The 144179-nt window shown below is 39.9% G+C and overlaps 2 protein-coding genes and 1 long non-coding RNA gene across 6 annotated transcripts; 1 reads left to right on the plus strand and 2 right to left on the minus strand.

Moving 5' to 3' along the window:
* Nucleotides 1–25581: 25581 nt before the first annotated feature.
* si:dkey-8e10.3 (serine/threonine-protein kinase SBK1) lies at nt 25582–33923 on the minus strand. The gene is given in 5 exon segments (XM_062998589.1): nt 25582–26148; nt 30268–30470; nt 32878–33054; nt 33867–33894; nt 33897–33923. Coding segments are annotated over 5 exon segments (1002 nt in total).
* Nucleotides 33924–44709: 10786 nt separating this feature from the next.
* Nucleotides 44710–45623, minus strand: LOC134317861 (uncharacterized). The gene is made up of 3 exons (XR_010013290.1): nt 45521–45623; nt 45216–45330; nt 44710–44872 (listed from the first exon to the last, which is right to left on the minus strand). It is a non-coding gene; the product is annotated as an uncharacterized LOC134317861 (long non-coding RNA).
* Nucleotides 45624–48436: 2813 nt separating this feature from the next.
* On the plus strand, nt 48437–83372 carry mfn2 (mitofusin 2). 4 transcript variants are annotated; one of them, XM_062999237.1, is made up of 19 exons: nt 58818–58967; nt 59076–59169; nt 61245–61423; nt 64322–64457; nt 67439–67601; nt 69802–69926; nt 71760–71868; nt 72340–72447; nt 72708–72861; nt 73816–73883; nt 73977–74098; nt 75123–75249; nt 76831–76935; nt 77090–77192; nt 77761–77981; nt 79305–79460; nt 79560–79756; nt 80648–80782; nt 81483–83372. In XM_062999237.1, exons 3-19 carry the CDS (start codon nt 61249–61251, stop codon nt 81553–81555), a joined length of 2277 nt encoding a protein of 758 aa, XP_062855307.1. In that variant the 5' UTR covers nt 58818–58967; nt 59076–59169; nt 61245–61248; the 3' UTR covers nt 81556–83372. The 4 variants fall into 4 exon arrangements, with proteins under 4 accessions (XP_062855305.1, XP_062855307.1, XP_062855306.1 ...); XM_062999235.1 differs by lacking the exons at nt 58818–58967; nt 59076–59169 and adding an exon at nt 48437–48591; XM_062999236.1 differs by having other exon boundaries at nt 58818–59169.
* Nucleotides 83373–144179: the final 60807 nt, after the last annotated feature.

The raw sequence follows: 144179 nt of genomic DNA on the forward strand, positions 1-144179 counted from the left end.
CACTACTGCACTTCCTCTGCACATTCTTTAGGGACATTTTAATATTGAATTTGACAAAATATAAAGAAAACACCGGAAAAACTCCGTCCGCTGCCTGATTGTTGCTCACTATATATATATATATATATATATATATATACGTATATATATATATATAGAGAGAGAGAGAGAGACTGTTGGAGTCAACTTGTTTGTGACGTCACGTGTTTCGTAAATTTCTGTTCGTAATCCGAAATTTGTTCGTACGTTAAGTTGAAAAAGATAGTTCGTAACCCGAAATGTTCATATGGTAAACCGTTCGTAACTCAAGGGTCTACTGTAATAAAAATTGTTGTCAAGGAAAGCTTCTGTAGGTGTCATACAATGCTTCATAAATGGTTTTATGTAATGCCTCGTGCAGCTTATGACATTTTCAGTCAGACTTAGGATCCCCAAAGTCACCACGATGATAAGATTCATCTTTTTTTCTGTACTTTTTTTATATTGAACATAAAATTGTCTTTAAATGTATATGCATGTATGAACATTAATGTTATCTTGGGAAAAAGCCTAAATAAAACTCTTTGAATAAAACTGCACAGCTCTGCAGCATTCCTCATGTTATTTATTTATTAATTAATTGATTAATTGATTGATTAATTGATGAAAGTTCGATGCTTGTATGCCTTCTTTCCATACAGTGGTTTCAGAATTGCCTCACAACAAACTGCAACACTGACACCAATAAAATACCTACTACACAGTACTACAACACTGCTACAGAGTGGAGAATAGCTCCGATGCTGTATATTAAACTGTATGGTTTTAAATTTCCTATAGTTTGATAAACAGCACAAGAAGCCATTCTCTCCAGTTCATCTCAAATACTGTTCTACTTGTGATTGATGCATGTGTTTGTGTTTAGGTATCCAACAATGTATTATGCCTTTTACAGATATTTGTAGTCCATGACATTATTCAACGATTTAGAGAATTTTCCAGATGTTTGAAAGGTAAGGCCAAAGACCAATATTGTAACAAGTCACATTTCAGCATCATCTAAAACTTAATCACAGCAAGACAGAGTTTCTGGATATCAATCTCCAACCCAGGATCTAGTCATCTCTGTTGATGACTCCCAGATCAGACCATTGGATAATGTAAGAAACCTTGGTGTTGTCCTAGATAACCAGCTGACCTTCTCTTCTCATGTAGCCAACTTGACAAGATCGTGCCGGTTCCTCCTCTACAACATCAGGAAGATTCAGTCATGTCTCTCCATGGAAGTCATTCAGATTCTTGTTCAATCGCTTGTAATCTCACGGTTGGACTACTGCAACTCCCTCCTGGCAGGTGCTCCTATGTCCACTATTAAACCCTTGCAACTAATTCAAAATACAGCTGATCACCTGGTTTTTAACCAACATAAACACTGCCACATCACCCCACTGCTGCGTTCTCTTCCCTGGCTTCCTGTAGCTGCACGCATTCAGTTCAAAACACTGATGCTCACCTACAAACCCAAACAGGGTTTTCAGCAGATTTGTATTCTTGGACTGTTGTCTACTTAAACTAGACTAAGATAATGTTCGCTATGGAAGCACGTCTTTAAGTTGCTCTGAATAAGAAAATGTAAATGTAAAGTCAATTAAGCCGGTTGGGTTAAATGTTATTTTCTTGCTTAAAGAGATCTCACCCATTTAGCTATGTTTGGCTCCTCAAATCTACTTTGACACACCGGTCAAATATTGAATTCCTGTGATCTTCGAGCAATCAGACAGCACTGCAGTAAAACCAATAGAGTTCTGTAATGTACAGGGTGTCCCAGAATGAACTGACATTTTAATTTTTCAATAAAACAAATTTTTTATTTGAACATTAATAATGTTTTTGCTTTATTTGAAAGTAAAGACATGGAGGTTATGTTTGAAACAAAACATCTGACAAATGACCGCCTCGACCGTGGCAGCATATGTACACTCTTTTGATGAAATTTTCCATGACACGTTGAAATAATTGCTGAGAAATTTCAGCAATGTTGTGTCGAATTTCTTCTTTGAGGTCTTCGATGGATTGTGGTTTGTTGGTGTACACTTTATCCTTAAGACAACCCCAAAGAAAGAAGTCTAACGGCGTCAAGTCACATGATCTTGGCGGCCAATTCACATCACCATTTTTAAAGTGAATTTTTACCATTTCTACGCGTTGTTCGATTGTGTATCTTTTCATGATTTAACTTCATTGTTAGTCCTTTACTATTATCTGTGATGATAAATGAAATATTCAAAGATGTAGAACAAGTTTGATAAAAGACTTACTTGGGCAATACATATTCAGAATAAAATTGACAAATGTAAAAAGGTATTGAACATAATGAGATTTTTCAAGGTGTCGAATGGGGAGCCAGCAAGGCTATCTAAACAGGGCTCATTAGCAAGGACGGATTAAGGATAGTCTGGGCCCCTGGGCAAAGAGAAAGTACTGGTTGATAAATTATATGGATGAAAAATATAAAAACTATACTATTACATATACACCATGTTCCAAATTTGTTTTATCCTCAACAGTGATATTACAGTGTGGATGTTATTACAAGTGGAAGTGCTGATAATGGCAATGGCTTCATTTATTTTCTGAAAAGAACGTAAAATATGTTGTTCCAAATTATTATGCAGAATTCAGTTTTTGAAAACATTTCATGGTTATAATGACATTCATATCATTTCCAACAGAAATCTTCCAACAGTTATTTGCTGAATGCACAGATAATTTTACAAAAAATTAACACAACGTGAATCAAAAAAGGTTATACTTTAATATCAAGTTACATATTGATATGTGAGCCCTTCTTTGAGATGACTTTAGCAACTCTCTTATCCATTAAACTTAAGTCCATTTATAGTTTCATTTGAGGATGCCAGTATTGCGTCCTAGAGCTGCTGTTTTGTGGTATACTGATGACCACTCTAATACATCTTCCTTTTAAGGATACTCCACAGATTCACAATAGGATTGAAGACAGGAGATGATGGTGGCCAAATCATGATTTTGTCTTCTGTTAGGCCCATAGCAACTAAGGATTGGCTGGTGCATTGTCTTGCATGAATATGATTTAATTTTGGAAGGTATTATTCTTACTTTTATACAATGGCAGAAAATGTTCAGTTAGGAAATCCACATATCGTTTAGAGATCATTTTAACACCCTCAGAGACCCTAATAGGCCCTATCATTTTACTTCCAAATATTCCGGCCCAAATCATCACTCCACCACCTCCTTGCTCATGTTGAAGTCCTGTAGGAACAGGGTGGCCGTTCACCAGCCATTCAGAACTCCATCCATCAGGACCATCCAGTGAAGCATGACATTCATCAGTGAATAAAACTGTTAGAAAATTAGTCTTCATGTATTTCTGAGCCTTCTCTTGGTGAGCTTTGTTTAGGGGTTGCCAAACTACAGGTTAATGTACAACTGCCAGCCGGTGGAGGGTCCTTAATTGAGAGGTTTGTGACACTCCGGAGACACCAGCACCTTCAAATACCTGTTTGCTGCTCATCAGTGGCATTTTTACAGCTGCCCTTTTAATAAGATTAATTTGTCTGACAAAAACCTTACTTAATAAGCCTTTATCAGATCACATGCAAATCACTCACATATCTTTTCACATTTTGATGATCTCTCTCTTCAGTTTACGTGAAATATCAGTTGTTTTCATGTTGTTTGCAAGACATTTAACTTTATTATGCTTTTTATCTTTCAAAAGGTCTTTCTTTCTCACTATATTTTATGAAAACTGTGCATTGCTTAATAATGTGGAACAATCTATTTAAGTAACTTTCCCTTTAACCAAGATCGACTGGCAATCCAATTAACAAACATGCCTTAGATTGATACAAAGCATGTAAAAAGATATGAGAAATAAAACAAGCAAACACTTAAAAAACTAAAACCTAATTGTTCATTTTATCGAATTCATATTAATTTTTCACTTGCATAATTATTTGATACACAGTGTACAGATGCATCAAAAAGAACCGACAAAAGAGTGGGAACATTATATGTCATACCAGTACATAAAGTATTCTGTACTAAAAGAATAAATGATGAGTTGGCTGTATATATGGCAGAGTTGGTGACAGTTCAACTAGCAGTGACATTAGCAGAGCATAATAGGTCAAAAGAGGTGGTAGTCGCATCAGATTCCAGTTCAGCTCTGTTAAGTCTTAAATCACATCAGGCTGAGTCAAGACAAGATGTCGCATGGGAAATAAAACAGTTGGAAACTAGCATAATAAAATCAGGGACAAGAATTTCATCTGTATGGGTTCCGGCTCATGTAGGAGTAGCAGGGAATGAGTGTGCAGACAAATATGCAAAACAAGCAGCAGGGAAGGATAGGATAGAAGTTAAGATCAAATATAGTAATGCAGAAATTAAAAGTATTGTTAAAGCTAAAATAAAAAAAAAAGAGTTATGGGACACATCACGGACAGGTTGACAATTCTATAATATTGTATTAATATAGTGGGAAAGGGCAGAAACACAAGCTGAGGAAAGCAAGATGAAGAAGTGTTTTCAAAGATGAGATTTGGACACAGGGCTAAATAGCACACTATTATTCATTAAGGAACATGAGGATGGTAAATGTGAAAACTGCAATAGTCATGAGACTGTAGAACTAGTCATTCTCCACTGTCCAAGATATCATCACTACAGACTAATTTAACAACTAGAAGAAAATAAGCTTAGGCTGAATGTTCAGGACATCCTACAAAAAGGCTCAGGGGAAATTGGTTTTAAGTCTCTTTTTTTCTTTTTGAAGGAAACAGGATTAGTGAACAGAATATAAGAAAATAGACTAAAGTTCCACAAACTACTGATTCCATACTCCAGTCAAGATGGTGGCAGTAATGCACCAAACAGGTACTTGAAGTAAGAAGAAGAAGTGTTGTTCAGGTGAGCTGGCAATGAAAAAACTCTCTATTACCTCGGGTTGTAGAGGTATTAGTTAACAAATTATTACCACAATTATTACCGCAAAAGCAGAGAATATAAATGATCAGACTAAGATGGTTTTTGTTAATTTGGTGGACAAACACATGGACATGGATTTAGATATTCTTGAAAATTCTGGAAACATACAAAATGGCCGCCAAGAAGGATAACAAGTGGATTATATCCTTGATGGAGGAGGAGCACATGGATATAGATTTGGTCTGTTTGAAGAAGAGAAGTTCAGGTAAGGAGTGGTAATGATTTTATGCTGCTGTGTGGTTGATTTGGGTTGCGGTGCTGCTGTTTATCGTAGACTTTCATTTTGCAATGATAACAAAGCATTATCGAATACTGAACTTTGCTCATTTATTTGAAGTAATATCAACAGCATGAATGTAAACTAGAGTTGCCAACCGTTTAGTAAAATACAGAATCGTTCCTTATTTGGAAACTAAACGTCATGTTCCGTATTGAACTGATACAGGACGCGCCTTATTCCATGTTTTTATCAATGGGAGAGAAATGCTGCAGATTAGACTGAGACTTCCACACTGAAGGAAGTTAACTAAAATTACTTTAAAAACTAGTTTAAACTACTTTAAAGAAGAAGAGCAATAAAGAGCAAAAATAAATACATATTAGATAAAATAAGACATGTCTCTTAAAATAAACTGCACATTTGTATTGCTTGCATACAGTACAGTTAAAAGAAAACATTTTTGAAATGCAAAAACAAATATATCAAAATTAAATCAAATTCAAATTACTTTTAAAATGTATGCAGGCAACCTGAAACTAAGTCACAAATAATAATAAACAATAATACATGAACATTGCCTTTAATTTGTGCAACTTTCAAAACAGTGTACATTTGATATGAAATTCTAACGAAATATAATACAAAAAAGTAACAAAAGATGCCACACAGTTGAGTTTATTCCAAACAGTGCCCAATGTAATACATAAACAAAACAAGAAAAATAATCAAGTACTTATGGAAAAGTGTAAGAAATGTTCAGTTTTTTTTTTTATAATACCAGGTCTGTTTTATAAAAAAATTAAAAAAATAAAATAGCTGTTTTGCACGTTTAAAGAATTCTTGAAGGAGTACATGTACAGTACGTATGAAGATGTATTATGTAAAAATGTTGTTTGCACTATTGACAAAAAATGTTACATGATGTTCTTCATGCATGTTGTTTTGCCTAAAATATGGTTCTGGTTTATTATCATAAAGAATGAAAATAATATATGTTAAACAGCCTAAATTAAACATTTTGATAATGTTCCTATCACAGTGTAAGACCCTTATATTTTTTATAAGTGCAAGCCTAACCACCAACCCACCCTATGCCTTCCGCCAACCCACCAGCCCAGGGTGTTCCTTATTTTCAGTTCTGAAAGTTGGCAACCCTATTGTGAACAAAGCGACAGTTACACTCACTTTAAGTTTAAGGATTTTAGGTGTTCAGTAGGGTTAAGGACAGTTCTCTGTCCTCAGACCTTGGGAGGCCACGTTGTGCCACTTCAGTATCCAAAAATAAGTAAAGGTAATATATGATATTATATAATATCATTGTGGACAATTTTTAGACCACTCTTTTTATGCAGAATAGAAGCTCTTACTGTGGTTTTGTGTAGTCCAAGAGCATTACACGTTTTGATTGTTACCAAAAACCCTTGTCAGTAAACACAGTTTATCACTGCATGTACAAAAGCAAGTTTACTCTACATTACACAAACAAGAAAGTTATGTAAGTGATGTCTTTTTCAGGAATGATTCTGCTTGTTTAAGCAAAACAATGCCAAGCCACAATCTGCTCATGGTTCAACAGCATGGCTTTGTATTAAGGAAGGACAGGTGCCAAAACTGGCCTGTAGTTCAAACATTTTCCCCTGTGGTTCATTAGGAAGCATTAGGAGCAGAGAGCCTGGCCTGTTAAGCTAAATTTAATATATGAAGCAAGAATTACTATTACAAACAATTACAGATTGCTGATACAGTGATAAACAGTGGTAAATATGCCCCTTTCTGAACTTTTCTAAAACTGTTTAAGCTTATTGGCATCTTTATTAAAAACACATACCCTGTTATGCTCTACTCTTTTATCAATGGACATTTTCTGATCACAGCACCTTTTTCATTTATTCTGGCAGTATAAATAACATGTCTGGGATGTCTGTCTACTCCAGAGTAAAACTAAACCACTGCAACTCTGACCAGAAAAAAGCATAAACAGAAAACATAATAGGACATGAACATTTGTACAGAGGGTTTTTAGAAACATGCATGACAACATCTTGTGATTTAAAGCTTGTTTGGCTTTGGTCAGTGTCACCCTTGTTTCAACATCTTAAATGTATGGCAGACATTTCCTTGGTAGACCATCCAGATAAATCTTCTCTCAGGAAAAAAGTGATCATCGACATTTTGCTTAACCTTGGCAAGACACCACTGTCTTAATGGGTGCAGTCAAACTAGTTATACAAGCCTAGTAGGGCTGCAGATATCGATTATTTTTGTAATTAAGTATTCTATTGATTATTGCAGCAATTATTCGAGTAATCGGATAAGAAATACTTTTACTTTAATAAAGAGCAAAAATAAATACATATAGGATAAAATAAGACGTCTCAAAACAAACTACACATTTTTATTGCTTTTGTACAGTACAGTTTAAAGAGAACATTTTTGAAATGCAAAAACAAATACATAAAAAATAAATCAAATTCAAATTACTTTTAAAATGTATGCAGGCAACCTGAAACTAAGTCATAAATAATAATAAACAATAATACATAAACATTACCTTTAATTTGTGCAACTTTTAGAACTAAAAGTTTCAGCTACAGCTCACACATAACATAAACCTTTAATTTGTTTGAAGGCTTTGTGGCATTTGTATGAGGCAAAAAAGTCAGGATTCTGTCAGGATTGTGTCTCCTAGATGAGGTGGATTTGGTGTTTATGTGCATGTATACTGTATGTGTGTTTGCCTAAGCCTTAAAAAAAGCATATCAACCTGCTCAGAACTAGGGATGTAACGATACACTCTACCCACGATACGATGCGATCGATACTGGGTTCACGAAACAATATTTTCCAGATTTTTTTTAAACTGAAATTGAAGACAAATTATGACAAAGTTTCCTTTTATTATTTACCTTAAAAAAGAAAATAAAATACTGTATTTGTGGTTATCTTTTATTTATCAAAATAATAAATGCCCTTTTATTTCCGAGGTAGGCACAAACTATGCAAAACAATTTTGAATTAAGCCCAATTTGGCTGAAAAACCCTGAATTTGGCAACCAGGTGTATAGCGCCAGTGACGTCAAGGCGAGGTGTATAGCGCCAGTGCCCTCTGCTGTTTAAAGTGAATATTGATGTGGAATTTCTTTTCCCCTTCTTCTCCCACTTTAGCGCATCCAATTTCTGCCCGTCAGTCATCCTCTCACTAATGCTGGTTCCTGCTCCTGATTGGGGAGGACAAAGCTCTCCACGCCCCCTCTGACACGTGCACAGCAATCGAACATCTTATCACCTACACTTGACGAGTGCAGTGCAGTACAGCGCTGTGTACGGAGAGCCACACCCTCTACCGCACTCCTTTCCCATCTCCGTGCAGGCGCTACCAACCAGCCAGCAGAGGTCGTAATCGCACTAGTATGAGAGAGAGTCCCCATCCGGCTTAATCCCGCCCCTATCTGAAACAACAGGCCAATCGTTGTTCAGATGGCTGGCAGAGCCAAGACTCGATACGATGTATTCGAGATCTCAGCTCTGGTGAACAGTGTGTGTTTGTCCTCCTGCTCCACCTGAGCGGCTTCTGAATCGTGGAATTTTTTAATCGGTTATTAACTGTATTGTGGAGAATTGTAACATACCTACTCAGAACTGATGCCTGCCTTGCGCATTGATGCTGTTTCCTGCTGCAGAAAACAGACGCTCTGATGGTGTGGATGTTGTACTGAGTTTTTTTTTTTTAGCTTAAAATGATCCCAAACTTTGGACACTTTTCTCTCTCTTTCTCAATTTTGCAGTCCGGGCTATCAGATTTCAGCTGAGTCCGAAATAGCATACCATACTGAACAGTACGCGAGAGTGGGTAGTGTGTCCGAATACGTAGTATTCATTAAACAGTTCGTGAAAAGTACTTGGATAATGGCATTTTTGTGTATGCAAACACAGCATACTTGCGTACTGCAAGAGCTGATTTCTGGTTGAGCAGTGCACACTGCCTCTAATTTAGTACGTACTGTTTAAGTATGCGATTTCGGACGAAGCCCTCGTCATCTCACGTCACCTGCCCACAGCGTGCAAGTGTTGTGCAAAAGTAAAAGTCGTCCGATGCGAAAAATTTGCATCAAGAATTATTAGTAGGGCTGGCTCGATACGACTTTTTTATGTCCGATACTGCAAATTGATTATCTACCGATACCAATCCGATACTGTCAATTCTCCTCTCAAACAACGAAGCAGTAATAATGCATGTCTCAATGCACCATGGTTAAACTAGCTATCTAAATAACAATGCTCAAACTGTTAAACAAATATTCTAAAGGAATAAATACAGAACCTACATCACACTTATGCAAAACTTCTGTTTTTATTTTAACTTTTACATGCAGAACATTTAGCAGCATTTTTGTCTTGTTTAACAAAAGTGTCTACAATTGAAAGATGTGGATGTCAATCAAACGCGATGGACCAATTAGAATTGACGCGGATGTGAGCATTTCTGTTAAAGTTCTGTCACGTTTTTAGATGATCAAAATCCAGCAGGGTTTTTTTAACAAGCGCGCTTTGGTTTTTAAAGAGGACGTTTGTGGCTAAACGGGAAACGGTGTATTTTGTTTTATTTCATAACACTAATGGATTAATAGTTGAGGATGTGAGAGATCTCCAAGCTAGATAGGTTTTCTTTATCTCAGGTGAGCGATTTATCATTTATAAAGTGATTGTTATTGTGTTTAAACAGTGTTTTTAGTTGTGGCAGTAGTAGATGATTTTTTAAAATGCTAAGTTTAAGTATATAAGTGTGTTTTAATTTCTAAATGGCTGTTGCAGATGAGTTGTAGATCAGTGGCACATGTTAATGATGTCATCAAGCGTGAGTGGCAACAAACCGCACTCTGTTGGAACGTGTCTTCGTGTGTTATTTGTTTTACACACAAACGATGGCCTTATTACATTTAGAGTTATTTACATTAAGCAACAGTATCGGATCGGATTACATGTTTTTTTCCTTCTGATATTCGATCCAGTGATTTGGGCCAATATCGGACCGATACCGAGTATCGGATCGGTGCCAGCCCTAATTATTAGTGATCGAATTACTCGAGTTTCTCGTGGAATTGTTTCAGCCCTAAAGCCTAGAAAATAACCATCTGTAGTCAACCACAAAAACAAGGATTTTTTTGTCTAATAATCTCAGTTCCTGTAGGTAATTTTGTACTAGATTTTAACAAGATTTTTATCCAGATTTTAAGACTTTCCTTGCAGCCAGAAGTATGTGTTCTAATCATTTACTCACAAAAAAGTGAGTTTCAGAAATCATTCAGATCATGAGACTACTATGATAATGACCAGACAGTACTTGCCCCTACAAGTGTGTGTAACCTTTTGACTTCAATTCTTCATTACTTCGTTGCTATACACCACTGTTCTCTGTTTATATACTTTACAAGACTTTATTTAGACACAAACTCACACACCGCTGCAGTATTTTGAGGTATCATTGCTATTCCTAGCTTGCTTAGATCACTGAGCTACTGATTTACCCAAAGGAGTTTGTTGGTGGTGTTTTAGTGCTGTGTAAACACAACGCTCAGGTTCAGTCAGTGATACTATACTGACATACTTATGAGTTCTAAGAGCTTGGAATAGAACCCAGGACATTTTAGAGTTTAAACCGATAATTAAAATTCCAATCTGGTATTTGCTGTATGCTCCCTGTTGAATAGTAATCAGATTGCTGAGCACTTACTATTAATCCTAATGCACTGCTCATTTAAGACCAAAGCTCTATGAAATGACAAATTATGAAGTACAGGTAGACTGGTTGTATATAAGTACAGTGAATATAAATATATGTATATATATATACCATATAGAAACACTTTGAATTTCTACAATTACTGACTGTGGTCCATCTGTTTCTCTACATACCTTTTTAGCCTGCTTTCACCCTGTTCTTCAATGGTCAGGACCCCCACAGGACCACTACAGAGCAGGTATTACTTAGGTGGTGGATCATTCTCAGCACTGCAGTGTAAATGACATGGTGATGTGTTAGTGTGTGTTGTGCTGGTATGAGTGTCAGCACTGCTGGAGTTTTTTAAATACCAGGTCCACTCACTGCCCACTCTATTAGACACTTCTACCTAGTTGGTCCACCTTGTAGATGTAAAGTTCGAGATGATCACTCATCTATTGCTGCAGTTTAAGTTGGTCATTTAGACCTTCATCATTGGCTGGATATACAGTGTATCACAAAAGTGAGTACACCCCTCACATTTCTGCAAATATTTCATTATATCTTTTCATGGGACAACACTATAGACATGAAACTTGGATATAACTTAGAGTAGTCAGTGTACAGCTTGTATAGCAGTGTAGATTTACTGTCTTCTGAAAATAACTCAACACACAGCCATTAATGTCTAAATAGCTGGCAACATAAGTGAGTACACCCCACAGTGAACATGTCCAAATTGTGCCCAAATGTGTCGTTGTCCCTCCCTGGTGTCATGTGTCAAGGTCCCAGGTGTAAATGGGGAGCAGGGCTGTTAAATTTGGTGTTTTGGGTACAATTCTCTCATACTGGCCACTGGATATTCAACATGGCACCTCATGGCAAAGAACTCTCTGAGGATGTGAGAAATATAATTGTTGCTCTCCACAAAGATGGCCTGGGCTATAAGAAGATTGCTAACACCCTGAAACTGAGCTACAGCATGGTGGCCAAGGTCATACAGCGGTTTTCCAGGACAGGTTCCACTCGGAACAGGCTTCGCCAGGGTCGACCAAAGAAGTTGAGTCCACGTGTTCGGCGTCATATCCAGAGGTTGGCTTTAAAAAATAGACACATGAGTGCTGCCAGCATTGCTGCAGAGGTTGAAGACATGGGAGGTCAGCCTGTCAGTGCTCAGACCATACGCCGCACACTGCATCAACTCGGTCTGCATGGTCGTCATCCCAGAAGGAAGCTGACGCACAAGAAAGCCCGCAAACAGTTTGCTGAAGACAGGCAGTCCAAGAACATGGATTACTGGAATGCCCTGTGGTCTGACGAGACCAAGATAAACTTGTTTGGCTCAGATGGTGTCCAGCATGTGTGGCGGCGCCCTGGTGAGAAGTACCAAGACAACTGTATCTTACCTACAGTCAAGCATGGTGGTGGTAGCATCATGTTCTTGGGCTGCATGAGTGTTGCTGGCACTGGGGAGCTGCAGTTCATTGAGGGAAACATGAATTCCAACATGTACTGTGACATTCTGAAACAGAGCATGATCCCCTCCCTTTGAAAACTGGGCCTCATGGCAGTTTTCCAACAGGATAACGACCCCAAACACAACCTCCAAGATGACAACTGCCTTGCTGAGGAAGCTGAAGGTAAAGGTGATGGACTAAACCCAATTGAGCACCTGTGGCGCATCCTCAAGTGGAAGGTGGAGGAGTTCAAGGTGTCTAACATCCACCAGCTCCGTGATGTCATCATGGAGGAGTGGAAGAGGATTCCAGTAGCAACCTGTGCAGCTCTGGTGAATTCCATGCCCAGGAGGGTTAAGGCAGTGCTGGATAATAATGGTGGTCACACAAAATATTGACACTTTGGGCACAATTTGGACATGTTCACTGTGGGGTGTACTCACTTATGTTGCCAGCCATTTAGACATTAATGGCTATGTGTTGAGTTATTTTCAGAAGACAGTAAATCTACACTGCTATACAAGTTGTACACTGACTACTCTAAGTTATATCCAAGTTTTATTTCTATAGTGTTGTCCCATGAAAAGATATAATAAAATATTTGCAGAAATGTGAGGGGTGTACTCACTTTTGTGATACACTGTATTTTTGGTTGGTGGACTATTCTCAGTCCAGCAGTGACAGTGCCGTCCACCCAAATAATACCTACTCTGTAGTGGTCCTGTGGGGGTCCTGACCATTAAAAAAACAGGGTGAAAGCAGGCTAAAAAAAGTATGTAGAGAAACTGATGGACTACAGTCAGTACTTGTAGAACTACAAAGTGCTTCTATGTGATAAGTGGAGCTGATAAAATTGATAGTGTGTGTAGAAACAAGGAGGTGGTTTTTATGTTATGGCTGATCAGTGTATATACACATCACTGTTCAGAGTTAAACCTTATGGGTAATAGTATTTACACCTGACCATAAGTCTGCAAGACATCTAATCACAGTTTTTGGCATTTAGTTGGAATTTTCCCTCTTTTTTGGCTATTGTGGCTATAACAGACTTTAGTCTTTTGTGAATGACTTCTACAGGATTTTAGGCGTTCAGTACGGTTATGGACAGTTATCTGTGCAGACCTTGGGAGACCATGTAGTGCCACTTCAGTATCCAAAAATAAATAAAGGCAATACAAATTGAGCTAAATACTTAAAATAATAATATTAACACAGCTTTGATACATGTTCTTGAAGAGCACTACACAAGAAAAAACCTGGCAACCTTGGAGGTGGTGGTATGCCTGGATTTTAATGCTTTCTATTATTTTATATAATTGTGGTGAATTTTTGACCACTCCTTTTATGAAGAATAGAAGCTCTTACTGTGGTTTGGTTTGCTCCAAGAGCATTACACGTTTTGATTGTTACCAGGGTGATTTATTTCAGCAAATGTATACAGCTTTTACAGTTGGTATTTCCTTAAATGTCACTGCTTAATGTTGATGGTAAAGTTCAAGATGATAGAGAATCATTTAAGCCTCATTTTGTTTAACCACCTAAATTGATTTACTGTTTAAATTGAAGGTACTAGTTTATAGTAACCAATAGAGGGAATTGTGTCATTTGACATTTTGGGGGCTTGTTTTTTATAAATATTTTCTCTTTGTGTTATTTTGTATTTAGTTTAATATCCTAAAATGAGTTAGTGGGGCAAATATGCATGAACAGAGGCAAGTGAAACAGTGCAGTTGCTTTTCACACTGTACTTTTCTAGGGCTTAATCTTTTTATTTGATAGCTTAAATACCATTTTGACCTACAAAAGTCTTTTAAATGTTCAGTAATACAATAAAAATAAAATACAAAAATTTGCATAACACTCTTCCAAGTGTCATATGTCAAATGTCATAACTGTGATCCCATTGAATGACATTCACACACAAATGCTATGTCCTCCCAAGTCTGGCATCATGCTTGTTTTCAGAGGACAGAAATTATGAGCCAAAATGGCTTTCATCAGGCAGACTCCAGTGAGTCAGTTGGGGGTAATTTTCCATAACAAACTATAACTATCGCTTTATTAATAGATTTCAGTATCATTATCAGTCATTGAGTTCCATTCTCGCAGCAGGCAATCACACTTCTAAGCCAATGCGTCTATCAAAGCCTGCTGGGAGATCAGGGGCAGAGGTTTAATATGGAAGGCTGACCACTTGCATGTTAATCCTTCTGTACTTTTGCTGCCACAAGGCATGTATGAGAGAATGTTACACATCTTAAAGTTTGTTGTCACTGTTAAACGTCATCTCCAAAAATGCAGCTCTTGTGGTGTGTTCCCGGTCTGCAGTGGTCAGTATCTATCAAAAGTGGTCCAAGGACGGAGTGGTAAACCAGTGAGAGGGTCATTGGCTAAGAGGAGTTCAACCACTTTTGATAGATACTGACAACTGCAGACCGGAACACCCCTCAAGAGCTGCAGCTTTGGAGATGCTCTGACCCAGTCATCTATAGCCATCACAATTTGGCCCTTGTCAAACTTGCTCAAATCCTTATGCTTGCCCATTTTTCCTGCTTCTAACACATCAACATTGAGGATAAAATGTTCACTTGCTGCCTAATATATCCCACCCACTAACAGGTGCCGTGATGAAGAGATGATCAGTGTCAGTGATCATAATGTTATGCCTGATCGGTGTAAAACCCTAGTATTTATTTTTTTGTATTAGTTAAAATGATCACAATTTAATCAACCTTCATTATTAATTATCAGTTGTTTAATAAACATATAAAAAATACAACTGCTGTGTTATTAGTTTAAGCAGACTGTGTCTGTCTACACCTATCAGGTATAACATTATGACCACTTTCCTAATATTGTGTTGGTCCCCCTTTTGCTGTCAAAACAGCCCTGCAACTGTGATGCACTGTGTATTCTGACACCTTTCTATCAGAACCAGCATTAACTTCAACAATCTGAGCTACAGTAGCTCATCTGTTGGACTGGACCACACGGGCCAGCCTTCGCTCCCCACGTGCATCAGTGAGCCTTGGCTGCACATGACCCTGTCGCCGGTTTACCACTGTTTCTTCATTGACCACTTTTTTTAGATACTGACCACTGCAGACTGGGAACACCCCACAAGAGCTGCAGTTTTGGAGATGCTCTGACCCAGTTGTCTAGTCATGACAATTTGGCCCCTGTCAAACTCGCTCAAATCCTTACACTTGCCCATTTTTCCTGCTTCTAACACATCAACGTTGAGGATAAAATGTTCACTTGCTGCCTAATATATACCACCCACTAACAGGTGCCATGATGAAGAGATGATCAGTGTCAGTGGTCATAATGTTATGCCTGGTCTGTGTAAGTGTTGTCTGAATGTCACGGGTTTGATGTGCAAGTGCAGAGTTTGGAAATTATAAGTCAGGCGAGGTTATGGAAAGGTTCAGCGTAAAAGGGTAAATTAGGCATCCAATACACCTTCTTTAATGTTTTTATATGCCATAGCTACAATGTGGCAACCCTTCTCTCCAAGAACATTTTAAAATCATGTGAGCCATTAGACTCATAATAGTCGAGTAGATCGGGTAACTGTTTATTATACCAGCTGTTTTTCAAACCTTAAATAAAAAAAATACTGGGAATTACTTAAATTGCAAAACAAAGAAAAAAAAGCAATTAAGCAGTGATGTTACATACTTCTGTGAACCTGTATATAAATAAAAAGGAATAAATAGATATGTTCTTAAATGTGTATAAAATAAGCATTCATTCATTTTATGAGCAAGGATGGGCCTAGGCTTAGCACCTTGCCAAAAATGCGTCAGCATCATCATCACTCAATGAGATTTATTTTCACACCAGGCGAGCAAGCTTCTAAGCCAAAGTATCTATCCCAAAGCCTGCTGGGAGATTAGAGACAGAGGTTTAATATGGAAGGCTGACCATTACATGTTAATCTTTCTGTACTTTTGCTAGCAAACAAAACAATGAATGTTGTGTTGTCCTGATTGTTGTCAGCATAAATAAATAAACAGTGTCTGTCTTGTATTGTAACATGGCAGCTGCGTAGGTAGTTTGGCAGATGACTCATGTTAAAAGTCGTGTCTTTCTGCAGTAGGTTTTTGGCTAGCAGAGGGGGCATGGAGGCACACATGATTGTCTATCAACACACAGACTGACACATCAATCACCTGCACCTTGTGAGTGTTAATTAGCTCCAGGTGATAGTTCTTCTATATATTATGGGTTCTCCTGTTTAAGCACACTTGCTTTTCTCTGAAGCCGTGATGCTTGGCTGTTTGGTCCGGTCCGCCGCTGGTATGCAATGCCAGCATTCTTTAGCATTTTTGGAACTCGTCCCAGTGTTGTCTTTTTTTGGGCCTCACTATGGAGCCACCCTGGGAGAGTGACATCCCTTTTCCGTAGCAGACCTGCAAATCAACAAATTTGCACAAAGAACTTAGCATACTTAATTTTACAAATATGCTAACTTGTTTTTCAGTAGTGCCAAAATGTATTCTGAAATGTGTTTTTTATTTTATTTTATTTTATTTATGCATTTTCTCCCGACTTTTAGCGTATCCAATTACCCAATTGCATTATGCTTCCTCTCTACTAATGTCGACCTCCACTCTGACCGAGGTGAGCTGTGAATAACACACGCCCCCTCCGACGTGTGCAGTAGCCGACTGCATCTTTTTTCACCTGCATGAGTCGAGTTCATATGTGGATCAGCTTTGTGTATGGAGAGACACACCCTGATCAACGCATTATCCCTCGTATCTGTGCAGGCGCCATCAATCAGCCAGCAGAGGCTGTTAGTATACCAGTTATGAGGTCCCTTCCGACTCCCCCCTGTATGAACAACAAGCCAATCGTTGTTTATGTTGCCTGGCAGAGCTGAAATTTGAAATGACAAGTTCGAGATGTCAGCTCTGGTGTGCTAGTCTGTTTTACCGCTGTGCCACCTGAGCGCCCTCTAAATATATTTTTTAAATATTTAACTTTTCACTCACATTGTTCTGCTGATTATACAACTAGTAATTAAAATAATGTATTTAATTCAGAGAGCATTTTTACTACTGGTTTCAGACTTTGAGCCTCCACTGTACACTGCCCTCTTCTTGACATCCTTTTAATAAATGTCCATGCATATTTAAACATGGCTGCACATTACGAAAGTATGGTTGCAAAATCCAAGACTCCAATTCCAATCCTATTTCAAAATCATGAGTATTAATATGTGCTGTTGTGGCAATAATAGCCTCTACTTTTATACAGTGCTTTGAATAGGTATTTGGAGTGTGTTTGGGGACTTGGTGCCCATTTAGTCAAAATAGAATTTCTTATGTGAAGAAAAGGCCTGTCAAAACTGACTTTCCAATTTATTCCAAAGGTATTCAGTAGGGTTGAGCTCATGGCTTGGTCCAGGCCACTTAAGTGTTTTCCACAATAAATCTGTCACCCTGAGTCTTTATGAACAATGCTTTGAACACTGTAGCGCAGTTGAGCATGAACAGGAAAGATACTTCACCAGACTGCTGCTACAAATTGAAAAGCATATATTTATTTTACAACCCTAAATCAGAAGTTGGGACAGCATGGAAAATGCAAATAATAAATGCAAAGAGTTTCTTACATTTAATTTGACTTTTATTTCATTGCAGACATGATGAACCTGAGATATTTAATGTGTTGTCTGCTCAACTTCATTTCATTTATTAATAAACATAAAGCATTTACCACTTTGTAATGTTACCATTCCTTTTCACCACACTTAAAAAATGTTTTGGCACCGAGGATACCAAGCGATTTAATGTTTCAGCTTTTATTTTGTTCCATTCTTCCTGCAAACACTTGTGTGCAACAGTACGGGGTCGTCATTGTTGCAACTTCCATTTCAAAATTCTCCACACATTCTCGATTGGGGACAGGTCACGACTGCAGGCGGGCCAGTCTAGTATCCGTACCCTCTTCTTCCACAGCCATGTCTTTGTAATGTGTGCAGCATGTGGTTTTGCATCATCTTGTTGAAAAATGCATGTACGTCCCTGGAAAAGATGACGTCTTGAAGGCAGCATATGTTGCTCTAATATCTCAATGTACTTTTCTGCATTAAAGCTACCATCACAGAAGTGTAGATTTCCTTAGCCAAAGGTGCTGACACAGCCCCATACCATGACAGACCCTGCCTTTTGGACTTGTTTCTGATAACAGTCTGGATGGTCCTATTCGTTCTTGGTCTGGTGTACACGGCATCCATTTTTTTCCAAAAATTGTTCCAGGAATTTATCTGACCACAATACACGTTTCCACTGCGTGATGGTCCATCCTAGATGCCTCAGAGAAGTCGACGCCGCTTCTGGACATGGTTAACATGAGGCTTCTTTTTTTGCAGAGTACAACTTTAAGTGGCATCTGTGCATGTAACTCTGTATTGTAGTGCTTGACAACGGTTTGCCAAAGTAACCCCTTGCTCATGTGGTTATATCAGCTATTGTTGAGTGGTGGTTCTTGATGCAGTGGCGTCTGAGAGATCAAAGATCACGAGCGTTCAGCTTAAGCTTGCGCCCTTGGCCTTTACGCACTGAAATTCCTCCTGATTTCTTAAATCGTTTAATGATATTATGCACTGTAGAGGGAGAAATATGCAATCTTCCAATCTTTCTTTGAGGTTCATTGTTTTTAAACATTTCAATCATTTTCTCACACATTTGTTGACAAACTGGAGATCTTCTAATCATCTTTGCTCATCAAAGACTCAGCCTTTCCTGGATGCTGCTTTTGTACCAAACCATGATTACAATCACCTGTTGACATGACATGTTTGGAATCACATCATTATTTAGTTTTTTCACCTTATTAATAAATTAAAAACTAAATTGTTTTTTGCAGGCCTGAAATGCAGGAATGGATGTTTAGTAATAAATGAAATGAAGTTGAGCAGACAAAACATGAAATATCTTAGGTTCATCCTGTCTGCAATCAAATAAAAGTTAAACTAAATGTAAGAAACTCTGTGTTTTTCTTTATTATTTGCATTTTCCATGCTGTCCCAACTTTTTTCTGATTTGGGGTTGTGTAATGGATTTTATATACTGTTAGCAATGTGTGTGGCTAAAACATCTAAACTCAACATATTGCTGGTCATATACAGTATGTGGACTTAATCATGGACTCAATCATAGCTCTGCTGAACCTTAGCATTCATTATAACCTCCAAACAGAACCACCTTCAGGAGTGAGAGCACTTCATGCATAAACAGTCATGTCAGACTTTGCCACTTAAGAAACCTGAACCCTAAGGGTGAATTTTAAAAGCATGTTAGCTATTAAACTCACAGTAGCCAAGCAGATAGTGTAACTGTTAATTATAACAGCTGCACTTTAGTGTTTTGATGACTTCATTCCATACTAGTTTTGTGTCATCCAGAAGAGCATTCCTGGAACAGATATTATATTAGTATGATTATAAGACATGCACCCTTTTGTACAAACATAAAAAAGGACCTGTCGAATACTGAAATACTACATTAGTGCTGCCATCACAGAAGTGTAAATTACCTTTGCCAAAGGCACTGACACAGCCCCATATCATGACAGACCCTGGCTTTTAGACTTGTGGCTGATAACAGTCTGGTTGGTCCTGTTCATTCTTGGTCCAGAGCACACGGTGTCCATTTTTTCCAAAAAAGGCCTGGAATGCTGATTTATCTGATCACAATGCACGTTTCCACTGTGTGATGGTCCATCCTAGATGCCTCAGAGCCCAGAGAAGTGGACATGGTTAACATGAGGCTTCTTTTTTGCACAGTAAAGTTTTAACTGTTGAATACTGAAATGCACAAGGCAGCACAAAGCTGTTGTTACACAATCTAACAAATCTGAATCCTCTTAATGTCAGTGTTAAGTTTACTGCAGCACCAGTTTATATTGCCCACAAAGGTGTCATGTCTGTCACGAGTGGATTTGTCACTGACTGCTTTTCTAAATGCAGTCACACGGCAGGGCATGGTAAGCACGGCCTGCCAGGGGTCATGGTGGAACCCTATTCCAGTTGGTAGGACATTGCAAATATGCTGCAAAGCACACACTCCAAGCCAAAGAGCCCTACTGGCCCACAGAACACAGGAGCCTTTACTGGGATCCTTGGCTCCATGGCCAAAACACGCCAACTAGGTATCAATCATGGCATCCATGACTAAATCCATCACTAGCCTGCCAGCTGCACCAGATGCCAGAAGATTATTTAATGTGACAGACTGTGAGGCACAGAGTGTACGTGTGTGAGTGTGTGTGTGAGTGTGTGTGTGTGTGTGTGTGTGTGTGTGTGTATGTGTATGTATGTGTATTAAAGGAAAGGCCATAGTTAACTTTGACTGTAATCTGATTTGCAATGTAACAGCTAGTAGTACACCCTATGATCTAATACTCGAAAACATCTCTACTAACTTATTGCTAAGAGGAATCATGCTTTTAATTTTAAGGCAATGGTTTAGAGAGGGCTATTTACTTTTTTAGCATGACTGTGCCTTTAAGCACAAAGTGTGGTCCATAAAGGATGCACTTTTTGAGAAGTTTGGTGTGGAAGAACTACAGTTGCAGTTAGAACAGACCTTTTTATTTAACATCACTGCCTGACTGACTACACAGATGCTCTTTTACTGGAAGGGCACTAATTTAAAGGTACACTCCAACATTGTGCAAAACAGCATTTCCAAAAAAAATGGAGTAGGCTGTGGGTAGGTTATGTTAATGTCCATACTTTTGGAACGTCCAACATGCTCATAGTCAGGTGTTCATATTCTTTTGTGTAACATTTACATTTTCAGCATTTAGCAGACACTTTTATCCAAAGCGACTTAGTTATCACTTAACACAATTTTTGAGCAATTGAGGGTTAAGGGCCTTGCTCAGGGGCCCAACAGTGGCAACTTGGCGGTAGTGCGGCTTGAACCGGCATCCTTTAGATTACTAGTCCAGTACCTTAACCACTGAGCTATCACTTCCTGTTGTGTAACAGGGTGGATGCTGAATGCATATTCAGCAGTAATCCCTACTTAGAGATGTGCCTTTTTGTGTGACCTGTTTTGTCTGGCGGAGAAAGCACAGAGTCACAGGCTGTGTCCGAAATCGCATACTTCCATATTGAACAGTATGCGAAAGCAGTAAGACAAAAATTAAGAATGTTATGTTAAGTACAACCCAGAATAACGTTATGAGTAGCTTTGTGGGGAACGACAGAATTTTGTCTGATTTTAAAATTGTTATAACTGTGGCGAGGTGACGACATGCATCACGTGACGTTGGTAAGATGGTGTACATAGTATGTCTGAAGTTGCGTGCATACTGCACACTCGCGTACTGCTTTACCGGTAGAGCAGTGCGCACTGCCTCCAATCTAGTACGTACTGTAGAGTTATGCAATTTTGGATGCAGCCACAGTGTAAGTTGTCATTCTTTTAATGATAGTCACCTGTGATGAGTGCAACTCACTCACTCACTCACTCACTGTCTTAACCGCTTATTACTTTTCAATGGGCGTAAGGCCCACAGTAAGACTCTGGACGGGACGCCAGTCCATAGCAGGGCAGACACATACACACACCCATTCACCTATAGGGCAATTCAGTGTCTCCAATTAACCTGACTGCATAACCTACTGGACTGTGGGAGGAAACCCATGCAGACACAGGGAGAACATGCAAACTCCGCACAGAAAGGAGTGCAACTCTCTGTACTCTATTCTTGATGAGAGAGTCTTGATGCTGGATGTCAGCATTCTGTTGATTTTCCTCAGGAGTAGCTCTGGTTTTGGTGGTTTGGGCCTCACGCTATGCTTGTCTTGGGAGAGCTGAATGTCCCAAGCTGCTGCAATGTCCCTGTTTCGTTATTGAGACTCACCTTTCAAAGGCTGCAAGGGAACCACGAAAGGTCAGGGGGCCAAACCACTTAGCACTGAAAGTTCTGTTCTACTCTTTGAGAGTTTGGTTTGGGCATGTTGATGGTAGCAGGTGGTAAGCCAGTCACAAAACTGCAGCATCCAACTTTCATCTTTTTGCTATCCTTGTGCTATTCCTGTTTCTCCTACGTTTTTGTATTTATTAATTGGACGCTTTACTTTCTAAATTGAGATTCTGCACTAGTGTTCTATTTTCCTTCTATCAAGAGTGGGGATTCTACTTGCTACGTACATGTAATGCATAGAATGTACCAGTAAATGTGTCATTTACACCAAAACATTACAAAAACAGTCTAGAAGCATCTCCTTTAATTTCCTTTAGAATCAATAAAGTATCTATCTGTCTGTCTGTCTGTCTCTCAATCAAACACTTTACATTTTTAGAATTTAGCAGACACTTATCCTAAGCGACTTACAGTTATGACAGTATAATGTCTAAGCAATTGAGGGGTGAGGGCCTTGCTCAAGGAACCAACAGTGGCAACCTGGCAGTGGTGGGGCTTGAACCAGCGACCCTTTAGTTATAAAGGTTACTAGTCCAGTACCTTAACCACTAGGCTTCAACTACCCATTACTTTATTGTCATTAAAAATACACTAGCCCACCAACACTGAGATCACTACTGGCCTGCTATGGGTTTGCTACTTGCTCGCCAGGCATCTACCCAGACATGATGAGTTATGTCTCTTGGGAGATGGTTGAAGCCCTGTGATGGACTGGAGCCATATCCAGGGTGTTCTTGCCTTGCACCCAGTGTTTCATGGTGAAATCCTGAAATCCCTTCTGAAATCCTGAACAGGATAAAGGAATAAATGAATTGAAAAATGCCAAGTTTTGTAAATAACCACTGATTTGGAATTTTGAAAAGGCTTGCACATTGTCTTACCACTCCCAATACTGTTTACTATTGAACAATAGCAAATTGGATTTCTCCTTGTTACAGTTGTCTGTTGAGCCCCCCAGTCAAAGGAACGCTAAATCTTAAACCCAGGTCTGGTGGCCTAGTGTATAAGATTGTGTGCCGTTGAGTACCGTTTTATAGCACTACATTGATACTACAGCAACAGAAACACAAACACAATCCTTGATTTATAAGCAGAAGAAAACTACATTTATTGTGTAAATAATATTACGGAAAATTAAGTTACAGTAGAGGAAATAGTACTTCAAATAGTTAACATAAATATGTCTTGTAGCCATTACATTTAAATTTATTTGATCTTTATTGCAATTTTGAGCAGCCCCAACCACAAGAAACAATTTCCCACTGAATGGATATTTATACATTCTTATATTTATAATAAGTAATGTGTTGAGATGCTCCTAGACCAGGGGTGTCAAACTCAAGGCCCGCCACGTCATTTTATGTGGCCCGCGAGAGCTTAAGGACGTATGATTGTTGTGATGGTTCGAGTAGTTACAGAGACGTACTTATAATTTAATGGGACACCTGCGCCTTTAAGTGGCAACCGTTGACATCGTAGTCATGGCAACTAACTTTGACCTTTGCTAAGAAGCCATGTCACGTTTACGCTTTAGCGGCTAATGGACACGGGGTAAAGTCAGTAGCGTAAACAATAATAAATAGAAGTTAATTCTCTTGCAATCGAATACAGAATAATTGTCTGTAAGTAGTAGACGTTTATATTCTTAGTTGTTTGTAAATGTTTAGTGAGTATGTTACAGTGTTTCAGTTACAAATTTACCATAATTCCGTAATTAAATACTTTTGTCACCGTTACTATAGCAATTAGTTAGCACTTGTTAGCACTATTTTACTAGTTTGGTTAAATTTTACTTTGTACTAGATGTTACACTTGACACTTTTTTATTGTTTTTATTGTTTGTATTTTGTAGTTTTACTCCATTCTGATGCAGAGTTGTCTGTCTGTCTGTCTGTCTAGCTGAGAAAGGGGGAAAAACTTAGCAAAGGCAAAACAATTGTCTTAAAATACACTGTAAAATCGTACATAAACTGCATCTCCCACAATGCATGCCGATTTTGTGACCTGCAAAGTGATCGCATCCCGCCACTAGATGATGTTGAGAAATATTTACAAATAATCTCAAAATGTACAAGAAGAGAAAATTGAAGCAGAAGGAAGTAATTTAATGAAAGATGGGAAAGTGAATACAAGTTTGTGCTTCAAGAAGAAAAACCGGTACATCTCTTGTGTTACGAGGCCATGTCTGTGGTAAAGAAGTACAATATTAATGTAGATATACATTATAAATATACAGTATAAATTTGACATTTTGAAACCAAACACAGAATTTAGCCTCCAAGAAAAAAGACTTAAAAGGCAGACTGCAATCACAGCAGGATATGTTACAATCGGCCCTTTGAGGGCCACCATAATGCTGATGTGGCCCTCGGTGAAAATGAGTTTGACACCCCTGTCCTAGACTTTTTTTGGTTTAAAATTAAGCATTTTTCTGCCAAAAACAAACAAACAAAAACCCTTTTCAAATTTTATTGCGGGTCTTCTGAAAATACAGCAACTTTAAAAGCAAATTAAAAACAAGTATTCTACTTGTTGAGTTTATACAGAATGGTGTAAAAACATCCAGAAAGCAACAATTCTGCAGACACTTTGTGATGAGAAAGGTAAGAGGATAATGGCCAGACTGGTTCGAGCTGACACAAAGGCTTCAATAACTTGAATACAGCCTGTATAACATAGCAAAATATTGAAATGCACCTTGATGAACACAAGCAAGGTGTACTTGTGCTCTCAGTGCCAGTCCCAAGCCTGGATAAAAATGGGTTGTGTCAAAAAGGGTTGTGTCAAGATGGGCATCCAGAATAAAAATAAAGCCCTGAACCTGTAATAATGGAAATAAACCAAGTGCAAGATGTGTTAACCATGGTAGAAAAATACTGACTCTAACATAAAAAGGAATGATTGTAAATAAATAAGATGGCCAAAATAACAGAGACAAAGTAACAAATGAAAGACAAGAAAACATCCGCATGCTGCAATGAAGTATTTCCCAAAGGCGATTGTATTCATTTGTTTGCAATGGGTGTGGCTGAAACATCTATATAATCAGGAGTGTCCATATATACTGCATTGTTTAGCTTTTAATAGAATGTATTTTAACTTCTCGTACAAACTGACTTGTGTACATTTTTGTACATAAGTATTTCTGAAGCACTGGACTATTCCAGCAGGTGCTCAGTGCTACTGTAGTGCTAAGCCCCTACTCTTACCCATCAGTCCATTCAGTTCTTTGGCTTTACCCAGTCCTTACCGATATACCCCCTGACTACCTCAGCTGAGCACCTGTCATTAGGCTCTAGGGCCAGCAGCCTGGCGAACATCTCCAAACACACTGGCGTAAATCTTTTCCACTGTGATGGGACCTCCTCTGTCTCCATGTCCTTCCGCCACGTTGCAAACTCCTGGTAGAAATCGTCATCATCTGTGCAGTGGTCCCAAGGGAAAAAGCCAGTTAAGATGCAAAAGAGCAGCACACCAAAGGCCCAGGTGTCTAGACTGGGTTGTATGCTAAGCGGCGGTGCATCAGGATCCTCCTGACCCTTCTCCGGCACCATTGCACACAGCTCTGGTGCCATGTATGGCAGCGTGGAAGAGATGTATCGGATTAGCGTGCCTCGCTTATGTGTTAGGCCAAAGTCAGCCAGCTTGATGCTGTTGCACTGGTTGTCCAGCAGGAGCACATTCTCAGGTTTGATGTCACGATGCACCAGTCCCAAGTGGTGGATGAACTCCAGGGCACTGGCGATCTGTATGGCACAGCGCTTCACCGCACTCTCAGGGATGCCCACCTGTAAGAGGAAGATAATGTAAAGGCTCTTTTCTTTCTTCATATTTATTTATTGGTTAGGCTTTTAACATCATGTTTTACACTTTGGTTACATCCATGACAGGACAGGTTACACATGATTTATTAGTTCTAGGTCAAACACCACTAGCTGCAAACTTCACACAAAAAGAACCCAGGCTGCTTTACCTGGGAATCAAATCCAGGACCTTCTAGCTGCCATTAATATCTTTAAGGTGACCCTAACCCAAAATCATAGGGTGTTAAGTAATGCATGTTTTTAAAAAAATTATAGTTTAAATTACAACCCCAAATCAGAAAAAGTTGGGACAGCATGGAAAATGTAAATAATAAAAAAATCCCAGAGTTTCTTACCATTTACTTTGACTTTTATTTCATTGCAGACAGTGTGAACCTGAGATATTTCATGTTTTGTTTGGTCAACTTCATTTCATTTATTAATAAACATCCATTCCTGCATTTCAGACCTGCAACACATTCCAAAAAAAGTTGGTACAGTAAAGCATTTACCACTTTGGAATGTTGCCATTCCTTTTCACCGCACTTAAAAGATGTTTTGGCACCGATGATACCAAGTGATTTAGTGTTTCAGCTTTTATTTTGTGTCGTTCTTCCTGTAAACACTTAAGATGTGCAACAGTACGGGGTCGTCGTTGTTGCATTTTCCATTTCAAAATTCTCCACACATTCTCTATTGGGGACAGGTCACGACTGCAGGCAGGCCAGTCCAGTACCCGTACCCTCTTCTTCCACAGCTATGCCTTTGTAATGTGCGCAGCAGGTGGTTTTGCATCGTCTTGTTGAAAAATGCATGGACGTCCCTGGAAAAGATGACGTCTTGAAGGCAGCACATGTTGCTCTAAGATCTCAATGTACTTTTCTGCATTAATCCTGCCATCACAGAAGTGTAAATTTCCTTAGCCAAAGGCACTGACACCGCCCCATACCATGACAGACCCTGGCTTTTGGACTTGTTGCTGATAACAGTCTGGATGGTCTTTTTCGTCTTTGGTCCGGAGCACACGGCGTCCATTTTTCCCAAAAACGACCTGGAATGCTGATTCATCTGACCACAATATACGTTTCCACTGTGTGATGGTCCATCCTAGATGCCTCCAAACCCAGAGAAGTCGATGTCGCTTCTGGACATGGTTAACATAAGGCTTCTTTTTTACACAGTAAAGATTTAAGTGGCATTTGAGCATGTAACTCTGTATTGTAGTGCTTGACAAAGGTTTGCTAAAGTAGTCCCTCACCCATGTGGTTATATCAGCTATTGTTGAGTGGTGGTTCTTGATGCAGTGCTGTCTGAGGGATTGAAGATCACAGGCGTTTAGCTTAAGCTTGTGCCCTTGGCCTTTACGCACTGAAATGCCTTCTGATTCCTTGAATCATTTATTGATATTATGCACTGTAGAGGGAGAAAAATCCAATCTTTCTTTGAGGCACATTGTTTTTAAACATTTAAATCATTTTCTCACACATTTGTTGACAAACTGGAGATCCTCTGTCTATCTTTGCTCATCCTCTCCTGGATGCTGCTTTCGTACCAAACCATGATTACAATCACCTGTTTACATCACTTGTTGGAATCACACAATTATTCAGTTTTTTCACCTCATTACTAGCCCTAAATTGCCCCCGTCCCACCTTTTTTTGGAATGTGTTGCAGGTATGAAATGCAGGAATGAATGTATATTAACAAATGAAATGAAGTTGAGCAGACAAAACATTAAATATCTTGGGTTCAAACTGTCTGCAATAAAAAAAAAAAGTCAAAGTAAATGTAAGGAACACTGCATTTTTATTTTATTTGCATTTTCCATACTGTCCCAACTTTTTCTGATTTAGGGTTGTATTTACAGACAGTTGTTGTACACATAATCTTGTGACCTCAAGTTCTGTGAAGGAGCTTTCTTGAGGAATGCTTTTATAGTCCATCAATCTGCAAAATAGACTGTGTTTCAGTATCTGTATCTCGATCTGCTGCCCTGGGCCTGTCGTATTACATCATAGCCAAAAAATAAAGTACACACGCTAGACACCCGTTGAACTTATTTATTTAATGTGTGTAGTTTAAGGTTTCAGAGCAGTTCACTGAGCCAGTGAGAAATAGAAGGACAGCTGCGTGGCATTATGACCCATATGCTGAGTGCCTCCAGCTCATACACACGTTGCTAAAATGTGTTGAGCATGCACTGCAGGATTTCATTCATCTGTCTCAGACATGATCCCTATTACTCCAGTGGTACAGAGTAAAAACATGATTCAGATTGTTCTTTTCTTATTGCCATTCTGCAACTAGTGTACATGGTATTTGCAGTCTCATTATTTACACCCACTAGAATTTTTTGATACACACATTTGATACACACTACATGGCCAAAAGTATGCGGACACTTGAACCAGTGAGCTTGAACTTGTTGGACGCCCCTTTCCAAAATCATGGGCATTATTATGGAGTTGGCTCTCTCTTTGTGGCAATTATGGCTTGCTCTCTTCATTGTATGTGTGCCCAAGCACTTAAGGTGAAGCTATGATGTAGGAAAAAATTCTGGCTTACAGTTCAAGTTTTAATTCAGGTGTTTAGTTGGGATAAGATCTGAGATCAGTCAAACTTGATAAACTATGAATTCATACAATTGCCACAGTTTTTCTTTTTCATCAACCAACACATCCTTGTCAGGACCGAAATGAGCTTCTCTGGTAAACCCTGAGTGATAGGCAGGAACACACTAGACAAGCCACCAATCCATTGCAAGACAAAAAGCACTACTGAGATTTAAACCGAGGTCTCAGAGGTGGTGGGCTAGCGTAATAGACCACTGTGACACCCTATTATGCCAAGCATTGCCACAAAGTTTGAAAGATATTTCTATTTCTATTCATTTATGGCATTAGGCAGACACTTTTATACAAAGTGACTTACAATTTTGACTGAATACAGAGCCATAAGTTAAGGGCCTTATTTAGGGGCACAACAGTAAAAACTTGGAAGTGGTAGAGCAGCTTGAACCAGCCACATTCTCTCTAATCAATAATTCAGTAGCTTAACCACTAAGAATTCACTGCCTAAGAGTGCCTATACATTAAATATTATACACCGATCAGCCATAACATTAAAACCACCTCCTTGTTTCTACACTCACTGTCCATTTTATCAGCTCCACTTACCATATAGAAGCACTTTGTAGTTCTACAATTACTGACTGTAGTCCACCTGTTTCTCTACGTACTTTTTTGGCCTGCTTTCACCCTGTTCTTTAATGGGCAGGATCCCCACAGGACCACCACAGAGCAGGTATTATTTGGGTGGTGGATCATTCTCAGCACCGCAGTGACACTGACATGGTGGTGGTGTGTTAGTGTGTGTTGTGCTGGTATGAGTGGATCAGACACAGCAGCGTTGCTGGAGTTTTTAAATACTGTGTCCACTCACTGTCCACTCTATTAGACACTCCTACCTAGTTGGTCCACCTTGTAGATGCAAAGTCAGAAACGATCGCTCATCTATTGCTGCAGTTTGAGTTGGTCATCTTCTAGACCTTCATCAGTGGTCACAGGACGCTGCCCACTGGGCGCTGTTGGCTGGACATATTTTTGGTTGGTGGACTATTCTCGGTCCAGCAGTGACAGTGAGGTGTTTAAAAACAACAGCAGCGCTGCTGTATCTTATCCACTCATACCAGCACAACACACACTAACACACCACCACCATGTCAGTGTCACTGCAGTGCTGAGAATGACCCACCTCCCAAATAATACCCACTCTGTGGTGGTCCTGTGGGGGTCCTAACCTTTGAAGAACAGCATGAAAGGGGGCTAACAAAGCATGCACACACACAGATGGACTACAGTCAGTAATTATAGAATACAAAGTGTTTCTATATGGTAAGTGGAGCTGATCAAATGAACAGTGAGTGTAGAAACAAGGAGGTGGTTTTAATGTTATGACTGATAGGTGTATAATTCAACTTATTACTCCTGTTAGCAATTGATGTGATTGACACACTTGAATGTGCCCACATGTTTTGGCCATTTCATGTGTGTGATAATATTGTAAACTCAAACTAAATTTTCAGGCACAGGTGGTTTTACTTACCCGTGGTTTGATGACAGCAAACAGGTCGCGTCCAGCCACCAGCTCCTGAGCGAATCCATAATGTTCATTAGACTGAAAGGCAATTCCAAACAGACCCACGATGCAGGGGTGGCAGGACAGATGGAGGGAGATACAGTACTCACGCAGGAAGCTTTTTAAGCCAGTTGAGTTTTTAGACAAGACCTTCAGAGCCATTGGGGTCCCTGCAGACATCACACAATTACATCAATGTCTACAGAAACATTAACTTTCTAACAGCCAGTTTTCACAGCTGTTTGATTAGGACATTGTGGATGAGCCAGAATTTAGTTGTGATTATTCAGTAACCCTCATTGCTATCAGATTTTTAAAATCAAATAAAGGATGTTACAAATTTATATGCTCATAACTTTGTGTGAACAGTTTTGGGAAGACCCTTACCTATTTCAGCAGGATGATACCAAAACATCTGTCTAGACAGGCATCCATTAGATTACACATGAGGGCCAGATTACTCTAAAATAGTGCTAAGGGTTTTGAATTTGGATGTCCAACAAACTCTTGATCAGGTGTCCACATAACTTTGGACATGTAGTCATTATGTAGTCAAAAAAAATCGTTTGTCTCTAATAGCACCGCTACATTATTTTGTAAACAAAATGTAATTTATTTAGTAATAGTGGGTCTGGAAACACCTAAAACAGTGGACATAGGGCAGAAATACACCCAGGACTACATACAGGATGCCAGTTCATTACAGGCTGGCACATATTCACCTATTTATCTACTTACTTATACCCAGGGGCAGTATTAACTACAGTACAAATATTAAAAATCTTGTAAAGGTCCTCCAGACGTGTGAAGGCTAATATAGCCACAGTAGGGGACAACTTTGAACTCCCATGGTTTTTAAAATAGGATGTCCAACAAGCTTATAGTCAGTTGTCCACATACTTTTGACCTTCTAATTTAGGACAGTTTATGATTGCATAGATTGAACCTTGTGCACCACCCACTTTAATTGCTATGTTGCTCTAATAGAATCCCAGTTCTAAGAATGTGCATAGTGAGAACCAAACCTGACAACAGTTCAATAATTTGGAGGTAGAAGGGTGCTAATAAGTTATTAATTTTCTTAAAATATGTTTTATTATTATTAGGTTTGTTCTTTTTTTGAAATACATTTATTTTAGGGCTGTACTTGGTGCTGCTGGTAGAGTAGGGCTACATAATAACATGGGTCCAGGAAACCTTGGGTCAATCCTTGTTTCTGGTCACACATATACATCTCTATTTCTTACGGAGACCTAGGTCCTTCAAAATCTGTAAAAAAAAAAATAAATAAATAAAAAAAAAAAAAATCTCCGGCTTATGTTCCACCAGTCTGTCATCTCTAGTGTCCTCTTCTATGCTGTGGTGTGTTGGGGATGCACTCAGAAGTAGAGCGACACTACACGGCTGGACCAACACAGAACTTGACACTTTTATTCAAGTGTCTGAGGAAAGGACACTTAAAAAGCTTTTATCCATCAGGGATAACACACACCATCCCTGAACAGCATAATCACCAGACAGAGGAGTGTATTCAGTGACAGACTGCTGTCTCTGTCCTGCTCAACAGAGAGGCAGACTGTGTAACACCACACATTAGAGGGGTCATTACCTCACGCACACACTTATACCGTCTATACATACACATATTCCTCTTTGAAATTTTTTATTATTTTTTGAAATTTATACTTAAACATTATATTTATTTGTAGTCCATTGACAGATGCACAAACTGCACATATTTTTATATACTTTATATTGTATATATGCACATTGTACATTTGCTACACCCTACATACTGTATTTGTAATAGTTCCTCTTATTTTCCCTCTGGTTGAATGTAGTATCTACATACCTACCTACGCCGATTTTCATCCACCTTTCATAAACATGTGAAACGTGGACTATTTACTATAAATTGCCCCAATGTTAAAATGTGTGAGATTGAATTCCTAATTGTAGAGGGCAAGGTATTACAAACAGGCTTTTTGTTTACAATAGAATGCCTTTGTCATATATACATGTACACACTGGGGTCAGAGCGCAGGGTCAGCCATTGTACGGCATCCCTGTAGCAGACAGGGTTAAGGGCCTTCCTCAAGTGCCCAACAGTGGCTGCATAGCCAAGCCTGGATTTAAATGGGCAATCTTCCAATTGATAGCCCAAAACTTGACCCACTAGGCTACCACTGTCCCATTTCAGTTTGGCTGTACACAAATGGAGATCTATAAAAACATGGATTGATGAGTTTGATGTAGAAAAACTCTGACCCAAAGCTCTGACCTGAATCCCACTGGAAACTTTTGGAATAAATGGAAACATCAATTGTGAGCCATGCATTTTGTATTAGTCAGTGTCTGACTTTATCAATGCTCTTCTCATTCAAAGCAAAATCTCATGGAGCCCCTCCTAGAAGTGTTAAAACAAATACAGCCACAATAGGGGACTATTCCCATGGCTTTAAAATAGGATGTCCAACAAGCTCATAGTCAGTAGTCCACATAGTTTTGACCATAAAGTGATCATGATGTGAGGAACATAAATACAGGATATCTTTCACTTTTCTTTAGCGTACATACCCCTGCACCGATGGGTAACGAACAGGACGCGCCCATATTTCCCACGGCCAATCTCTTTGATGATATTGAAATGTTCTTTAATCTCAAGTTGACTCAAACTCTGAGCTGTAAGCTCCATCATCTCCTCTATAGGGCTACTGCCCTCTTCCAGCTGGCCCAGCTCGATCATCACTTAGCCTGGCATCAAAACAGAACATAGTATTTAGGTTATCCCATTGGTGTGACTACCGGCAATGCAAAGGGGGCAATCACATTGATATAACTTATTTTGGTACTTCAAATTTATGGCTTCCAAGTACTTCCAATTACAACATTATATGTTTACAACATGCTTTACCAACTATCATATTTAAAAAATGGAAATACATGGCACATTTATGTAAGATCTATGGTTTGATGAGTTTCATGTAGAAGTACTTATGTGGCTTGCACAGAGCCCTGACCTCAACCACACACAACATCTGTGAAAAACATTGATTGTAAGCCAAGCACTTCTCATCCAACATAGGCGCTGCCTTACAAATGATCTTTTGAATGAGTTGGCATTCATTTCTTCAGACGGGAACAGTGGAGGCCATAAATATGGGACACCAACTGCATGCTTTGGATTTGGAATTGGAAGTCCAACTAGCTCATCAGGATTCCATGTACTTTGTGGTAAAAAAAAAACAAAGAAAAAAACAAACAAGCGGAACTATTTATAAATTAGGTAAATATGATAGATATAATGTAAAAAATTCCCTTTATTATTAATTAATAGGGTTCAGTCTGTGAAAGCAGACATCAATACATACACAAACTATCTCCCACCTACATTTAAATGGCTTACAATCATAACAATTCTGTGTTTGCTATTGTAAAACATAAGATTAGGCATCAGAAAAGTATCAAAATTGATAAAAAAATTAAACAGATTTATTAATTCATGCAAAGACAATCTTAAAGACACCAACACTTCAAACATGCAGAAGTTTGTCTACTCTTCCCACCTTGTGCAGTCCGATGTGTCTGATGGTTTCCACGGTGCTGAGGATCTTCTCTTTCATACTGTCTCTCTCTCTTACCTCAGTACAGTTGTGGGTGTAATATGAAGGAGTGGCTACACTGAGCATAGCCAACATTACCACTAAAACTAAAGCTACAGTAGGTCAGTGCTCTCGTTCTTTCCCCCACTGATCCCAAAGTATCTCACCTCCTGTGCCCTCAATCCAGCAATCATTCCTCTGCCATCAATACCAGCAGATGTGGAAGTTCTCCTAATATAGATCCTGTATAAATCTCTTTAATCACTTTTAAACTGTGGAGTAGTGTTGGAGATAACACTGTGTACACAAACTCAACAGGTCCACAAACACAAAAAGTCCATGTTGATCACTAGACTTTATCTGAACTGTCTGGAACCGGGTTATATAATAGAGTTAGGATGGTTATAAAAATGAACTTAATCAGCCATAACATTAAAACCACCTCCTTGTTTCTGTTTCTCTGCATGCTTTGTTAGCCCCCTTTCATGCTGTTCTTTAATGGTCAGGACTCTCTCAGGACCACCACAGAGTAGGTATTATTTGGGTGGTGGATCATTCTCAGCACTGCAGTGACACTGACATGGTGGTGGTGTGTTAGTGTGTGTTGTGCTGGTATGAGTGGATCAGACACAGCAGCACTGCTGGAGTTTTTAAATACCTTGTCCACTCACTGTCCACTCTATTAGACACTTCTACCTAGTTGGTCCACTTTGTAAATGTCAAGTCAGAGACGATCGCTCGTCTATTGCTGCTGTTTGAGTTGGTCATTCTCTAGACCTTCATCAGTGGTCACAGGACGCTACCCACAGGGCGCTGTTGGCTGGATGTTTTTGTTTGGTGGACTATTCTCAGTCCAGCAGTGACAGTGAGGTGTTTAAAAACTTCATCAGCACTGCTGTGTCTGATCCACTCATACCAGCACAACACACACTAACACACCACCACCATGTCAGTGTCACTGCAGTGCTGAGAATGACCCACCATTCAAGTAGGGCTGCAACTATCGATTATTTTTTGTAATTGAGTATTCTATCGATTATTCCAGCGATTAATCGAGTAATCGGATAAGAAATACTTTTGCTTTAATAAAGAGCAAAAATAAATACATATAAAATTAAAGACATGCCTCTTAAAACAAACTGTACATTTTTATTCCTTATATACAGTTCAGTTTAAAGAGAACACTTTTGAAATGCAAAAACAAATGAAAACTCAAATTACTTAAAAAAAAAAATTTTTTATGTAAACAGGCAACCTAAAACTAAGGCATAAATTATAATAAACAATAACACATGAACATTGCCTTTAAAAGTTTCAGCTACAGCTCACGCAGAACACGCAAAACATAAACCTTTAATATTTTGTTAGGAGGCTTTGTGGCATTTGTAGGAGGTTCTGTCATGATCTCCTAGATGATGTAGATTTGACGTTTGTGTGCATGTACATGTGTGTTTGCCTAAGCCTTCAAAAAAAGCATGTGGTGGTTGCAATGAAGAAGCGTATCAACAAGACGCTCAGGTGTGGATGTTGTAATGAGTTCTAGTTTTTTCCAGCTTAAAATGATTTCAAACTTTGTTGTTTTCTCTGTCCAGTCTCCTCTGTTAGCTATTTTCTCTCTCTCTCTGTTTTGCAGTCCGTGTTATCAAATCTTGGCTGTGTCTCAAACCGCTACTTTCGCACTAAACAGTACGCAGGAGCTGCGAGCGTGTACAAATACGTAGCATTCATTGAACTGTACACTAAAAGTACCCGGTTTGAGTCCTGTTAGGTACTGTTTAAGTATGAGATTTCGGACGCAGCCCTCGGCTTCTTCACGTCACCTGCCCACAGCGTAAACACGTTGTGCTAAAGTGCGAAACACCGTGAGCTGAGAAGCAGAGAAACAGATGGATTACAGTCAGTAATTGTAGAACTACAAAGTGTGTAGAAACAAGTTATGGCTGATCGGTGTATGTAGAAATTAAACTACACTACTGGGTGTAGTGTAGTGTCAGGTTGTTGCATCTTGTTAATTAGCAGGGATTATGGGAATTCTTATGTGTAAGAATTTCCAGTGTAAAATTTAAAGCACTCGATATTTATATGCACACATACTTTTATACTCCCCCTCTCACCCTTTAAGCACTCAGTGGTGTCGATTTGGAACAGCAGTCTTTTCAACACCCAGTGCTGGCCACAGCTATCTTGTCCAATAGCCAGCAAAGCTTTTACAAGAGGCACTGAACTCTGTATCAAAACAAGGTTCACCATGGAACTTTAAACAAGTCTGCTAAAAAACAACACATTGAATTAAATTAAGTACATTAAATGAACACAATGAACATTTAGAAATCTAATACATGAACTGCATGAGGTATGAAAAATGAGACTGAGCAGGCTATCACAAATAACTTTAAAGGTGTAATAAATCAATTCAATGTCGTTTATTTATTGAATTTAGTACATAAATACATTTTATTACTAGACTATTAGAAGAATATTACTAGAAATTTTTTTTAATTTATTGATAGATTTAGATCAGCGAAAATGAAATGATAGTCAGATGCATCAAATTAACAGTGAATCAGTCATTGCTCTTATCTGACTCCAATCTCTCAGCCTTACAACCCCCGAGACGTCTTTGTTGGTGCCAGTTTTCTCTGGACATGTCCAGCCGTGTGTAAACATATGCACATGAACTGAGATACATTTCAGTGTTGACAGATCAACAGACAGATCATCCTGCTGCAGGAAGGTTATTTCCAAAACAGGGTACCCAGTGCAACATGGCCTCTGTGTTGAGTGATGTAGCATTATGACTTTTGCTGAAGCTAATTTAAAAAAAAAAGTCAATGAGTATTGGATAATCCTGAGGCAGAAGGAAAGGTAACAGAAAGTAAAAGCAGAACTGTTAAAATGATTGCATTGAAAAGAACTGGAAAAAAAACAAGGTAAAATGACTATTCATGAAAATGTATAGGAAAAAAAATTCATTTACTAAATTATGTACACTGATCAGCCATAACATTAAAACCACCTCCTGGTTTCTACACACACTGTCCATTTTATCAGCTCCACTTACTATATAGAAGCACTTTGTAGCTCTACAATTACTGACTGTAGTCCATCTGTTTCTCTGCATGCTTTGTAAGCCCCCTTTTGTGCTGTTCTTCAATGGTCCACCAATCCCAGGACCACCACAGAGCAGGTATTATTTAGGTGGTGGATGATTCTCAGCACTGCAGTGACACTGACATGGTGGTGGTGTGTTAGTGTGTGTTGTGCTGGTATGAGTGGATCAGACACAGCAGCACTGCTGGAGTTTTTAAATACCTTGTCCACTCACTGTCCACTCTATTAGACACTCCTACCTAGTTGGTCCACCTGTAAAGTCAGAGACGATCGCTCATCTATTGCTGCTGTTTGAGTTGGTCATCTTCTAGACCTTAATCAGTGGTCACAGGACGCTGCCCACAGGGCACTGTTGGCTGGATATTATCCACTCATACCAGCACAACACACACTAACACTAACTCACCACCACCATGTCATTGTCACTGCAGTGCTGAGAATGTTCCAACACCCAAATAATACCTACTCTGTCGTGGTCCTGTGGGGGTCCTGACCATTGAAGAACAGGGTGAAAGAAGGCTAAAAAGGTATGTAGAGAAGTAGATGGACTACAGTCAGTAATTGTAGAACTACAAAGTGCCTCTATATGGTAAGTGGAGCTGATAAAATGGACAGTGAGTGTAGAATTTGTAGTGTGTTTGGTTTTTGGGCCTCACAAAGGAACCACTTGTTTCCGGAGTGGATCTTGTCTGTAAATGCACATTATGTGCCAGAACATTCAGTCAATTAAAGGGCATTTGTGCTAAACATAACCAAAGACTACAGATTTAAACAATATATAGTGTTTAGCATACACACTATTATATAATATTAAACAAGTATACGGTTAGGTTAGGTATCAGGGTTTAACATGTTTATTTAGTGATGTTGTGTAGATCAGGGTTTAACATGTTTATTTAGAATTGTTATGGTAATGTTGTGTAGATCAGGGTTTAACATGTTTATTTAGAATTGTTATGGTAATGTAGTGTAGATCAGGGTTTAACATGTTTATTTAGAATTGTTATGGTAATGTTGTGTAGATCAGGGTTTAACATGTTTATTTAGAATTGTTGTGGTAATGTAGTGTAGATCAGGGTTTAACATGTTTATTTAGAATTGTTATGGTAATGTTGTGTAGATCAGGGTTTAACATGTTTATTTAGAATTGTTATGGTAATGTTGTGTAGATCAGGGTTTAACATGTTTATTTAGAATTGTTATGGTAATGTAGTGTAGATCAGGGTTTAACATGTTTATTTAGAATTGTTATGGTAATGTAGTGTAGATCAGGGTTTAACATGTTTATTTAGAATTGTTATGGTAATGTAGTGTAGATCAGGGTTTAACATGTTTATTTAGGGTTGTTTAGTAATGTAGTGTAGATCAGGGTTTAACATGTTTATTTAGATTTGTTATAGTAATGTTATAATATACTCCGCCAATGCCGGTCCCAAGCCCGGATGTAAAAGGAGCAGGGTTGGGTGTCGGGCCAGCAACCTTACCCCGTTAAAAGGAAAGAAGGAAAACTTAAACCTCCGCTGCCTTGCGGCTATACCTATCTTCAGGAAAGGCTTCAGGAGTAAACCTCGAGGAAAAATCCGGAGCTGGAGTCCCTAAGGCAGTTCGAGGTTGTTACAACAACGTTCTGGCAACTCCTGCGACGGCTCTGGAACCACGTGTACTGGCACTGCCATTCCAGTGGACCATTTCAGTGCTGTGGAGAGGGGGGACCTACTGCATGGGGTAACAGTTTGTCTCTCGTATCTTAATACCCAGGCTTTGTGTACTGGAGAGGATACTCCAGCTACGCTTTACGGAGTAGACACAACACGGAAGGAAGCAGTTTACCGGTTATAAGTCCAGTGCTTGATTGGCGTAGAGCTGGACGCCAGGGGCTACTTTCGACGGTGGGAGAGATCATCGCATCTCATTGGGCAGCTACCGCCCGCCTCAAGCTGGGCAGCCCCCAGCTAAAAAGGTGCTGCCCCGCCACGGTCCGCTTACCTCACAGGGTGCGTGGGGTGTAGGGCAAAATCCGATAAGCGGTTCGACAACTCTGCACCTTTCGACAGGAAAAAGAAACAGCACAAGTCCTCAGCTTTAAAGCTGGGCACATGGAACATTAGAACAATGACACCAGGCTACTCTGATGACTTGGAAGCAGTTAATGATGCTCGCAAGACAGCGGTCATAGACAAGGAACTGAACAGACTGCAGATGGACATAGTTGCTCTTCAAGAGACCAGACTCCCAGGATCAGGATCTGTGAGGGAAAGATATTTCTCTTTTTTCTGGAAAGGAAAATCGCTAGAAATGTCCAGAGAACATGGAGTAGGGTTTGCTGTCCGAAACAGCTTGCTGGGGTCCATCACCCTATCTACCAAGGGTACTGAGCGCATCCTGTCTCTCCAGCTCCATACCTCAACAGGACCAGTCAGCTTAATTAGCGCCTATGCGCCAACTCTAACATCCCCTGTGGAAATCAAAGACAAGTTCTATGATGATCTGAACGACACAGTCAGGAACATTCCAGAAAATGAATCTCTTTTCATCCTTGGTGATTTCAACGCCAGAGTGGGTGCTGACTACAACTCTTGGCCTACCTGTCTGGGCCAGTTTGGCATAGGCAAGATAAATGAAAACGGGCAACGCTTGTTGGAATTCTGCTGCCATCAAGGACTCTGCGTCAGCAACACTTTCTTCAACACGAAGGCCCAACACAGTGTCTCCTGGAGACACCCACGATCCAAGCACTGGCATCAGCTTGACCTGATTCTTACAAGGCGTTCCAGCCTTCCCAGCGTCAAGATCACACGCAGCTTTCAAAGTGCTGATTGCGACACAGACCACTCCTTGGTATGTAGCAAGGTGAAATTGTGTGCAAGGAAGCTGCACCGCTCCAAAAAAGAGGGCAGGCCTCGCATTGACACCAGCAAGACAAGGGACCAGGCAAAAGTAAGAAAGTTTGCATGCCTGTTGGAGACCTCACTTCAGGGTTCTTCTGGTACTGATGCCCAAGAAAGATGGGAACGCTTCAGGGACACCGTCTACAATGCTGCAATGTCCACATTTGGCAAGAAAACTAACAAATCAGTGGACTGGTTCGAGGCACACTCTGATAAAATCATGCCCACCATCGAAGAAAAGAGGCATGCACTGATGGCAAAGAAAGCTTGCCCCAGTGATAGAAACCTGCTGGCCTTGAGAACTGCTCGCGCCAAGGTCCAGAGATGTGCTAGGCAATGTGCCAATGAATACTGGCTTCAGCTCTGCTCTCAGATCCAGGCTGCATCCGATACAGGTAATGTCAAGGGCATGTATGAGGGGATCAAGCAGGTGCTGGGCCCTATCCAGAGAAAAACTGCTCCTCTGAAGTCTGCCACAGGAGAGGTCATTCAGGATCGAGTACAGCAGATGGAGGTTTGGGTGGAGCACTACTCTGAGCTGTACTCACAGGAGAACATGGTCACTGAGGATGCCCTGAATGCAATTGAGTGTCTGCCCACTTTGGAGGAGCTTGACAGAGAACCTACCCTCTCGGAACTCGATGAGGCCCTCGGCGCCCTTTCTTCTGGAAAGGCCACAGGAAAAGACAGCATCCCAGTCGAAGTTTTGAAATGCTGCAAGGGTCCCATCCTGCAAGAGCTACACAAGATCCTGTGCCTCTGCTGGAGAGAGGGCAAAGTCCCACAAGACATGAGAGATGCAAACATAGTCACCTTGTACAAGAACAAAGGAGACAGAAGTGACTGCAATAACTACCGTGGTATCTCACTCCTCAGCACTGTCGGGAAGCTTTTTGCCAGAGTTGCACTTAAAAGACTACAAGTCCTCGCGGAGAGAATCTATCCAGAATCTCAGTGCGGGTTCCGGAGGAACAGGTACACCACTGATATGGTCTTCTCCTTGAGACAGCTGCAGGAGAAATGCAGGGAACAAAGACAGCCCCTCTACATCGCTTTCATCGACCTCACAAAGGCTTTCGACCATGTCAGCAGGGATGGTCTCTTCAAAATCCTCCCAAAGATTGGATGTCCTCCAAGGCTCCTCAGCATCATAAGGTCCTTCCACAAAAACATGAAGGGCACAGTGGTCTATGATGGTTCCACTTCAAGAGCATTTGACATCCGAAGTGGAGTGAAGCAGGGGTGTCCTCGCCCCCACCCTATTTGGAATCTTCTTTTCCATCCTGCTAAAGCACGCCTTCGGGTCCTCCACTGAAGGCCTCTACCTTCGCACCAGAGCAGATGGAAAGCTGTTCAAGCTCTCCAGACTGAGGGCGTTGTCTAAGGTGCAGTTGAAATGCCTGCGTGACTTCCTTTTTGCAGACGATGCAGCAATCACCACTCACTCAGAGGGCGACCTTCAGCTGCTCATGAATTGCTTCAGTGAGGCTTGCTGCGACTTTGGGCTTACAATCAGTTTAAAGAAAACTCAGGTCATGGGACAAGATGTGGACCTTCCACCTAACATCTGCATATCAGAACATGAACTGGAAGTGGTCTGTGACTTTGTGTACCTAGGGTCGACAATCTCAGACTCTTTTTCTCTTGAGTGAGCTGAACAAGCGCATTGGCAAGGCCTCTACGACTATGTCCAGACTGGCAAAGAGAGTGTGGAACAACAGAAAGCTGACAGAACACACTAAGGTCCAAGTCTACAGAGCGTGTGTAGTGAGCACACTCCTGTATGGCAGCGAAACTTGGACTCTATGAGCCAGACAAGAAATACCCACATAACACACTACAATTCCTATTTTAAAATTTTTACTGTTTAATACCTAAGAAAAAACTTATTTTATTCATGACAATAATATCATTGGAATACACAGCATAGCAAAGACCTTAATAGCATTGCAAGTATTTAGCCTTTTTTAAACTTCAACAGCTTTTAAAATATTTATCAAATTTCTCTGAAACGCGTTTTATTGTATCAAGAAATACCCACATAACACACTACAATTCATATTTTCAAACTTTTACCATTTAATACCTGAGAGAAAACTGATTTTATCCATGACCATAATACCATTGGAATACACAGCATAGCAAAGACCTTAATAGCATTGCAAGTATTTAGCCTTTTTTAAACTTCAACAGCTTTTAAAATATTTATCAAATTTCTCTGAAACGCATTTTATTGTATCAAGAAATACTAAAATAACACACTACAATTCATATTTTCAAACTTTTGCCGTTTAATACCTAAGAAAAAACTGATTTTATCCATGACAATAATACCATTGGAATACACAGCATAGCAAAGACCTTAATAGCATTGCAAGTATTTAGCCTTTTTTAAACTTCAATAGCTTTTAAAATATTCATCAAATTTCTCTAAAACGCATTTTATTGTTTCAAGAAATACCCACATAACAAACTGCAATTCTTATTTTTAAACTTTTACCGTTTAATACCTAAGAAAGAACTGATTTTATCCATGATAATAATACCATTGGAATACACAGCATAGCAAAAACCTCAATAGCATTGCAAGTATTTAGCCTTTTTTAAACTTCAATAGCTTTTAAAATAATTATCAAATTTCTCTGAAACTCGTTTTATTGTAACAAGAAATACCCAAATAACACACTTCAATTCATATTTTTAAACTTTTACTGTTTAATATCTATGAAAAAACTGATTTTATCCATGACAATAATACCATTGGAATACACAGCATAGCAAAAACCTCAAAAGCATTGCATGTTTAGCCTTTTTTAAACTTCAATCATAGCAAAAACCTCAATAGCATTGCATGTTTAGCCTTTTTTAAACTTCAATCATAGCAAAAACCTCAATAGCATTGCAAGTATTTAGCCTTTTTAAAACTTCAATAGCTTTTAAAATATTCATCAAATTTCTCTGAAACTCCTTTTATTGTGTCAAGAAATACCCACATAACACACTACAGTTCATATTTTTAAACATTTACCGTTTAATACCTAAGAAAAAACTAATTTTATCAATGACAATTATACCATTGGAATACACAGCATAGCAAAAACCACAAAAGCATTGCAAGTATTTAGCCTTTTTTAAACTTCAATAACTTTTCAATAATGTATCAAATTTCTCTGAAACATATTTTATTGTATCAAGAAATACCCACAACACACTACAATTCATATTTTTACACTTTTACTGTTTAATACATATGAAAAAACTGATATTATCCATGACAATAATACCATTGGAATACACAACATAGCAAAAACCTCAATAGCATTGCAAGTATTTAGCCTTTTTTAAACTTCAATAGCTTTTAAAATATTAATCAATTTTTTTCTGAAACGCATTTTATTGTTTCAAGAAATACCCACATAACAAACTACAATTCATATTTTTAAACTTTATTTGTTTAATACCTAAGAAAAAAGTGATTTTATCCATGACAATAATACCATTGGAAAACACAACAGCAAAAACCACAAAAGCATTGCAAGTATTTAGCCTTTTTTAAACTTCAATAACTTTTCAATAATGTATCAAATTTCTCTGAAACATATTTTATTGTATCAAGAAATACCCACAACACACTACAATTCATATTTTTACACTTTTACTGTTTAATACATATGAAAAAACTGATTTAATCCATGACAATAATACCATTGGAATACACAGCATAGCAAAAAACTCAATAGCATTGCAAGTATTTAGCCTTTTTTAAACTTCAATAGCTTTTAAAATATTTATCACATTTCTCTGAAAAAGTTTTTATTGTTTCAAGAAATACCCACATAACACACTACAATTCATATTTTTAAACTTTTAACTGCAATAGTTTTTAGTGTTAATCATACCCAGGAAAAAATGTACTGTGAAATTTCATATTAAAACTGTGAAATATTTTACAGTTCTACTATGAATTTTTGATGGTAATTTGGCCACTTCATGGTTCTACTGTGAACTTTCATAGTAATCTAGTTGACAGTTCCACTATGAACTTTCACAGTAAAACACTGAATTATTTCACAGTTCTACTGTAAACAATTTCATAGTAAAACTGAATTATTTTACAGTTCTACTATGAATTGATGGTAATTTGGCCACTTCATGGTTCTACTGTGAAATTTCATAGTAATCTAGTTGACAGTTTTACTGTAAACTTTCACAGTTTGACCATAAATTATTTCACAGTTCTACTATAACAATTTCATAGTAAAACTGTAAACCTGATTGATTATTTTACTGTGATGTTTAACAGTTCCATTGTAAACTTGGTAAACAGTTTTACTCTGAACTTCACAGTTTACTTTGACTATAATTACTGTACTTTGACATCAATTATACAATACAATACAGTGTATAGATCTCACAACTCAGAACTGTATCTTTGGCTCTTTGCCATTTATTAAGCAATGGTATAATTTCAAACACGCACAAAATCAACTGGTAAGGATTCCTTCTAAATGGTAAACTGATAACACATTTACCAACTTGGCAATGTATATTGCAATGTTAAATGTTCTATAATAATAGTAATATAGAAAATAATAGTAATAGATTGTATTTGTTATATAATAACAATTATATTACACTTAATAATTTATTTTACGATGGTAATTATACAATAATATAATTTTATTATACAGTAATATATACAATTATATAACTGAATAATGTATTGTGGTATAAATCTATATATATAAACTCTATACATACATAATGAAAAATCTCATTCATAATCATTCACTATGCATTTAATTATGGCAGTATTGGGTGCTTGGATGTGTCCTATGTCTTTGTGTGTGTGTGGGGCGAGAATTGTGAAATGAATTACACCTCTTGTTTTCCTAGCTTGTCCACATCATTGAATTTGCTGGTGAAGTACACTTTTTGGACCTCCTCCATGGGAAAAATATGTTTGTCCACCTTTGAAAAATAATAAATAAATAATCAAACATTTGCCGCCATCACCTTTAAGCTACAGGGGCCCTAATATACTTGATCAGCAATGCCTTACATCTGATGTATCATAAGGCATATACTTGGTGAGCGTATCAATATATAAATGCAAACATATGTTTATACATGTTAAAAAGATTGATTGATCTTAAGCAGAAGTTAAAGTGACAGACAAAGTACCGTGTATTTTATTTTTTATATATAATCTGTTGTTTGAGTGCTCAATATATGACGAGATATATAAACTTTGTGATCTCACCATTAATACTTATTGTGCAAAAAATATTTATTGCTGAAAAACATGACTTACCTTCATCTGCACTAATGCACTGACGCAGACAGATCTTTTTTTTTTAATTTCATTATTTTAGCAGCTCTGACTGCCTTAAGATGGATCGGCATGGCCCATCTGATTCACTAGTAGACTGAAAAAGAATCAAATAATTTATATCAGCAGCTATGCAATCAGTACACAGTTTAGCATTCACCCTGTGGTAACACACCCAACAGAAGTTGAAAACAGTCAGGGCTTTAAGCATGTATAGATGGGCAGGCGGGCACAAAGATGGATGAATAGACATTGTCAGCACCAAAACTGTATCAACTAGCACTTACTTTAAGTTTCCCAGATCCAGGCCTCCTTGTAATTTTCTCCTTTACAGCATAGTCCTAGAATGAAATGATTTAGAATATGTAGTTATCTGAGGCTACAAAAACAGTAACATTCTGTGGATGTGATAGTAAAGCAATGGACTGAATATCAAACTTGCTGCTATCATGAACTAGAATATGGAAAACATGTCCTTATGTGCTGATATAAATGTAGGCAGATACTGTTATCTACAATACCCAGGTCTTCTCTGTTGGACACTAAGACTCTCTCAAACTCAGCAGCCTTCCTTGACATGTGGCCATTTTCCTGGAATAAAAATACTGTTTTTTATTTCATATTTAAAATATGTAGTTAACAGAATGCTACAATAGCTTAAACACAGTGGCACAAATGCAGGGTTTTCCCTGGGTTGTTGGTGGGCTTACGTGGTGTGGTCACTGGGCTTGGGCTTAGGTGGTGCCCAAGTCTTATAAGAGTAGGAAAAACCTGAAATGTGTGTTAATAGACATTTTCTGAATAAATCATATAAACTTTGATCAACTGCCCCAGCTTCACAGCAATAATTTAAAGCACACAATTATTCAAAAGAAAAAGCTGGACCTCCACTATTTTAAGAGCAACAAGGTTAACGTCCACATTTAATTAATGTAGAGATATGTGTATAAATAAGACACATATATATATATATATATATATACATTAATTAAATATGGACGTTAACCTTGTTGCTCTTAAAATAGTGGAGGTCCAGCAAAAACTAAGTAATTGCACCAGTCTTAACGCGTTGCAAGCATTACTAAACATTTAAAAAGCACACAATCAACTAACGTCAGCTAACACACTGTTAATGCTAATGTTATAGTTTAGCTAACGTCCCAAGTAACTAATTTGAAGACATATAATCCTGACACCTGTGTTATTTTCGGCTTTCTAAAATGGGCACTTATTTTTAATAACATTTCAGGCATAGTGAAGATATCATTGTTTATTATTATAAACTGTTTAAGTTTATGACTTACCATCGAACTTCAGGGTTTAGCAGCGCGCCGCTTCACCAACGTCTTTTTATCCATTTCTCACTTTCCAGGTAACAGTTTAGCCGTTGACGAGATTTTCCGTCGTCAGATTCTTGTGTCTTTTAATAAGCTCTGACTCAATAACACATGTAGCAGGAACTTTATCTTTAAGTAAATACACAGCGCGGACTTTAACAGACTCGTTTGTGAGAATTAAATCACTGAAACTGACTCTACAATACTCTAATAAAAACAGATTTTTATTTATTAACTTCAATAGCTTTTAAAGTTTTCATCATATTGTTCCAAAAAAAGTTTTATATTATTAAGTGTAACACACATCCAGTGATGGTTTTCGCCATTCCTGTACGTCACGTTCTGGTGGTTGACCTCACCACTGACAAAAAAAAAGGGCCTCGTCACTGAACAGAATGCCGTGTGCGAATGCGGGATTCTGTTATTGTTGCTCTAACGCCCAGGCGCAGAACTCGACACGTCTGTCTTGGTCATTTTCTGATTGTTTCTGCTGCAGCTGAATCTTGAAGGGGTGCCACTTATTGGTGTGAAGAATCCGTACAAGGGATGACTAGATTTTAGATATGAATTTATGTTCCTCACTTAGTGCACTAGATAGTGTACATAGATAATAGACTTATGTTTCTTACATAATGCTTTAGGTAGCGTATTAGTTAACAGATTTAGGTTCCCTACATAGTGCACTAAATTGTATATCAGATAACAGATTTATGTTCCCTACATAGTGCACTAGATAGTGAATTAGACAATTGGTTTATGTTCCCTACACAGTGCACTAGATTGTATATCAGATCACTGATTTATGTTCCCTACACAGTGCACTAGATAGTGTATTAGATACCGCATTTATGTTCACTACATAGTGCACTAGAAAGTATAAGTAGATGATGATTTGTGTTCCTTACATAGTGCACTAGATAGTGTATTACATAGATAGATAGATAGATAGATAGATAGATAGATAGATAGATAGATAGAATTATTTATGTTCCCTACATAGTGAACTAAATATTATATCAGATAACGGATTTATGTTCCCTACATAGTGCACTACACAGTATATTAAACAATTGATTTATGTTCCTTACACTGCGCTAGATTGTATATCAGATAACAAATTCAATACGAGATCGGGGAGCAGTGCACTATGTGCACTATGTAGGGAACCTAAATCCGTTAACTAATATGCTACTTAAAGCATTATGTAAGAAACATAAGTCTATTATCTAGTACACTATCTAGTGCACTAAGGAACATAAATTATTTTCTAATATACAAACTAGTACACTATGTAGGGAACATTAATCTATTATCTTTCACACTATCTAGTGCACAGTGTTTGTGACGCGAACAGTTAGCAGCACCTAAAAGTTCTGTTATCACTAGGGTTGCCAGCTTTCAAAACTGGAAATAAGGAACACCCTGGGATGGTTGGCGGAAGGCATGGGGTGGGATGGCAGGTGTTTACCTGAGCGGGGGAGGGGGGTACCTTCCTAAAATGAGTTTTTGCAACTTGGGATGTCTGCTATGTCCGGGGTGTACCAACTGTTACACTCCAGTCCATCCAGTGGCGCTAACGCTCTATTACATAACATTGCTAACCGCCATTTATTCACTAAAGAAGCTGTCATGCATCGTAGTCTGATGAAAACGACTAATACTTATAAAGTACACAATTATTCGCGTTGTATAACCGCTAGGAATTAATGAATTGTATTCAAACGACTTATTATTGATATTTTAGTAGTGTACACTGAGTGTCATTGTGGTATCGTTATATATTTATTTTCGAACCGAACTCTATCTTAGACTAGCTTAGCGTGCTAATGCTAATTTACTTTCACTATTTGATACAGAAAGGTAAATTGGGTTGGTAAAATTATTAACCTTTCTTGTTACTGTTATATTTGTAAGGTTAGTATTTAGTATAAACGAACTGCATTGGAATATTTTGGAATATTGTTTCCCTGGACCCTAAACAAGATGCCTGAGTATTTGTCATAACATCATCGCCCTTTCTGGTGAGTTGCTAACTATCACGGTATTCCGTACATTTTTAATTTGTAAACGTTTCGTACATTGTTTAACAATTACTGTATACGTCAGTGTGATGATGCAGCATGTGTAGAGATTATGCCAATAATAAGCTAATGTCAAGCCAAGTTCTACCTGTCAGTTATAGTTATAGTAATAAAACAGTTATAGTTAAGTAATAAAAGCCAACGCTCACTGTATGGAACACTGTTATAAGGTGACCATATTTTGGTTTTTTAAAAAACAGGACACTTGCGGGGGTTTGGGGTGCTCAACTATCAAATGTTTTATGGTCAGATAATCTTATTTCCTTACATTCAGCGTTTGGCCCGAAACAATAAAAACAACCAATAGACCCTTGACTTACGAATTTAATTGGTTCCGAAGGGCTGTTCTTAAGTCAAAATGTTCATTAGTTAAACCTATTTTTTCCCATAGGAAATAATGTAAACAGAATTAATCTGTGCCAGACCTCCCACACCACCCCCTTACCTAACCTCTCTAATGTCTTACATTTTTTTTGTTATAAATACAAGTATATTTTCCCTATAGTATAGAATAAACAACAATACACTGTAGTACTGTACATAAAACACACATCACATTTCAGTATGTGTGCTGTACCATACACCATAATAAATTTCCTTCTTTTTATATAAAATGTATCTACCAGAAACAACAATAGCTCTCATATTTCTCTATTATTTTCTTCTTTATTTCAATAGTGTTGTATTTTGTAGGTGTGATTGCACGAAAGAAAGAATACTTTACTGAGCCGAATTCCTTCTTCTCTCTCACTCACTGTCCCCTCTGTCTGATACACAGTGACAGCTACTGGCAGGAGTAATTATACAACAACAAATGTAATAGATTTGTTCATTTTCTCAACACTGAGCTCTCTCTGCACAATTTTACAAAATATACGTCTGCTGTCTAAATGTTCGCTCACTGTATATATATGTATATACAAGGGTTGGACAAAATAACTGAAACACCTGGTTTTAGACCACAATAATTTATTAGTATGGTGTAGGGCCTCCTTTTGCGGCCAATACAGTGTCAATTTGTCTTGGAAATGACATATACAAGTCCTGCACAGTGGTCAGAGGGATTTTAAGCCATTCTTCTTGCAGGATAGTGGCCAGGTCACTACGTGATGCTGGTGGAGGAAAACGTTTCCTGACTCGCTTCTCCAAAACACCCCAAAGTGGCTCAATAATATTTTGATCTGGTGACTGTGCAGGCCATGGGAGATGTTCAACTTCACTTTCATGTTCATCAAACCAATCTTTCACCAGTCTTGCTGTGTGTATTGGTGCATTGTCATCCTGATACACGGCACCGCCATTGGATGCACATGGTCCTCCAGAATGGTTCGGTAGTCCTTGGCAGTGACGTGCCCATCTAGCACAAGTATTGGGCCAAGGGAATGCCATGATATGGCAGCCCAAACCATCACTGATCCACCCCCATGCTTCACTCTGGGCATGCAACAGTCTGGGTGGTACGCTTCTTTGGGGCTTCTCCACACCGTAACTCTCCCGGATGTGGGGAAAACAGTAAAGGTGGACTCATCAGAGAACAATACATGTTTCACATTGTCCACAGCCCAAGATTTGCGCTCCTTGCACCATTGAAACCGACGTTTGGCATTGGCACGAGTGACCAAAGGTTTGGCTATAGCAGCCCGGCCGTGTATATCGACCCTGTGGAGCTCCCGACGGACAGTTCTGGTGGAAACAGGAGAGTTGAGGTGCACATTTAATTCTGCCGTGATTTGGGCAGCCGTGGTTTTATGTTTTTTGGATACAATCCGGGTTAGCACCCGAACATCCCTTTCAGACAGCTTCCTCTTGCGTCCACAGTTAATCCTGTTGGATGTGGTTTGTCCTTCTTGGTGGTATGCTGACATTACCCTGGATACCGTGGCTCTTGATACATCACAAAGACTTGCTGTCTTGGTCACAGATGCGCCAGCAAGACGTGCACCAACAATTTGTCCTCTTTTGAACTCTGGTATGTCACCCATAATGTTGTGTGCATTGCAATATTTTGAGCAAAACTGTGCTCTTACCCTGCTAATTGAACCTTCACACTCTGCTCTTACTGGTGCAATGTGCAATTAATGAAGATTGGTCACCAGACTGGTCCAATTTAGCCATGAAACCTCCCACACTAAAATGACAGGTGTTTCAGTTATTTTGTCCAACCCCTGTATATGTATATATATATATATATACATATATACATATATATATATATATATATATATATATATATATATATATATATATATATATATATATATATATATATTAGGGCTGTCGAAGTTAACGCGATAATAACGCATTAACGTGATCTCAATTTAACGCGATTAAAAAAAATAGTGCCGTTAACGCAAATTGTATTTCATGTTGAGACTTGACTGGTAGAACAAACGATTTAATGTCGGACTTGCCACCGTTGTTTATTTGCGGTTTGTTAAAATAATATAACCCAGCGTGGTATTGTACCGAGTACCGAATACCGGACAGCTGAGTCAAGCACGCTAGTCCATGAACTATGGAAGCCCCAAAGGGTCAAAACACACTCACTTCGTGTAGAAACGTCCATACTACAGTATATATACAGTATGTATGTATTTGCATATATGTACTTGAGTATGTGTGTATGTATTTGCATATGTGAATATGTATATGGGTATTTACATGTGTGAATATGTATGAATATGGGTATATATGTGCATGTACTGTATATATGTGGCTATATTGGCCTAATTGTGCAATATTGTCACATGTCACTTTACTATTTAATAATCTGATAGTTTAATTACTATTCAATTTTTACACTAGCAATATACTTTATGCATCATTACAGTTATTCATTTTATGTAAATAACAAGAAAGACTCGGTTCTATCTGTCTGTCTGTCTCTGTCTGTCTGTCTCTGTCTGTCTGTCTGTCTGTCTGTCTGTCTGTCTGTCTATCTATCTATCTATCTATCTATCTATCTATCTATCTATCTATCTATCTATCTATCTATCTATCTATCTATCTATCTATCTATCTATCTATCTATCTATCTATCTATCAAACCATCAAACCATTGTCACGATACAACCACAGAAAAGTCTGTTACAAAAACTCCCTTACAGTTTTCTCTTGTCCCAGCAGTTTTTAACATCAGTACATTTAGCATAAAATGTGTTCACCATTTTAATTGTAACATTTCACTTAAAAATCCTTCTTTTCTATAACATTTACACAGATTTTTTTTTATGCGATTAATCGCGATTAACTACATGAAATTCTGAGATTAATCGCAATTAAAAAATTTTATCGTTTGACAGCCCTAATATATATATATATATATATATATATATATATATATATATATATATATATATATATATATAGAGAGAGAGAGAGAGAGAGAGAGAGAGAGAGAGAGAGAGAGAGAGAGAGAGAGAGAGAGAGAGAGAGAGAGAGAGAGAGAGAGAGACGATCGGAGGCAACTTGTTCATGACGTCACGTGTTTCGCGAATTTCGGTTCGTAATCCAAAATTTGTTCGTACATTAAGTTGAAAAAGATCGTTCGTAACCCAAAATGTTTGTATGGTAAACCGTTCGTAACTCAAGGGTCTACTGTATTATTTCTCTTAAAAAAGAAAATAAAATACTGTATTTGTGATTATATTTTATTTATCTATATAATGAATGGCCTTTTATTTCTGAGGTAGGTACAAACTATGCAAAACAGTTTTGAATTAAGCACAATGTGGCTGAAAAACCCCGAATTTGGCAACCAGACATGTAGCGCCAGTGACGTCAACCAGGCAAGGTGTATAGCGCCAGTGCCCTCTGCTGTTTAAAGTGAACATCAAATTATTTTACATGTAGAATTTTTGAATCGATTATTAACTGTCATGTGGTGAATCGTTACATCCCTAGCAGTAACACAATTTCACACAATAGTTCATTTACCTGACGGACTCTCCTTTAGCTGCAGTTTTTTGTTTTGCTGAACTAACACCTTTATTGAACACTTTTCTCACAAAGGACCCAGAAAGAGACAAAAGCACAGATTTTTTTCTATAATTTGTCTGAAAAGAGAAAGGTGAAATCAGTGCAAAAACAGACTACAAAAGCCGAATCCTGGACATTTTGGTGAATTAGAAATCCCACTCGAACGCATTTTTCAGGTCCAAAAAAGAGGACATGTCCGGGAAAAAAATGGACGTATGGTCTCCCTAACAAATATTGTTAACAGAAATCCATACAGTGCTGTTTATCAAGATTTTATCTTTATTAGTTCTGTTGCTTTTTATTGTGTGTGAATGCGTTTTTGGTATTAACTCACACTAGGGAGAAAATTAATCTGATGAACTTATGTTCTAGTGGAAAAAGAAAAAGAAGTACACTTTGAAGTAGTATTATCTTTTTTAGATGACCTGTAATGCAATCAAAAAAGATCCCTACCACTAAGCAATCAAGTGAAAGTAAAACAAGCCTACAGAATGCTGGGTTTTTCCCATTATATAACTTATGTTTAGAGAGGATTCTTGTGTAATGACATATTACTGTTTATTTACGACTTGTGGTAATTTACACAGCCACATTGCTTGGCAGATAAAGTATATGGAACACTGGTTGTGTTAACAGGACTCTGTACACCACTTGTTAATCACTGCTGCAACCTCACTAACCTTAAATGCTTCTTATGGATGTACTCAAATTTCACCACCACCATTGCAATGTTTTGATTTGGATGTATCCAATTCCTTCATATGCACTCTCCTGACCCCTGCGGCTTGTAAAACTTCAATATCAGTGCTACTGATATTTCATCACGTTTACCCTGTTGATGTTATGTGTGCATCCTTTTCCTTTATTTCCTTTCCTTGATTCCTAAGTCTGAAAGAAGCCAGGACAGAGGAATCAGGGCTGAAGATGAAACGTTAATAGACATACAGCTGATTTTGACCAAAATAACTGTGGCTTCTTAGAACCGTGGTGCTATTCAGAGAATCAGCCCACATTTGAACCAGTTTTTATTGGAACCAAGGATGCGTCATCACTGAAGGGCAATTCACAATGCACAATGGAAATAAGAAGTAGTAACAAGTTGGTGGAGTACACAGATTACCTGTGAGCCGAGCATTTGTGCTGTTGTTCCAGATGTTTGTTTTATCCAAAAAGTGAGCATGGGTCATTACTGGTAACAAGAAGACGTCATTGTTGCCAATGGGTGTCACTAGGGCTGGGCGATATATCGAGATTTTATAATATATCGATATATTTTCATACGCGATATAAGATAAGACAATATTGCTTATATTGATATCGATGTCGCGTTCCAATTAGATCCGACAGTTCGTCTTTCTCTTCTCCCAGTTTGTCTCTGCACATGTTCACCTGCCCCGCCCCTCTCCCTCACTGAACACAACTCGCCCCTCCCCACCGCCAATTCTTTCTGCCCTCAGAACACATTTCTGTAAGTAAAACTCCCATGATAGCATTTAGACGGTTGAGGAGCTGGTTAGTAAATAGAATAATAATGGCTCAGTTATTTGGAGATGGTTCGGATTCAGTGGTGGAGAAGTGTCAGATGAGCAGCGGAATAATGTATTCTGTAGAGAATGCTGAAAACAAGTCCAGACAAAAGGTTCGAGCTCTGTGTACCTTTGGTCATTCGTTTTTTACTTCAAATCCCAAAGTTGAAAAACAAGAAAACGAGTCGTTATTCGTTTTAAAAACCAATATTGGAAAACGGAAATAAACATACAAGCGCTGACATGCACGTATTTACTTCATATATAAACAGTGTAAATCATGCAAGTGTTGAGCAAATAATAATAATGTAACGGTGCGTCTCCTGTTGTACTGACTCTTGTGTATATATTTTTTGTATAATGTTTGTATATTTGACGTACATATATTTGCTCTATCTGTAAAAAAACAAACATTATGGGGAGTGATTTCTGTACTGGATGTTGTACGTGGTCATGTTAGTTTATATTGGACGATCGCCCGACGTCCGAGACGTCATTTATTTATTTATCTTGTATTATAGTATTTCTTGTTGTCAGCAAATAAACATCCAAAAATTTATAAAATTGCATGAACTAACTCTACAGTAAACAAGGAGCAAACAGCAATTAAACAACAAATAAAGCTGTTAAATAATAATAAAGTGCATGAAGCAGAACGCTGAGGGGGGTTTTAATGTCATACAAGCTCAGTGCAAAACAACATAAGAACATAAGCACAGTTGGAAACGATCAATTCTAATATCTTCCCTACACACTCGCTCCCTGCGCCCTAAAGTACACTTAACATTCTTAAAGGGCCAGACAGTACATTTGTAATTAACATTACACGACAGGTGAGACGTTAGAAAACAACAAACTTTTTCTTAGAATAGTTCTTTTTTTTTTTTAAGGAAAAATAGTTCTTGTGTGAAGCTTCCCCAGCATGAATGTTAATAAAAGTGCCTGTAAAAAAATTGGAACATGTAGCTTTGTCTCAGAAGTGTCTTTTTGTTATTACCTTATGGGATGAAAAAATATCGAGATATATATCGTATATCGCCGTTCAGCTAAAAAATATCGAGATATTATTTTTGATCCATATCGCCCAGCCCTAGATGTCACTATTCTTTGCTTCCAGCTGGAAACAAATGTTCATTTTTTGGTTAAAATGTGCCAAATGGTTTAAAATTAGGTGCACAAACCCGAACAGAACCCATTCCATGCTGGTCGAAAAAGAGCTGAGGAAAGCCTTCAATTTAGCCATATGGTTGCAAATTTGCAAATTGCTCCAGGTGTTATGGTGGAGGCAAAACTTTTCATTTACATTAAGCACTAGCAGGAATCGGAGAAGGATTAAGTGATGTACCTACTATGTCGTTAATACCTCTGAGTAGGGTTGGGCGGTATTGCTGATTTTCATACCGTCTTCAGAAAATACTGCGGTATACGGTATTACCGCGGGGGGGTGGACAAACTTTACAGTGTACAAACTTTACAGTGTAATCGCAGTATTCAAATGTTTTATTTAAAAAAATTAAACAATCAGAACGTCAAACATTGCTTATCCTGTCTGATCTATAATAAATATTTCACGCATAAGTGTAAATGCGTCTCTTTATATATATTTTTTTATTTCTGCGCAGTTCTTACCGGCTGTAATCCACCCATTCAGCTTGGCATCAGTAGAAGGAATCAGTCAGTCATAATAAGAGCTGTTTATTGTCGAAATTTAAATCCGAAAACACTTTTAATATTGAGCGAGCAAGACGCGTGCACACACACACACACACACACAGAGAGAGAGAGTCGTAACCGAGCTACAGAGAGAACACAAATAACTAAGAAATAAACTTGTTTAATTATGTTAAATCTGATTATTTCATGGTGCGTATGTTTTAAAGCAGAAATAAACACAGGCACATCTCTGCACAAAAGAGGATTGTTCTGAAACTTAATGCGATGCAACCACAGTACGTCTCTTCTCTGTAGTTTTTTCTCTTCTTTTAAAATAAATCTTTTTTTCTCATTTAAGTGTTGTTTGAATTAGGCCTACATTTAAGGCAAGGTAGCAAAATGTTCATGATTGTTCATCATTGATATTAATATCGGGGCTGTCTTATAATTTACCCAGTAGCGCTTTCCGAGGAACAAGGAGTCATTTTTTTGAACGGCTCTTTAAAAGGAACCGAGATAAAAGATCCGGCTCCCTTCAAGGAGCCATAATTCCCATCACTACAACCAATCGGTGAGCTCCAACCGCCTACCCCTCCCACCCCTCCCTTACTGAGGATGCGCGAATGTCCTAAAGTCTTAGTTTTCAAGGTAAACCTGAAGCAGAAATTTGGTGCTTCACATTTTTTTAAATACCGTCACCATTTTTAAATACCGTCAACATTTTTAAATACCGCGGTATACCGTAATACCGTCATACCGCCCAACCCTACCTCTGAGCCTAAAACACTATCTCAAATCTCAGTAGTACCACCGCCCTGGCAGGGATCTAAAAAGCACGATTGGCCATGTCTGATTGCATCTTAGATGCAAATTACTACATAGTATTAAAGGCAGTAAGACACTGATGATTTGTTCCAATTTGTTAAGTATACGTACAGTATCATCAGTATAGACTGATAGTTAACAGATTGGGCAGAACTGATTAAAGCCTGCCTGTGTGTGTATATTGGAATGGTGGTGCAGTGTGTTATATGGACGTTCCCAGGTACCTGGGTTTAAACCTTGCATCCGGTCACAGTCTGTAAAGAGTTTTCCTTGTATTTATATGGGTTTCCTCTGGTAGTCCAGTTTCCTTCCACCCTCTTAACGCATGCAGTTTGCGGATGTGAGTGAAATGGGGTGTGAGTGAAAATAGATGTGTAGTATCCTGCAATAGATTGGCACTCTGTACAGGGTGTGCCACACCCTTCTGATCAGAGTAACGCAGCTAGTGAAAATTGATGTTTGCAGACATCCCAAGTCTCCCGCAAGTCAGATAAAATCTCCCAGAATCTAGAATGAGTGGCCAAGAGCGCACGCACACACACACACACGCAGGCGACACAGACTTTTTTCCTCGATTGCGTATTAAATCCGTTATCTGATATACAATCTAGCGCACTGTGTAGGGAACATAAATCAATTGTCTAATATACTGTCTAGTGCACTATGTAGGGAACATAATTAATTATGTAATACACTATCTAGTGCACTATGTAAGGAACACAAATCATCATCTAGTTATACTTTCTAGTGCACTATGTAGTGAACATGAATGCGTTATCTAATACACTATCTAGTGCACTATGTAGGGAACATAAATCCGTGATCTGATATTCAATCTAGCGCACTGTGTAGGAAACATAAATCAATTGTCTAATATACTGTCTAGTGCACTAAGTAGGGAAGATAAATCTATGACCGAATATACAATCTAGTGCACTATGTAGGGAACATAATTAATTATGTAATGCACTATGTAAGGAACACAGATATCATCGTTATACTTTCTAGTGCACTATGTAGTGAACATGAATGCATTATCTAATACACTATCTAGTGCACTATGTAGGGAACATAAATCCGTGATCTGATATACAATCTAGTGCACTGTGTAGGAAACATAAACCAATTTTCTAATTCATTATCTAGTGCACTATGTACAAAAACATAAATTCATATCTAAAATACTATCTAGTGCACTATGTAGGGAACATAAATCCGTTATCTGATATACAATTTTGTGCACTACGTAGGGAACCTAAATCCGTTAAATAATACGCTACCTAAAGCATTATGTAAGAAACATAAGTCTATTATCTAGTACACTATCTAGTGCACTAAGTAAGGAACAAAAATTCTTTTCTAATATACAATCTAGTGCACTGTGTATGAAACATAAATCTATTATCTTGCACACTATCTAGTGCACTTAATGTGTTTGTCACGCGAACAGTTAGCTTAGTAGCTCAGTTAGCAGCTCCTAAAAGTTCTGTTATCACCCATATCCTATGGTGTGTGCAAGGGGGGGCTTGGGGGGTCGGGGTTGAGGTCCGGCTCCGGGGGTACCTCCCTGTAATGAGTGTTTGCAACTTGGGATGTCTGTCTTTGAGTGTGTGGTGCCCTGCAATGCATGGGTGCCTTGTTCTCAGTGTTTACAGTTGGTGTCAAACCCCCTGCAACCTTGACCAGGGCAAAGAAGTTAGGGGAAAATAGATGACTCACTGAATAAGATCCCCATCTTGGTGCGTGGTGCTCTGTATGGATGGTGTCCCTGTTGTGTGTGTGTGCTGTTGCCTTGTGACTGGTATTTCCATGTGGTGCCAGACCCACCGCAACCCTGATCAGAGCATCCCGACTATGCCCAGGTTTACAAACCAAATTTCTAAGGCATTGGTATTTACACATGGCTTTAAAAGTAGGCGTGGTTTCACATGGGGCTTTGATTTGCATGCGCATTCAAGAGGCGGGACGTGTAGGCGTGGCTTTGAGTTGACAGGCAGATTGTAGGAGGCACCGCGACCAATCAGATCTCAGTATATTTTTCCCTACAGGAAGATTGCGGAACTAAAGATGCTCCATGCCGAAAGAGGTCAAGGCGTGCGTGTGAAACGTGAAGCGAAGCGAGGCCGAGAAGAGGGTTTAAACACACGGCTGATATATCTAGTGTCTCAGCAGTAAATCAGATAAATGTAGACAGCAGTGATGTCGGATTAGTGCACTGATGAACGCTTTGACCTGCGATCTGTTCGCCGGAGTACAGAATAGTGCCTGTGACATTGAGATCGGACTTTCTGCTTGTCCTTACAAAGTGATCGGGTCGGATCGTGACTTTACCAGGTGCGGATTAGTATTAGATCTTTTATAAAAGAGATCGGTTATGAATTCAGAAGTTTTAGATCGTATGTCCTTGTGCGCGTTATATGAGCTCTGATGTAACTGAATTAGGTGAACGGTCACCGCCTGCTGACCCCTCTAGCACTGGAGATTTTTAATGCTACCAGACACCTTTCTTATCCCAAGGTGGTTCTTATACTACGAGGTAAGATCCGTCCTGTGTGTGCATTACATTTCTTAAACTTTTTACTGCACAGCTTTAAATCATGCATTTGATTGTCTGTGATGGGCTGATATGGATGTTCAGATTCCTGCTTCTTTTGACAATGCGTGGGTTTACAGACTTAGACTTGGAGAAGTCTCAGTGGATCAACAGTGGCATAACTCATCAAGATGTAGGGACTTGTCAACGCATAAAACAATATTTTGTGTTAGTAACTAATAGCATGCCAGTACTCATTCACAAGGACACTATATGCTATACACACTCTAACACACCACCATGGTGTCGCTGCAGTGCTGAGAATGATCCACCACCCAAATAATACCTACTCTGTAGTGGCCCTGTTGGTGTCCTGACCATTGAAGAAGAGGGTAAAAACAGGCTAAAAAAAGTATGTAGAGAAACAGATGGACTACAGTCAGTAATTGTAGAACTACAAAGTGCTCCTATATGGTAAGTGGGCAAAATTTTTTTGACATCTGACCATGAACTTGTTGGACATCCCATTTAAAAAAACAAATAGTATTTACATAGTGACCACAGCTATTTTTTGAGAAGACCTCTCACAAGACCTTGAAGTATGTCTGTAGGAATTTGTGCCTGTACAGTCAAAAGACGTTCCAAACAGCGCATATGTAAATAAATATTTTAGGGGCTTTCAGGGTGATGCACACGTGTATGATTTTTAGAGTGATTGCTTTCTTAATAATCAATTTGCCCATTTGTATTTTCAGTTAAACATCAGCCGTCATGATTTTTATTTATCCTATTGGGCTTTAGAACTTTCTTTGTTAAGGACAGCCAAAGTGTGATTTGCGCTGGTAGAAAAGTCTGAGCTCGTTTGATATTCAAATACATTCATATACATGCATGACATTAATATATGATATTAATATTACGTTTTATATACATTAAGATATATGTATGACAATTACAGAGTAGGTGGGCGGCACGGTGGCTCAGTGGGTAGCACTGTCGCCTCACAGCAAGAAGGTCTTGGGTTCAATCCCCAGGTGGGGTGGTCTGGATTCTTTCTGTGTGGAGTTTGCATGTTCTCCCCATGTCTGACAATTACAGAGTAAGTCATGTGAATTCTGATCTGGCTATTCAGACTACAAGCATAGTGCTCTAGATTAAACATGTTCATATTGTAATACCACATATTTAAAAAAAATAAAAGACTCAGTATTAGGTGGTCGACACAATGGATCACTCTGATCCACATACCCGAACTGGCACAATTCTTAGAGTCGAATTCCCTCCCTGATGCAACCCTCTTTATTTTATCCGGGTTTGGGACCTGCACTGAGAGTGCACACATCATAAAGTGTGTCTAGTGTAAAAGCTTTTTTTTAAAGTCACCCTGATAATTGTTTTTATTAATAATTTAATTAAACTAGACATTAAACATTAAAATTAAATGAAATTATTTATAGTTTATAGTATTGTCCCTTACGTTCAGTAAATTAATAATAATGATGATAATAAAATTATTGTGCTCTATATTTGCGGAGGGTTAAATTAAATGTTTGGAATGTGTGTCTCATTTACGTTTACATTTACAGCACCTAGTAGACGCTTATATCTAAAGCAACTGACAATTGTGATTAATGCAGTCTATGAAATACAGGGTTAAGTGCCTTGCTCAAGGGCCCAATAGTGGCAACTTGGCAGTGGTGGGGCTTGAATGAGCGACTTTCCGATTATTAGTCCAGTACTTTAACCACTAAGCTACCACTGCCCTAGTAGTATTTTTACTAAGATTTGACCTACTAAACTGTACCACTAAACATTTGTAAAAGTATTTTGTTGGCTTTGAATGTGTAACTGTGTAACAATAGTATCTGAGCTGTGATATTTGATTAAACTGCTGTAGTGGAAATTAATAAAAAAAACATATACAATGTCTGAAAATCAAGCAAAGTGCTGTGCTTCTGTGCTTTCCAGGCCGGTTCAAGAGTGTGACCTTTACTGACCAGTATGAGACAACTCAGAACTTAATCATGCAGTGTGGTAATTTTTTAAATAATTTTCCTGTTTTCTTTCTTTGGCTTCAGTGCAATGTCTCTGGTTTTTCCACGACCCAACACCAGTGCAATCGGCAAAAAGGACAAGAGACTAATGGCTGAGGTAAATGCCTCCCCGCTTAAGCACTTCGTTACCGCCAAGAAGAAGATCAACGGTATCTTCGAGCAGCTTGGTGCTTACATCAAAGAGAGCTCGGCCTTTCTAGAGGGTAAGTGTTTCCATACATGCCCCAATAACAATTAGAGCACATTTATATAAGCATTGCAGGAACAGTGTATGTATCCGGTCCTATTGGCTAAATGTATCCGGTCCTGTTAGTCCTAAATGTGCTTAATTTTTACTGACCTCGTATTTCAAAAATCACAGATCTTATGGATTTTTAAAGAAGAGTGCCAAATTTAATGATACGGCACAAGTTGTCAAATAATACTAAGATATTGAACGATGAGTTTTTCATGTAATGTTTTAAGCTGCTTTAGACTTCGACATCTTGGACATTTTGTCTAACCGATTGCTAATGTAACCGAGCATCTTTAAAGTTTTCTGAGTTTATAAAAGAAGAAATAATGGGTACTAGGTCTGAAACGATTCCTCGAGAAACTCGAGTAATTCGATTACTAAAAATCATCATTTAAAATTTTTCGCATAGAAGCATCGTTAAATCCATACATTTCTATACAGGTCACGGTGTTTCGCACTTTTGCACAACGCGTTCACGCTGTGGTCAGGTGACGTGAAGAAGCCGAGGGCTGCATCCGAAATCTCACACTTAAACAGTACTTAACAGGACTTAATCCGGGTACTTTTCACGTACAGTTCAATGAACACTACGTTTCTTGTTCACGCTCGCCGCTCCTGCGTACTGTTCAGCATGAAAGTGCGATTTAGGACGCAGCCGAGATTTGATATCGCGGACTGCAGAATGGAGAGAGAGAGAGAGAAAAAAGCGAGGGGCGAACAGAGGAGACTGGACAGAGAAAACCACAGAAAGTTTGAGATCATTTTAAGCTGGAAAAAATACATTAAAAAATATTAAAGCTTTATGTTATGCGTGAGCTGTAGCTGAAACCTTTAGTTCTAAAAGTTGCACAAATTAGAGGTGATGTTTGTTTCATTGTGTATTATTATATATAATATTTATTATTTATTTATATATTTATTTAGTTTTAGGTTGCCTGTATACATTTTAAAAGTATTTGATTTATTTTTGATGTATTTGTTTTGTTTTAAGAGACACGTCTTATTTAATCTTATACATATTTATTTTTGCTCTTTATTAAAGCGAAAGTATTTCTTATCCGATTACTCGATTAATTGCTGGAATAATCAATAGAATACTCGATTACAAAATTAATTGATAGTTGCAGCCCTAATGGGTACATTGACAAACTATCGGGAGCGTAATACTTTACCGGCTTGTTCTTTTGAGGCGCAGCACAGAGATGATCACGTGTGTTGAGAAGCACACTTTTCATTTGATTATGAAATACCCAAAGGGACAAAATGCACTCAATATGTAAACACAAAAATCAAACATTGTCAGCACACTATATCACAGAAAGGTCTAGTCTGCACTAGCTTAATTGCTGTATGATTGCTATGACCGCCTTATATTGCATTGTTAAATCGCTAAACACAAATGGCAAATTGCATATTTCACGGAAAACAGCTCATTTCAACGTCCGTGCCGCGATTTTCACGGTTGTGAATTAGGTAGGACCTTGATTAAGTATTGCAGGATGTATGAATCAGGTCATATTGTGATGCTACTGATGTGGCATTAGAAATGCTAATGCCTAGTTCACACTACACGATTTTTGCCCTGATTTTCGCTCAGCGACTGGTCGGCGCTAGATTTGCCGGCTCGGGAGCAACTCGGCGTTCGCTCGGCAATCAAAACTCGGCTCTCAATCGCTAAGTGTGAACTACTCAACAGCTCCATCCGACCGGCTCGCCGAGCACTCGGCGACCAGATCGAGATTTCTAACATGTCAGATATCTGATCTCAGTTGCTCGACTGGCAGTGAGTGCTGTGTCGAACAGCCAATGAGAACGCAAGATACAGTGTGAGCGGAAACGCAGGAGAGGAGTGTAAACAGGTGGGACAGGGGGATAATATACTGTAGTTTATATCAGAATACACCGGCACACACACGTTTTACAGTATTTCTGACTTGATCCTCTACAAAACATAACACCAACACTGCATTGCAAAAATATTAATTAACCTCCAACTCACAATAGAACAATCCATACTGTTCGTGTTGCCAAATCCACTCAGATTCATTTATTTTTCCTCTTTGATTTTACGCTGCACATCAGCGCACAAACACTTTGATCTCTCGCTACTTGTTGACGTGCATTTTTGGACGTGGTATCATTAAACCCCTCGTCACTTCTCACGTGTTTTTGTAAAAAAAAAAAAAAAAAAAAAAACATGGTTTGGGAGATCAGAGAAGCTCGCCTGTGATTCCAGTTGGTGATAGATTGTGTAGTCTGAAACCCCCTATCGCCGATCAGTCGTGTATTGTGAAATAAACACAGACTGAAAGACTCCCGAGTGCAAGAGATTCAGTCGTGTAGTGTGAACTGTACAGCGACCCGGCAAATCAGAAAGTCCTGTAGTGTGAACTTGGCATTAGGCATCTGAAATTAGACTGGATTTCAGTAGTGCTTAGCATTGTTGTGTGGCTACAGAAGGAAGGTTATGTAACCCTCTTCATAGACGCCTACACTTTCCTCTCAGACGGATCAAGTAGTAACAAAGACCAGCTTAGTCACCACCGTTTAAAAGTAGCAGCAAAGGTGGCGTCTGTGTTAAATGTTTCCGTCAGCTCTCACAACAGTTTCTCCAAAACATGAAATGCATGATGCTGCCTTAATACGCTTAATACAGTCAGCAATGCCTGCATTTACGTCCCAAAAAATACATCAGTTAATTGGATCAGAAAATATACTAATGCCCACCCTTGATACTACACATCCCTTGTTAAAGGACCGACTTACTGTGTCTGTCTGACTCAGTTGAAGCCAATTGTGTTGACAGGTTGCTTGGCCAGACATTTTGATGCCTTATATAATATTGACTGTTTTGTTTGTGTACCAGAGACCTACAGCAATGAGGAGCTGGATCCAGTCACCACAGAGGAGCAGGTTGGTGAGGTACGGGGCTACCTGTCCAAGGTGGCCGGGATTGGCGAGGTGCTGTCCCGCAGGCACATGAAAGTGGTCTTTTTTGGAAGGTACGTGTTCACCCTTTATTCCCATTTCAGATGTGTGTCCGAAAACCTAGTGATCTCTACATAGACGCATTTTACGTCATCATACACGCGCCCCTGAGAAGAAGGCTGTTTGAATTCTTAGCTGCCTCAAAATGCTGCCTACTGAGTTGCCTTATTTCAAATCAATAGACTGATTGAATAACGAGGGACTGTCCGATGCTTTGTTAGTGGTACAGACAATCCCAGCATTCAATGCAGCACAACTTGTGCCGTATCAGCCCATTGGTTTGAATGACCTGAGGCTAACAGTGTTAGCTTAGTAAGCGAAACTGTGGTGACAACCGCTGTCTAAGTAGTGTGTTTGAATAGCAAGCCGTTGTCTAGTGGTTGAGGTACTGGACTAATAATCAGAAGGTTGCTGGTTCAAGCCCCACCACTGCCAGGTTGCTGCTGTTGGGCCCTTGAGCAAGGCCCTTAACCCATGAATTGCTCAGACTGTATACTGTAACTGTAATGTAAGTCACTTTGGATAAAGGCGTCTGCATATGCCGTACAAGTCAATGCTTATTAGAATCCTCACTACTTAGGCAGCTGCCTACGTAGGCAGCAAGGCAGCTTTTCAGACAGACCCCAGGTTTACCAGGACAGGTTGTTTCTGCATTCTTCATGTGACTCATTGAGGAGTTATTGACTTAGCTGCGACCAGCAGGCTGAAACACAGTACTGCTCAAACAGTCATAAACCCAAACCCTAATTTCTATAGAGCACATAGGGTGTGGTGCTTTAAATCAGGCCTCGTGCAGCCAGGAGTGTTTACACACTGATAATTACTCGTTCAGAGCAAGTCACGTTCATAGCCAGTGTGAGAATAATTTCTCAGCTGTAAAAGCAACCTGATTTCCACTGGGGGCCAGATTAATATTTGCATATTTGGTCATGTGACTTCAACAATGGAATAAATAGATACATGGTGCTGATTAGTATAAAAAGCAGTTTAATTTGATCTCAGACTTTATAAGGTTTGACACATTTTAAATTAGTCAGGTCTGTACTGCAGGCAGGCTAGTCTAGCATTTGCACTCTTGTACAATGAAGCCACGTATTTCTAACATACAGAATGTAAAGGGCACTTGTAGCCTAGCGGTTAAGGTAATAGGAATGTAACGATTCACCACAATACAGTTAATAACCGATTCAGAAACGTCACTGGAGCTATAGGCCTGGTTGCCAAATTCGGGGTTTTTCAGCCAAATTGGGCTTAATTCAAAATTGTTTTGCATAGTTTGTTCCTACCTCAGAAATAAAAGTGCATTCATTATTTAGATAAATAAAAGATAATCACAAATACAGTATTTTCTTTTCTTTTTTTTAAGAGAAATAATAAAAGGAAAAATTGTCATCATTTGTCTTCAATTAAAAAAAGGCAAGGCAGAGCTGAGATTCGATACGATGTATTCGAGATCCTAGCTCTGGTTGCAGCGTGTGTTTTTACCGCTGCGCCACCTGAGCGGCTTGAACAGACCTTCTTAATGCCAGAAAGGTGCAGCTAATTCTTAAAGCCTTGTAGACTGGTTTATTTAAAATATGCTCAATTATGAGTTGTAAAGTACCAACAGGGATTATGTAAAGCCCAAACGTATAGCCAGTATAGTCTAGGAAATATCTGGCAAACCATAAATGGTTGAGCGGTTAGCTGGAGGTTCTCCACCCCTGCCATAAAGGAAAAAACTTTGGAACGTTAACACCAAATATTGCATTGCATAATTTAGTTTTTAAATCTTATCTTTATAGTGTTTGTTTTTTTATTTGTTAACAACAGATCAAAGTCTGACCTTAAGCCTACTGATAAATATCCCGGATCTCTAACCATCGAGATAACACTGCCCTACTAATTGCAGTTACACATGTCCACACAATAATAGTGCTTTAATTATGATGTTTGCATTTTGGCTATTATGTTTGCAGCTGACTGGGCATAGGAAGGCCAATTTTTAGAATGTAGATTCAGTAGTTATCTGTTCGTTACAATGGCTAACTAAACATGCTTATCAAAAAATAGAGATGCAGTCGGTATATTAAAGCTTTTTCTTAATTATTTTCACGTTGTGTTTATGATTAATTAAGATAATAAGCAGTTGTGGAGCCCTGTACTGGAACATGATACAAAATATCCATATCATTCCTGTAAACAAAGATTAGAGCTGTATTTAATGTAAAACAGTACAGAGATACACTCATTCTGAATTTTAAATTAAAGTCAGGCCTGGACCGTGGGCATGCCGGTCTTGCGTCTGTACTCTTTTACTAGGAAGCCACGCATTTCTTTTTTTCTCCAATTTAGTCCTGTCCGATTGCCTGATTGCATTTTGCTTCCTCTCTACTACTGCTAACCTCCATCTTTACCTAGGAGAGCCATATCTAATACATGCCTCTTTGACTCATGTACAGTAGCTGACTGCAATTTTTCACCTGCCTGAGACCAGTTTATATGGGGCTATCGCACAGAGAGTCACTTATCTCCATTATCCCCCTTCTCATTCGTTGTGCAGGCGCCATCGATCGGACAACAGAGGTCATAAGTGTTTTGAGTAAATGAGGGAGTTTGAAATGTCAGCTCTGGTGTGCTGGCGTGTTTTACCGCTGTGCCACATGAGCACCCCACGACTGAGGACTGAGGCCAGCAGAGACGGTTTCTGAAAAAGACATAATTGTCTAAATGGCAGCATATGTCGCTCCAAGATGTCACTCATGTCATTGGCACTAACTAAACTCCATACCAGGACAGAGACTGGCTTTTGGGCTTCGTTGTTTCCAAAAACACAAGGTGTACTTGTTTTAGCTTTCATTTGTAGATGCCCCGTGTTTACTGACCAGGGTTTCCCAATGTATTCCAGGTCAAATAGGTCAAATCCCAAATGATAGACACTTACACTGTATGGTCATACCACCAAGCCTTAAACCGGCAGTGTAGATACCTAAACTGCTTAAATTTGTCTCAACAGGACCAGCAACGGCAAAAGTTCAGTGATCAACGCCATGCTGTGGGATAAAGTCTTACCATCCGGGATCGGCCACACCACCAACTGCTTCCTACGGGTGGAAGGGACTGATGGCAACGACGCATTCCTGCTTACAGAGGGATCAGAGGAACGGAAGAGTATAAAAGTGAGTGATTCTAATGAAACCAGGATTAGATCCTATTAACAAAGATGCAATTATTATAACGTACAAAAGCCAGGATCACATTCTTCATCTGCCTATAATATGGTTTCACTCTGCAGGCACCTGATTTGGGTATGTGGTGCAGTTTGAGTTTATGGCCTAAATTAAACACATCGCTCCAAGAACAGAGCTATTACAAGAATCCTCAAGTTTTACACACTAACCATATTATTAGCGACACCCTACTAATATTGGCTAGGACCCCTCTTTTTCCTACCATCTGAGGTGGAATAACTGCATCACGACACTTCCATGCTGCAAATCTCCCATTCTTCAACATCCCACATTATTATTGGGTTTTTATTATGGTGACTCAAACAATAAACTGATACTGATATACAAATCTGATAGACATGTTTATGGAACCATTTTATGATTTGAGATGCATTATCATGGTGTAAGTAACCATTATTAGATAGGGGGAAATTGGGGCCATTAAGTCAATCACATGGTCAGCAACAATACATTACACCACCACTCCCAGTCTGAACTATTGACACAAGGCAGGTTGGATCCATTCATCAGAACAGGCAACATTTTCCTAGTTTTCTTTCCCTAACTGGTCTTCTGCAGTGTTGTTGCCATCCGACTCAAAGTTTAGTGTGTTGTGCATTCTGAGATGCTTTTCTGTTCACTATTTGAATATACACAGTCGAGTCACATTATCATGACCACCAGCTAATATCCAGAGTATATCCGAATATACTCAGAATATACACAGAATATCCGTGTGCAGCACGGACAGCACCTAGACTGGCTGGGAGTGACTCAATGATGTCCTGGTAGGTTGTCACAGGTATGTGGAGCCATGCTGACTGCAGTGTATCCCACAGCTGCTGGAGGAGGCGTGAGGGAGGATCCACAGAGCGAACGCGACGATCGAGGTGGTCCTACCAGTACTCAATTGAGTTTAAGTCTGGGGAATTCTGGGACCAGGGTAGTACTTGGAAGTCTTGGTCATGCTCTTTCAACCAATGTCGCACTTTTCTAGCAGTGTGACATGTCGCATGGTCTTGCTGGAAGATCCCATCCACCCCAGGGAAGACAATTTTACCCATGGTACTTTTACCCCTGACAGCAATGAGGAATATATGTGCAGACAGCCTATTGCACATCTTATATACCCACCAAGCCAGCTTACTAAACATGACTTCCTTCATGAGCTACACTCTGCTGCCGTCAAAAGTATGAAGTGGTCATAATAATCTGACTCGACTGTCTTTGTATCCAGTGTGACCTAAAACCGCTACTCACTGGATGTTTTTTTACCATTCTTTCTAAACTCCAAGAGATCAGCCATTTCTGACATAATCAAACCTGCCCATTAAACATCAGAATGGAAAAATATATTATCTGACCTTGACTTTGGGTGGTATGCTTGAAGTCACTCAGATCATATTTGTTGTCACATGGTCAGTTTCTGTTTGATGCCACAGGACTGGCTCATTGTATAATGACATGAATGAGCAGGTATACACATATTCCTAATAAAGTGACTGCTGTATTTATAGAAGTAATCTGTGCTTAGTGATTTAACACAGGACACCTATTTTACCCTGCAGTCCGGAGTGCTACGTGCTGATCCAGTTGACCGCTCTATAATTAGTCCCACATGGTTTAGGGCTCAACACTGTCAGCTGTCACAGGAGCACATGAACAGTTTTGCTATCTGAGCCCTGGTCTCATGTCTTTACTTCTGCATGTTAACCTACAAGGCAGGAAAAAGCTTGACCTGATTTTGATTACATGCCCACGTAGCCAAACATAGCTCAGCCACAATAGCAAATGGGGTCCTGTCGTTCAGACACGTTCACATCCTGTAACAGGGGAAGACAAGTCTGCTTGCTGAGCTGCAAAATCTGTGGAAAAAATGGGGAAACCAGATTCCAATTATAGCTTATAAAAAATAAGAAGACCACACAGTTCCCACAGCTTTGTGCAGCTGTGTGGACCTCCGCAAGTAGTCTCATAGAGCATTTTTACACTTTGTCCAGTCCACTTTCCTACAGTCAGTAACATTCACACAGTTGAGAAAATTTACATGGGCCTATCTATTTAGTTGGAATCCCAGCACTTCTATAGGAAGGGACTTGGACTACGTAAGCTTAACCTAAATTGCTTGTATTAATGTGTGTTTTGGCAGACGGTGAACCAGCTGGCCCATGCGTTACATCAGGACCAAGAGCTGGATGCAGGCAGTCTGGTGTGTGTCATGTGGCCTAAAGCCAAATGTGCTTTGCTGCGTGATGACCTGGTGCTGGTAGACAGGTGAGCTGAAGGGTCATACATGGAAACACACACTTTGTAACAAGACATTACATATAGGAGTTGTTTATAATATGTAGGGTTCAGGCAAAGCCCACCCCTGCCAAACTGTCAAGGCCCAAAGCTCTGCTGTCAGTTAGAAGTTGGGCGTGGCTAAAATAGTCAGTCAAATGCTGTCGTCGCAGTTCATTGTTATGTCATGTTGATTTGTTTTCTGGAGAACGGGTGATGCACAGCATCATGGATTCTGGGAATCAGGGTTTGACCCTTTCCTCCCAATCAAGTCGTATCCAGTTACCCGATTCCATTATCCCCCATCTCTGTGTAGTCACCATTGATCAGCCAGCAGAGGTCGTAATTGCCCCTCTGGCACCCTCCCTGTGAACGAGCCAATCTTTGTTCTTGTAGGCGCCCACCTTGTTGGTAGCAGAGCTGTGATTCGAACCGATGAGTGTGTTTTACCGCTGCGGCATCTGAGTGCCCTCTGTTAGGGGTTTTTATATGATCTCCCATTGTCCACATGTTTTTACTGGGTTCCCTCCCAAAACATGAATATTTTCTGGATCTAAGGGGCTAAGTACATCTACAACAGTGTGTTGTCTGTCTAGGGCAGTGTTTCTCAACCTTTTTTCAGTCACTGCACCCTTTAAAAGTATGCAAAATCTCAAGTCACCCCAGTCTAAAATGTATTAAAAAACTTACACTCTGCATCCCTCGGACTGCTAACACACACGCACACACACCATAAGGTGTCATTTAGGGAGGGAGGGGTAAACGTGACTTACTTTTAATGGGAAACCTGAGCCTGGGATGATGCACACAATCACGCTATTCTGTAGGGATGGATGAGAGGCAGACACGGAGCTCCTGGTCCAGAGCCCTCAGTCGCTCCCTGTACTTGTTCTTGATGTAAGTTAGGCTCGAAAAGCTCAGTTCGCGCCATGAACGAATCAGATTGAACATAATTAAACAAGTTTATAGTTTATTTCATAATTATTTGTCATTATACTAAGAGCACTGCTTCTTTTCTGCATGTTCTCTCTGTAGCTCGGTTACGGCTCTATCAACTCAAACTCAAAAGAAGCTTTATTGGCATGACAAATAAAGACATTCGTATTGCCAAAGCAAGTTAGAGAGAAATAATAAAAAATAACATTAAGAAAGAACAAATACATACAAAACAGTTACATGTGCAAAAAAATAAAAAGTGTATGGCAAATAATAACAATAAAAATTATATTTACAGTAATGAGGTAGTAATAACGATCAGTTTGTGTGTGTGTCTCTCTGTGTGTGTGTCTGTGTGTGTGTGTGTGTGTGTGTGTGTGTCGCTCGCTCTCCGTTTTCGGATTTGAATTTCAACAATAAACAGCTCTTATTATGACTGATTAATCCCCTCTACTGATGGAAGCGGAATGGGTGGATTACAGTCTGAACGGCGCAGAAATAAAAATATATATAGCGGCTCCCAGAGGCGCGACTCGGTTCCTTTTGTTTATTTTAAAGAGCCAGGCGGCACCCCAGTTGAGAAAGGCTGGTCTAGGGTATCTTTAGCCCTAGACTTATCTAATATAGTAATGCCTATGGTGAAAATGGAATATTCTACAAGCTCATTATAAAGTGTCCAAATATTTTTGGCACTTTAATGTATTACCCAGCTCAAATGTGCAGTTATCAAATCACTAGAATTTGTCATTTACACTACGCTTGTTTGTGTATTCAGAAGAATGTATAGGTATCGCAAAGGAAATATTGAACCTGTGTATTGTATATAATTGTTACCAAACATTATATAACACAGACATAACGATAACGTGCTTTTTCTTATTTGTTCAGCCCTGGTATTGACGTGACCACAGAACTTGACAGCTGGATTGACAAGTTTTGCCTGGATGCTGATGTTTTTGTGCTGGTAGCCAATTCAGAATCCACACTAATGCAGACGGTGAGATGTTAACTGTGTACACAGTTTTTTAAAGGCAAACACCTTGTTTAAAGAGCTACAATGAATAGTCTGCATCATAGGGATGTACTGAGGGGACAGGCAGCCTGGGTTCTGATTCAGCTAGAGAGTGTAAAGGAGGAGAGATCAGGAGAGCTCAGTGCATCGGTGATGCACTCTTCTACCGAGTCCTCTCATGTGGTGCCAACGACCTGGCCGAGTGTCCATACAGGCTTAATTGGCTGTGCCTGGAGAAGGGGGTTGACAGGGTTCCTTATGCTGTCTGGTTGAGGCACCTGCAATCTTTTTAGGAGCTTTTTGTTTGTAATCTACAACCAGGAGACCTTGACCTTTGGTGTGTTAACTATATCTCACTTGCCAACTGCAATTAAATCTGAAAATTGTAAATGTATTAGCAATGTATGTTGAAGTAGAAATAGCATTCTCTAAATGTCTTTGACTTCTTGTTTACAGGAAAAATCCTTCTTTCACAAGGTAAATGAACGCCTCTCCAGCCCCAACATTTTCATCCTGAATAACCGCTGGGATGCTTCTGCCAGCGAGCCTGAGTACATGGAAGAGGTAGGGCCACTAACATCACACACTCTGGTTGACCCTGTTTCTATTCTATTGAAATGGCATGACAGTACAAGATGTAACAGTACAATTTTCATGTGCATGCTAGCTCATTAACATGGTAATGTCTCTTCACTTCATATTGCAAAGTACACTAGTCCAGTATTAAATGCAAGGGATACAGTCTGAGACCACGTCCGAACTACTAGCTATTTAGAGGGCCACTGAAAAGTCGCCAGCTGCAGTTAGTGTGTCATGTGTTTCAGGTTCGGCGACAGCATATGGATCGCTGCACTAGTTTTCTAGTAGATGAACTGGGGCTGGTGGACCGAGCGCAGGCCGGCGACCGAATCTTTTTCGTGTCTGCTAAAGAGGTGCTGCAGGCACGTGTGCAGAAGGCTCAGGGAATGCCTGAAGGAGGTATCAAACACACACACACACACACACACACACACACACACACACATAAATATATGCACATGTAGGTTATTAATATAGAAATAACAGTCACATGGTATGTTTGCGTTGTATCCCAGATTAAACAAGTCATAGTTGTTGTTCAATTTTAAGTTGTGATGAAGTGAACACCACTTTATTGACAGCTAGACCCATTTTTTCCAGGTCTTGGCCATTCATAAAGGCTTTGCTATTTTCCAGCATGTATAAAAGAATTAGAACGTACCACGGAAGTAGTGAGTGCCGAAAACTGAGACTAAACACAGCTGTAAGAGTATGAGTGTTGTGTATTACAGGATGTACATTGTATCTAATTTGGCTGTGTCAGGCTGCACAAGGAGCAGAAAAGTGACGTGGAGGTTAATATAAACTGCCATTCACTCACTCACTTTCTTAACCGCTTATCCAATTAGGTACGCGGGGGGTGCTGTAGCCCATCCCAGCTTTTCAATGGGCACAAGGCACACAATAACACCCTGACGTAGGGCAGACACACACACACACACACCCATTCACCTATAGGGCAATTCAGTGTCTCCAATTAACCTGACTGCGTGTTTTTGGACTGTGGGGGGAAACCGGAGATCCCGGAAGAAACCCACACAGACACGGAGAACATGCAAACTCTGCACAGAAAGCACCCGGACCTCCCCGCCTGGGGATCGAACCCAGGATCTTCTTGCTGTGAAGCGACAGTGCTACCCACCGAGCCACCGTGTCACCCAACTGCCATTAAGTGCTGGCTAATTAATGAACAGTAGCAAGGCTCAGTGGTATTCCAGTTCATGTTTTATTAGTTGACTAAGGCAGAAATCAGTTTTACAGGCCCATTGCCGGTCTGAGTCCCATGTAATATGAACAAATGTTCTGCACATGCTTTTGTTAGTCCATCAACCCCCATTTTTCATTTCTCTGTAGGTGGAGCCCTGGCTGAAGGCTTTCAAGCCAGAATGTTTGAGTTCCAGAACTTTGAAAGACGTTTTGAGGTAGGCATGTAGTTCTTTCAGTACTCAAAAGTAGCATTTTTCTTTCTTGTTAATAAGGCATCTGTTTAACATCTTGCATCTGTGTGGTTGTAGGAGTGTATTTCCCAGTCAGCGGTGAAGACCAAGTTTGAACAGCACACCGTGAGGGCCAAGCAAATCTCAGAAGCTCTTCGGCTCATCATGGACTCTGTGCATGTGGCAGCCCAAGAGCAGAGGTGTGCAAACAGACAGCGCAGATTGCTTAAATACTGTAGGGGGATTCAGCAATCAAACCAGAATCTCATCCAGTTATTAAAGTAACAGTATTTAAAGTGAAGTGTTTTATCATATGATGGGCAAGATACCCAACACTAGCTTGCTCTGTGCAAAACACTCAATAACTGGTTGGGCCACCCGATGCTTAGACTATCTCAGGATCAATCTTTTGCATCAATGTAAAGGAATTTTACTCGACTCTTATCTCTGGATCATTCGTCCATGTACTTCTGGAGACATTTTGCCATGTAAGCCACTTTTCAGAAGAATAACTACTGTGGTTTGCTGACATCTTGAGTGTGCTGCTTATTGTGACCTTGTAGCCTTCTTTATATTGTTGATACAGGTGTATTTTAGATACAACATGTCTGGCAATATTTAATCCTGGGTGTGTTAAGTCTACATGAATCAAAATACAAGTTACATTTAGTTAACTGGTAGATTGGGTAACTAAGAAGTCAATTAATTGTTTACACAGGGACAGTTAGTGCTGGATGTTTTTCTTTGTATGAATAAAATGATCACTTAAAAACTCTATTAATGGGGTGCCCAGGTGGTGCAGCAGTCTAGTAAACAAGCACACCACTGTCGAATCTCAGCAGAGCCACCAACCTGGCTGGGCGTCCATGCAAACGCAGTTAGTCGTGTTTGAGGAAGGGAAGGTTGGACTGAGGGAAAGTCGGATTGAGGGTGGGGGCTTTCTATACTCTCTGTGTGGAACCCAGTGCTGGCAGGTGATTAGAAACAGCCACAGGATGGACACAATTTAAACGGGGCGTGTGGTGATTCAGATCTTCTAGATTAGATCTGGTGTTGTGAAACAGTAAGGTGTGACAAATATGCCAGCCACCCCTATGATGTACGTATCCAGCACACGTACAGTATGTGTGTATCCAGCACACATACCTATTATAAAAACAATGTAACTACAGATGTACATCAAGAATGTACACCGGAAATTCACCAATTCTGTTTTTGTTTTAGGATACACTGCATGGATACCAAAGAGGAAAGAGAGGACCGGGTGGAATTCATTGAAAAGCAGCTGGACCTGCTCACCCAGGACTGTAAAAACAAGATCAAGAAGATTACAGAGGAAGTTGAAAAACAGGTAACAGACGGCATTGTAAAACTACAAGAACTTTATTGGTTTAGAATGACAGTCTAAAACTAGTATTTAAAACAACACATGGTCCTACAGATGTTCTGCTCTTTATTGATTTAGCCATCAGGTATTGTGGTCAATTGGTTAATCAATTAAATTGTTTGTTTATAGTATAATTACCTTCTAGAGCTGACCCTCACCCTGCATTTACCTACACTATATAACCTAATGGATGTGGACACTTATTCTGCTAGCAAGTGATAATCTTTTTTTTCCAGCTTTGTGAAAACAGTTAAGGGAAGGCCCATTTCTGCTTCAGCATTATAAATAGGATGTCCAACAAACTCATGGTCAGGAGTCTACATACATTTGGCATTTAACCTCAATTCGTCCTCATTTACATAAAAGCTGCCCTACTTAATGCAGCTGTAGTGAAGTATTAAGCAAGCTATTCCGATGCATGAAAGATGAAAGGAAAAAGAAAGAAATCAGTTCAGTTCACGGGTCTGTCATATTGAGCTGCCTTGTTACCTACTGCCTACCTAGGCAGCTGCCTAAGTAACGATTATTCTAATAAGACATCAAACTTATAAGGCAGATTATTCGGACGCACTACTTAGACAGCGACAGTTTACACTTACAAGGCTAACACAGTACATTTTACATAACACAGGCCATTCAAACCAATGGGCTGAAGTGGCACAGCTCGTTAGCATGCCAGTTATCATCTCCATGTGTACAGAAAACGGTTAAACTGTCACTGACGAACTCGAATTTGCAAATAAATGACAGCTGTGCACCTTTATATAAATTACAAATCAAAGAAAATTTATTTTATTCTGTTCGTATAAACAGAAGTTGTTTGACTGCACCTATTAGCCCACCACCGTTACATTCTGGCACAACATACTGACTGTGTCTTGAGGTGTCTTGGGTTTCTGCTGGCTGGGCTAGGAACCAGCACAAGGATCATAGTGCATGATTCAGGGATCTTATGCACCTTATGTTTCTTATGCGTTGTCTGAGAGGGCACATGTTATCCTGCAGCTCTTCCAGTCAGGTTGGGGGTCTGCAACTGCGGAGGAGGTTGCAATCAGGGACATGAATTAGACATAACTAGACTAATAGGGCAAATGCACAAATGAGAAGATGCTACAAGGAAATTTGTTTGGATGGTCAGAATAATTCAAGAACCACCAATGCTGTAAAATTAGATGTTGGGACATGGGTGGCACTGTCCACAGTCAAGCAAGTTTGACATAACCATGGGCTTTGAGGCTGACATGTAAATGGAGACTTAGATCTGCACCAGACTGCTTTAACCTCAAATGACTTACACACCTTTGATCTATCTTGGGGTGGCTCAGTGGGTAGCACTGTCGCCTCACAGCAAAAAGTTCCTGGGCTTGATTCCTAGGTGGAGCGGTCCGGGTCCTCCTCTCTGTGTCTGTGTGGGTTTCCTCCCATAGTCCAAAGACAATCTTGTGTAACCAGTAACTACCTGTTTTGTCATGAATGTACCCAAATGTAAAACATGACGTTAAAATCCTAATAAATAAATAATAAATAAAGTGATCTATCTTTTAGGTGTCAAACGCAATGGCAGAAGAGATAAGGAGGCTGAACGTGTTGGTGGACGATTTCCACATGGACTTCCATCATTCACAAGTGGTCCTGAAGGTGTATAAAAACGTGAGTACATGATCTCCAGCATGTTCTCTCCCTGTTTGTTTATGCCGAAAGTCTAAAGCTCTCCTGCTTTCTTTGTTTAGTTCTATCAACAGAGAACAATACTGGAAGCTTGGGTACATGTAACTGATATCAGTATGTTTATTTTTGATTGCAGGAGCTTCACAGACATATAGAGGAAGGACTGGGCAGGAATATGTCTGATAGGTGTTCCAACGAAATCAGTGGAGCACTTCAGACCACGCAGAAGGACATGATTGGTTAGTATTGCATTCAAAAGCAGAAGCGGATTTCCATGCGCAAACCCTAACCCTAACCCTAACCCTAGAATCAAATGACTGCAGGATACAGAAGTACATTCTAACATGCTAGCTCATTACAGCTGTAGTAGTAATCAGAAGATCGCTGGTTCAACCCCACCAATGCCAGGTTGCCACTGTTGGGCCCTTAAGCAAGGCCCTTGACCCCAGTTGCTTAGACTTTGTACTGTAAGTCGCTTTGGATAAAAGCGTATCCTTCATCGACCCCAACCCTGAAAGGTACAACCACAGTCCTCCTCGATGGCCGAAGCCCCGCAATGGATTTCTCTCCTGCTGTCCAGTCATTCTGGGGAAGCCAGACCCACAGCAACCCTGACCAATAATAATAAGATTGAAATCCATTGAACATTTGTCCTATTACCTGAGTCTTGATCAGCTGGGTATAATCATTAGTTCATTCCTAAGAGATAGAACAAATTGTTAGTCATTTATCTGGACATATCAGGTCAATGACCAGTAAAGTAAAGCCTGTCCAAATTTATATCCTGTCCCCTGCATTTTTACACAGACGGCCTGAAGCCCCTGCTGCCTGTATCGGTAAGAGAGCAGGTAGACAAGATGGTGCCCCGTCAGTGTTTCAGCCTCAGCTACGACCTCAACTGTGACAAGCTCTGCAGCGACTTTCAAGAGGACATCGGCTTCCATTTCTCGCTGGGCTGGACCATGCTGGTCAACCGCTTCCTCGGCCCCAAGAACACTCGCCGTGCCCTCATGGGCTACAACGACCAGGTAATAGCTGTGTTCATACTGCGTGATGTGTAATGTTATTTGTTGTATTTATTTGTATTTATATGTGTTGAAATGCCATATGGTCAAAAGTATGTGGACACTTTGATTGATTTTTATTATGTACAGTCCATAACATTATTAAAAGATTTAGAAAACCTAGGGTAATGTTTGTGTGTAAAAGGTCAAGGCCAGAAATCAACGTGACCTTTTATGCCTTCAGTTGACACTGCATTAAAAACCACCATGTCTCCACCATAGGGTGTAGAAAACCCTGACCAGTAAACACAGTTCATTGCTGAATCTACAAATACCAGTTAAGACTCTTGCTATGCAAACCTGAAGCCATACAGCAGTGTTTCCCAACCTGTTTGAGCCACTGCACATATTTCACATTAGAAAAATCACACGGCACACCACCAAGAAGTTGTACTGCCCTCTAGTGGAAGAGAATGTAATTGATCTGCCTGCCACTACACACCGCAGTACCAATCAGGTGAAATTGGATAATCTTCCACGGCACACCTGATGATTTCTCACGGCACACTTATGTGCCGCGGCACAGTGGTTGGGAAACACTGCCATACAGTATATCAGCAACATCAAGCAGGTGCTAGACTGGCCTGCCTGCAGTCCATTCTGCCTCCTGCTTTTACAGTGTTGTGGCCAATTACTCCTGTGTGTTTCAGTGCAATTTTCCTACTATCAAAGAATGCAATGCTTTCAACTTCAGCAGTTTGGGGAAGGCCCCTTCCTGTTTCATCTGGGCTTGCACAAAGCAATGAGTTTGGATTGGAGAAACTTCAGTAGCCTGCCCTGAGCTCTGACCTCACCCTCACCCCATTAAATACTTTTTGTATGAATTGGAAGGTTGACCGTGCCAGGCCAGGCTTTCTCATCTTACTTTAGTGTCTGGCCTCATGAATGCTGACAGAGAGAGACCCACATCCGGTTCTTTGTCCCGCCCCCTAACTGAGCAACCGGCCAATCGTTGCTCATACAGCCACTCGGCCTCGAACCGGTAAGGCAGAGCTGGATTCCATACGATGTACTCAGAATCCAGCTCTGGTTGCAGCGTGTCTTTTTACCGCTGCGCCACCTGAGCGGCGTCATGAATGCCCTTTTGACTGGGTATTAGTTTTTCCTGCTACAGTGGGGGAATGTTTATGTAAACATGACTTACGTCTCTGACCTTAAGACCCAAATTGCCCTTGAGACGTCATTGCCCATAAGACATATTTACAATTGTGTGTGTTTTATTTGGTTTACACACTTGATCTTTGAATAAGAACGGTTTTAACCATTTACGTCTGTGTGTGTTTTCAGGTTCCTAGACCCTTAGCCATCACTCCGGTCGCTACCGCCATGCCCCCCTTTCCACAGGGCTCTATGACACAAGAAGAACTCATGGTGTCTATGGTGACGGGACTTGCATCTCTTACTTCCCGAACGTCCATGGGTATCATCGTCGTCGGAGGCGTGGTGAGATTTATTTTCTATATGTTTGGGAATGTCAGTGGGTAACAAGTAACCAACCAATTAGTTGAAACGGACAAACTAAGATGTGTGTGTGTGTGTCAGATCTGGAAGGCAGTGGGCTGGAGGATGATTGCTCTGTCTGTGGGGCTCTATGGTCTTCTCTATGTGTATGAGAGACTCACCTGGACCACCAAAGCTAAGGAGAGAGCCTTCAAGAGGCAGTTTGTGGACTACGCCAGTGAGAAGCTCCAGCTCATCGTCAGCTACACCGGCTCTAACTGTAGCCACCAGGTCCAGCAGTAAGTAACACACACTTGTGCTCTGTATTAAAAAAAACACCAACCACTTCTTTTCACCTGCTAGAGGCAACCAGCCCTTTGTCCAGGGCAACAGAGGCATTAGTTGCAGCAGTAATGAGGAATTCCTGCTGGACAGTTTTCCCTCCCTCTTACAGACACCTGCCCCACCACCTGAGTGCCCATATTCCTCCCAGCTATTGAGTTCAAGTGTTCAAGCCATACCCATTGCTAAAGTGTGTAGAAAATTGATTTTATGTATCAACCACTTCATCCTGGTCAGGGTCGCAACGGGTACAGTTCCACTAGGAAACACTGGGCCACATGCATAAATACTGGACTAGCTTTTGGGTAGTGGACTAGCGTAATTACCTGCTGCGCCGCGTGAGTGTGTGTGGATAAAATCATTTATATTAAACATATTAAATACCTCAAACTTTATGGAAACAGTTTAGGAAAGGCCCTTTGATCCAGCACAACTGTGCCCCGTGCATAAAGCGAGACATTGTTTGATGAATCTGGTGTAAAGGAACTTTAATTGCCCCCACTGAACCCTGACCTCAGTTCAGACCCATTGCTTACTGTCTCCATCGAGTGGAAAAAGTCAGATACTACACTTAAACAGCATCTATTACTGTTGGTACTCTATGCCATGCTTTTTACATTTAGAATGACATTTTCAGCATTTAGTGGATGCCTTTATCCACAGCGACCTACAGTAGTGTGACTGAATACAGTCTAAGCAAGAGGGTTAAGGGCCTTGCTCAAGGGCCCAACAGTGCCAACCTTGAACCAGCGACCATTCAATTACTAGTCCAGTACCTCAAGTGTCCTTGTAATGTTTATATTTAAGTGGCTTCAAGGTTTGCCAGTGTGTGCTTGTGTCTGACTCAGGGAGCTGGGAGGCACCTTCGCCCAGCTGTGCCAGCAGGTAGATGTGACTCGGCAGCAGCTAGAGGACGACATTCAGGACATGAACCGCAAGATCGAACAGCTGGACACTCTGCAGAGCAAAGCCAAGCTGCTTAGGTATCAGTCCTTTCCATTGCATTCTTTTATATTAAAAACCTGTTGCTGTTTCCATTACACCACATCTGTACAGCCATCTTTAGCTTAGAGGGACTAAAAAAAGTAGATTCTTGATAGCCTGATTTTTAATTCACTTATAGAAAAGGTCTGAGTCCATGTAGTTATTTGTACATTGTACACTGACCAAGCACTTTACTATATACCCATCTAGTGCTTGGTACACTGTCACCCCCCTCTGTACACCATTTTTTAATCAATAAAGACCCCAATAGGAGGACCATATGGTGGACCATTCTCAGAACTGTGATAACACTTACATGGTAATGATGTCACTGACAGGGGGAGGATAGTGTCCCAACCCAAATAACACACACTGCACATAAGAACGCCCCAGGTCCCATATTCAGCGCTAAAAAGCAGTTGTGATGCGTCACGATGTAATAAAAATCAGTTAGGATTGATTGAAACGGTGATTGCAAGCCAGGCCTTCACACTTCCTAGACGCTCTTCTGACTAAATGAGCTCAAATTCCCACAGACCTCCATACTCCAAAATATTAAGGATGCCTTCCCAGATGAATGGAGGCTGTTACTGCTGCTACAGTGGATCTAACTTCACATTAATGCATACAGTTTTGGAACTTGATGTCCAGCCAGCTTATATTTTTGCTTGATATATTTATTGTTTTTCTTTTCTGCAGGAATAAAGCCGGCTGGTTGGACAGTGAGCTGAACATGTTCACTCAGCAGTACCTACAGCAGAATCGATCCTAGCCAGGATGCCAGTCCACTAGCCTGACCGAGACCAATTAAGAGAGTGTACCAGTGTCCTCACATCGCGTCATCTTTCGTCCTTTCACACAAACTATAGACCTAAGATCTTTTAGCCATGCTTTTTATAAATGAGGGTGTGTAATTATCTCACATTATTTGCCATCAATGCTCTGAAATAATTATTTTTGCTTTTTTTGGCATTTAGTGTCAAAGTGTATATTGCCTCCGAGTGGTAGAGCTGTGCCACCTTGAGTCGGGTGACCTTTATTTTCTCTTCGTAAAGAGACATTGACTTGTGTCTGGAATTATTTATTTATTCTTCGCGTCTGATATTTGACGTCTTTGCCCTTTTACGGCTGTTAAATACGCAGCATTTAGTCCTGGAGTGGAATGTAATATCTGATGAAATAATTAATTATTAAAAATGCTGTTTGGCTTTACGGCTATGACATGACATGCTATGCAGGGTGAATTCACTTTAGAGACGTACTCCAATCCTTTAAGCTTCTGTATGACTGTTTGGAGCTCTATAAGAGAGGCATTATGCAGCCGTCCCCATTCCAGTATGGTTTGGTACTAGTTAACTGGTATTCCTGGTGTGTGTAGATGCAGAAGGATTCCAGAATGTGGTCTGATGTGCACTGAGGTTGAGAATCTGATGGTAGGAGGTGAAGTTTGGCATTTTATTTAGTAAAAGGCATTGCCCAAGTTACACGAGACCCAAAGACATCCTTTTGTGTGTCCCTATTTTTATTTCTTTTTTATTTATGCATAAAAGAACACTGTGCTCTTACACTTCCACCGCTCCTGTCGGTGCTTTAACCAGACAGTAGGAGTTGACTTTGCAGGAGCATGCTGGACTTCCCATCCGGCCCTCTTACCACTCAGCCAAATCTGCTCGGCCAGCCTTTGTGGGACCCCGTGTCTAAGTCTCGGTGGGACTCTATGCTGTTACACACTAGACTAGACTATTGATGTAGAAAAAAATTACACCGCTTTTTGCAAAGGGACAAAGTTATCAAACACCTATAACACTCATGTATTTGCCTTTTTAACTGGTCGCTCTGCCTTCAAGCAAACGTTATATGACAGTTTCATATCTTGTCTTGTACACTGAACTGTAAAGAAATTTTTGCCCATTTTTCTTTGCAGTCTCTCCTAATCTGTATGAAATTCTGCTGTACATAAAGTTCCAAATGATGTGCCTGCAACAACAGGGCAAATCAAAAAGGGGGTGATTACTTCAGTACAGGCTCTGTGGCAAAGACCGGATTCAGGCTCTTTTAAAACAGGGAGCAATTACTTTTTCACAACACTAAGTATTTATATTTTATTGTTAAGTTTGCATCATTTTGCAACAATCACACTACCAAGGCTGCACATGTATTAGAATGCAACATTGTCGATATGAACAAGCTTAGTAAGCGCATTCCAATCTCAGATTTATATGAAATCTAATCAGAAACATGAACTGACCGCTACTAATCCCAGCTGTTTATTTGTTTACAAGCAAAAAGCTTCATTAACGAATTTATGAATTCAAAAATATATAAGGTACCTATTGGGTTTGGGTTTTTCTGCACCGTTTTGTCTTAAACTGAGAATAATAACAATGAACACGATACAACTTATAGAATAAATACGCTCTATGTAACCACCCATGCTTGTGTGTACACCACCGATCCCTCTTACTTCCCCAGTAGTATGAAGCAGCCTGTTTATTTATGATTGTTCTAGAAAGAGATCTGAATGGTCCTTTACTGATTGTGCACTTTACTTTTGCTGCTTTTTTTTTTTTTTTTTTTTTTTTTTTTAAATTCCCGACACCCTTCCCTCTTGTATTCTGTGTATTAGCAGAGGTGAGGTTATGAAATTGACCTGTAGGTTCTGTGTGAATGTAATATTATATTGTATAGCTGTGCATGCACTGATTATTGGAGTATGTCATGTAACTTACACATGGTGGATAAAATAAAGTGAAAGATTACAGCCAATCAAGTATTCAACAATTTTTTTTTCAATATACACTCGACACAAAGCATTATAATCACATCCCAGAAATTGCCTGTTACCCTCTAACAGAGGTCCAAAAAGAGACGAGCCATGAAAAGCTGGGCATCTAAGGTTGTTGGGCAGCCAAGACTAGAAGTGATGATGTCCCGACTCCCATGGTTCAAATTGCAGATCATTTTAATACTTGACGTGACTGTGTACCCCAGTAAATCGAACCCTTGTGTATGGGGCTGCATAGACACAAACCAGTCAGTACCCAGTCCTGTCTGGAATCGTAAGGAGTCGAGACTGGACATCAAAGCCAATGAAGAAGGGTGACTGGTCTAACCATTTCTATGTAATAAATAAAAAAGTTGTATCACTCAGTTAACATTCTTGAAAATGCAGTTTTCAAATTGGCCACTGGTTGGAAATTGGGTTTTTGGTGGAGTCTTAAGTCATTATAATGGGCCACCTAAAGGACTGGAAATGGGAACACCTAGATTAGATCATGCAAGCACATTTACCTTCTATTTTTTATTGCATTTCTCGATTTTAATTTCATCAACCGTTTTATGCAGGTCGCAGGACAGGGTGCCAATCCATCACAACTTTTCTGTGTTAAGCCACCATCGTCCTGCGAAATATATGCAATTTTTTTTAATGCATTTTCTCCCCCTTTTTTCCTTTTAGTGCGTCCAGTTGCCCGATTGCGTCATGCTTCCTCTCCACCAATGCCGATCCCCGCTCTGATTGAGGAGAACGAAGCTTACCCACGCCCCCTCCGACACGTGGGCAGCAGCCGTATGCATTTTGTCACCTACACTTTGACGAGTGCAGTGTGCAAGGAGCGACACACCCTGACAGCACTCTTTTCCCGTCTCTGTGCAGGCGCCATCAATCAGCCAGCAGAGGTTGTAGTTGCATCAGTCATGAGAGAGTCCCAATCTGGCTTAATATCCCACCCCTAGATGAACAACATGTGGTTCCTCAGCTCGGCCGGCAGGCAGAGCAGAGACTCGATACGATGTATTCGAGATCCCAGCTCTAGTTCCAGCATGTGTTTTTAACGCTGCGCCACCTGAGTGGCTTAATTTTATGTTTTTTAATTTCCTGCTCACCTTGATGGATGCTACACGCTATGCTGTACGAAGGAAAGCATGGTCTTCTGGTGTCTGTATGGACTTTCTGGATTGGCTGCTGTAAATGATTCCTAGGTGTAAATAAATGCTGATGTGCAAGTGAGTTATGACCTGCATCTGATTGGTGCTCTGTCCGTGGTGTATTTAAGCTTTGTTTCCAGTGTTTTAGAGTGGTGCAGCACCTATTGTAACTATAAGAGGTGTTCCAAAAGGTGAAAATGAGTAAATAAAGAAAAATAAACTGTAAAAGGTCATTGAAAGTAAAAATTCATTTTAAGGGCAGTGACTGCGGACCTGGTTGTCGAATTAATCTGATTCAATACACAAATGATACAGCTATTTACTACAAGTACCCACGCTTGAGGCACTGTCTAATTAAATATGCTATTTAATTAAGGGGAGCTAATTAAAGTCTGAAGTTAGATAAACGGCTTAATTAAGCTAAAGTAATGAAAAGCTGACATGGGAGCTGAACTGTTCTAAAAAAATTTTTACTATTTGAAATATTCTGATCAGGGTTGGGTAGGGCCGGTGCCACCCAGAAACAATGGGCGCGAAACAGGGCAACACACCAACCTTTTCATTCACTCAGTGACACCTAAGGGCAAATTAAAGCAGGGCGCTTGGGTGGCGCAGCGGTCGAACGAGCTAGCACCGACCTGGCCGGGCGTCCACACGAACACAATTTGCCGTGTTTGAGGAAAGGGATGGAGGGAGGGTCGAATGGGGTATCTTCCAGCTGTGAGCAGTATGTGATCTCAAGGACTGGTCTGAGTGTGTGTGCAAGTTCAAAAGTCAAGAGAGAGAGAGAGTCAAGAGAGGTTTTATTGTCATTTCAGCTATATATGAGTACATATTGTAACGAAACAACGTTCCTCCAGGTCCAAGGTGCAACACAGAACAAAAAGTGCAAGACAGTACAGTACAGTGCGGGTAGACAAAATTACAATAAATACAAGAATGCCTACAATAAATAAGACAAGACTAGAGACAAATGTTGGTCGGTACATGGTACTGAGTACATAATGGTGAGGAAGATAAGTTATGTGTATCAGTCAAGTTTAGTCAGACTCATTTATATAACACTTCTTACAATGAACATTGTCTCAAATCAACCTTTCTCAGCAGGGACCCATCCTTCTTGGGTGGCCTGGAGGAGTTCTTTATTTAATAATCCGGTCTTTGAAGAACACCTGCACATTACAAGTTCTGGACATTTTGTTGCAGCATGCCAGATTCCCGTCCCATCTAGTAAGGGTACTCCAGGTTCCCATCCTATCTAGTAGGGGCACTCCAGTTTCCCGTCCCATCTTGTAGGAGCAGCACCGTTGGTCCTGCAGTCTCGATCCGCAGTCGTCAACCTCGGGAGGGTAAACAGGTCTCCGTCAGAACCACCTCGGGGTAAAGAACAGAAGATATAGTTACAATGTGGAATCGTCAAAATATCAGTTTACAGAGAGTAGCGGCAGGGAGTAAAACCTAAAGTAAAACAGGAGTTGGAGTACAAAGCACCTACAGGAGTACACCTACGTAGTAACAGCGAAAGTGTACTTAGCTTTTAGATGAAGTTGGGGGTCACATGCAGCTTAGCATAGCTTTCTTTACGCCATACAGCTATTTGTAGGAACCGAACACTGGTAGGTGATAAGAATTGGACACGTGTCGTGATCTGGATCTATTTCACCATCTTGGATTCACAATTAGGAATTGGGAATGACTAAATTGGGAGATAAAGGGTGAAAATTTTGGAACACCTTCATGTTTTGGGAGTTGGGAGGACACTATAGTATCCAGAGGAGACCAATGCAGACATAAAGTTTAGGTGAAATTCAAACCTAGGTCCCTAGAACTGTGGTGCTCTACCACCATGCCACCTTGTCTTCAAGGTGGAGGGAACCTGAGTAAACCCACAGACCTGAGAAGAACATGCCAAAACCTCTACAGACCGACCCCTGATGTAAGGTTTAAACCCAGCTCTCCAGGACCCTAAAGCCACGCCTCACCAACACTACCCACTGCGCTGTGTTCTGCCCATGCCATAATTAATACCTAAATTTTAGTATCGGAGCAGTAATTAAGTCCATGATGAATGAAGTAGCTCTACCCTTTTAACAGTCCCTGAACTCATTTGCATTTTAATTATCATTAGTGGCAGGAGAACGAGCCCCGAAAAGCTAAATTAGCGACACAATCACCTTCTGTTCCAGATGTTTCTCCACTTGAAAGATCAAGAAAACAGCAGGTTATCTAAGGTAAACATTTGTGGAGGTCTAAGTTTAATCCTGAAGTAATGTGTCTGGTATGCTAGTTAGCCCACAACCGAGATCTGGGTTTGAATCTCAGCATTGTTATCAGCTGGCTTCTACACAGTCATGATTGGCTATGTCTGAGGGGTGCTGCCCGAGACCCCACAATGAACTGGCGTCCTCTCTGAAGTTTGTCGCTGCATTGTGCCCAGTGATCCCAGGCAAGCCAGACCCGCATTTAGAGATCTTCTTTGTACTGTGTATGGGATGGCAGTAAACAGATCAGATGTGTACCAGGGTGAGTGGTGTTTATGCAAATATTCCATATAATATAAAATATATATATTTATTTATTTATTTATTTATCAGGATTTTAACGTCATGCTTTACACTCTTTGGTTACATTCATGACAGACACGGTAGTTACTCGTTACACAAGACTCATCAATTTACAAGGATATATCGAACACAGTCATGGACAATTTTGTATCTCCAATTCACCTCACTTGCATGTCTTGGACTGTGGGAACAACCGGAGCTCCTGGAGGAAACCCACGCAAACTCCACACAAGAAGGACCCAGACTGGCCCTCCGACCACCTCTTTGTTTCTACATGCACTGTCCATTTTATCAGCTCCACTTATCATATAGAAGCACTTTGTAGTTCTACAATTACTGACTGTAGTACATCTGTTTCTCTACATGCTTTGTTAGCCCCATTTCATGCTGTTCTTCAATGGTCAGGACTCTCCCAAGACCACTACAGAGTATGTTTTATTTGGGTGGTGGATCATTCTCAGCACTGCAGTGACACTGACATGGTGGTGGTGTGTTAGTGTGTGTTGTGCTGGTATGAGTGGATCAGACACAGCAGCGCTGATGGAGTTTTTAAACACCTCACTTCACTGCTGGACTGAGAATAGTCCACCAACCAAATATATATCCAGCCAACAGCGCCCCATGGGCAGCGTCCTGTGACCACTGATGAAAGTCTAGAAGATGACCAACTCAAACAGCAACAACTCAAACAGCAGCAATACAGCAGACTAACGTCTACAAGGTGGACCAACTAAGTAGGAGTGTCTAATATAGTGGACAGTGAGTGGACACTATTTAAAAACTCCAGCAGCGCTGCTGTGTCTGATCCACTCATACCAGCACAACACACACTAACACACCACCACCATGCAGTGTCTTACTGTAGTGGTCCTGGGAGAGTCCTGACCATTGAAGAACAGCATGTATGGGGGCTAACAAACCATGTAGAGATGTCAGTATATGTATGTATCTTGGGAGATCTGTCAGAAGAGTGGTTGTTATAGCTGGCAAGATCACATACTGCACTAACAGCCTCCTGTTATAAAGAAACCTTATGGTAAACGAGTGAATGAATGGGATTTGAACCCTGCAATAGTGGCAGTAGAGCACTTGACACATTAATATTTAAGTTCAGGTGTTTTATTCATTCAGTGTCTGGTTTACCACTGGAGAGGTCAGGAGAGGTCAACAGTCCATCACAGGGTAATTGTCTTAGCTTCAGTTAATCTGAACAACCAGACAAAAAACACTCGGGGAGAACATGCGAACTCCACACAGAAAGGGCCCGTGAGGCCGAGCCACCGTGCACCCATTGCTAAAAGGTGTGTAAACATATTCCTGGCCACTAGATGGCGACATGTGCACCATGAAAACATGTGGTCATATAGATAAACGCACAGTACACAAGCCTATCACTCGAAGTGGAATTTGACAGGGATTCAACAATGTAAAGGTAAACTAAAACAGTTCGCGATCACTTTACATAAGCTTAACATTTACCACCATAAAGAGCTTTTAGATTATATAAACCTGCATATATGCCAGTCAAAGTTTCTTCATGTTGTAAGCACATGTTGTTTTCTTAAGACTTCACATCATTTGCAATCACAGAGCACACTATATAGCCAAAAATATTTGGACACCTGACCTTAAGCTTGTTGAACATCCTATTTAAAATAAAGGTATTACATTTGAGTCCCCTTCTATGTGAAGGACACTGAAGCACTGGGCAGTGAAGTTGGACTTCTTTGTCTTTATAGAACATGCTTCATGCACAGGGGCACAGTCATGCTGGAATAGGAAAAGGCCTTCCCTAAACTGTTGCGACCAAGTTTGAATCATAACATTTTCTCAATTTAATTGATTTACACCTACACCTGTTTGCAATTGTTGTGGCTGGAACACATGCCAATTATAATAGCACTGTCGCCTCACAGCAAGAAGGTCCTGGGTTTGATCCCCAGGTGGGGCGGTCCGCGTCCTTTCTGTGTGGAGTTTGCATGTGGGTTTCCTCCGGGTGCTCCTGTTTCCTCCCACAGTCCAAAGACATGCAAGTGAGGTGAATTGGAGATACAAAATTGTCCATGAGTGTTTGATATAACCTTGTGAACTGATGAACCTTGTGTAATTAATAACTACCGTTCCTGTTGTGAATGTAACCAAAGTGTAAAACATGACGTTAAAATCCTGATAAACAAACAAATTATGATTAATAATTACAAGGGTGTCCCAATACTTTTGTCTGTATGGTGTACACAGCATATAAAATAAGATGATCTAATTTTAGACATCTAATCTGGCATTTAAGCCTTTATTTACATAGTCACTGGCCCTAAATGATGTGGTCAAAGTGATCAAGCATCTATAAACCTCCATTAAGATTCACTGGTGCACAGACTGTATCGCTCCCAAAATAATGTCTGTAACATCTGTGTAAAGAAAAATACGTGAACTGTATGTTTTTGTTTGATGATCATCTTGATGGCTTTAGGGTAAAGCTATCTCTTAATCTAGTGGTCTGACTGCTGATTGTTCTGTACTGTACTACAGATGTTGAAAGGGAGAACATTGTGGGTTTGGGGTGACTGATATCCTTTGCTGTGTGGGGAGTTGGGTACTAGTCTTTCTCTGGGCCGGATAACTTGGTTCTCTAATTTTTGCAGCGAAGGACCCTTTGTAAAATAAAAAAGACCCCCAAGACTAGAAATGACAATGCATAATGATGTATTTTTTTGCATAACTTGACCAGCTGTACTTTTTGAAAGTGAAGCACCTCATAGATCTGGTTTTTAGTCACTCATGTTTAGTAGTAGATAGTGGTGGGCGGATCGATCCAAATATTGATATTATCGATACCAACGTTGGTATTGGTATCGGATCGATACACCTTGCTTCTTCCCTCCTGGTCTGCTGTGTTTTGTTGTGGTACCGTCACGTTGTTATGTTGTTCAAATCCTAACAGACATCAGTACATCGGTAGGCATTGGAAGATTGTACGTTTTTGAATACTATGCTTTGCAGGTACAGAAATAGGGGCGATTTTATGGAAACACGGACGCACCTTACGCACATGAATCGGAGCATGCATGATGAGGCTCTTATTCTGTGTTTTGGTGAATGAGAGCTCTTTTCTTTTGACTTTGTGCTTATAAATGTAAACAGAATAGCATTGATTTTTATTTTAAATGAACAAGGACACGTGTATTTGGTCACTATTAAAAATTTAGAAATGTATTAACCCAGCAAACACAACTATGAGTTAGCCGCTTTGTGGCAATCAGTGATGGCATAGTTACCTTGAAAAAGTAATCTGATTACTGATTACTGATTACTCCTTTAAAAAGTAACTTAGTTACTTTATGGATTACTTGATTTTAAAAGTAACTAAGTTAGATTACAAGTTACTTTATTAGTTATATAATGCGGAATATTTCAAAGATATTCCTTTGCAATACTTTATCATTTGGCTGCCAACTTGTGTGTACTGATGAGACTCAATTGAATCCCAGAACATGCTAGTGTGAATGCATGGAAAACAAATTTTAATTTTCTTTCAAGAATATGATACAGACTGACCAACACTATTACGCTAAATCAGCATTGAAAATTGACTTTACTTTTAATAGCCTTCTACAATGCTGGAGCTTCTTAAAACGGAAGATTTCCAATCTGGCAACACTGGAATGCGCAGAGAAGCTGGCGCTTTTACTCGTAGCGCGCCACGAATACTACTAAATAGTACTACTTCTGTAATTGTGTTGGTGGTTGACATTTATGTTGAGTGTATTACTGCACTGTTTTGGTGAAGAACTACTCATCTGAGGTGCGCTGCTCCTGCGTGCAGAAATGCTTCTGCAAAAAAATTGCCGGCAAAGCGGTGGTGGGGGGGCCAGGGGGTGGCCGAAGATTACTTTATGGTGGCCATGGCAACCACTGGCCACCCCCTGGCTCCGCCCTGCCAAGAAGAAAGCAAAAATATCTTTTCACTAAGGAAAATGACAAAAATAGTCACGCACAGTAACTTGGATAAGTAACTTTAATCTGATTACTGGATTGGAAATAGTAACGCGTTAGATTACTCGTTACTGAAAAATGTGGTCAGATTAGAGTAACGTGTTACTAAGTGACGCGTTACAGACCATCAGTGGTGGCAATACACCATGATGGTAACATTGTGAGAAAGTAAAGCTCCAGAAACAAGAAATCGGACCGCTTTAAACAACTGAATTTATTTACAACCCTACTGAGAGCAGCTACTTTAAAAAAATTTATGTATTACATGAATACATTTAAATGTCATGAAAATTCATTCAGATTTAGCAATTTAATGATGCATCGACCTTAATTATTAAAAAGTATTGGTATCGGTATTGATATCGGCGATACTGGCCCTATATTTACTTGGTATCGGATCGATACCAAATTTTGCAGTATCGCACACCACTAGTAGTAGAGACAAATATAAATATATTCATGACTAAATTTGCAGAGCACTAACAATACATTACAGACCACACTTTGAGATCCACTGCTCTGGGCTAATAGACAAAAACAGTCATCTATATCTGGCAAGATTATCATGATTATTTGAATCTGCTAGAACGTGACGTTTAAGCTGCAAAAAGCCAGAAAGAATGGACACGTAGCAGGGAACACCAGTTTTAATATTTATTTATTCATAAAATCTCTTTAGATCCGGTCTTCCACATGATTTCACTTTATTCTTTAATTAATCAATAAGTGGTAACAGATTTTTTTTATTTTGTAAAATTAGTAATTAATTTATTGTATTGTTTATAACTGCATTTAAAAATTTTTAACATGGTTAAACACAATCTTCTTTATTTTTTATGTTTTTTTTTTCTTCCATCAGTTGCATTATCTTGGTCTAAATCTGGTTCTGTACTGTACTGCTTCACCACCTGGGCATTTTTCAATCATTTTTAAAAAAAGAAGCTTGGTACAATGTTGAACCTACCTAGAGTTGGCCATGCAGCCAAACTTAGCATCCAGGCAAGAAGGACCTTGGTCAGAGAGGTAAGAAAGAACAGTGCAGAGAAGGAGAACCTATGTAGCTTCTGTAGCTCTTTGTAAATTGGGTCTTTATTGTCCACTGTTGAGTTAGATGTTTGCTAAACTGAATATAAAAATTACATTATTTAATTAATAACATCCCTACTGTGAAACATAGTGGTGGCAGGATAATGCTATGGAGGTGCGCCTTAGCTGCACGGACAGGCAGACTGGTAAGGATCAGTGCAGCCAAACTGACAAACAAACAAACATAGACTACAGAAACAGTTCACCTTTAAGACTTCAAAGACCTAAAGCATACAGCCAAAACAACACTAAAGTGAACTTGTGGCAAGACTTTGAATGTCCACTTTTGAATGTGACTTTGACTTTGAGTGGCACAGTAAAAACCTGGACCTAAACCCCATCGAATAGAGGTGGGGAAACCGGAAGATGACAGATCATAGACAGAGACCATCAAATCTGACTGAGCTTGAGAGGATCTGGCATGAAGAATGGGATATTCTGCCTAAATCCACATGTGCAGTGTGTTAATAATGAACGCCACTGTCAATTATTTAATGAAGGGTATGACCCTTTTGTAAACAAGAAATAATGGCCATCACCATCTCAGACATGTCTGTATGCAGATGCCCGACTGGCTGATAGGATCAGTGAGGGAACCCAGATCCCAGCGGCAAGGAAGCCAGGGTAATTTAGGGTCTGTCTAAAAACCTAGTGAGCTGCCTTGTTGCCTACTGCCTACCTACGCTTCCTGAGGAAGCATCGGCCAGTGTATAGCCTTAAAATAATGCACCTTAGTAGGCAGCATTTTAGGATTCTTGACATAATAATAATATTAAAATAATATGTGAAATGTATGAGTGTCCAGACTTCTTCACAAGACCGAAGTGCCGTTGCGATGGCTTAAACACGCATCCACAAATGTACGGAAATTAGGATACGAGTGCAAAGGAAACCAGGAGCTGTTGCAGTAACATGTACGGATTAATCAACGCCAGAGTTTATTTATGTAAGCAGTCTATGTCAGCCAGTCTTCTGATGTCATAACGTGTTGTGTGTGTGTGTGTGTGTTGTGTGGGCACCGAGGGACAATATGGTCTTTATGAGGGGAGCCGCGCTCCCAGGCAGAAACATTGTTCAGCGGCAAAACATTCCGAAACCAAAACCACATGTTCCGAAGTGAAGCGCACACTTCGCAGAGCCGTTACTCAGACGAGGACTCGAGGCTCCTGAACCGTGCCACACTGGTGTTAGACATTGCACATTTTCATTCCTACCTGGAGACCTAAATGAAGACCAGATTGTGTTTCAGGCATGCTGCAGGAAAGGGGGGGGGGGGGGGGGGGGTGGCAAGGGTGTAGCTGCGAGTAACAGAGGGGTGGTGGAGAGATTTTAAGCACAGTTGAGCCTGCTGCTTTATGCTGAGTGATTTGACACTTACACTTTTGCTTAGAATGCAGTTATTTGTACGTTTTAAGCGTTCGGGCTGGTGCCTCAACCTGGCAGTAGTCGCTTTTATGACTGAATACGACTAGAGCAATTTAGGGTCATGTGCCCAGCAGTGGTAACTTGGTGGTGGTTGGGCTTGAACCAGCAACCTTCTGATTACTAGTCCAGTACTTTCAAAATAGTTGCTGTCGTGCCAAGGTGCTCTGTTGAGTGCCTGGCCAAGCTGTTGGCACCAACAAGACTCAAACTTGCATATTAGACTTCTGATGCCACCTTTAGATTGACTGAATTAGGGGTGTCGCAGTGCCAGCGCCCCCCTCTGGCTGCATTCATTTATTCCTTGTCTGTTGTACCACCTCTAACCTCTATCAGATTTAGGGTCATGGTGGGTCCCATTCACTGGGCGAAATTCAGGAACCACCCTGGACAGGTTGCCAGTCCATCACCGGGGCAAACACACACACAGGAGGAAACCCGGACCTCGGACCGCTCCACCTCGGAATCGAACCCAGGACCTTCTTGCTGTGAGGTGACAGTATTACCCACCGAACCACCGTGCCACATGGTGGGTCCCATTCACTGGGTGAAATTTAGGAACCACCCTGGACAGGTTGCCAGTGCATCACAGGGCAAACACACACACAGGGCAATTTTTGTATCTCCAATTAATCTGGCTCTATGTCTTTGGACTGTGAAAGGAAACCAGAGCACCCAGAGGAAACCCATACAGACATGGGGACCCCACCTGGGAATCGAACCCAGGACCTTCTTGCTGTGAGGTGACAGTACTACCCACCGAACCACCATGCCACCCACTTCTGGTTGCAGTATAGCAATAAATAGAACTCATTATACAGTAGTATTTCAATCCGTTGCACAGGATGTAGCATAAAAATCCAAAGCACTAAATGTTGTATAGCTGTACTAAAGCTGGATGTACACTATATGGCCAAAAGTATCTGAACATCTGACCATGAGCTTGTTGGACATCCCATTTCAGGAACAAATGCTATATTTTGCTATATTTGATCATTTGAGCTATAGCAACAGCCACTCTTCCGAGAAGGCTTCTGTGGGAATGTGTGCCCATTTAGTCAAAAGAGCACTTGTATAGCTGGTCACTGATATTGGTCAAGAAAGCCTCAGTTGATGTTTTAGTTCATTCCAAAACTGTTTAGTGGGGCTGATGTCAGGGCTCTGTGCAGGCCATTGGAGTCTTACTTGATGTTTTTATAGATCTTGCTTTGTGCACAGGGGCAAGACATGGAACAGGAAAGGGCAGTTTGTATGGCATGTCATAGCACTGGATGTGTACATGTATGCCTGTCCATAGTAGTTTATGTGGTAGAGCAATCTATATCACTGGATGTGAAATGACAGTTCATATCACTAGTTGTCTTTTTATCAGACACAGTGGCTTTGTGGGTAGCACTGTCGCCTCACAGCAAGGGCTTATCAGACAGGTGAATTTTTGTGAATGTCTCTATAAGGTCATAACCATGTCTCTGTGAGGTCATAACCATGTCTCTATGAGGTCATAACCAGTGTCTCTATAAGGTCATAACCATGTCTCTATGAGGTCATAACCAGTGTCTCTATGAAGTCATGATCAGTGTTTCTATGAGGTTATAATCAGTGTCTCTATGAGGTTATAACCAGTGTCTCTTTGAGGTCATAACCAGTGTCTCTATAAGGTCATAACCATGTCTCTATAAGGTCATAACCATGTGTCTATGAGGTCATAACCAGTTTCTCTATAAGGTCATAACCAGTTCTCTATGAGGTCATAACCAGTGTCTCTATGAAGTCATAATCAGTGTCTCTATGAGGTTATAATCAGTGTCTCTTTGAGGTCATAACCAGTGTCTCTATAAGGTCATAACCAGTGTCTCTATGAGATCATAACCAGTGTCTCTATGAAGTCATAACCAGTGTCTCTATGAAGTCATAATCAGTGTCTCTATGAGGTCGTAATCAGTGCCTCTATGAGGTAATAACCAGTGTCTCTATAAGGTCATAACCAGTGTCTCTATGAAGTCATAATCAGTGTCTCTATGAGGTTATAATCAGTGTCTCTTTGAGGTCATAACCAGTGTCTTTATAAGGTCATAACCATGTCTCTATAAGGTCATAACCATGCCTCTATGAGGTCATAACCAGTGTCTCTATAAGGTCATAACCAGTGTCTCTATGAAGTCATAATCAGTGTCTCTATGAGGTTATAATCAGTGTCTCTTTGAGGTCATAACCAGTGTCTTTATAAGGTCATAACCATGTCTCTATAAGGTCATAACCATGCCTCTATGAGGTCATAACCAGTGTCTCTATGAAGTCATAACCAGTGTCTCTATGAGGTCATAACCAGTGTCTCTATGAGGTTATAATCAGTGTCTCTTTGAGGTCATAACCAGTGTCTTTATAAGGTCATAACCATGTCTCTATAAGGTCATAACCATGTCTCTATGAGGTCATAACTAGTGTCTCTATGAAGTCATAACCAGTGTCTCTATGAGGTCATAACCAGTGTCTCTATGAGGTTATAATCAGTGTCTCTTTGAGGTCATAACCAGTGTCTTTATAAGGTCATAACCATGTCTCTATAAGGTCATAACCATGTCTCTATGAGGTCATAACCAGTGTCTCTATGAAGTCATAACCAGTGTCTCTATGATGTTATAATCAGTGTCTCTATGAGGTTATAATCAGTGTCTCTAGTTGTCTTTTAATCAGACACAATGGCTTGGTGGGTAGCACTGTCGCCTCACAGCAATAAGGTCCTGGGTTCGACCCTCAGGTGGGGTCCCGATGTCTGTATGGGTTTCCTCTGGGTGCTCCGGTTTCCTACCACAGTCCAAAGACATGCAGTGGTGTTAGATCAGGTGTCGTGGGTGTGTGTGTTTGCCCTGTGATAGACTGGCATCCTTGTCCAGGGTGTTTCCTGTCTTTTGCCCAGTATTGTGTACCTACCTGACCCTGATTTGGATAAATCAGTGGTAAAACAGACAAGGAATGTATGAATTAATACATTTTAGCATGTTCTGGTACAAACCCCATTTGCATAAAAGTTGGGACAGTTAATTCTCTTGAATCTTTGTTTAACAGACACAAGTAGAAAGAAATAATTTGCATTGTTTTCATTGATGAACTTCATTGTAGTTTGTAAATTTGATGTCTGCAACACACTCCAAAAAGTTGGGACAGAGGCGTGTTTAGCACTGTGTTCCCAACTGTATCCCAAGTGTGTTGCAGGCATCAAACTCTACATTGTGTCAGTTAAATAAAGATTCAAGAGAATTAACAAACCACACATTCTTCTATTAACCACATTATACAACATACAAAAACATTTCTTGAAACGTAGCTGGTATGTTTTGTATCACTCGGCCACCCTGTGCGGTGGTCTGTAAATAATCAGCCGTGCTAAGAGTGGGCTAATGCTGACTTTGTATTACTGCTTTTGTTTCGGGATGTTGTTAAGTGCAGGCGCAAATATCCCGCTCATAAGTTTGCACAGCGTGAGGCTGCAAGGCCTCTCGAATGTGGCAAGCTTTCAAGACTCAATTAAAATGATCCTTAGCTTCGCCTTTAGTGAGACCTCTGACCCCTGACCTCTGAGCTGCCCAGCCAGGTTTGGGTGTTAGTATATTTGGGCTTATCAGACAGGTGAATTTATGCGAATGCCTCTATAAGGTCATAACCAGTGTCTGTATAAGGTCATAACCAGTGTCTCTATGAGGTTATAATCAGTGTCTCTATAAAGTCATAACCAGTGTCTCTATGAGGTTATAATCAGTGTCTCTATGAGGTTATAATCAGTGTCTCTATGAGGTCATAACCAGTGTCTCTATAAAGTCATAACCAGTGTCTCTATGAGGTTATAATCAGTGTCTCTATGAGGTTATAATCAGTGTCTCTATAAAGTCATAACCAGTGTCTCTATGAGGTTATAATCAGTGTCTCTATGAGGTTATAATCAGTGTCTCTATGAGGTCATAACCAGTGTCTCTATAAGGTCATAACCAGTGTCTCTATGAGGTCGTAATCAGTGTCTCTATGAGGTCATAACCAGTGTCTCTATAAGGTCGTAATCAGTGTCTCTATAAGGTCATAACCAGTGTCTCTATGAAGTCATAACAAGTGTCTCTATGAGGTCGAAACCAATGTCTCTATGAGGTCATAATCAGTGCCTCTATGAGGTCATAATCAGTGTCTCTATGAGGTTATAATCAGTGTGTCTCTATGAGGGTAAAATCAGTGTCTCTATGAGGTTATAATCAGTGTCTCTATGAGGGTATAATCAGTGTCTCTATGAGGGTATAATCAGTGCCTCTATGAGGTCATAACCAGTGTCTCTATGAGGTCATAACCAGTGTCTCTATGAGGTCATAATGAGGTCATAACCAGTGTCTCTATGAGGTCATAATCAGTGTCTCTATGAGGTCATAATGAGGTCAAATCAGTGTCACTATGAGGTCATAACCAGTGTCTCTATGAGGTAATAACCAGTGTCTCTATGAAGTCGTAATAATGTGCACTGCATTGCCAGTAACTCACAATCAGTGAAGTTACCCACCGTGCCGCCCCTGCCTAGTAATCAGTGTAATAGGGTACTTCATAATTAAAGTTATGCCAATGATTTGGAGTAGCATGTTCAACAAACTCATGGTGAGCTGTCCAAATACTTTCATTCAAGCACAACATGTTGAACACATCCATAATAATGCTGGAATGGAACATACACTCTGTGTATTTAGAATTTAGTATTTGAACGCATTTGGCATCACAAATAATCCATTGAGTAAATGGGCACAAGGAGTGGAGGTTCTTATAGCCACTAATAGGCCTGCCTATGAAGCTCATGGTCAGGTGTCCAAATACTTTTAGCCATATATAGTATACACTGATCAGCCATAGCATTAAAACCACCTCCTTGTTTCTACACTCACTGTCCATTTTATCAGCTCCACTTACCATATAGAAGCACTTTGTAGTTCTACAATTACTGACTGTAGTCCATCTGTTTCTCTGCATGCTTTGTTAGCCCCCTTTCATGCTGTTCTTCAATGGTCAGGACTCTCCCAGGACCACCACAGAGCAGGTATTATTTGGGTGGTGGATCATTCTCAGCACTGCAGTGACACTGACATGATGGTGGTGTGTTAGTGTGTGTTGTGCTGGTATGAGTGGATCAGACACAGCAGCGCTGCTGGAGTTTATAAATACCGTGTCCACTCACTGTCCACTCTATTAGACACTCCTACCTGGTTGGTCCACCTTGTAGATGTAAAGTCAGAGACGATCGCTCATCTATTGCTGCTGTTTGAGTTGGTCATCTTCTAGACCTTCATCAGTGGTCACAGGCGCTGTTGGCTGGATATTTTTGGGTGGTGGACTATTCTCAGTCCAGCAGGGACAGTGAGTGAGGTGTTTAAAAACTCCATCAGCATTGCTGTGTTTAATCCACTCATACCAGCACAACACACACTAACACTCCACCACCATGTCAGTGTCACTGCAGTGGTCTGAATGATCGACCACCTAAATAATACCTGCTCTGTAGTGGTCCTGGGAGAGTCCTGACCATTGAAGAACAGCATGAAAGAGGGCTAATAAAGTATGCAGAGAAACAGATAGACTACAGTTAGTAATTGTAGAACTACAAAGTGCTTCTATATGGTAAGTGGAGCTGATAAAATGGACGGTGTAATGTATAATGAACATTCGCTTATAAGGAATCTTTTTTGACTTCAGGCAGGTGCATAAACACCTAAAAAAGACCTTGATGTTGGGAGACAGTACTCCTCAGTGTCTGTAGTATAAGTAAATGATAGGACCTTTGGGAACGCTCCACCTCCTGGTGTGCTTTTTCAGCATGTTTTAAAGTGTAGGTTGATCAAGAGTATCAGATAATCTTTGATATGATTGTACGGAGGGGCAAAGAGTCGACCCTGAGCTTACCTTTTAAGTCCTAACTGTTCTTTTTTTGCACTTGTTTGGTATAGTGGACATGTTTACTGTGTAAAGCTTCACCTCGATGGATCTATTAGACGGAGATGCGGTCGGAGCAGCTATTTGGGAGGTGAAAAGTTTCCTCCTGGAAGGCAGCTTTATTTGATTACAAAGGGGATGTATGCCTATCATTGATCAGAAATGGCCCAAAGTCCAATCTGCGTCCAGGCGTTCGGGACTTGACCATATGAATCGCTCAATATGAGGAATTTTCTGTCTTGTATTTTGTCCTTGAAAGCGCTCCAAAATCCCCTTAAGCGCCGTCCACATTTTTTCTTTAGGTTTTGCTTGCCAGTGACTTACCGCTAATTTCTCTCTGTCCAAAACAAACATCAGGAGATCCTATTGTCCTGTTCCTCATAATAGAGGCCACCCTTCCTTCCCTCAGCCTTGTCTTTCCTTCTACGCTTTGGAATTGCCAATCCCAATCTAATTTATGGAATATTTTCGAGGTAACCGTATACGTTGGGGTGGCAGCGATAACATCTCCAGGCCCCCGTGACAGACAGGAACTGTGCGGTGTGCAGTTAATAACATAAACTCCTCCGAAAGGCCAGGCCAAGTGAGCAGAGATGTGGGGAGAAGGACGAGGCAGTTCGGAGCGACCTAATTGGGACCATGTGAGCTTCCCCCGGTGAAGGATTAGGAAAGAAACGGAACTCGGCTTGAGCCCCGAGAACGCTTTCAATTAGATGCGCCCAGGGCGGGTGAGCGAGAGGACCTGGGGATAGATCGGAACGGAGCGTGGAAGGGCACGCAGCTACTCGGGAGAAAACTCCTGGCTGGGGCTAGCACGGGGTCATGTCTAGGTGGTGCTAATAGAAGGCAACAGGCTAAGTATTGAGACTGGAGGTTGTTTTAGCGCCGGGTTTGATCTCTTGAGTCCCCAGCATAAAGAGCCCTCTGTACACGTGGAGATGGGACGTCTTAATGGGGCATTTGTTTGGATACGAGTGACTACACTTGTTAAAGCATGGCCGTGATTGAAAATGGCACGTGCATAATTCCTACCTTTCCACGTCAATCTCGAGCAGCTTTTCAGAAACGAGTATGGATTCGGCCCGCGTCGGGCACTTCACATCACTCTCACGTTGCCTTTTTAACATAGTCCAGCCAAGCTGCCACATACCATTACTCAAAAGTGAAGTGTGTGTTTATATTACGTTGAAGGATAGTCTGAGAGAAATAAATTTAGTCACACAGATGTACATAAACAGTGGATGGCTGTAATTGTATTTAGTAGGTATGGGCATTTTAAATATTATATTTTGCTAAACTAGTAATATTTAAAATTTTAAACCTGGTAATAGTCCATAGTATCAAGAACTAATGATCAAAACACATAAGTGTGAGTTGTGGGGGAAATGTGGGAAACAGTGATATTTTTTTTTTTTACTTTATATGACCAAAATAACCACAAGTAGTGTAGTGAAAAAGAATGGCAACATTACAAAGTGGTAATTGCTTTACTGTCCCAACTTTTTTTGGAATGTGTTGCAGGCCTGAAATGCAGGAATGGATGGTTATTAATAAATGAAATGAAGTTGACCAGACAAAACATGAAATATATCAGGTTCATCCTGTCTGCAATGAAATAAAAGCCAAAGTAAATGTAAGAAACATTTTCCATGCTGTCCCAACTTTGTCTGATTTGAGGTTGTGGTTTTTTGGGATTAGAAATACACCAATCAGCCATAACATTAAAACCACCTCCTTGTTTCTACACTCACTGTCCATTTTATCAGCTCCACTTACCATATAGAAGCACTTTGTAGTTCTACAATTACTGACTGTAGTACACCTGTTTCTCTACATACTTTTTTAGCCCCCTTTCATGCTGTTCCACAGGACCACTACAGAGCAGGTATTATTTAGGTGGTGGATCATTCTCAGCACTGCAGTGACACTGACATGGTGGTGGTGTGTTAGTGTGTGTTGTGCTGGTATGAGTGGATCAGACACAGTGTCCACTCACTGTCCACTCTATTAAACATGCCTACCTGGTTGGTCCACCTTGTAGATGTAAAGTCAGAGACGATCGCTCATCTATGGCTGCTGTTTAAGTTGGTCATCTTCTAGACCTTCATCAGTGGTCACAGGACGCTGCCCATGGGGTGCTGTTGGCTGGATATATTTTTGGTTGGTGGACTATTCTCAGTCCAGCAGTGACAGTGAGGTCAACCAACCAGTAGCACAGCCGAGACTCAAACTCAAGACCTCTAACTCTTCACGTTGTTGGGTTAGCTTATTAGACTTCTGTACCACCCGAGTGCCCACACCTGTGACGAACACCCAAACTGTTTTCACAAACTGCCTGCATAGTGCACCAGGCATAAGCAGTGCAGAGCAATTCAGAATGTAAATGTGCTGTGGAACAGATGGTAGAAGGTAGCCTTTTCACACTCTGCTAATGGCTGTACGTTATGACCCGCTCTCTGGCATTCACCCAGCGGACTCCTGCAGCCCTGCTAAGTAAGTCACAAACTTAGCATATAAAAACTAAGGACCCATCAGGTTGTTTCATTGCTAATTAAAAATGAATGGCTTTGTAGTAAAACCATATTAGTTGACACCCATCTTTCTTAGTGGAAAAAATGTGGCAAAAAGTATGTCAACATCCCTCCTAATTACAAAGTAGAATAGAATAGAATGCCTTTATTTGTCATATATACATATACAATACAACAAAATTATTTATTTGCATATCCCAGCTTGTCTGATCCATCCATCCATCCATCCATCCATCTATCTATCTATCCATCTATCCATCCATCCATCCATCCATCCATCCATCCATCCATCCATCCATCCATCCATCCAGCTAATATACCTTTAATTTTTTCCCTTTTGGGTTAGGCCATTTCTTGGTGCTGCATGAATGTACCCCTGTACACATAGGGAAATCTAACATTTGGTTGGACAAATTTGGCCTGCACAGAGACCTGATCTGAGCAGCTTTGGGATGAATTGGAATGTCTAACCCAAGATAGAATACAGCCATCCAGCAGCAGTTCCTGGTCCTATAAATGCTTTTTTTGCTTGAATTGGCTCAAATGTTCTCACTGAAGCTGCTTTTGGATATGTGAAGTTCGTCAAGCTACTTGTCACGTGTCCACATACTTTTGGCCATATACTGTATCTGTAAAAATGTATTAATGCCAAGTCTGCTGTTCCTTCCCTGAATGCTAATCACTGATGCATGGATATTTAAAACGCATGATATTTAAAAAAAACACAAATGAAATCATCTCTCTGTAACAGCGACAGATTGGTGCATACAACATCTGACAGCTATGATTGATGCAACCCGAACCCTCCTATGGAGGATGTATACAAAATCCAACAAAGGCTCATTTCAATCAGGACCTTTGCCATCTCTCTGGCACATTTTGCACTCATTGTTACTGAAATTATTTGGCAGCCTGCGATGCAAAACGATGGTTGCTATGTTTTTTTATGTATTTATTTTTGATTTGTTTCTCACGCCATCGGTCTTGATGAAAAATACACTCGTCCAACTGCACGCTTAATCAGCTGATCAAGTTTATAAAATGGATAACCAAAGCAAGAACGTAGCCAGGAATTTAACTTTGGGGGCATCAAATATACTGGGATTTGGAACTACATAAACAGTTTTTTTTAGGCTGGTTGCCAAATAATAGCATGTACTAGCTTTAAAAATTCACCAGAAAAAATCAGCTGCTCACTTAGGAGCAATACAAGTGTAACCTCCCTTGACATTCCAGAAAACCCTTAAAATCTCTTTGCGTACTTTGACGTAGTACTGTTACAAATGTACATATATTTATTTATAAATAATTATTATACTTTAATATGGTATAATAATGATCAAATTATATTATAAATATAACATTACAATAATAATAATTTATTTCTTATTAATGATATTTTATAAACAAATATTTATTATATTTATTATACTTTAAAATTGTATAATAATTATATAATTATATTATAAATATAACATTACAATAATAGTAATTTATTTCTTATTAATGATATTTTATAAACTCATATTTATTATATTTATTAATAATTATTATACTTTAATATTGTATAATAATTATATCATTATATTATAAATATAAAATTACAATAATAATAATAATTTATTTTTTATTAATGATATTTTATAAACTAATATTTATTATATTTATAAATAATTATTATACTTTAATATGGTATAATAATTATATAATTATATTATAAATATAAAATTACAATAATAATAATTTATTTTTAATAATTATATTTTATAAAATAATATTTATTATATTTATAAATAATTATTATACTGTAATATTGTATAATAATTATATAATTATATTATAAATATAACATTACAATAATAATAATGTATTTTATAGTAATTATTTTTCATAAACTAATATTTATTATATTTATAAATAATTATTATACCTTCATATTGTATAATAATTATATAATTCTATTATAAATATAACATTACAATAATAAACATTTATTTATTAATAATGATATTTTATAAACTAATTATATTTATAACTACTTATTATACTTTAATATTGTATAATAATTATATAATTATATTATAAATATAACATTACAATAATAATAATTTATTTTTTAATAATGATATTTTATTAACTAATTTATTATATTTATAACTAATTTATTATACTTTAATATTGTATAATAATTACATAATTATATTTTAAATATAACATTACAATAATATATATATATTTTTTTAATAATTATATTTTATAAACTAATATTTATTATATTTATATTACATATTTATAGATATTTGTTGTCCCTGAGGGGAGGACAAGGATTGTGGGTGGAGATGGGACTTGGCAGTCTGTTAATACATATGAATATGAATACGCATCATTTTTTCGTTTGTTCACATTGTCATTCTGCTTTTGTTCTGTCATCTGTAATCCAAAATCTCAATAAATAGCATGTTCAAAAGTTCAAAAAACTCTTTGATAGATGAGTAGTGAAATCAGCACACAAGTTCCAAAGAGAATAATATTTTATGCCTCAAAAAGGATCAGCAAAGAAGAACAGTGGTCGCAAGTCAGGCTTAAGCATAGAAATGGACAAGGCTTAGTTGTGTAGTTGCTAAATGCAATTGTGTAGTTGCTAAAATCAGCCATAACATTTAAACCACCTCCTTGTTTCTACACTCACTGTCCATTTTATCAGCCCCACTTACCGTATAGAGCAGGGGTGTCAAACTCACGGCCCGCAGGCCAGATCCGGCCCGCCGCGTCATTTGATCCAGCCCGCGAGAGCTTAAACGACTGTATGATTGTTGTGATGGTTCGAGTCGTTACAGAGACGCGCTTATAATTTAATGCGCTCCTGCGCCTTTAAGAGACAACGTGACCGTAGTCATGGCAACTAACTTTACCCTTCGCTAAGAAGCCATGTGACTTTTACGGCAAAAGAACGCGGGGTAGCGTAGTTATTAATGTAAACAATAATAAATAAATACAAATAATTATATTGCAATATAATACCAAAGCATTGTCTGTAAGTAGTGGCGTTTATATTCTCAGTTGTTAGTAAATGTTTAGTGAGTATATCACAGCGTTTTAGTTACAAATTTACCGTAATTAAATACTGTTGTTACCGTTACTATAGCAATTAGTATCTTTACACACAATTTTAACTCGTTATTTAACGTTTGGTTAAATCTCATATTGTACCAGATGTAACACTTGACTACAGCTGTGTGCTTTTACTGTATTAAGTTCTTTATTGTTTTTATTGTTTGTATTTTTACTTCATTTTGATGCACACAGCTGGGGAGCAAATGAAACCGACTGTATTCTGAAGAGAGCTGTCTGTCTGTCTGTCTGTCTGTCTGTCTGTCTGTCTAGCTGAGAAAGGGGGATAAACTATTAGTGAGGGCAAAATGATTGTCTTAAAAATACACTGTAAAATCAATCCGAATGTAAATAAACTGCATCTTTCAAAATGCAGGCTGATTTTGTGACCTGCAAAGTGACACAGCCTGCCAGTAGATGATGTTACACATATTTACACATGATCCTAAAATGTACAAGAAGATACGTAAGAAAATTAAGCATAAGGAGGAAATTTAATGAAAGTGAAAACAAGTTTGTGCTTCAGGAAGAGAAACCGGTGCGTCTCTTGTGTTATGAGGCTGTGTCTGTGGTAAAGTAGAACAATATAAATGCAGAATTCAGCCTCCAAGAAAAACAGCAATGTGACTGCAATCACAGCAGGATACGTTACAATCGGCCCTTTGAGGGCCACAATAATGCTGATGTGGCCCTCGGTGAAAATGAGTTTGACACCCCTGGTATAGAGGCACTTTGTAGTTCTACAATTACTGACTGTCGTCCATCTGTTTCTCTGCATGCTTTGTTAGCCCCATTTCATGCTGTTCTTCAATGTTTAGGACTCTCCCAGGACCACTACAGAGCAGGTATTATTTGAGTGGTGGATCATTCTCAGCACTGCAGTGACACTAATATGATGGTGGTGTGTTAGTGTGTGTTGTGCTGGTATGAGTGGATAAGACACAGCAGCGCTGATGGAGTTTTTAAACACCTCACTGTCCCTGCTGGACTGAGAATAGTCCACCAACCAAAAATATCCAGCCAACAGCGCCCTATGGGCAGCGTCCTGTGACCACTGATGAAGGTCTAGAAGATGACCTTCAAACAGCAGCAATAGATGAGCAATGGTCTCTAACTTTACATCTACAAGGTGGACCAACTAGGTAGGAGTGTCTAATAGAGTGGACAGTGAGTGGACACAGTATTTAAAAACTCCAGCAGCACTGCTGGGTCTCATCCACTCACTGCAGTGCTGAGAATGATCCACCACCCACATAACACCTGATCTGTAGTGGTACTGTGCCATTAAAGAACAGCATGAAAGGGGGCTAACAAAGTATTCAGAAAAATGGACTACAGTCAGTAATTGTACAACTTAAAAGTGTTTCTATATGGTAAGTGGAGCTGATAAAATGGACAGTGAGTGTAGAAACAAGGAGGTGGTTTTAATGTTATGGCTGATCAGTGTATTCGACCCAGTCCTAACAAAAACTATACATAGTAAGATTCACATAGCTGGAATTGAACACGGCTTAGCGAGCACAAACCCTGGACCCCTGAGCAAAACGAGAGAAAAAAAGTCAGTGCCTGAAGGAGGAAGCCAATCCACAATATCCTCCACGACATTAGCAAGGATGCACAGTGGTCTCGGGTCAATCACTTGGGTCAACACATTTGGGATGAATTCTCGTCCCACTTTAGTGCCTGACTTTACAAATGCTTATTGACAGACTGGCCACAAATTCCCACAGTTAGTAATGATTTCAATGTTGATTTTGGAATGGGATATCCAACAAGCTAATGGTCGCCGTCCACATACTTTTGGCCGCATAGTGTATCTAAGAGGATAACATCAATATTGCTTAAAACGGTGTATTAAATCTGAAACTATACTACTAAAAGACTGCAGGACACTAAGTGTAGTGAGACGTATCAAGTATATAGGGTTAAAGGTCATCCTATTCGCTTGGCTCATTGAGGTAATTATGTTTTTGTGTTTATTACACGATTCTTTTTCTTTCTCTCTCCTTTCCGTCCTCCCTCCTTCCTCCTCTCTTTTTTTCTCACCCTCCCTTACACCAGGCTTCTCCCTGTGGGTAGAGGTGCCTTAGATGCAGGCTGGGCCATACATCTCTGTCAAAATCTCTATGAATAAATTAACCTTTTAAAGATTAGTGCACCCTAATACCTCAGGGTTTTTACACAGAACAAACACTGAAAAATGTTTTTTTTTCCTCCCCCGGAAAGTTGGTGTCAGGCAATCTTTTAAAGGTATAGACACACAATTTTCTTTGCATATACTTATACTCTGATCAGCCATAAAATTAAAACCACATTCTTGTTTCTACACTCACTGTCCATTTTATCAGCTCCACTTACCATATAGAAGCACTTTGTAGTTCTACAATTACTGATCATAGTCCATCTGTTTCTCTTCATGCTTTGTTAGCCCCCTTTCATGCTGTTCTTCAATGGTCAGGACTCTCCCAGGACCACTACAGAGCAGGTATTATTTAGGTGGTGGATCATTCTCAGCACTGCAGTGACACTGACATTGTGGCGGTGTGTTATTGTGTGCTGTGCTGGTATGAGTGGGTCAGACACAGCAGCGCTGCTGGAATTTTTAAATACCATGTCCACTCACTGTCCACTCTATTAGACACTCCTACCTAGTTGGTCCACCTTGTAGATGTAAAGTCAGAGACGATCGCTCATCTATTGCTGCTGTTTGAGTTGGTCATCTTCTAGACCTTCATCAGTGGTCACAGGACGCTGCCCACGGGGCGCTGTTGGCTGGATGTTTTTGATTGGTGGACTATTCTCAGTCCAACAGTGACAGTGAGGTGTTTAAAAACTCCATCAGCGCTGCTGTGTCTGATCCACTCATACCAGCACAACACACACTAACACACCACCACCATGTCAGTGTCACTGCAGTGCTGAGAATGATCCACCACCTAAATAATACCTGCTCTGTAGTGGTCCTGGGAGAGTCCTGACCATTGAAGAACAGCATGAAACAAAGCTAACAAAGTATGTAGAGAAACAGATGGACTACAGTCAGTAATTGTAAAACTACAAGGTGCTCCTATATTGTAAGTGGAACCGATCAAATGGACAGTGAGTGTAGAAACAAGGAGGTGGTTTTAATATTATGGCTGATCAGTGTATATACATGGTTTATTACTAAACTCTAAGTTAGATGATCAGTATTTTCTGGTATCGAGCTGTGCCAACGGTATAGCCTTGTGTTGCAGATCATCAAACAGTCATAAAGAGGCCAGTGATCAATGATCGAAGTGTCATTAGTTGAAGCCACTGTTGGACACCTGAGTAAGGCCCTTAATCCTCAATTGCTTGGTTGTATTTGAAAGTCTGTGCTAAACGTCAATATGTACAGTAAATGCAAGTATAAAGTTTTGATTTAAAAAAATTACACATGATTATGACCCTGTTGGACGTCCCATGTCAAACCTGTCAGCGTTATACTAAAACACGCTTTACTATTTTGGAAAGGCTTTCTACAAAGTTTAGTAACATACTTGTGGGAATTTGTAGTCAGAAAGCAGTTTAGATGCCAGGCATTTATGTTTGACATTGGATGAGAAGGCCTGGCTCGTCATTGACGTTTCAGTTCTAGGGTTAGGGTTAGGGTTAGGGATAGGGTTTAGGGTTTTCATTGGGAAGTTTCATCATTGAATTGTATAACTGGTTTTATACAGCTTACTGGGTGTGGCTAAAGTATAAAGTCAGTATTTAGAATGGATGTCCACATACTTTTGCCCACATAGAGTATCTGTATTGAAAGCTGCCATAAAAAATGCTCTTGTTTTTCTTTCACTCAGCAAATTAAGAAGTTTTGTTTGTCCCACTGGCTTTTTATAGGCAATTTAAACTTTTGGATTGTAGCGGATTGAATGCGTTTCCTACTATAGATTTTAACACAACGCTGAGAAATTATTCAGCCTTGAGAATGGAAGCAATTCTTGTGGTTGCAGAACTGCTTGCATGGCAGAATCTACCAGATTTCATCAGCCGCCGGCCTTTCCTAGCCGCGGACCTTCACCTGGAGGTTTCCACATTATAAGTTAAATGACTTAAACTGACTGTATTAAGAGCATAAATAAACAGACAGGTTTAGAATAAAATAAACATTTCCTTGCAGAAAATATCAATACGGGATTTTTTTTATCTTTTACTTTTTTACTCTGTCCACCTTGGTTTAAAACAAATCAGGCTAATTGCGAGGGGCAGGTTTTAGGTTAAAATTCCTTTTCGAAAAATAAACTCTTCATGTAGACGCAGGGAATATGACATGCATTGGCTATGTCACTGGTTTTAAGTTACGTTAGCAGGACGGACGGGAGGCGTCTCCTACGCTTCCTGACTTCTTGTTTGTGCCAGCTTATGTACTGGAGTTTTTCCCTCGTCCCAAATTTAGGGGAACACGGCAGAAAAAAAAATATGAGGTTAATGCACCCGTCTGTGCCCATAGTCCTGCATCGTTTCACTCATGCCCCCTCATCGCTCAATCTTAGTTTGAACCCTGACGTTTTAGGTAAGCGTTCTTAGCTACATTTACGTCTACCTTGTCATGGCGAGGTCAGGGAAAAAAAGCTACTGCCCGAGTCACGGATTTATTCTGAAGCTAATTGAGCTTTTAGTGATTAGGTTGTGTCTTATTACCTTAAACTTTATAAAGCTCTCCACCTTTCATAAAAGAAACGCGATTTATTTAGACTTTTTGTCCTGAGGATAGATGAGGATAGAACCCAGCAATGACAATTACTGGTTCGATCGCAATTTATTTGATTTCATATTACTATAATTCTGCCAGTGATTTTTTTGTTTGTGATGTTGAAAAGCAATGACTAATTACGTTTCAAAAATTGTTTTATATACGTTGCAACTATTAAAAAATAGCTAATAGCTGATATTAAAAGCTAATAGCATTAGCTTTATGTGTTTAATCATCCTACAAAATAAATGAACAATAAATACATAAATAAATAAATACTTATAGACAATTCAGAGTCCACCAGTGATGAACCTCTCGCTAAAATCAAACATTTAGGGGTTGTTACAGCACTGCTAAGCAGCTTCATATGCTAATTTCTGTTAATTGTTCTGCACTCATTGGCTTCTTCAGTGTTTGCTGTGTTTTATTAATATTTTTTTGGTTAATAAGTCCAATTTCATTGTCTTCAGAAGTTACCAGTAGTTACAGTATGCTTTTTAGTATTTACAGTAGTTTTAGTAGTTACAGTATGCACTTTTCAAGCCCCACCACTGCCAAATTGCCACTGTTGGACACCTGAGCAAGGCCCTTAACTCTCAATTGCTTGGTTGCATTTGAAAGTACAGTATGTGCTAAATGGCAATATGCAAATGCAAGTATTAAATTTTGATTTTAAAAAATGACCCATGTGATTACCACCCTGTTGGACGTCCCTTGTCAAACCTGTCAGCATTCGACTAAACCCACTTTAGTTTTTTGGAAAGGCATTTGTGACATCAGGCATTGATGTTGGACGTTGAGTCATCGTTTCAATTCATTGAGTTTTCGTTGTTGAGGATGTCGTCAGGAGTTCCATCACTTAATTGAATAACTGATTTTATAGAGCTCAGTGGGTGTAGCTACGATATCTAAAGTCAGTATTTAGAACAGGTGTCCTCATACTTTTGGCCATATAGAGTATCTGTACTGAACACTGCCATAAAAATGCTCATATTTTTCTTACAGTACGCCCCCGTGTCCTTCTTTTTTACCTGTGTAAATATTGATGCACTTTTCTACCATTTCTCTGTCAAGCTAAAAATAAAATTACATATGTATTCCTCACTCTTAAACAATGTTTTAATAATAAAACATCATCCACAAATAAAATTACACCCACAATTAATTTTAAAATGCTAATTAAAAGTGCAAACATAATACCAACATTTAAACACCTTAGCTTCAGCATTCAGCTTTGCCTACTTAGCTACTTAGCTTGCTTAACTTTAGCACAAGGCTATGTTAAGTTGTACTCTAACTTTTAACAGAAGCTTATTAGCTCATAGCATTTAAATATCAAAATATGCTAACGCGTTGCTCTTGTTTTTAAGCTATATTACAGGTGTTGAATCAAACCTGCTAAACTATTTTGATGTTTGTGCCATCATACTAAATTCAATCTGAAAAAATGTTTAAGCATGTTCCAGTTTGTTGGTGTTGTCAGTAACAATCTGTTTTTTTCCTCACGTTGGTGTGTGTTAGCAACACCTATTATGATATTGCTAACCTAAATGCAACATATTTGCAACGTTGTAAAGTAGTGGATGTTATTTAATCCTGAAAACGGTTGCAATGCTGGAAGGCAGCCAGTCCTGCTGGCCTCAAACATGCATTAATGAATAAAAATAACAGGTTTAAAGTTCGAACCTCCATATGTCATGGCACGCAAGGAGTTGACTCCTTCGTTAGCGTATCATTAAGCGTCAAACTGTCATTATCATTGCTCATTTATTTAATGTGAATGCATCAAGCCACTTACTCCAGACATGATGATCACCTTTTGGTTCATATCCATTGCTAACAGGTAGGGATGTAACGATTCACCACAATACAGTTAATAACCGATTCAGAAATTCCACGATTCAAATCGATTTGACATGTTAAATGAATCGATATTCACTTTAAACAGCAGAGGGCACTGGCGCTATACACCTCGCTTTGTTGACGTCACTGGCGCTATACGCCTGGTTGCCAAATTCGGGGTTTTTCAGCCACATTGGGCTTAATTCAAAATTGTTTTGCATAGTTTGTACCTACCTCAGAAATAAAAGGACAGTCATTATTTAGATAAATAAAAGATAATCACAAATACAGTATTTCATTTTCTTTTTTTTAGAGAAATAATAAAAGGAAAAAATCGGTAAAAAAAAGTATTGTGAACCCAGTATTGTGAATCGCATCGCATCGTGGGTAGAGTGTATCGTTACATTCCTACTAACAGGTGTATAAAATGAGTAATTATTGAAAAAATTATATGTCCAACAAGCTTATGGTCAGGTGCCCACATACTTTTGGCCGTACTGGGTCTTCTTAACTGGCTCAAATCTGGTTTTTACTAGAAACCAGTGCTTGTAAATAGCTACTCTCGAATCTTCACAGTAGGTGGCTCCCTTGCCTATCATATCCTCCAACAATCTGTCTCATGTTCCTGAAAGTAAGCTGCTACACACACACACACACACACACACACACTGCAGTAACAGCCAACATATGGAAATGCTTGATTTGATATAGTGTCATTTTACATTGCAGAAATGAGTGCATGTCTATTTTTTTCTTGCTTTTTTTTAGTGACTTTTTTCCCCTTTATTCCCTAACCAGTAGAGTGAGAAATGTGATCCAGGCTAACTACTAGTGTTAAAAATAAAAAACAGACATGTTATTAAACCATTAATGACATGGTAGATGGGGGGAGTGTAAGGGCTAGAGAGCAAGTAGTGTTATTTTCTTTTTAAGAATATCTGAACCCTGAACCTCAATACGATAATTGATTCTCTTAGACTGCTGAAATTACTGAAATAAATCTGGCTGAATATGTTTGCAAATGCATCCGGGTCAATGAAATAATGTGATTTTTTAAGTGTAATTAAATTAATAGCAATTAATTATATTAAAAACAATGTTTTAGTTTATTTTGGCCACCAAAATACATGTTAACCGGCTACATCTGAGGATTAACAATTGACAAGGGTTAATCCTTTATTTAAAAAATATATTTAGGTTCTCAGATGATGAAACAATTTAATGCTCTTGCCCACTACCACTGATATCTTAGCTGCGCTATCAAACAGGTTGGGCGCCCACACAGGACGCAACTGGCTTTGTCTTAGGGAAGATGGTCGAACGAGTTCCTAGTTGCTACTGAAATTGTGGCCTTTGGTTGATGTCATAGTAACTGAGAATTGGTCGTTGATTGTCGCAGGGGGCACGTCATAGTCTGTGGCTCTTCTCGCTCAGGGTGGGGATCTGCATCAAACTGGATATGACTAGATTAAGAGGGAAAAAATTAAGGGCCCAGCAGTGTCAACTTAGTGAAGTCAGGATTTGCAGACAACTACTGAGCCCCATTTACCCCTGGAAAATTTTTCTTTTTAATTAATAATACCAAATAAAATGAGAATAAAGCAATGTAGACAGTACAAACATGCTTCCCTAGTTAAACATTATAAGGTTGTTCCACCCTACATTTTAATAGCGGTTTATGGTGGCTTAAGGGATATGTTAAAATGTATTGTGTACAAATTGATGAAACAAACATAAATACATATTATATGTATACATAACACATCTTATATACAGTATATATGTATATATATATAAACCATATATAAGTAAACCATACATTACAATATTCTTGTGTTTTAATTAAATTAAATTTTTATTGTGACCACTTGTACCTGGGACTGACCTACTTATAACATTTAAGCTGACCAATAACTGTCATAGAAGTAATTGTTATAAATAATGGTGTTATAAACAATATAGTTATAAATTATTTAGTGTTCACTTTGTCTCCCCTTTTTTATTTTATTCTATTTTATTCTTATCTATTCGGTTCAATTTATTCTGTTATTTTATTCTTGTCCATGTTTTATTTGCATTATATTTTATTGGATTCATTTTCATTCCAACTAAATTACTAAATTATTCTAACTTACATTCCATTTTATTCTATTTTATTTTTCATTTTATTCCATTGTATTCTATTTTATTCCATTCTATTTCAACTAAATTATTTCAACTAACATTGCATTTTATTCTATTTTATTTTTCATTTTATTCCATTTTATTCTATTCTATCAAATTCTATTTTTTATTTCATTCTATTCCGTTTTAATCCATTCTGTTCTATTTGATTTTTAACCCGTTCTACTCTATTTCATGCTGTTCCAATTTATTATGTTTCCTCATCTTTTATTATAATGTATTTTCATTTTTTTATTCATATTGACTCTATTCCAATTCATTCTATTTCATCCTATTATTTTCTATTTTGTATTCCATTCCACTTATAACGTTTAAGCTGAGCAGTGATTGTCATAAATAATTATTATAAATAATTTACTTTTCCTTTCTGTTCACTTTGTCTCCCCTTGTTATTTTATTCTACTCCATTCTGTTCAGTTTATTCTATTCTTTTATTTTTGTTCAGGTTTTATTTGCATTATATTCTAACTAAATTACTAAATTACTTAATTTAAATTCCATTTTATTTTATTTTTCATTCTATTCTATTCTGTCAAATTCTATTTTTTTATTCAGTTTTATTCCTACTAAATTACTAAATTGTTTCATTTAAATTCCATTTTATTCTATTTTTATTTTGTATTCTTTTCCATTTTATTATATTCTGTTAAATTCTATTTTTTATTCCATTCTATTCCATTGTATTCCAACTAAATTATTCTAACTTAAATTCCATTCTATTCTAGTTTATTTTGCATTCGTTTCCATTTTATTATAACCTATAAAATTCTATTTTTAATTCCATTTAATCCATTCTGTTTTTTTTAATTTCAACTTGTTCTAGTCTACTTTATGCTTTTCCAATTTATTATGTTTTCTCCTGTTCTATTCTAATGTATTTTTATTTTTTAATTTAATTTGATTCTATTCCAGTTCATTTTATCGATTCTATTTTATCCTATTATTATCCATGTTGTACTCCATTCTAATTTATTCCATGTTATTCCAATTTATTTGAACTAATTCTATTCTATTTTAATTTCTTCTGTTCTGTTCTGTTTTATTTCTTTCTATTCTGTTCTAGTATCATTTGTTTTGTTCTCTTTCATTTTAATTTGATTTTACTCTAGGTGACAATACAACTACATATAGTATGTAGTATTTATTGTATATGCTTGGGATGGTGCTGTGGGTAGCACTATCGTCTAGGAGGACTAGGAAGGTTCTGGGTTCGATTGTCCAGATTCCTTTCTGTGTGGAGTTTGCATGTTCTCCCTGTGTCCACGGGCCATGTCTGTGATATACTCTGTTTAGATTTATCCACCTGCCACAATACATTTTATTTCTTTATAGACCTTCCCTGAAGTCACCATCCATGGCTAAAAGAGCTGATTTCTTTACACAGCCGTTTTTGACTTTTCCCCCTCGACTAAAAAAAAAACGAGACAAGTGGGACCGTTGTAAGATCATGACAGGTTGTGAGAAAGCTGATGTGTGTTACTGTTTTCAGCTGTAAAAAGGCAGCGAGCAGACCCATTCTGTTTGGGTCCGCAGCCCGAGTGAGATCATTCCGGAGAGCAGAGAGGGTCCAGTGTTACCACGCAGCCTGTCAAAAGCAGCAAAATAACACTGCCAGCTACCATTTCCTTATGTTTATTGTAAGCGGCTCTAGTGTAACACATGATGAGGTGCTCTCTCAGGTTCGCTGGTAAACACTGCGTTCAGTAGAAACAAAGAAAGCTCATAGACTTCTCTCTGTGTGTGTAGGTGTGTGTGTGTGGTCATCAACATCAGAGCTTCTGTGTGGTGCTTGAGGAAACAGAAGTAAACAAAATAACCCGAGCGCCACATGAGAAACAGACCAGCAAGCCACAGATTGTGCTTCAGGCGAAGATCGTGCTCCTTCATTATGCTAGTCTTCATTTATTTTCTTCACTTTTCTTTTAAAAAAGAGCCACAGCTATATGGCTAAAATTTGGCATAAAGCAAGTTGATAAAGAGTCCTGACCTCAACCTCAGTGCCAGGTCTTCTAGTCCAACCTCAGTTCCTAACCTCACAAATGCATTTCTGACTAAATGGACACAAATTCCCACAGATTTAATCTGAAATGTTATGTAAGTGCCTTTACATAAGACCACAGACTGTTGTGGTGTACGCTGTACAAATGGCCAAGCTTATGGTGAGCTACATTTTGTTAATAATGCCGGTACACAATGATTATTGAATAATTATTCAAACAGCCAGTCATGTGACTCACACAGAGAGTCGATAATGTTCACAAACACCAAATGGCCATGAACTTGTTGGACATATGCTATTAAAACAGAGTGACCTCTACATGAACAGCCACTCTTCGGAGAAGGCTCCTCACAAGACTTTAAAGTATGTTTGAAGGAATTTGTGCCCAATCAGTCAAAAGAGCATTAGTATGACTGTGGGTCATACTTAGGCTGAGGTCAGGGCTCTGTGCAGGCCAGTAGAGTTTCTTGCTGGAACAGGAAAAGCTCTTCCCTATACTGCTGCTGCAAAGTTATAATTGATTCATTACACCTGTTATTACCAGCAATTGCTGTGGCTGAAACACATAAGTTCAATAATTAGAAAAGGTGTCCCAGTACTTTTGTCTATATAGTGTATCACAGGGTCTCAGCCAACTGCCCCTTAGACGTAGCCAATTATGTGTTTGTAAATGCCCGGCTGGCAGATTGCACCTTGATATCAGCGGTTTTCTGGTACCATTTAACTACATAGTCATTAAAAAATGAGATGCTGCAACTTCACTACTTGATTCTAAATTGATTGGGGCAGTGGTAGCCTAGTGAGTAGAGCATTGGGCTATCAACTGGAAGATTGTCGGTTCAAATCCAGGCTCTGCTATGCAGCCACTGTTGGGTCCGAGAACAAGGCCCGTAATTCTGTTTGCTCCTGGGCCGCCAAACAATAAGTGACCCTGTGCTCTGACCCCAGCCTCCAAACAAGCTTGGAAATAGAATTTAATTGTACTGCACATGTGTGTATGTATATATGACGAATAAAGGCATTCTTCTTATTATTATTATAAGTTACAGTGCAGGTGCTGCATACCTAAGAAATACGAGGTGTGGACAATAAGTTTGAGAATGCGCACGGACATCGATGGACATGTCTAGAACAGACACCTAGCGTGTGGTGGTCGTGGCTTATCAGGTCCAGGGATTTTTTTTATCAGGTAATTACGCTAGCCCAGTACCATTATGATCCAGGGTTCGAATTCCCAGCTGTGCTTTCGACCGGTCGGGCATCTACATACAGACATGATTGGCTACGTCTAAAGAAAGGGGGAGTGGCCTTGAGGCCGTCCTACGTATTCCACTTTCTTGCGTCCAGTGATTCTGAGAAAACTGGACCCACTATGACCCTGAGGAATTCATTAAGTGCAGTTCATTACAATTAATTACATGTAAACTTGGGGATTTAATTATTGGCATGTTATGGAATGTATTTCTTGTATTCTTATTTAAAAAAAAAGAAAAGAAAGGAAAAGGGAGGGGCCCTGAAGCCATTAGCGTCCTGATTAGGGTGTGTTACTGTAATGCGTCCAGTGATTCTGGAAAAACTGCATCCACTACCACCATGACAAATTAATTATATGTAATTAATGCAACGAATTACAACTTGGTGATTTATTATTGGCATGTTATGAACATGTATTTCTTGTGGTTTTTCCAAAAAAAAAAAAAAATATATATATATAAAGGGGAGGGGCCTTGAGCCCATCCTATGTATTAGCGTCCTGATTAGGGTGTGTTTCTGTATTGCGCCCAGGAACCTCTACGATCCTGATGAATTAAATGAATGTAATTAATTACATGTAAACTTGAGGATTTAATTATTAGCATGTTATAAAAAAAGAAAAAGGGGGAGGGGGTGGGGTGGTGGTTAGGGGGGCCTGAGGCCCTCCTATGTATTAGCGTCCTGATTAGGGTGTGTTTCTGTATTGCGCCCAGGAACCTCTACGATCCTGATGAATTAATTGAATGTAATTAATTACATGTAAACTTGGGAATTTAATTGCTGGCATGTTATGAAAATGTATTTCTTGTAGGTTTTCTTTAAAAAAACACAAAGAAAGAAGAAGGGAGGGGCCCTGAGGCCATCCTGTGTATAAGTGTCCTGATTAGGGTGTGTTACTGTAAAGCGTCCAGTGATTCTGGGAAAACTAGACCCACTACGACCCTGACGAATTGAACAAATGTAATTAATTACAATTAATAACATGTAAACTCAGGGATTTAACTATTGAAATGTTATGAAAATGTATTTCTAGTGTATTTCTAGATTTTTTAGCATCCAGGGATTCTGACGAATAAACTGAATGTAATGAATTACAAATAATTACATGTAAACTTGGTGATTTAATGATTGGCATGTTATGAAAATGTATTTATTGTAGTATTTTGTCAAAAAATGTATGACGCTATGTACAGTGTATCACAAAAGTGAGTACACCCCTCACATTTCTGCAAATATTTCATTATATCTTTTCATGGGACAACACTATAGAAATAAAACTTGGATATAACTTAGAGTAGTCAGTGTACAGCTTGTATAGCAGTGTAGATTTACTGTCTTCTGAAAATAACTCAACACACAGCCATTAATGTCTAAATAGCTGCAACATAAGTGAGTACACCCCACAGTGAACATGTCCAAATTGTGCCCAAATGTGTCGTCGTCCCTCCCTGGTGTCATGTGTCAAGGTCCCAGGTGTAAATGGGGAGCAGGGCTGTTAAATTTGGTGTTTTGGGTACAATTCTCTCATACTGGCCACTGGATATTCAACATGGCACCTCATGGCAAAGAACTCTCTGAGGATGTGAGAAATAGAATTGTTGCTCTCCACAAAGATGGCCTGGGCTATAAGAAGATTGCTAAGACCCTGAAACTGAGCTACAGCATGGTGGCCAAGGTCATACAGCGGTTTTCCAGGACAGGTTCCACTCGGAACAGGCTTCGCCAGGGTCGACCAAAGAAGTCGAGTCCACGTGTTCGGCGTCATATCCAGAGGTTGGCTTTAAAAAATAGACACATGAGTGCTGCCAGCATTGCTGCAGAGGTTGAAGACGTGGGAGGTCAGCCTGTCAGTGCTCAGACCATACGCCGCACACTGCATTAACTCGGTCTGCATGGTCGTCATCCCAGAAGGAAGCTGATGCACAAGAAAGCCAGCAAACAGTTTGCTGAAGACAAGCAGTCCAAGAACATGGATTACTGGAATGCCCTGTGGTCTGACGAGACCAAGATAAACTCGTTTGGCTCAGATGGTGTCCAGCATGTGTGGCGGCGCCCTGGTGAGAAGTACCGAGACAACTGTATCTTGCCTACAGTCAAGCATGGTGGTGGTAGCATCATGGTCTTGGGCTGCATGAGTGTTGCTGGCACTGGGGAGCTGCGGTTCATTGAGGGAAACATGAATTCCAACATGTACTGTGACATTCTGAAACAGAGCATGATCCCCTCCCTTCGAAAACTGGGCCTCATGGCAGTTTTCCAACAGGATAACGACCCCAAACACAACCTCCAAGATGACAACTGCCTTGCTGAGGAAGCTGAAGGTAAAGGTGATGGACTAAACCCAATTGAGCACCTGTGGCACATCCTCAAGTGGAAGGTGGAGGAGTTCAAGGTGTCTAACATCCACCAGCTCCGTGATGTCATCATGGAGGAGTGGAAGAGGATTCCAGTAGCAACCTGTGCAGCTCTGGTGAATTCCATGCCCAGGAGGGTTAAGGCAGTGCTGGATAATAATGGTGGTCACACAAAATATTGACACTTTGGGCACAATTTGGACATGTTCACTGTGGGGTGTACTCACTTATGTTGCAGCTATTTAGACATTAATGGCTGTGTGTTGAGTTATTTTCAGAAGACAGTAAATCTACACTGCTATACAAGCTGTACACTGACTACTCTAACTTATATCCAAGTTTCATGTCTATAGTGTTGTCCCATGAAAAGATATAATGAAATATTTGCAGAAATGTGAGGGGTGTACTCACTTTTGTGATACACTGTATTAGCGTCCTGATTAGGGTGTGTTACTGTAATACGTCCAGTGATTCGGGGAAAACTGGACCCACTAGGACCCTGACAAATTATCAAAATGTAATTAATTACAATTAATTACATGTAAAAATAGGGATTTAATTATTGGCATGTTATGAATATGTATTTCTAGTGTATTTCTAGAAAACTGGACCCACTACGAGCCTGACAAATTATTTGAATGTAATTAATTACAATTAATTGTAAACTTGGTGTGGCTAAGTGGGTAGCACTGTCGCCTCACAGCAAGAAGGTCCTGGGTTCGATCCCCAAGTGGGACGGTCCGGGTCCTTTCTGTGTGGAGTTTGCATGTTCTCTGCGTGTCTGCGTGGGTTTCCTTCGGGTGCTCCGGTTTCCTCCCACAGTCCAAAGACATGCAAGTGAGGTGAATTGGAGACACTAAATTGTCCATGACTGAACCTTGTGTAATGAGTAACTACCGTTCCTGTCATGAATGTAACCAAAGTGTAAAACATGACGTTAAAATCCTAATAAACAAACAAACAAACATGTAAACTTGATGATTTAATTATTGGCATGATATGAAAATTTATTTATTGTATTATTTCTTTAAAAGAAAATAAAACAGTATTAGCTGTGTATTAGCGTCCTGATTAGGGTGTGTTACTGTAATGCATCCAGTGATTCTGGGAAAACTGGACCCACTACGACCCTGACGAATTATTAAAATGTAATTAATTACAATAAATTACATGTAAACTTGGGGATTTAATTATTGGCATGTTATGTAAAAAGAAAAAAAGGGAGAGGCACTGAGGCCATCCTATGTATTAGCGTCCTGATTAGGGTGTATCACTGCATTGCGTCCTGTGATCCACTACGACCCTGACGAATTAATTGAATGTTATTAATTACAATTAATTACATGTAAACTTGAAGGTTTAATTATTGGCAAGTTTTGAAACTCTATTTCTTGTTGTTTTTTCTTAAAAAAAAAAAGCAAAAGGAAAAGGGGAGGGTATTGCGCCCAGGAACCTCTACGACTCTTACGAATTAATTGAATGTAATTAATTACATTTCATAACATGCCAATAATTTACTCACCAAGTTTACATGTAATTAATTACATTCAATTAATTTGTCAGGGTCGTAGTTGGTCCAGTTTTCCCAGAATCACTGAATGCAATACTGGACCCAGTACGACCCTGACGAATTAATGGAATGTTATTAATTACAAATAATAACATGTAAACTTGAGGATTTAAGTATTGGCATGTTATGAAAATGTATATGTTGTAGTTTTTCCTAAAAAAAAACACCCATTGTATTCATCTGTCGAATCCAGTGGTGAATTTAGCATTTATATAAAACAGACGAAGGTTTTTGATGTTTCCATGTAAAACCTAGACCAGATCCACATGTGATCCAAGTCTGCTTTGTTGTTTCTTGCTGTAGAAAAGCGAACACGACAAACATTTGTAGTACTACACAGAGACCTGAGTTCCTGTAACTGGAATTAAATAAAACTGTCTGGGGTCCAACAGCAAAACTTTCACTCTCGCTCTAACATTCCCGTCTGGCGAACACCAGCGTGAAGCGGTTGCCTATTTTGTTGCCTGTTTGTTTTCTCCGCTCCCGGTTGAGACGTCGAGCGCCCGCCGCCTCCTCTGCAACGCTTCGCCGCCTGCCCCCGATTGGCTGGAGGCAGATTTATTTCGGCCTGTCACAGCCAATCGGGTGGCGGCACGGCTCAGGGCTCTGTTTAGTTACAGTGACACACATACTGATTAGAGGCGGGACGTGATGGATGGACCCGAGCCGAGAGTTTTTTATCAGTTCGTAATGAGCCTGAGACTGCACAGGCGTGCACGTACACACACACACACACACACACACACACACATACACACATACACGGCACTTCACACTCGAGGGTCACCCACATACACACTCCCAGGCTGGAGGTCAGGAGCTAACAAACAAAGCGTCTTTCCCTCCAGAAACGCGTTAGCCAAATGAAACGGACCTGCTTTCGGTCATCTGTGTGGATACTCCATCATCATTGCCGTCATCATTGCCGCCGTCATGCTGAGCGGCTCTAACGTTCCCAGTCCTCCTCCTTTGGCAGAAAGTGTGATTGAGTTCCATTTCTGGCTGGAACGAAACAACACAAGCGATGGGAACTTTCGCAGACCCCCTTGATTATGTCAAACCGTAAGCGCTACGCGCTCATTTCCAAGCCGCAGCGGCGGTTTCTGTCTGCGTCGTGTCCGTCGCATTCGTGCCAATTCGAAGGGAACGCGGGCTGCGGTGTGTGACAGCTCGGCATGAAGTCATGCTTGAGATTGGGCCGGGAGAAACGTACCATTTCAATCTGCCTTGACTTGTACGTAGAAGTCTCCAGAACTTTGGGCCAGTTAAGGTTGCCAGGCCACTTTGCATGGAGTTTAAGGTGGTTTCTTTGTGCATTGACCTTGACATTGATTTTCATCATTGCTCCATAAGTCTACAGTGATGTTTCGTGTGCATATTCATATTGACGTTTGCTTTATGAGAAGTTTATGCAGCCAAAATGGGTACGCTTTACAGTTTTAGTTGCCTGGTGTGGTTTTTTCCCCCCTCCGTAATTATTTTTTCTTTTGACCTTACGGTCTTGGCTTCTTGATATTTCAAGATCTCTGTACAGAAGAGGATACATTTTTTATATTGAAGTTACATTATCATTACGTTACTTTGTTGGCCAGATGCTTAACACGTAAACACATTATATGGCCAAAAATTTCTGGACATCTCTCCTTTGACATATACACTGATCAGCCATAACATTAAAACCACCTCCTTGTTTCTACACTCACTGTCCATTTTATCAGCTCCACTTACCATATAGAAGCACTTTGTAGTTCTACAATTACTGACTGTAGTCCATCTATTTCTCTGCATACTTTTTTTAGCCCCCTTTCACCCTGTTATTTAATGGTCTGGACCACCACAGAGCAGGTATTATTTAGGTGGTGGATCATTCTCAGCACTGCAGTGACACTGACATGGTGGTGGTGTGTTAGTGTGTGTTGTGCTGGTATGAGTGGATAAGACACAGCAATGCTGATGGAGTTTTTAAACACCTCACTGTCCCTGCTGGACTGAGAATAGTCCACCAACCAAAAATATCCAGACAACAGCGCCCCGTGGGCAGCATCCTGTGACCACTGATGAAAGTCTAGAAGATGACCAACTCAAACAGCAGCAATAGATGAGCGATCGTCTCTGACTTTACATCTACAAGGTGGACCAACTAGGTAGGAGTGTCTAATAGAGTGGACAGTGAGTGGACACGGTATTTAAAAACTCCAGCAGCGCTGCTGTGTCTAATCCACTCATACCAGCACAACACACACTAACACACCACCACCATGTCAGTGTCTCTGCAGTGCTGAGAATCATCCACCATATAAATAATACTTGCTCTGGTCCTGTGGGGGTTCTGACTATTGAAGAACATCATGAAAGGGGGCTAACAAAGCATGCAGAGAAACAGATGGACTACAGTCAGTAATTACAGTCAGTAGAACTACAAAGTGCTTCTATATGGTAAGTGAAGCTGATAAAATGGACAGTGTGTGTAGAAACAAGGAGGTGGTTTTAATGTTATGGTTGTTCGGTGTATAATTAATAATACAAAAAATGGCAATAGTTTAGTCAGGACTACCAAACCATTTTGAAATGTAGATGTGATTGTTTTTATTATTTAATTACACCTTAATTACATAATTACACATTTTATTTAGAATTTTCAGATTGAAGGTGGTTAAGGTGCTGGACTAGTAATCAAAAGGTCACTGGTTCAAGCCCCACCACTGCCAGTATGCCACTGTTGGGCCTTTGAGCAAGGCCCTTAATTCTCAATTGCTTAGACAATATACTGTCACCGTACTGTAAGTCGCGTTGGATAAAAGTGTCTGCCAAATGCCGATAATGTAAATTGAAATTCACCTTTAACTTCAAGTAATTCAGGTCCTAAATCAGCAAAGCACACTCACACACACCAACACACTGCCAGTGCTACGTTTGACTGCTGGTAAATAATTCATGCTTTGAAGTCCTGTATTTGCAAATTGCTATTAAATAATACTTTGGCTAAAATAAGGCTGATGTTTCTGACGGCTAGCAGTTTTTTGTCTGTTTTGTGTTGTGTAACATACATACTAAGGCTAGAACAAGGCCGTAATCACAATATATGTTGCCCCCCTCCCTTCCCAAAATTTAAATATGCTCATAATGCCCCCCGAATGTAATGTTGTAAATATATATATATATGCAATATATGTTGCCCCCCATCCCAGTAGATTTGGTCTCCCCCCCACCAATGTTCAAAATGCTCTGCCCTTGGGCTGAAAACATTTGCATTTTTTATATTGCTGTATTACTGGAACTTTTTTTGAGGAATGGCTCTCACTGTGTTTCTGTGAAGTCCTAGAAGCTTACAAAATTGCTTTTTAAAAATAATAAAAAAATTTCAAACTATTTCTTTAGCCTTACTGAAACATAACACCTGGTAACACCTGCCTCTGGTTAGTTAGCTAAATTGGCTCAAATTTGGTAGACTGGAAGTGCATCTCATTTTGTGGACTAGTCATGGCTCAGGAAAGGAACGAACGCTTATTAGCATTACTCCACAAACACATGCTGGCCAGCATTACAACGACGTGGAAAACTGAAAGATTCATAAAGTGTTATAGAATTTTAAATAGCGAGGTTAAGCAATGCGACCTCAGACGTCTGAGGAGCACTTTCTGGCCTCCTCACCCCTCGGTCATCCTCTCCCCTCTCTTACTGTGGCCTTTCTCCCGCGTAGGGATGTCGGGTTACATCATTGGGAACAGTTGCTCCGAATTGGATGCGGAGAGCGAGAAGTTCAGCGCTAGCCCGGGGCTGGGAATATTTTTCCATTTATTTAGGAAGAGATCGGAGAGAGTGGAGGGAAGGGGGGGGAGAAGAAAAAAAAAGAATGACATGCAGACAAAGAGGGTGGAACACATTACAGGTTAAGTAATGAGTAATCAACAATGGCTCCTTCTGTGCAGAACCCCCCTCGACTCAATCTCTCGTTGAAGTGAAGCATGGTAGCGTGGCGAGTTTGGAAGCCCTTCCCCCTCGTACACCTCCTGGTGGCTAGACTCTTGTGGACCCCTGAGATCCAGCACAGAAAGGTGATAGGGGCCTCGGGACAATCCGCAACACCGTCGAGTCTTGAGATATGCATTCACATACGACCCTAAATCAGAAAAAGTTGGGACACTATGGAAAATGCAAATAAAATAAAAATGCAGAGTTTCTTACATTTACTTTGACTTTTATTTGATTGCAGACAGTTTGAACTTGAGATATTTCATGTTTTGTCTGCTCGACTTCATTTAATTTGTTAATAAACATCCATTCCTTCATTTCAGGACTGCAACAAATTCCAAAAAAAGTTGGGACGAGGGCAATTTAGGGCTAGTAATGAGGTGAAAAAACTGTATAATGATGTGATTCCAAACAGGTGATGTCAACAGATGATTGTAATCATGGTTTGGTACAAAAGCAGCATCCATGTGTATGATGCTTGTGTATTCCTGCCCTATGCCTGGTATTCCATGGTGAACTCCAGCCCCACTGTGACCCTGACCAGGTTGATAACACTGATCAGACAATAAAAACAAGCTTGAGGTTCCTCTGATTAGCCTTTGTTTGCTCTGTGTTGCGCCTAGATGTAACAGCATAAGTATTCCTGCTTTAAGCCTAATGTTTCTTGGTGGGCTCCAGCCCCACTGTGACCCTGACCAGGTTGATAACCCTGTTCAGACAATAAAATAGGACATGAGGTTCCTCTGGTTGGCCTCTGTTTGCTCTGTATGGCCCCTAGGTGTAACTGCATAAGTATTCCTGCCCTACGCCTGGTGTCCCTGGGTAGGCTCTAGCCCACTGTGACCCTGACCAGGTTGATAACCATGATCAGACAATAAATACAAGCATGATATTCCTCTGAGTAGCCTCTGATTACTCTGTATTGCCCATAGGTGTAAGTGCATGAGTATTCCTGCCTTACGCATGGTGTCCCTGGGTGGGCTCCAGCCACACTGCGACCTTGACCAGGTTGATAACACTGATCAGACAATAAAAACAAGCATGAGATTATTCTACTTAGTACATGCAGAAGGTGAGTTGGCTGCTTTTAATTGCCCCTAGATGCATGTGTCCATGCCCTATGCACTGGGTAGGCTCCAGCCCCACTTGTGACTCTGACCAGGTTGATAACCATGATCAGACAATAAAAAGGGACATGAGGTTCCTCTGATTAGCCTCTGATTGCTCTTTATTGCCCCTAGGTGTAAGTGCATAAGTATTCCTCCCCTACGCCTGGTGTCCCTGGGTGGGTTCCAGGTGCACTGTCACCCTGACCAGGTTGATAAGCCTGATCAGACAATAAAAACAAGCATGAGGTTTCTCTGATTACTATATGCTGAGGGTGAATTGGCTGTTCTGAATTGCCCCTGGGTGTAAGTGCATGAGTATGCCTGCACTGGTGTTCCTGGGTTGAGTCCAGCCCCACTGTGACCCTGACCAGGTTGATAATGCTGATCAGACAATAAAAACAACCATGAGATTTCTCTGATTACTACATGCAGAGGGTGAATTGGCTTCTCTGAATTGCCCCTGGGTGTAAGTGCATGAGTATGCCTGCCCTACACCTGGTGTCCCTGGGTGGGCTCCAGCCCCACTGTGACCCTGACCAGGTTGATACTACTGATCAGACAATAAAAAAGGACATAAGGTTCCTCTGATTGGCCTCTGATTGCTTTGTATTGCCTCTAGGTGTATTGCCCCTGGGTGGGCTCCAGTCCCACTGCGACCCTGGTCGGGATTTTTGCGTATGCGTTTATAGGGTGAGGGGTAAGGCGTGTTTCACTCGTCACACACAAAATGTGAGCAAAGCCTCAGTGACATATCCACAACTTGTATTACATTTCTCACTCCGCACTCACATGCGCACTCACACTTCTGGTTCCAATCACCTGATCGGTGTCAGTATTAACGCCACCGCTTGCTATCAATCGCAGTCACTTTCTATCCAATCAGAGCTCCCGGATTTGATCCCACATGATTCTCGCGCTCAATTAAGGTCAAGGTAAAGGACTGGACTTTTTTGTGAATGATTCGGGCTTGGCCTGGTGCGACGGCTACGATCTAGAGCGGGCGAAAGTGCTAAGCTGCCATGAAATAGAGGTTGGAGTTTGGGATCAGGCCCAGTTTGCTTTGTCACTCTGCCAAACCATCTGTACAGACCGAAAGCAAAGCTTAAAGTTTTATGGTTCCTGTTATACTATTTTAGTTCGTCCTAAGCTAATGCGGTGAACGTGGAAGCCAATCGAGTCCGGCACCTCGTAGTATCTCCAGATTTATTCCATTACTGGTTTCGAGCCTTCATCGCCACTGTCGGCTGTCGCGTTAGGCCTGACGGTTCGATAAAATCCTGCCGGTTCAGCCGCTGATACTTGGATTGATGAATGGACCCGGAGACCACGTCTGCTAACGTGTCGGTGGGTGGGGGTGTCTTGTAAGCGTATGCTGGCCAAATGGAGATACTTAAAAACCGGCGACCGTGGCAGTAAAATCTACAAATAAAAGTGGCTTGACAGGCGGGGCTGGTCTCCGCCGTCCCTTTTCCTCCCAAGTGCCAATGAAATACAATACAAAGCTGATGCCTCTTAACAGCGTCTGCTTTGTTAATATCGCACCGTTCACCGCTGAGCTGAGGTTTTATGAGTCTGGATCCGTCACAGAACAGGGCTGTTACAAGTATTTTAACAATAAACGTCCATAAAAGATGTGGCAGATTTAATTATAAAGAACTGTTGTTAGAATAATGGAGGGACGTCCAAACTACGGCCCCATTTTTGAAACGGCTCACAAGGTTTTAAAACTACGGCTTGAACTGTTTGAACTCTGGGTGTCGCTGTTGCATGAAACAAATCTAAAACGCTCCCCATCTTCTTTCCCCCAACTCAAAAGATTAACGTTCCCGGGTTTCAGAGGGAGGTGGGTATGTTTAATTTAAAGAAGTATAATAATCTTTCCATTAGTATTATAAACTAAAATCTTAGGTAATTAGTCACTCAAATAAAAACTGACCACTGGTTATTTGGTTGGTGGACCATTTTCAGCATTGCAATAATATACACTGATCAGCCATAACATTAAAACCACCTCCTTGTTTCTACACTTACTGTTCATTTTATCAGCTCCACTTACCACATAAAGGCACTTCGTAGTTCAACAATTACTGACTGTAGTCCATCTGTTTCTCTGCATGCTTTGTTAGCCCCCTTTCATGCTGTTCTTCAATGGTCAGGACTCTCCCAGGACCACTACAGAGTAGGTATTATTTCGGTGGTGGGTCATTCTCAGCACTGCAGTGACACTGACGACATGTGCTGATATGAGTGGATCAGACACAGCAAAACTGCTGAAGTTTTTAAACACCGTGTCCACTCACTGTCCACTCTATTAGACAATCCTACCTAATTGGTTCACTTTGTAGATATGAAGTCACAGACCATCGCTCATCTATTGTTTCTGTTTGAGTTGGTCATCTTCTAGACCTTCAGCAGTGGTCACAGCACGCTGCCCACGGGGCGTTGTTGGCTGGATATTTTAGGTTGGTGGACTATCCTCAGTCCAGCAGTGACAGTGAGGTGTTTAAAAACTCCATCAGCGCTGCTGTGTCTGATCCACTCATACCAGCACAACACACACTAACACACCACCACTATGTCAGTGTCACTGCAGTGCTGAGAATGATCCGCCACCCAAATAATACCTACATTAAATACTATATGTACTATTTTTACTACATTAAATACTGTATGTACTATATCTACTACAGTATATTAATACTATATTACTATATTTACTACATTAAATACTGTATTACTATATTAAGTACTATATTACTATATTAAATTCAATATTTCTATATTACCATATTAAATAGTATATGTACTATTTCTACTATATTAATACTAGATTACTATATTTACTATATTAATTACTATATGTGCTATATTTACTATATTAAATACCATATGTACTATATGTACTATATTAAATACTATATGTACTATATGTACTATATTAGTTACTATATATACTATATTTACTATATTAAATACTATATGTGCTATATTTACTATATTAAATACCATAATGTACTATATGTACTATATTAAATACTATATGTACTATATTTACTATATTAGTTACTATATATTCTATATTTACTATATTTAGTGCTATGTTCTATATTAAATACTATATTTACTATATAAAATACTATATGTGCTATATTTACTATATTAATTACCATATGTACTATATGTACTATATTTACTATATTAGTTTCTATATATTCTATATTTACTATATTTAGTGCTATATGTTCTATATTAAATACTATATTAATATTAAATACTATATGTACTATATTTACTATATTAAATACTATATGTACTATATTTACTATATTAAATACTATATGTACTATATTTACTATATTAGTTACTATATATTCTATATTTACTATATTTAGTGCTATATGTTCTATATTAAATAATATATTAATATTAAATACTATATGTACTATATTTACTATATTAAGTACTATATGTACTGTATGTACTATATTAAATATTATATATAATATATTTACTATATTAAATACTATATGTACTATATTTACTATATTAAATACTTTATGTACCATACTGACTATGTTAAAAGTGTTAAGGTAAGGGAGAGTGGTAGCCTAGTGGTTAAAGCTTTGGGCTATCAGTTGGAAGTTGGTTCAAATCCAGCCTCTGCTTCCACTGTTGGGCCCTTGAGCAAGGCCCTTAACCCTGTGTGCTGTGTGTTTCCAGGGGCGCTGTACAAGGACTGACCCTGCGCTCTGACCCCAGCTTCCAAACTTGGGATATTTAGGAAAAGAATTTCATTGTACTGTACACCTGTATATGTATATATGACAAATGATGGCGTTCTTCTACTGGGATGGTAGGGTAGGGGGGCAAATCTACTGGGCTTTTGGTGTGGGTGTATGTGGGGGGGAAGGGGAGTTGTTGTAAAACATTCCTGCCTTATTAACAACTGACTGTAACGCTGACAGATCCTAACATAACAAAAAGCTAAAATAAATATGTTAATTTATAATTATTACATTAGTATATTGGAGCAGGGGGGCTTTTAAGCATACTACACCCCCCCTCCTCAATTTATATTGTCATCATGGCCTTGATACGTATTTCCACCAAGAAATGTGTAAATTGATTGTTTGCACTTGCAAGTCTTGGTTTAAAACATCTCGCCACCTTGAAATACTTATTTATTTAATATAATTGCTTTAGTTTTTATAATAAAGGTACAATTAATTAATCTCGGTAATTGCACAATTTGATTAAAATAATGAGAAAAACGGACTGTAATTAAGCCCCTTTAGTGCTGTCACATATGGCTCATATTGAAGGTGTGTGAGCAAAGCTTAGAAAGCGTGAGTCCATAATTGGACCATTATTAACCATTATTGACACTTTTTTTTTTGCAAAACGTGTTAGAAATATCCCCAGCAAATCAAGCAGCAAGTTCTACCTTGTTCCGTACTTTCAGGTTTAATTCTTCACCCCTTATGACCTTTTTTTCTTTCCCCTTTATGCGAGGTTAATATATCCATGATGACCGCGGACGCCAGCGTGGTGCCGGGGATCCGGAGAGCGGCGTCTCGGGACGTGACTCGATTAGTCCTTCATTAGCCTCACGCTGCATTTTTTGGTGATTGCCGAACCAAATTGCTTTCTTATGCGCTATTTTCATTTCTACTTACTTGCGGAAATGTATCTGATTCGGTGTCAGGGTTCAGAGAGAATGCAGCGTGCTCTTTCGCCGATAAATCTCGGGCAGGTGCCAGAATACGCAGGGCGGTTTTGCCTGAATGAAGATCTGAAATTCTAATCTGCGTTGAGCTGGTTGTGCGGTGCAAAGAAGTACATGAGGGCCAGCGTAATTCTGTCCTGAAATGATGGCCAAAGAAAGCAAGATATAAGCATTTGTGAACTTTTTTTTCATCTGGTATCCATATGTTTGCATATTAATATTGTGAAATTGTCAGTAAGTGCTTTGATATTTTTGCATGCGCAGAAGTCAGTGCAAACTTGTAACTGTGGCTGTGACATGACTAGAATAATCCGTCTTCTTCATTTTGCATGTTTGCCTTAATGGATATGCAATATGACGTGTTTTTGCTTTTTTAAATAGTGTAACTCGGCGGTCCCCAACCTTTATTGCACCACAGACCGGTTTCATATAAGATATCATTTCACGGACCGGTGGTGGCGGGGGTATTTAAGATAAAATTATGCAATGAGCATAATACAAAACACAACGTACTTAACAATACTACTCACCGATGATGGAAAATCTAGGGTTAGGGTTAGGGTTAGGGTTTAGGGTTAGGGTATTTTTATTGCTACTCACCAATGATGGAAAATCTAGGGTTAGGGTTAAGGCTAGGGTATGGGGTTAGGGTATTTTTTGCTACTCACCAATGATGGAAAATCTAGGGTCAGGGTTTAGGGTTAGGGTTTAGGGTTAGGGTATTTTTTGCTACTCGCCAATGATGGACAATCTAGGGTTAACACAAATCTCACTGAAGTAGACCAAGGTGAGAAAGCTCCCACCACAAGTTTACCAGAGGTAAACCTACTACATCAACGAATGATGGAAAATCTAGGGTTAGGGTTAAGGTTTAGGGTTAAATCCCCACAGACACACTTAGTCACTTTCTTAACCGCTTATCCAGTTATAGTCGCATGGTGTCGTTGGTGTTGGAGCCTATCCCAGCTTTTCAATGGGCGCAAGGCACACAGTAACACCCTGGATGGGGCGCCAGTCAATCGCAGGGCAGACACACACACACCCATTCACCTATAGGGCAATTTAGTGTGTCCAGTTAACCTGACTGCATGTTTTTGGACTGTGGGAGGAAACCCTCGCAGACTCGGGGAGAACATGCAAACTCCGCAAAGAAAGGACCCAGACCACGCTGCCTGGGGATCGAACCCAGGACCTTCTTGCTGTGAGGCGAGAGTGCTACCCACCGAGCCACCGTGCCCCCCACAGACACATTAAAGTTAAGAGCTGTGAAGGAGGCCAGCTTAGTAACACTGTTAATGGTTTTGAAATGGGATGTCTAGAGAACTCGTGGTCAGGCGTCCACATACTGTCCACATACTTTTGGCTATGTAGGGTAGGTGGGACCTTTATCTTGAGTGTGATGTTACTAAATGAGTACCTAAATTTTCAGGCCAATTTTCAGCTCATAAACTTGAAGCAATTAGCTATTTCAAGCTTTTGCTTTTAGCCTATATAGCTTGTTAGCTTTTTGCTAAGCGCAGTCACAAATAAATACATGAATAAATAAATATAGACGCTAGTATTGAATCTAGAACTTAGCCTTTCTCTCTTTTTTTAATGACCTGCCTAGTCAGTTTTTTAAGCTGCAGAGACAGGGACTGCTTAACAAATCTGGCTAGCTAGCTAAGCTAACAACATATCAGCATCACTGTCTCCACATCACAAAAGCCTTTTGTTCTCCGTTCTCAAACACAATGACATTCAATGGGTCTTTCGCATTTAATTTATTAGCATATCATTGTAAGCGCAAAATAGATGATGACTCCAGAACAGGCACACGCGTGACACGTCTTTTGCCCCGGGCCATGTTTTCCTTGGGCAACGGTGTCCTTTTAATTCACCCTCCTCTCTCCGTCTCTCTGTTTTGATTTCTACTTAAAGTTTGATGTCTGTTCCCTCCCTCTGGGGCCACATTAGCTCATATGCTAATAGGCCTATGCATATTCTATTAGCACTGTCAGTGCAGGATGAGGGACATATGCGGTAAGGGCCGGTTTGGGGGTGATAAACGCAGCTCGGGGAATCTGGCTGCTCCTGCACTATCAGTCATCTTCCTGCCTGAATGACTCTGACTTATTGGTCTTCTTAAGCATTAACAGTCCTCCCATTTAAAACCCGACTTTAACTGCCGCCATGTCGCTTCGCTAGCTGGATGTTTACGTGCTAATCTGTAGAAGGGAAAATGGGGTCAACAAGTGCTAAATCAAATGTTTGTGTGGTACCTCTGGGCATCTTGAAGAGAGAGAAGGGTTTGACGAGCCTAAATAAAACAGGTTTATTGTACCACTAATTTAACCCCTGTTTGTTTGATCACACTTTATTAATCGTTAATGAAAGCGCTCTCTAGTGAATACAGAGCATTCATCAACCCAAATTTTAAAATGCTGAAAGAAATAAAGAAGCTAAATGCTAATCCAGCAGAAATTTGTATTTCCAGTTTACATTATATTAAAACAGCATCCATCTATCCATCCAATCTATCTATCTATCTATCTATCTATCTATCTATCTATCTATCTATCTATCTATCTATCTATCTATCCATCCATCCATCCATCCATCCATCCATCCATCCATCCATCCATCCATCCATCCATCCATCCATCCATCCATCCATCTATCTATCTATCTATCTAGCCATCTGTCTATCTAGCCATCCATCCATCCATCCATCCATCCATCCATCCATCTATCCATCTATCTATCTATCTATCTATCTATCTATCTATCTATCTATCTATCTAGCCATCTGTCTATCTAGCCATCCATCCATCCATCTATCCATCCATCCATCTATCCATCCATCCATCCATCCATCTGCTGGGAATCCCCGTTGTTTTGCAGTTGAGAAGGGTATATTACAGCTCACACCTCCTTTGACGCGCGTGCAGCCCTTAACGGAACCCTTTTCCACCTATGAACTCTGCACAGGCGCCTCTATCTGCCAATCAGGGTCCTTACACAGTATTTAAAGACACTGCCCACATATTCCGGCCATCCCTCACTGCAAGCACTGCCAATTACGACCGCTAGATGGCGCCCAGCCGATCTGTGGCAATGCCGAGTTTCGAACCAAGGAGTTCAGAATCTCGGTGCTGGTGTGCTAGCGAAATATCCCGCTACACCACCTGGGCACCTAATTTGTAAAATATGTATTAACTATAATGATTATTGTTAGTATCTAGTATACGATCAGCCATAACATTAAAACCTACACACACTCCATTTTATCAGCTCCACTTACCATATAGAAGCACTTTGTAGTTTTACAATTACTGAATGTAGTCCATCTGTTTCTCTACATACCTTTTTAGACTTCTTTTAGGCTGTTCTTCAATGGTCAGGACCCCCACAGGACCACCACAGAGCAGGTATTATTTGGGTGGTGAATCATTCTCAGAACTGCAATGACACTGACATTGTGGTGGTGTGTTAGTGTGTGTTGTGCTGGTATGAGTGGATCAGACACAGCAGTGCTGCTGGAGTTTTTAAACACCTCACTGTTCCTACTGGACTGAAAATAGTCCACCAACCAAAAATATATCCAGCCAACACACACTAACACACCACCACCATGTCAGTGTTACTGCAGTGCTGAGAATGATCCACTACCTAAATAATACCTACTTTGTAGTGGTCCTGTGGGGGTCCTGACCATTGAAGAACAGCATGAAAGGGGCTAAAAAAATTATGTAGAGAAACAGATGGGCAGTGGGTGTAGAAACAAAGAGGTGGTTTTAATGTTATGGTTGAACAGTGTATATATGGTATATGTCAACGTGCTATATAGATAGATGTGTGCGCAGTCCACCGACCTCTTCTTTTTTGCCAATACTTTGGTGGACTCGCGAATGAGGCCAGTCTCACATAAGGATAGTCACACATTTATCTCCACATTGTTCCACTTCTGTTCAAGTGCCTTGGGGTCCTTACCCCACCCCCCTTTTTAGTCCGGTCTTTTCCCACCCAGCAGACTAGTGGCCAGTTTTGTCTGTTGCAGGCACTGCCAATTGTGCCCGCTAGGGGGCGCCCAGCCGACTAGTGGCCAGCACCCTCTGGAAATTCCATTTGATAGTGCTGCTTCAGTAATTGACGTCGCATTGTCCTAAGAAACTGAGAGCTTGAGACAGCGTACATAAATTACATGTCTCTGAATTGATCCAAGCGTAACTTTTCAGAGCAGATTAAATTTGTCTCTCTGGGACAGTTCAGCACCGACAGCGCGCAGTGTTATTCATTACGCTTTGAGATACCGAACGATCCAGATAAAACGGAATTGGTTACAAATGTTCAAGGCCACTATCTGTCTCCACTTTTCAGCTACATCTCCCCCTCCTTTCTGCAGCTAACCAATAAAGTGCTGCACAAAATTGGAAAAGTCTGTGGGATAAAAAGTATGCTGCTCATTTAAGAGCTTAAATTAAAACGATCTGCGCTCGGGTGCGCGGGCGTAAGAGAGAGAGAAAGAAAGAAAGAGAGAGAGCAAACCCGAGCCACGTTTCGGCTCCTTAGACTCATCGTCATGTTTCGGGTCGGCATTCCGGGCTAATCAGAGCCGCTTTAGAAGAGGTTATCTGATAAGGTGACTGATTCGGGTTGAAGTTCTTGATTATTGTGGACAAACATACGTTCTACGCTGTTGAGATCTTTGTACCTAGTTACAATCCGACTCAGTTCTGGAACGTCAGGATCCTCACCAGGTCGTAGTGAAAATGGAAATCCAATCGGAGATAAAACAACCACCGTAGCGCCCAGGATAAAGATGGAGCGGGGGGAGAAAATACCGTCGTGTTTATACCTAAAAACAGATGAAACTTTTATAGAAATGTGGAAGTGATTAGTTTAAGGGTCGTCTTTTAGAGTAATTCCCGAATGAAACTCGCCGGGCCTGTATTTATGAAGCCCGTAGCAGAGGACCCTAATGAGGCAATTAAGCAAAGGGTCGGCCGACTTTGATCTAAATGTGGTGATTTTTACCAAAACATCTCATCATGATAGATACTCATAACTCAGGACCCTTAATTGTGCTTAATTTGTTTGGAATAGGAATGTGTTCTCAATTAGATGCTGCGTTCTGCCAGCGTGTTTAAAGGAGTCTGTCAGAGAAAATTAAGAACCGCCTCGCTTTGGAGGTGACTGTTTTTTATCACGAAGAGGAGTCATTCAAACAGAAGGTAGAGGATAATTAGACTCTAAACAGAGGTCTAGCCAGGACTGGGACAGGAGAGGAAGAGGGGGGAAGAGAGGAAATTCCGAATGCAACCATAGCTGAGGTTTGTACCTGGAATCGGTGTGACTTTAAAAGTGACTTTAAGCGGTTGCACCAAATGTGGCATTTAAGGGTTAATGACGCACTTAGACACACTATTAGAAGGGGTGTCCACATACTTTTGGGCCTAAAGTGTTTATAAACATGCTATAATTAGGGATGTCCCGATCCTGATCATTAATTTTGATCCCGATCCGATACCGAGTCTCAAACCGATACTTGTATTTTTTAGATATTGTCTAGATAAGAACTAGATAATACTGTTCACACAGTGCACACTTCAAGTACATTACAGTTATTCAAATTAATCCAATGTATATGTGTAACAACTGAATAGCTTTGCAGTGCTGTAGGAAAAAAAATTGCCTGCATCTAAGCTATTGCTTGATGTTCTTTTATTTTTACAAAATAAAAGTAAACAAACTTAGTGCGGCATTGTAGTAGTAAAACTAGAACACTCAAAATGAAGTGACGGTTCTTTTTGAGGAGAATCAGCATCTCTGCCGTGTTAGCGGACAGCCGTTTCCTCTTCTCATCATATAATAATAAACTCGCTGTATTTGGCTGAGTGTTTATTTTTTAGGTGCCGTATCAAATTGGTAGTAATTGTAGATCGTTTGGTTAAATGATATCTGGTTTGCTTCTTATGAGCCACCGTACTTGTATGCGTGTTGTAACTGTAACAAACTTTTCTGTGGTTGTATTGTGACAATGGTTTGATGGACGTTTCTACGCGAAGTGAGTGTGTTTTGACCCTATGGGTCTTCCACAGTGCATGGAATAGCGTGCTTGGCTAACGCGATGACTCTAGCTGTCCGCTATTCAGTACCGTAACAGAAGAAGTTAATAAAGTGTTCTGCTCCTGACAATTTGTGAATATACCGTGTATTTATTTCTTTATTAAGCAAGTGCATCACTACGTTGTTTTGTAAACCGGAGTGATCCTTGACTCCAGTACAGTAATGAACGCAGCTCTGCTCCTACCGCCTCGTGAAACGCTCGCATTGCAGACATTACACTTCGCTGTTGGACTTGTTTCACTTTCCAATTTAAAGTATTTCCACACAGCGGACATGCTGACGTAAAACAAAGGATCGGGTTTAGGATCGGCCTCAGTAAAGCCGATACCGATCAGTTAAAAAAATGCCTTGATCGGCCCCGATTCCGATCTTTGAGATCGGATTCGGGACATCCCTAGCTATAACTGGTGAAGCTGCTAGAATTTGATCCTGGAAAACAAGTTCCTAACATTGACCACTGACAGGTGAAGTGAATAACACTGATTATCTCTTCATCACTGCTGTTAGTAGGTGGGATATATTAGGCAGCAGCAAGTGAACATTTTATCCTCAGGGTTAATGTGTCAGAAGCAGGACATTTGGGTAAGCGTAAGGATTTGAGCGAGTTTGACATGGGCCAAATTGTGATGGCAAACAGTGGTAAACCGGCGACAGGGTCATGGGCAACCAAGGCTCATTGATGCACGTGGGGAACGAAGGCTGGCTCGAGTGATCCGATCTAACAGACGAGCTACTGTAGCTCAAATTTCTGAAGAAGTTGATACTGGTTCTGATAGAAAGGTGTCAGAATACACAGTGCATCACAGTTTGTTGCATATGGGGCTGCATAGCTGCAGACCAGTCAGGGTGCCCATGCTGACCCCTGTCTACTGCTGAAAGTGCCAACAATGTGCACGTGAGCATCAGAACTGGACCACGGAGCAATGGAAGAAGGTGGCCTGGTCTGATGAATCACGTTTTCTTCATCAAGTGGATGGCCGGGTGCGTGTGCGACGCTTACCTGGGGAACACATGGCACCAGGATGCACTATGGAAAGACGTCAAACCGGCGGAGGCAGTGTGATGCTTTGGGCAATGTTCTGCTGGGAAGTCTTGGATCCTGCCATCCATGTGGACGTTACTTTGACACATACCACCTACCTAAGCATTGTTGCAGACCATGTCGACCCTTTCATGGAAACGGTATTCCCTGATGGCTGTGGCCTCTCTCAGCAGGATAATGTGCCCTGCCACAAAGCAAAAATGCTTCAGGAATGGTTTGAGGGGCACAACAACGAGTTTGAGGTGTTGACTTGGCCTTCAGATTCCCCAGATCTTAATCCAGTCGAGCATCTGTGGCATGTGCTGGACAAACAAGTTGGTCTTGGTGCCAGATACCACAGCACACCTTCAGGGGTCTAGTGGAGTCCATGCCTTGATGAGTCAGGGCTGTTTTGGCAGCAAAAGGGGGACCAACACAATATTAGGAAGGTGGTCATGATGCCTGATCGGTGTATATACACTAGCCATTTAATGAGCTACATCTACCATAAAGATGCACTCAGTGGTTATGCAATCACTGACAGTAGCCTATCTGTTTAACATTTGGTACACATAAATCAAACTAAACTAAATTTCAATTTCGACGTCGAAATCGACATCCTTAGTTGAGAAATGTGTAACCTTAAACTCGACGTGCGGCTTGAACGATGCGGTAAAACATCATCAAAGTGCGAATATGAGACGAATCTACATTTCTGTAGAATAACCGTCAAATTATAAAGCTATAGGGTGCATCCCAATCACTCCAGCAGTTCCCTGTAAAGTGAACTCCAAACCGGAAAGAATGGAAGCATTCAGTTCTGCTCTTGGATGCATCATGGGAAGAGCAGGAAATGTACTGTATGTTTCTCATCTAGTCTGGTTAGCCACACTTAAAACTGAAATAATATTATTTGCTGTTTTTTCTCCCGCATTGCTTTGTTTTTTTTACAACACAGCTGGTGTTAAGTATTTTTCGGGATGGGGATCGGCCCATTCTGGGCTGGCGGTGTGTTCTTTCAGCATCAGGAATTGTATAAATCTTTTAAGAATTTGCTCAGAATCCACCAGTTATAGCATGTTTATAAACACTATAGGTCCAAAAGTACTGTATATAGACACCCCTGCTAATGGTTGAAATTAGTTGTTTGTTTGTTTATTAGGATTTTAACGTCATGCTTGACACTTTGGTTACATTAATGACAGGAACGGTAGTTACTCATTATCGAAACTGGAGCACCCGGAGGAAACCCACGCGACACGGGGAGAACATGCAAACTCCACACAGAAAGGACCCGGACCGCCGCACCTGGAGATCGAACCCAGGACCTTCTTGCTGTAAGGCGACAGTGCTACCCACTTAGCCACCGTGCCGCCCTATGAAAATAATATAAGGTACCCCCTGAACAGAGCGAGGTCTATGAAGACATTGTTCGACTATTTCAATGCAAAAGTGCCCTGATCTCAACCCAAATGAACACTTTTGGGATGAATTACACTTAGACTGCAAGCCAGGGATTCTCGTCCAAGATCAGTGCCTGAACTGACTGACTTGTAGAAAGACCAATATTCAATATAAATGCCCATGTTTTGAAATGGGATGTCCAACAAGCTCATGCCCAGGTGTCCCAATACTTTGTCCCAATACTTTTTTCAGAGTGTTTCAGTTGTTATTGCTTTTATTTCAGCCTTTAATGGGGAAATATTTAGGGTAGATACGCTGTATGAAAAGTACGCTCTAAAAGTATATAGACAACCCTTTTAATTACTGAGTTCAAGTGTTTCAGCCACACCCCCTGTTAACAGGTGAATACAATCATTCATTATATTATATTCATTATACAACAGTTAGTTTTGATCGACCTTACAATCTGATTGGTTGAGAAGCGTTCTAAACGTGCTGATATTCGTGATAACAGCACGGTCTTTTCACACCACAACTGTATTACTCCGCTGACGCATTGCCGGTAACGTCAAGCTTCATGCACTCAAACGCGCACGCAGGCGACACAGACTTTTTTCCCGATCGCGTTTTAAATCCGTTAGCTGATATACAATCTAGCGCACTGTGTAGGGAACATAAATCAATTGTCTAATATACTGTCGTGCACCATGTAGTGAACATGAATGCGTTATCTGATATACAATCTAGTGCACTGTGTAGGGAACATAACCAATTGTCTAATTCACTATCTAATGCACTATGTAGGGAACATAAATCCGTGATCTGATACACAATCTAGTGCACTATGTAGGGAACATTAATGTGATTAATGTTCCCTACGGCTCGTGCCTGCGACCGAATCACAGCCGTGATGTTATTCGCGATAACACACTCCCTGTCGTGTTCTATTGCTTAATTATATAACTGCAGTGGTTCCTTGTGAAGTGGACTACGCAGGGAGATCAGCTATTTAAAGTAAAAACTGTAAGTAATGGTTTATCACTATGCAGGAAGTTGACAGTAGCATTTACCCATCAGTCATTGCGTGTCTTGTGGGTTAAGACAGCTGGTCCAATTGCAAATGATACAAGCAGGATGTCAGAAAAATGTTTCATTAATCTTTGCTGAAAGCTACCAACAATGTGAAAGTACCCGGCAAACATCCAGAAATGCTGCGAAATCCTCCAAAAACCGAATTTAGCTTGTTAGCTTTTACATACAGTGTATCACAAAAGTGAGTACACCCCTCACATTTCTGCAAATATTTTATTATATCTTTTCATGGGACAACACTATAGAAATAAAACTTGGATATAACTTAGAGTAGTCAGTGTACAACTTGTATAGCAGTGTAGATTTACTGTCTTCTGAAAATAACTCAACACACAGCCATTAATGTCTAAATGGCTGGCAACATAAGTGAGTACACCCCACAGTGAACATGTCCAAATTGTGCCCAAAGTGTCAATATTTTGTGTGACCATCATTATTATCCAGCACTGCCTTAACCCTCCTGGGCATGGAATTCACCAGAGCTGCACAGGTTGCTACTGGAATCCTCTTCCACTCCTCCATGATGACATCACGGAGCTGGTGGATGTTAGACACCTTGAACTCCACCTTCCACTTGAGGATGCGCCACAGGTGCTCAATTGGGTTTAGTCCATCACCTTTACCTTCAGCTTCCTCAGCAAGGCAGTTCTCATCTTGGAGGTTGTGTTTGGGGTCGTTATCCTGTAGGAAAACTGCCATGAGGCCCAGTTTTCGAAGGGAGGGGATCATGCTCTGTTTCAGAATGTCACAGTACATGTTGGAATTCATGTTTCCCGCAATGAACTGCAGCTCACCAGTGCCGGCAACACTCATGCAGCCCAAGACCATGATGCTACCACCACCATGCTTGACTGTAGGCAAGATACAGTTGTCTTGGTACTTCTCACCAGGGCGCCGCCACACATGCTGGACACCATCTGAGCCAAACAAGTTTATCTTGGTCTCGTCAGACCACAGGGCATTCCAGTAATCCATGTTCTTGGACTGCTTGTCTTCAGCAAACTGTTTGCGGGCTTTCTTGTGCGTCAGCTTCCTTCTGGGATGACGACCATGCAGACCGAGTTGATGCAGTGTGCGGCGTATGGTCTGAGCACTGACAGGCTGACCTCCCACGTCTTCAACCTCTGCAGCAATGCTGGCAGCACTCATGTGTCTATTTTTTAAAGCCAACCTCTGGATATGATGCCGAACACGTGGACTCAACTTCTTTGGTCGACCCTGGCGAAGCCTGTTCCGAGTGGAACCTGTCCTGGAAAACCGCTGTATGACCTTGGCCACCATGCTGTAGCTCAGTTTCAGGGTGTTAGCAATCTTCTTATAGCCCAGGCCATCTTTGTGGAGAGCAACAATTCTATTTCTCACATCCTCAGAGAGTTCTTTGCCATGAGGTGCCATGTTGAATATCCAGTGGTTAGTATGAGAGAATTGTACCCAAAACACCAAATTTAACAGCCCTGCTCCCCATTTACACCTGGGACCTTGACACATGACACCAGGGAGGGACAACGACACATTTGGGCACAATTTGGACATGTTCACTGTGGGGTGTACTCACTTATGTTGCCAGCTATTTAGACATTAATGGCTGTGTGTTGAGTTATTTTCAGAAGACAGTAAATCTACACTGCTATACAAGCTGTACACTGACTACTCTAAGTTATATCCAAGTTTCATGTCTATAGTGTTGTCCCATGAAAAGATATAATGAAATATTTGCAGAAATGTGAGGGGTGTACTCACTTTTGTGATACACTGTAGCTAACCTCAAGCAATACAGCACAACGTAAACGAGACACAAACCTGTTGTATGTCTTTAAAATTGCGTTTATTCAAATATTACACACACAATAGGATTTATAGCTGCTGTTCATTAGTTAGCTAGCTTAGGAATGGCATTCTTAATGAAGGGATTTAACCAGCTAAAAGATATATTTTTGGTTGGTGGACTATTCTCAGTCCAGCAGTGACAGTGAGGTGTTTAAAAACTCCAGCAGCGCTGCTGTGTCTTATCCACTAATACCAGTACAACACACACTAACACACCACCACCATGTCAGTGTCACTGCAGTGCTGAGAATGATCCACCACCTAAATAATACCTGCTCTGTGGTGGTCCTGTGGTGGTCCTGACCATTGAAGAACAGCATGAAAGGGGGCTAACAAAGCATGCAGAGAAACAGATGGACTACAGTCAGTAATTGTAGAACTACAAAGGGCTTCTATCTATCTATCTATCTATCTATCTATCTATCTATCTATCTATCTATCTATCTATCTATCTATCTATCTATCTATCTATCTATCTATCTATCCATCTGTCTGTCTGTCTACTTCCCACAGACACACTGCAAATTCTTTTCATATATAGCCACTGCAAGATTTTGGAGTGTGTCTGTGGGAATTTGCACCCATTCAGTAACCGGAACATTTGTAAAGTCAGGTTTGAAATCAGCAAGGGAGAAAATACATGAATAAAATTGTAAACAATGAAGTAAATAAAAATTGTAAAAAAAAAAACAAAAAAAACATAACCTTCTTGTACTTTTACCGTATTTACCATATTTGTTTTACTATTTTATTCATGTAATTTCTCCCTTGTTGACACACTCCAAAATCTCATGGATAGCTTCCCAGAAGCATGAAGGCTGTTGTCATCACAAAAGGGGGTAAGAGTAGCACAATATTAATATCAACATGCCTATGGTTTTGTTTGACAAGCCAACAGTCAGATGTCCACATTCTTTTGACCCTAAGCTGTCATCATCATTGAAGTGTTATCATCCTAAACATGTGCGGTAGAAGGCATTGTTTTTAAGGTGGAATAGAAAGATTCTAATGAATTAAATTGACCACTCATGGCAGGAGTCTCTCCTTACTCTCCTTCTATCTCTTGAGGTCTTCGTCTTCACGCTCCATTAGACGTGTCCTCTTCTATCTGCTCACCGTCACCGACTGAGAGATCATTTGTCCGGCCACACGCACTCTCTCAGTGTCCATCTCCATCATCACCGGTCAGAGGAGGCCTTAAAGTTTAATGCGATGAGAGAGATACTGGTAATTGATTCGAAGCAGATGCTGACATCAGTGTTTCCGCTCTAGCTGACATGAGCATTGACATGAATGACGGGCCGGGATGGGGAAAGGGGGGTGGGGTTGGGGTTCTCGCTCACTCAGTGAACATTATATACAGCAAATCAATCAGACATCCGTGCGGTCATAAATGTGTTTCTGATATGTCAAATATTAATATATTTTCTTTTATTTAGCTTGTAGTGTTTTATTATATTAAGGATTCTTCTCTGCTCAGCGGTAAATCATCCTAGCCCAATAGCACTGAGATCTACACCGATTAGCCATAACATTAAAACCACCTCCTTGTTTCTACACCCACTTACCATATAGAAGCACTTTGTAGTTCTAAAATTACTGACTGTAGTCCATCTGTTTATCTGCATGCT

This window comes from Trichomycterus rosablanca, chromosome 7, assembly GCF_030014385.1.
Source record: "Trichomycterus rosablanca isolate fTriRos1 chromosome 7, fTriRos1.hap1, whole genome shotgun sequence".
NCBI classification, from domain to species: Eukaryota; Metazoa; Chordata; class Actinopteri; order Siluriformes; family Trichomycteridae; genus Trichomycterus; species Trichomycterus rosablanca.

Bases quoted from the DNA above. Each gene is read 5' to 3' on its own strand.
- mfn2 (XM_062999235.1), top strand. From the start codon at position 61,249: ATGTCTCTGGTTTTTCCACGACCCAACACCAGTGCAATCGGCAAAAAG. The intron at 61,424-64,321 runs GTAAGTGTTTCC...TTTGTGTACCAG, and splicing joins GAGCTCGGCCTTTCTAGAGG to AGACCTACAGCAATGAGGAG. The intron at 69,927-71,759 runs GTGAGCTGAAGG...TTATTTGTTCAG, and splicing joins GACCTGGTGCTGGTAGACAG to CCCTGGTATTGACGTGACCA.